At 43.5% G+C, this 140,066-nt stretch overlaps 1 protein-coding gene across 1 annotated transcript; it reads left to right on the forward strand.

The window, feature by feature from the left end:
* Positions 1-60,812: 60,812 nt before the first annotated feature.
* On the forward strand, positions 60,813-117,509 carry LOC144805635 (uncharacterized). The gene is made up of 2 exons (XM_078672156.1): positions 60,813-62,737; positions 117,460-117,509. Exons 1-2 carry the CDS (start codon positions 61,111-61,113, stop codon positions 117,507-117,509), a joined length of 1,677 nt encoding a protein of 558 aa, XP_078528282.1. The 5' UTR covers positions 60,813-61,110.
* The last annotated feature ends 22,557 nt before the right edge of the window (positions 117,510-140,066 follow it).

The following is a 140,066-nucleotide window of genomic DNA, read 5'->3' on the forward strand; positions in this document are numbered from 1 at the left end:
CCAGGGCCCCTGGGGCTGAGCTGGGCTCTTCTATCCGGGGGCCCTGGGCCTGAGCTGTGCTCTTCTATCCGGGGGCCCTGGGGGTTGTGCTGGGCTCTCATATCCGGGGGCCCTGAGGCTGAGCTGGGTGCTTCTATCCGGGGCCCCTTGGGCTGAGCTGGGCTCTTCTATCCGGCGGCCCCTGGGGCTGAGCTGGGCTCTTCTATCCGAGGCCCTGGGGATGAGCTGGGCGCTTCTATCCAGGGCCCCTGGGACTGAGCTGGGCTCTTCCATCCATGGCCCTGAGGCTGAGCTGGGCTCTTCTATCCGGGGCCCCTGGGGCTGAGCTGGGCTCCTCTATCCGGGGACCTCTGGGGCCGAGCTGGGCTCTTCTATCTGGGGGCCCTGAGGCTGAGCTGGGCTCTTCTATCCGGGGCCCCTGGGGCTGAGCTGGGCTCCTCTATCCGGGGACCTCTGGGGCCGAGCTGGGCTCTTCTATCTGGGGGCCCTGGGGCTGAGCTGGGCTCTTCTATCCTGGGGCCCCTGGGGCTGAGCTGGGCTCTTCTATCCGGGGGCCCTGGGGCTGAGCTGGGCTCTTCTATCTGGGGGTTCTGGGGCTGAGCTGGGCTCTTCTATCCAGGGGCCCTGGGCCTGAGCTGGGCTCTTCTATCCGGGGGCCCTGGGGGTTGGCTGGGCTCTCATATCCGGGGACCCTGAGGCTGAGCTGGGTGCTTCTATCCGGGGCCCCTTGGGCTGAGCTGGGCTCTTCTATCTGGCGGCCCCTGGGGCTGAGCTGGGCTCTTGTACTCCGGGCATCTGGGGCTGAGCTGGGCTCTTCTATCCGGGGGCCCCTTGGGGGCTGAGCTGGGCTCTTCTATCCTCGGGCTGAGCTGTTCTCTTATGTCTGGGGGCCCCTGGGGCTGAGCTGGGCTCTTCTATCCGAGGCCCTGGGGATGAGCTGGGCGCTTCTATCCAGGGCCCCTGGGACTGAGCTGGGCTCTTCCATCCATGGCCCTGAGGCTGAGCTGGGCTCTACTATCCGGGGCCCCTGGGGTTGAGCTGGGCTCCTCTATCCGGTGACCTCTGGGGCCGAGCTGGGCTCTTCTATCTGGGGGCACTGGGGCTGAGCTGGGCTCTTCTATCCAGGGGCCTTGGGGCTGTGCTGGGCTCTTCTATCTGGGGGCCCGAGGCTGAGCTGGGCTCTTCTATACTGGGGCCCCTGGGGCTGAGCTGGGCTCTTCTATCCGGGGGCCCTGGGGCTGAGCTGGGCTCTTCTATCTGGGGGTCCTGGGGCTGAGCAGGGCTCTTCTATCCATGGCCCCTGGGGCTGAGCTGGGCTCTTCTATCCAGGGGCCCTGGGCCTGAGCTGGGCTCTTCTATCCGGGGGCCCTGGGGGTTGGCTGGGCTCTCATATCCGGGGGCCCTGAGGCTGAGATGGGTGCTTCTATCCGGGGCCCCTTGGGCTGAGCTGGGCTCTTCTATCTGGCGGCCCCTGGGGCTGAGCTGGGCTCTTCTACTCCGGGCATCTGGGGCTGAGCTGGGCTCTTCTATCCAGGGGCCCCTTGGGGGCTGAGCTGGGCTCTTCTATCCTCGGGCTGAGCTGGGCTCTTCTATCCGGAGCCCCTTGGGCTGAGCTGGGCGCTTCTATCCAGGGCCCCTGGGACTGAGCTGGGCTCTTCCATCCATGGCCCTGAGGCTGAGCTGGGCTCTTCTATCCGGGGCCCCTGGGGCTGAGCTGGGCTCCTCTATCCGGGGACCTCTGGGGCCGAGCTGGGCTCTTCTATCTGGGGGCCCCTGGGGCCGAGCTGGGCTCTTCTATCCGGGGACCTCTGGGGCCGAGCTGGGCTCTTCTATCTGGGGGCCTCGGGGCTGTGCTGGGCTCTTCTATCTGGGGGCCCGAGGCTGAGCTGGGCTCTTCCATCCAGGGCCCCTGGGGCTGAGCTGGGCTCTTCTATCCAGGGGCCTCGGGGCTGTGCTGGGCTCCTCTATCTGGGGGCCCGAGGCTGAGCTGGGCTCTTCTATCCTGGGGCCCCTGGGGCTGAGCTGGGCTCTTCTATCCGGGGGCCCTGGGGCTGAGCTGGGCTCTTCTATCTGGGGGTCCTGGGCCTGAGCCGGGCTCTTCTATCCAGGGGCCCTAGGGGTTGGCTGGGCTCTCATATACGGGGGCCCTGAGGCTGAGCTGGGTGCTTCTATCCGGGGGCCCTGGGGGTTGGCTGGGCTCTCATATCCGGGGGCCCTGAGGCTGAGCTGGGCTCTTCTATCCGGGGCCCCTTGGGCTGAGCTGGGCTCTTCTATCCGGGGGCCCCTTGGGGGCTGAGCTGGGCTCTTCTATCCTCGGGCTGTGCTGGGCTCTTCTATCCAGGGCCCCTGGGGCTGAGCTGGTCTATTCTCTCTGGGGGCCCCTGGGGAGGGCTGGACTCTGCTATCTGGTGCTGAGCTGGGCTCTTCTATCCAGGACCCCAGGGCTCTTCTATCCGGGGGCCCCTGGGGCTGAGCTATACTCTTCTATCCGGGGGCCCCTGGGGTCTGAGCTGGGCTCTTCTATCCGGGGGATTCTGGGGCTGAGCTGGGCTCTTCTATCCGAGGCCCTGGGGCTGAGCTGGGCGCTTCTATCCAGGGCCCCTGGGACTGAGCTGGGCTCTTCCATCCGTGGCCCTGGGGCTGAGCTGGGATCTTCTATCCGGGGCCCCTGGGGCTGAGCTGGGCTCCTCTATCCGGGGGCCTCGGGCTGTGCTGGTCTCTTCTATCCGGGGGCCCCGAGGCTGAGCTGGGCTATTCTCTCCGGGGGCACCTGGGGAGGGCTGGACTCTTCTATCCGGTGCTGAGCTGGGCTCTTCTATCCAGGACCCTTGGGCTCTTCTAACCGGGGGCCCCTGGGGCTGAGCTATACTCTCTTTTCTGGGGGCCCTTGGGGCTGAGCTGGGCTCTTGTATCTGGGGGCCCCTGGGGCTAAGCTATACTCTTTTATCCGGGGGCCCTTGGGGCTGAGCTGTGCTCTTCTATTCGGGGGTCCCTGGGGCTGACCTGGGCTCTTCTCTCGGGGGCCCCCGAGGCTGAGCTGGGCTCTTCTATCCGGGGGCCCTAGGGCTGAGCTGGGCCCTTCTATCTGTGGGCCTCTGGGGCTGAGCTAGGCTCTTCTATCCGGAGTCCCCTGGGGCTGAGCTGGACTCTTCTATCCAGGGGTGCCTGGGGCTGAGCTGGGCTCTTCTATCTGGGGGCCCTGGGGCTGAGCTGGGCCTTTCGATCTGGGGGGCCCTGGTGCTGATCTGGGCTCTTCTATCAGGGGCCCCTGGGGCTGAGCAGGGCTCCTCTATCCAGGGGCCCCTGGGGATGAGCTGGGCTCTTCTATCCAGGGCCCTTGGGATGAGCTGGGTTCTTCTATCCGGGGGCCCCTGGGGCTGAGCTGGGCTCTTCTCTCTGGGGGCACCTGGGGCTGAGCTGGGCTCTTCCATCCGGGGGCCCCTGGGACTGAGCTGGGCTCGTCTATCAGGGGGCCCTGGGGGGATTTCCTTCGGGCCCTGGGGGTGTTTGTGGGCATCATGTATGTCAAAGAGGGAATCTGTGCGCTGTATCTTAATGCACTGTGAGGAATATGTGCACTGCGGTGCATTCTTGCTGCACTGTGAGGGAACTGTGCACTGTGGTGCATCTTGCTGCACTGTGAAGGATCTGTGCACTGTGGTGCATCTTGCTGCACTGTGAGGGATCTGTGCACTGTGGTGCATCTTGCTGCACTGTGTGGGATCTGTGCACTGTGGTGCATCTTGCTGAACTGTGAGGGATCTGTGCACTGTGGTGCATCTTGCTGCACTGTGAGGGATCAGTGCACTGTGGTGCATCTTGCTGCACTGTGAGGGATCTGTGCACTGTGGTGCATCTTGCTGCACTGTGAGGGATCTGTGAACTGTGGTGCATCTTGCTGCACTGTGAGGGATCTGTGGACTGTGGTGCATCTTGCTGAACTGTGAGGGATCTGTGCACTGTGGTGCATCTTGCTGCACTGTGAGGGATCTGTGCACTGTGGTGCATCTTGCTGCACTGTGAGGGATCTGTGCACTGTGGTGCATCTTGCTGCACTGTGAGGGATCTGTGCACTGTGGTGCATCTTGCTGCACAGTGAAGGATCTGTGCGCTGTGGTGCATCTTGCTGCTCTTTGAGGGATCTGTGCACTGTGGTGCATCTTGCTGCTCTTTGAGGGATCTGTGCACTGTGGTGCATCTTGCTGCTCTTTGAGGGATCTGTGCACTGTGGTGCATCTTGCTGCACTGTGAGGGATCTGTGCACTGTGGTGCATCTTGCTGCACTGTGAAGGATCTGTGCGCTGTGTTGCATCTTGCTGCACTGTGAGGGATCTGTGCACTGTGGTGCATCTTGCTGCTCTGTGAGGGATCTGTGCAGTGTGGTGCATCTTGCTGCACTGTGAGGGATCTGTGCACTGCAGTGCATCTTGCTGCTCTGTGAGGGATCTGTGCACTGTGGTGCATCTTGCTTCACTGTGAGGGATCTGTGCACTGTGGTGCATCTTGCTGCACTGTGAGGGATCTGTGCACTGTGGTGCATCTTGCTGCACTGCGAGGGATCTGTGCACTGTGGTGCATCTTACTGCACTGTGGGGAATCTGTGGACTGTTCACTCATTGTCATGACACCATCCACTGAGGGAGAAATCTGTGACAGTCAAATCTGATTGTTCTGTCTTATGAAGTTATTGAGACTGTAATCTACTTGTTTGTTTATTTTATAAGTGAACCTTTGAAGGGAGTGAGCGGGTAAACAAAGCAGACAAATGTAAAACTTAATTTGGTGCAGAATACACACAGTCCTACCAAATATAAAAAATTACCCTCAGAAACAGGAAAAATAGAAAACATTGTCCAGTTTAATTCTAGCAGTTTCTTACATATAATGAATGAAATTCAGGCTATTTCCAATTCACTCCTAAAGACTGGAGGCGGCGGTTCCGTCAGCGGCCACCAGAGGGCGCTCCTCGCCTGCTGATGAAACCCACTGAGCTGCACATTGGATGAAAGGGATAAGGGTTTCCTCTTCCGGGTCAGCGGCGGTAAAGACAGCACCAGAAGCTGCGGTGACATCACTTCCGGCCTCTCCTGGTGTTTGCAGCCTGCAGCAGAGGAGGAAGGAACCATTGTCTGTCTGTCCAGCTACCTTCATCTGCAGACCCCCCTTTAACCCCAGATCTGCACCTCCCACCCCCAGACCCCAGGGGGAGGAGAGAGCCTGGACATGTCTGCACAGGTCTCTGCTCAGGTAGGAGATTGTCAGCATCTTCTGCTCTGTTTGTAGAAATAGACTGAATAATCCTGGAGGGAATCTCTGCAGGAGCCGGGCTGAGCTGGGCCCTTATATCCGGGGGCCCTTGGGGCTGAGCTGGGCTCTTCTATCCGCGGGCCTCTGGGGGGCTGAGCTCTTCTATGTGGGGCCCCTGGTGCTATGCTATACTCTTCTATCCGGGGGCACTTGGGGCCGAGCTGGGCTCTTCTATCCAGGGGCCCTAGGGGCTGAGCTGGGCTCTTCTATCCGCGGGCCTCTGGGGGGGCTGAGCTCTTCTATCTGGGGCCCCTGGGGCTGTGCTATACTCTTCTATCCGGGGGCACTTGGGGCCGAGCTGGGCTCTTCTATCCGGGGGCCCCTGGAGCTGAGCTGGGCTCTTCTATCTGGGGGACCTGGTGCTGAGCTGGGCTCTTCTATCTGGGGGCCTCTGGGGCTGAGCTGCGCTCTTCTATCCAGGGGCCCCTGGGGCTGAGCTTGTCTATTCTATCCAGGGGCCCCTGGAGAGAGCTGCGCTCTTCTATCCGGGGCCCCTTGTGCTGAGCTAGTCTATTCTATCTGAGGGCCCTGGAGCTGAGCTGAGCCCTTCTATCTGGGGGCCTCAAGGGCTGAGTAGGGCTTTTCTATCTGGGGCCCCTGGGGCTGAGCGGGGCTCTTTTATTTGGGGGCTATTGGGGCTGAGCTGGGCTCCTCTATCCGCGGGCCCCTGGGGCTGAGCTGGGCTCTTATATCCGGGGGCCCTGGTGCTGAGCTGGGCTCTTCTATCCGGGGGCCTCTGGGGCTGAGCTGGTCTCTTCTTTCTGGGGCCCCTGGGGCTGAGCTGGGCTTTTCTATCGGGGGCCCTGGGGCTGAGCTGGGCTCTTCTATCCGGGGGCCCTTGGGGCTGAACTGGGCTCTTCTATCCTGTGGCCCCTGGGGCTGAGCTGGGTTTTTCAATCTGGGGCACCTGGGGCTGAGCTGGGCTTTTCAATCCGGGGGCCCTGGGCTGAGCTGGGCTCTTCTATCTGGGGGCCCTGAGGCTGAGCTGGGCTCTTCTATCACGGTGTCCTGTGGCTGAGCTGGGGTCTTCTATCATGGGGCCCCTGGGGCAGAGCTGGGCTCTTCTATCTGAGGGCCCCTGGGGATGAGCTGGGCTCTTCTATCCGGGGGCCCCTGGGGCTGAGATGGGCTCTTATGTCCGGAGCCCCTGTGGCAGAACTGGGCTCTTCTATCCGGGGCCCCTGGGGTTGAGCTGGGCTCTTCTATCCGGGCCCCTGGGGTTGAGCTGGGCTCTTCTATCCAGGGGCCCATGGGGCTGAGCTGGGCTCTTTTATCCGGGGGTCTCTGGGGCTGAGCTGGGCTCTTCTATCCGGGGGTCCTGGGGCTCAGCTGGGCTCTTCTATCTGGGCCCCTGGGGCTGAGCTGGGCTCTTCTATCCGGGGCCCCTGGGGCTGAGCTGGGCTCTTCTATCCGGGGGCCCTGAGGCTGAGCTGGGCTCTTCTATCTGGGGCCCCTGGGACTGAGCTGGGCTCTTCTATCTGGGGCCGCAGGGGCTGAGCTGGGCTCTTCTATCCGGGGGCCCCTGGGGCTGAGCTGGGCTCTTCTATCGGGGTTCCTGGGGCCGAACTGGGCTCTTCTATCCAGGGCCCCTGGGGCTGAGCTGGGCCCTTCTATCTGGGGCCCCTGGGGCTGAGCTGGGCTCTTCTATCCGGGGGCCACGGGGGCTGAGCTGGGCTCTTCTATCCGGGGGCCCTGGGGGGGCTTTCATTCCTGCCCTGGGGGTGTTTGTGGGCATCATTTTTTGTTGAAGAGGGGATCTGTGCACTGCATCATACTGCACTGCGAGGAATCTGTGCACACTGCATCTGATGGCACTATGAGTAATCTCTGCACAACCTCCCTCCGCACAATGGAAATCACTGCATGCTGCACTGCATTTTACTGCATGAGGAATATGTGCTACTGCACTGCATCTTTACAACACTGTGAGAAATCTCTGCACGCTGCACTGTATATACTGCACTATGAGCAGTCTGTACATGCTGCACTGCATCTTACTGCACTATGAATAATCTATGCACACTGCATTGTTTCTTACTGTACTGTGAGGATTATATGCGCATTGCACCTTACTACAGTGAGAAATATGTGCACACTGCATCTTACTACTTTAAGAAATCTGTGCACACGTCACTGCATCTTACAGCACTATGAGGAAATTGTGCACACTGTACTGCATCTTACAGCACTACGAGAAGTGTGTGCCACTGCACTGTGAGACATCTGTGCACACTGCACTGCATTGTACTGCAATGAGTAATCTATGCACACTGCACTTCAATTTAGTGTTCTATGAGAAATCTGTGCACACTGTGCTGCGTCTTATTCCACTCTGAGAAGTCTGTTCACACTGCACTGTAACGTAGTACACTCTGAGAAACCTGTGAACGCTTCACCGCCTCTTACTGCACTATGAGGAATCTGTGCACGCCACAGTGCACCTTACAGCACTATGAGGAATTTGGAGTACTGCAATGCTATTGACTGCACTGTGAGAAATCTGTGCACACTGCACTGCATCTGATTGCATTATGAGGAGTCTGTGCAGTGCACTGCATCTTATTGCACTATGACAAGTCTATGTCAGTGCACTGTACTGTATCTAACTGCACTGTGTGAAATCTGTGCACACTGCACTGCATCTGACTGCATTATGAGGAGTCTGTGCAGTGCACTGCATCTTATTGCACTATGACCAGTCTATGTCAGTGCACTGCACTGTATCTAACTCCACTGTGTGAAATCTGTGCACACTGCACTGCATCTTGCTGCACTATAAGGAATCGGTGTCACTGCACTTTCTCTTACCCCACTACGAGAAATCACTGAATGGGGTGGACTGAGCTGGGTTCTTCTACCTGGGGACCTCTGGGAGGGTGAAGGGGCTTTCATTCAGGCACTTGGGACTTTTGTGGTCATTATGTGTGTTTAAGGGTGAATTTATGCACACTGCACTGCATCTTACTGCACTATGAGAAACCTGTCACACTGCACTGCATCTTACTGCACTATGAGAAATCTGTGCACACTGCACTGCATCTTACTGCACTATAAGAAACCTATCACACTGCACTGCATCTTACTGCACTATGAGAAACCTGTCACACGGTACTACTTTTTACTGCACTATGAAAAATCTGTGCACACTGCCCTGTATCGTACTGCACTGTGTGGAATCAGTGCATGCTGCACGGCTATTTGCACTATGAGCGATCTGTGCACACTGCCCTGCATCGTACTGCACTGTGTGGAATCAGTGCATGCTGCACGGCTATTTGCACTATGAGCGATCTGTGCACACTACCCTGCATCGTACTGCACTGTGTGGAATCAGTGCATGCTGCACGGCTATTTGCACTATGAGCGATCTGTGCACACTGCCCTGCATCGTACTGCACTGTGTGGAATCAGTGCATGCTGCACGGCTATTTGCACTATGATCGATCTGTGCACACTGCCCTGCATCGTACTGAACTGTGTGGAATCAGTGCATGCTGCACGGCTATTTGCACTATGAGCGATCTGTGCATGCTGCCATGCATTGTACTGCACTATGAGTAGTCTGTCCCCCCTGCACTGTGAGAAATCGGTGCACATTGCTCTGCTTTTTACTGCACTTTGAAGATGCCTGTGAAAACGGCACTGCTTTTTGCTACTTTTTGAGAACTTTGCGCTCAGCTTACTAATAATCTCTGAGAACCGAGAAAATCTGTACATTGCATTGCTTTTCCCTGCTCTATGAGGGCTGTTGGCAGGAAAGCTAATGTGCACACACTGCACTGCTTTTTATTACACTGTGAGGGGGGTTTAAAATAAAAGAGGAAATCTGTGCAGACTGCTCTGCCTTTGACTATTCTGTGCAGGGTGTTTAGAGCCCATCTGTGGTCTGCAAATAGAATTACCTTTTACTACAGTTTCAAAATGTCCTCTGCAACTGTGTCTGAGAATACGTCAATATTGTCTTCGGGTAGTTGGGGTATGGATCTAGATGGCATTCTAAAATTCGTCGCCTCAGTACCCCCTGTGTCGATATCAAGGATGTTGTTAATATAGTCAATATTAGTGGGATCTAGAGAGTCATTGGAATTACTAGATATGATTGTGGTCTCTTCCATTCCTTCTAAACTGTGTAGTGTTTGTAATACCTCAAGGTCTCTTATTGTAAGGGCAGTCTGAGGAGAATTGGTAGTTGTTGTCACATCAATTGTTTCCCTGTTTGGACATAATAAATGTATTTTGTACAATTTCACCTTCCTAACAAACTTAAATAAATAAATCCTTAATTGTGCATAATTTACTTGTGATGTAGGACAAAAGGATAGTCCACGTTTAAGAGTCTCAATGTCCTCATGTGGGGCTTGTGTTTTAGAGAGGTTTATTACCGTTACTTCCTTTGATTGTACTGCCATTACTTGTTCTTTCCTTGCTGGCCCCATATTCTCATGCCGCTGTTTGTTTGTTTTCCTTCGTTGCCTGCTTCTCTGGCTTTTACTTTTGTGCCCCTTCCTCTGCCTCTTTGTTTTGCCTGAAATGAGTGTTCGCTTTCTTTTTGTAGCATCCGAAGTTCCTCGGAAAAAGAAATCTTTGGTGCCATCTTGTTTCTCAGTACGATCCGAGTTCAGAGCTCTGGTCCGTGCCTGAGTCTGATACTCTCTTCTCCATTGCTCACAGTGTTCTATCTTTAGCAATTTGTTGGCGGGCTTTATCAAATTGTTTGGCAAAAGTCACAATCCTTCCTGCTGCGTAATCCAGTTCATCCCGAAGGAACTTGCGTAGTTTGTACTCTAATACATCCTTTTCATGGGTCTTGAGGCGTTCTTCAATTGGCCTAAGTATTTTCTTAACAGCTTCCTGATCTATTTCTTTCTCAAATTCATCCATTATGCCTTTGATTTTATTTGTTAGTACGGTATGCTCTATCCATGCACTCTTGATCAGGATTCTGAGCATGGTATTCGAGCATGCATTAGTATTTTCTGTCCAATCCTTCAGTAGCTCAGGTCTAGGATTTGCCAATGTGGGGATTATATAGTTTCTCAGGCCTCTCGTTATCCTGTTTACATCCAGGTAATTTAGAAGCGATGTGGCTTTCCACCATCGACTGATTTCCTTTTTCCTCATGTTTTCCCAGTGTAATTCCTTGTTGTTTCAAAGTGCCAGTTGTGCCATCGGCATCGCTTACATCGGCAGCACCCTCTCCTCTCACAGCTGACTTTGATTTAAAGAGTCGATGCTTCGCGCTACTTTAACATTTCATTCGCAATGTGTATTCCGTATACTGCGTGGAGTAGGTGTAAATACCTAATGCACCTTAATCACTGCAGGTTAGAGCCCTTCTACGTGTCGCCGGTTCCCTCGTGTGTGAAAAAATGAGCGCAATGTATGTATATATATATATATATATATATTTTTTTTTTTGGACAAAAGGAGCAGCACATCCAGGATATTTTCAAAGCTACTTTATTGAAGCTTCACCCCACCAACGCGTTTCAGCCTCAACAGGCTTTGTTCACGGTCAGTAAGTCCTTCAACTCTTTTTACATTTATACTAGCCCATTTTAGCCATTATGAGGCATTATGGGATACGTAGTTTTCATTCATTTTCAAGAAATTATTTACAAAAAGAAAGACTGGTGTTTTTCACAAATTAAACTTTTTTTAGGTGTTAAATGCTTCATATTCAATTCATATGGGCAATTTAAACAGTTCATGAGGGATTAGTTCCCAATCAGTTTTCAATAGTTGTAGGGTATAGTACCCTGTTAAGTTTGAATAGACTCAGCTGGCCTTTAGTAACAGTCACTCCAAGTGTATGTGAAGGTCTTCCCCAAAGTTCATACCTCTTGGCATTTTGGTTCGAAAACGGATAATTAGCCGGGACTCCATCTGTCTCAGTTTCCTAACTGTGTCACCGCCTCTTTCCGTTTTCGTGAGCATTTTGAGTCCGTAAAATCTCATGGTTTTCCAATCACCGTTCTGGCAAGTGTTGACATGTTTTGCTGTGGCATAGAGCATATTTTTGTTTTTTACTGCTCTAATATGTTCCAATATTCTTTTTTTCAACATGCAGGTTGTGCTGCCTATGTATTTGCTGCCACATTTGCACTCGATCACATATACAACATTTTTGGAAGTACATGTGATCTGTTGGTCAATCTGCATCATCTTGCCGTTGGGTTCTTCAATCGTTTTATTACTCATGCCAATCTTACAGGCCTTGCAGCTGGAGCAAGGCTTAAATCCTTTTCGTTGATTTGTCAACCAGTCTGTTTGTATCTTAGCTTGAAAGTGGCTGTTCACCAAACAATCCTGAAGAGATCTGTTTTTTTTGTAGGTTATTTGTGGTTGTTTTCCTACTATCTCTCCTATATCCGGGTCCCCGGATACGAGATGCCAATATTTCTTCATTTTGTTGGCGATCATTCCACTTTCCTTGTTGTATGTGGTTATAAATTTCGGCGGGTCGTTTTCCACTGCTTTCTTTGGTTTTTCCACCAGTAGTTCTGTTCTTGTTTTTTGATCAACCTTCTTTTTACAGTTTTGTAGGATTCGATCGTGATATCCTCGTGATTTGAATCTCATCTTGCTTTCATTGATTTTTATTTCTGCATCATCCGGTACAGAGCAATTTCTTTTCAGTCTGATATATTCCCCGTATGGGATACTTTTAATCAGTGCTTGTGGGTGAAAGCTTGTGCCATGCAGCACGCTGTTGGTTGCTGTCTTTTTGCGGAACAGAGTGGACTCTAGTTTGCCATCTGAAATATAGATTTCAGTGTCCAAAAACGCAATTTTCTTTGTGCTAGTTGTGCACGTGAATTGTAAACCTACTGTATTTTGATTCAGTTTAGAAAAGTAATTGCGAAAATCAGAGTCCGATCCATGCCAAATTATAAACAGATCATCTATGTACCGGACCCACAATATGATCCGATCCAGATCTGATTGATTGACTGTGACCAAGCAATGGTTTTCTCCCACCATCCCATGGTGATATTGGCATAGTTGGGAGAAAATGAAATGCCCATGGCAGTCCCACACTCTTGTTTGTAGAGCTCTTGGTTAAATATGAAAACATTATTTGATAAGCAGATCTTAATCATTTTCAAGAGCATGTTGGTGTGCTCCAAGGTTGAAATGCTTCTCTGTTTCAAGAAATACTGGCATGCTTCCATACCTACATCATGTCTAATCGAGGTGTAGAGAGAAACAACATCTATTGTTGCTAATAGATATTGTTCATTCCAAATTATATCCTGGATTATTCTGAGAAATTGTCCAGTGTCCTTGATGTAGGAAGGCATGCTTTGGGCAATTGGTGCCAGAAATGTGTCCACATACCTTGATAGGTTTTCATAGATGGAGCTGCAAGAGGACACGATTGGTCTGCCGGGAGGATCTGTTAATGTTTTATGTATTTTCGGCAGAAAATATATACAGGGCATTGTTGGAAAGTCTATATTTAGAAATTTTTTCTCATCATCATTTAATAATCCTTTTTGATGCCACTCATTCAGATGCTCTTTTAGTTCTTTTAACATCTTGGCGCTAGGATTATTGGAAAGTTTCGAATAATTTTGTTGTTGATTTAATTGTCTCATGGCTTCTTTCTTATAGTCGATGGTATCCATTATTACAAGGTTGCCCCCTTTATCAGCGGGTTTGATTGTAATTAAGTCATTGTCCATGAGTAACTTAAGTGCTTTCCTTTCCTCGGTTGTTAGGTTTTCCCTGTTGTTGTTTCTTGTCTTTTGTAATTTGTCCAGCTCCTCATTGACAGCATCCGAAAATAGATCAATTTTGTTTCCTGGTGACAAAACAGGATAGAATCGGGACTTCCTTCTTAACCCCGTTTCAGGTCTCTCATTTGTTCTTATATCCATTTGCTCCAACATTTGGGTATCTGAAACTTCTTGATTCTCTTGATCGAACATCCTTACAAAGGTTTCTCTGATATCAGGTAGTTGTTCTATTGTGGTTGGTCTTTCTATTTCCTGACTGCTCTCGCCTAGGTTTTCACCGTTTAGAGTAGGAGATTTGTTCGCATGTATTTTTGCCAATTTTAATTTTCGGACGAATTTGTAAATATCCTGGATGTGCTGCTCCTTTTGTCCAAAAATAATAATTGGGTCTGGATCCGACCCCTGAGCAAGCACACGCTGTGGAAGCGCTCTCAACTCCTGCTGGATCACATTGTATTGGGATATATATATATATTACCTACTGGCGGTCGCCAGTAGGTATATATAGTTAGGATTTTTTCTCTATGGGTTTTTTGAAAATTCTATGTCTAATAACTTTGGCGTTTGTGGACGGAATCGGCTGAAATTTTCAGGAAAATGGCACATTTTGTTTCTGAGCAGCCCTTGAAAATTTGGGGGGGGTTCGTCCAGTGGGGGCCGAGAAAAAAGGGGGGTCCCAAAACGTGTTTTTAACATTGAGTTTTCCATAGGGCGGTTGGCCTCACTTTTAGCCCGAACGGCTGAATGGATTTGCACGAAACTTGGCAAAATTGTAGGGACTGGTAGCCCGATGTGCCTTTTGTAGGTCTCAATATATGTGCTCCAGTGGATTTTGAGAAATTAACGTTTAAAAAAAGATATATATCTGTAACAGCGGACCGGTTAGCGCTCTGGTTCGCGGACTTTTCGCGCAACGGAGCTTTGTGAAGCGAAGCTGATTGGTTCTCCGGCGTCTGTCAACATTCCAAACAGTCCGTAGCGGCCGCCATCTTGTCTCTCGGTAGGATCGAGAGACAAGAGGAGGTCAAAACAAAGGGGGAAATAACTATAAGGGGGCATAGTAGATCCTCGCTGACCCCCTAGGTTTGATGTGGAGGTTTTAAAAGGGCCCCGCGGGGCAAAAAAAAATAATAAAAATAATAATTGAACGGCTGAATGGATTTGCATGAAACTTGGCAAAATATTAGGGACTGGTAGCCCGATGTGCCTTTGCTAGGTCTCAATATATGTGCTCCAGTGGATTTTGAGAAATTAACGTTCAAAAAAAGATATATATCTGTAACAGCGCTCCGCTTCGCGTAACGGAGGTTTGCGAAGCTGATTGGTCATTCTGTCACTGGGCTATAGTTGGGCTACATCTGGCTGATATTTGGGCTACATTTGTTTTTTTGTGTGTCTGGCGGCCATCTTTGGGCTACATTGGGCTACATTGGGCTTCATTGGGCTACATTCGGCTAATTAGCAAATAGCTCATCGCAAACTAGGAATGGTAAAGAATCGCTATTTATTCCTTAAAGTTCGCTATTTAGGAAATGCAAATAACTTTTATGATACATATGGCGGTTCATCTCTAACAAGATAAGAAGCATAGGGATAGATTTATGATGACTGGCGCATCACCAGGGATGTGTTAGTCATTCTGTGCCGCTGTTCCGTCACCTATGGTGTGCTGCATTTACAATGCGGCGCATCATGGGGCAAAAACAGCACAGATGCGTGATGTATCTGTGCCGTAAAGGTGGCGCATTGCTGGAGTTGTATCGCAAGTGTGATGAAGCTCCAGCAAGGGTCGGGGGTGCCCTTGTCGCAGGGTTTCTGTTCTCACACAGAACTGTGGACAGAGGATTGGAACCTCGGCGAATTAGGGTGTCCCAAAACTCACGTTAGTAATCAAAAACTATTTAGCAAGCTAGGTACAGTGTCACATTGGATATAACAAACTCTCAATGTTTAGACAATCCAGAATATGAACTTATAGTACCTCAGGATACGTGGAACTCATGAACAGTCGGTCGTTATATATTTCTTAGAAACCAGAACATGGAGTTAAGAAGAACACATGTGTATTTGAAATGTTTATTTACTAATGCCGTCTTCTCAGGCGTAGTACCTTAGATAATAAAAGTACACATATTATCAGTATCAAAATTACCAGCATAGTTACTAGTACATAAAAAGTGAATGGTGATAGTATGTTAACATGCTGTAAATGAATAAGAGTTAGCAACACTTATAAGCAGCCGCGGGCCGTGGAGGGAGTTACGGTGAGGCAGGGAGGCGGGGAGGGGGAGAAGCAGGGTGGAGAATACAAGTACACATATTATCAGTAGCAAAATTACCAGCATAGTTACTAGTACATAAAAAGCGAATGGTGACAGTATGTTAACATGCTGTAAATGAATAAGAGTTAGCAACACTTATAAGCAGCCGCGGGCCGTGGAGGGAGTTACGGTGGGGCAGGGAGGCGGGGAGGGGGAGGGGCAAGGTAGAGAGGGCTCCACCCTGCTTCTCCCCCTCCCCGCCTCCCTGCCCCATCGTAACTCCCTCCACGGCCCGCGGCTGCTTATATCTCACCCTCCCTAATACACATATTATAATATTTGCTAAGAAGGTCTCTTTGTGTTGGTTTAGGGCGTGTCCATACTTTAGTGTCTTAGATTTGAAGGAATCACATCAGCATACACCAGCTCTCTCTTCATGTGAACCGCATCAACTGTTGTGTATGTGTGTTCGGCAAAGCAATATAAAACCCGCCTCATGCCCAGAATTGGCAGAAGTTGCACTTATGTTATGAGTATGAAGTCGTGGAGATCAGACCTCATAACAATTCTGTATCGTGTTGTTCTTGAAACTTTAGCACTCGCTGTACAGATATAGTTTAACAAGTAAAGCAGATAGTAGACCAATAACATATTATTCTCATGTAAACCACGATGAACTACTAGGTGGAAAGCTAAAGCAACAACTAAGTGTCGTGTGCAGAAGTTGCAAAAAAGGAAAAATGGCGTTTAAACCGGTAATGAGCCCATGCTAACTTAACACGGTGTAAAGATATCCAGGACCTAGATGACACCTCCTCATGATCCGGAAACGAACTGAATAAGATAATAGAAGTGCCATCTCATGAGAGCAGATTGCAAGTTTATATGTGGACGGTCCGCAAGGTAAAGCATTAAAAACTAGGAAAATTCAATGCTAAAGAAAAATAAAACAGCCAAGTACTTTATCGAGTCTTAAGCCAATAGGCAAGGTAAATAATAAAAACTTGACAAATAAGTCAATGAATTGTCAATGAAATGCTAGTACTCAGCATATGAAACATGAAAAAGGTCTATGACATAACTGTGTATGCAAAATAAGCTGCAACAGCCTCCAATAGGAAGTCACCGTCTTCATCCGAAAACAGTTCAGCCATCCAATTTAAAAGCGGAAAAGAACATACGTGCTCTCCCAGCACCGGATCCTCTATCACCATCAGAGGACAGCTCGTGGGTTTTCAAGAAAGCTGTGTTCCAAGAAAGACTGTGCTGCCGCCAGTAAATTCCAGGGACCAAGTAGTCCATGCATCAATGCCACAGCCATAATCCTTTCGCCAGGACAAATCAACTCGTGAGTAATGATAGGAGTCATCAGCTGATTAAAGTCGACGTCAGGAGAAACCGGTCCGCAGAGACACAAATCAATGGCCCAATCGAAATCACAGGTCAGGCAGTGAAATACAGGCTGGACACAGGTGAAGTAGGAGAACCGAAAAGATAATCCATATGCCGTGCTTAATATCGCCAACGGCATTGTGCCATAATATTCTAGCATGCGATTGCGGAACAGTGTCAGCAGCTGCAGGGTCGGAGGTTGCATAGGAGGGACATCCATATTTAAAAATGTAAAAAAGCACAAGAGCGTCCGCTGGTAATGCAAGTAAAAATGCAATCCACGAAGCAGAGTGGAGAAAATGGAATGAAAGGGAGCAGGGATGACTCCAAAGATTTTCTCAAATGAAGTCACGAGACCACTGGTAACAACTTTAAAAAAGTGTGCCAGGGATTTTGTGGAGGATGCGTTAAAGATAGTCGGAAACATGTTGCTGAAATTGAAAGGCAAACCTGTGTACGGGTGTTCGCTATGTGAAGTACGAAAGTTTCACGGGCCGAACTCAAGGCCACCTCTCTCTGAGACAAAAGAGCTCTTATTCTTGTCATGCCGTTGAAACGTGTCCCAAGGTTGGTATTTGTGGCCAGATTGAAAACTCCCTATGTTCATGTGTGGGAGGAAATAGAACATTTCTGCAGCAAATAACCCGTTCACTTACTGTTACGATAAAAGGAATACTTTTTAATTAACTCAGAACAATCTTCATTATTGAGCATCAAATAACTACCATTTTCCAACAACTTGAACGTGGGGATGATAGCAGGAACTGGCGTGCCTTGCAACACGCAAGCCATATTTGGTCGGTGTTTGTTGCATGAATCGTGTAACTGTATGTGCCTACACATTAGTGAATGATCTGGCGTCTCAGTGCATTCCTCTCCATTCAGATAAACTTCTTGATCATCTTTGAAACATCTGTATGTGTATGGAAGCGACCAGACCTCATGAACAAAAGCACTACCTAAAGGTTCATAAAGACCTATTGGTATATATTTCATACAATTTGAAAACTTATATAAAGCAAAAGGCAGCGTTATTAAACCGTGGATAAGGCATGTTGCCAAAAAACCCGCAATCCTCTGCTGATGATGTCACTGAGCATGTCATGAATGATGTAATATGTGACATCATCAGTAGTGGATTATGGGTAATAGTATCTCTAGTTTACTCCCCTATAGCTGTCTTTCTTTTAACATAAGTGTGTGTTTCCTTCCCTTATACTTACTGTTTTTGGTTCGCTTCCAGTTCGCGTACCAGCGAGCGAACTAGGAAGCGAACTAAGAGAAATAGAGGTTGGCACAGTTCCAAATATTGTACCAATTTTTTAATAACGGGGAGGTAGTTCTGAAAAGAACTTTTTTTTTTTTTTTTCTGAACATTTTTTTACTGTTTTTGAATTTTTCGGAACAGTTTTATATTTTTTGGGGTTTTTCTTGGAGGGGGCAATGAAAACGATTCATTGTAAAGGGCTCAACAGGTGCAACAAAACAAAAAAAAGAAGTATTTATTATTTTGGGCGTTTCGGACAAACTTGCATATGATAGTCAATAGCTCTGTTGATCAGAGTGATGCTTCTTTCTCCGTAGGAAATGAATCCATCGCAAAATACGCAGGTGTGTTTTACTTCACCAAATCTCATTTGTATATTTGGCACCATCTCCCTGCCCTCTGGTCCCGTTACTTCCGGTACAACAGATCTTCTGGCCATAATAGGGAGATTATCTAGGTCGTTCCGAAACTGTGCAGCACTGTAGTTGTTAGGATGCCACCTAGTCATATGGCGATGCATTGTGTAGTTTCCGAAACTGTATTTTTTGTCGGTCCCTCTGGACAGTCTATCTTGACATATAAGGCAAGTTACGTATCTTGCATTTACTTTTTTCTGACCTTTGCGAATTTAAAAAAATTGCCAAATGAAGTTTTCTTTCCGGTGAGACGTCTTGGGCTGCTCAGGCAAAAACTGCCTCTCTTCGTGCTCGTCCTCCTGTTCCTCTTCTTCTTCTTCTTGTTGAATTACAACTTGAGCAGGTGGTCCACTCTTCCTTGGATGTGGTGGAGGTGGTGGGGAAGCACCAGCTGAAGCTACTAAAGAAGCCATTGCTCAGTGATCACAAAGGGTCTTTCTCTCACAATGATGAAAGTCAGAGTGAGGAAAGAAGGAGGGATTTTCATCATTTGGGAAAAACAAGAGTTCTCAACCAATCAAAAGTGTTCATTTTAGATTATATGACCTAGTCTTACATCATTAGGAAACCAAAAGTGAAATGAACCAATGAAAAGTGTTATTACCAAGTCACATGACTTGCTGTGTTTACGTTAAGCGCTTTGCAGGGCCTCCCGGTTTGCTTCCAGAAACCTGCGCTTTGCGACTCGCTTCGCGTACCAGTTCGCTAACGTAGCACGTCATATGACGTATCACGCGACAACGTGAAACGTCATGCGGACGGGAGGCGTCACGATGTTGTTTTCTAACGCGGCACTTGCGGTAAAGAAACGTTTACCGGCTCGCGGTCTATTTCGCGGCATCAAGGTCAGCTAACGGGAAGCTTCCCGATTCGCGAAGCGGGAACGAAGAAAAAAAAATATTTAAAAAAAAAATTATTCATAAACATATAAAATATATTTTTGGATTTAAAGAAGAATACATTTTACAGCTACAGATATTAGCTGTTAAAAAACCAATGAAATTCACAGAAAAAACCATAGGTTATAGACCATATATAGTTAGGAATTAGCATTTACAAAACCTTGAAAATTCACTGAAAAAACCATAGGTTATAGACCATATATAGTTAGGAAATAGCATTTAGAAAACCTTATTTTACTCACACAAAACCATTGAAATTCCATATATAGTTAGTTGCACTAACTATATATCGCGCACCTGCAATCCACTGCTGATGATGTCACATATTACATCATTCATGACATGGTCAGTGACATCACTGATGACATCACTGATGACATCTCAAATGACATCACTGATGACATCACTGATGACAACATCCAGTGACTGTATGCTTCTGTAAAGTTAAAATATGTCTTACATATTGAAGAATGAGTGGATGTATAAGTGTCTGGATGAAGGATTTAGTAGGTGCATGACTGACTGTATAAGTGAGTGATTAAATGTGTCTCACTGAGTGCATGGGTTAGTGACTAAACTGTTTTAAATTGTGCATCATTGTGTCTGTTGTTTTGTAATCTGATGCATGTGTTGATCATTAGCTATATGACTAACTATATGGGTTATTGATTAGTTGCCCAAGTATTTGTATGGGAGACTGAGTGTGTGTGTGGGTGTCTGGGAGGTGTATGACTCTGTGCATAGATGTGTGAGCAGTTGATTCACTAGATGTATGGGTTCAAAAGTGCATGTGGAAACATCTGTATGGGCGGTTGACTGTGTGCATGAGTGTATTGGTGAGTGAATGGATATCTCAGTGCTACATGTCAAAGTAAGTACATATGTAAAACACAGTACATGTGATAGTTGACATATATAAATAACTGTGCATAAGAGCCAGTGAATGTGTGAGTGGCTGTATGGATTATTGTGAACTTGTATCAGGGATTGTATAACAGAGTAAATATGTGTTATTATATGTTCCAATAAGTAAGGTGTGTATAACTATATAGTTGAGGAAATCGAGGTGTGATTGATTCTTTGCAAGACTGACTAGGTGTGTGAGTAACTCCATGGATGAGTGACAGTCTGTGAGTGTCTGTTTACACTGAGTGTATCTAAGGTTATATTAGAGTCTGAAGAGGTTCATTGTATCATCACATGAATGATGTCATCAGTGATGTGATCAGTAATGTCAAATGAGATGTCATCAGTGATGTCATCAGTGATGTCATTTGAGATGTCATCAGTGATGTCATCAGTGATGTCACTGACCATGTCATGAATGATGTAATATGTGACATCATCAGCAGTGGATTGCAGGTGCGCGATATATAGTTAGTGCAACTAACTATATATGGAATTTCAATGGTTTTGTGTGAGTAAAATAAGGTTTTCTAAATGCTATTTCCTAACTATATATGGTCTATAACCTATGGTTTTTTCAGTGAATTTTCAAGGTTTTGTAAATGCTAATTCCTAACTATATATGGTCTATAACCTATGGTTTTTTCTGTGAATATATATATAGATATGTAATACTAGCTGTCCCCAGTAGGTAGTTATAGTTAGGACCTAGCTTCCGTAGGAAAAGTTTTCTTTGTTTTGCTAACAACTTGGGCTCCATTTGATGAGTCTGAAAAGTTTTTACGCTAGTTTACCATTCAATTCAGCTTCTGTCTGGAAAGTTTAGGGGTCATTCGTCAGTAGAGGCCGAGAAAAAGGGTGGTCCAAAACGCCTTTTCCCCATGCAATTTCCCATAGGGGTTTAAGACATGACTACAGGCTGGACCGCTGAACAGAATTACACTAAATTTGGCAGCAAGCTAGAGCTTGCACCAGAAAGATCTCATTTTGTAATTTGGTGCAAATCTATTGATTCGTTTTTAAGTAATTAAAAAGAAAAAGATTTAGCAGCATGACTGTCTCACGGCAGCACCTTGCAGCGCTCTCCTCCATGATCAGTGGACAGCCCCGCTTCAGCCATGCTTCAGCCCCTGGGCCCCCTCTACATGCTGAGCTGCATGGGAGCCCCCAGGTAATTGTTGCACTTTGCATCCGGGTCTGCATGTGCTTATGGCAGAGCATAAACAGGGCACTTGGTCTGGCACTCTCAATGACTGTGTGCTTAGGGGGGGAAGTACTTGTTTGTGGTGCATGTGAACAGAGGTGAAAGGGGCTTGCTGCTGTTAGGGCTTGCAGTGTCTTCTCTGCTCTTTTAGATCCGCTGTCTGAGTTCAAAGTAAATCCCTGCGTGGTCAGGGTCAGCGAACTGACGGGAGTGCAGTGTACGCTTCCTAGCAACCAAATTGACGACGTGGGCCACGTAGCGGTGCATGCACATCCCACAAACACAGAGGTTACCATCCCACACCTAATCTTTGTGCTGACACATACAGGAACGAAAAAAGTACTGAGCAGTGCATGTTTCCTAGGCATATAGGATCTGGGTAGTCACACATCGTTGGCTGTGACATTTCGCTATAACTAGCAGTAGCTACTTAATCATGCATGCATTACTAAACAGTGCATTCTCTCAATATTTGTTTTATTATTTGTAAAAGTCAAGCTCATTTCATATACTGAGCAATACATAGTTCCTTGAGTGCAATTTTGCGCCGTGGCGAGCCACGCATCCCTATACACCACTATTGTGACCACTCTGCTGAGCATTGCATGCTTCCAGTCACTTCTATGCACTGTAATGGGGCATTCACTGCTGAGCCAAACATACTTCGTATACTGGGTAGTTGTGCACACTGCTGAACCACGCGTGCGTCATCTTCATTTCAGTTGTGCCCACACTGATGAGCCGTGAATAATTTCTATATGGCACAATTACGCACGCTCTCTGCTGCGCCTTTCTTAACTAGGCATTCTTATGATACTGTGCAGTTGTGCACACTGCTGAGCTGTGCCCTCAATGCATCCTATAGCCAAATGTGCAACACTCTCTCTTGCCTTGCATGCTTCGTTTAAAGTGCAGTTGAGCATAGTGTTCAGCTGTAAATGCTTACTGTGAAAATAATGTTTGCATACTGCTGAGCCATGCTTTCTTTTTGCACAGTACAATGGTACACTTTAGTACCATACATGCTTTATATAGACTGCTGTGCTGCATGAGTAGAAACAGTTACGCCTTACATGCTTCCTGTATGGTGCAATGGTGCAGTTCTGCACACTATTAACTCCTACTTGGTTTGCTGTACAGTGCAGTTGTGCACTACAATACAGTACAATTGTGCACACTGTTGCGCCATCCTGCTTTCAACTGCTGTGCATGTAGTTTCACACACACACACATTGTATGGTACTGACACAGCGCAGTTGTGCACAAGACTGTAGAGCTATGCTTGCTGTGTTTGTATCCTCTACAGAACAACTGTGTGTGCACACAGACGAGCCATGCACGAATTTTACACAGCATAAGTGTGTGCATGCATGCACAGAAATCGCCTCTCATATTCGTGATGCTAGAATCCTGCTGCCTGCATGCAATGCAACAGTGTGAAAGTGGACACTGCTGAGCCATACATCCTTCAGATATATTTCTTCTCTGATTCCTGAGTCATGCATGCCTCTTTAGGGTTTTTGCAGACAGACTGCTGAGCCATGCATTGTTCAGATATATTTGTGCTTTGATTGCTGTGTAATGCCTGCCTCTTAAGGGTTTTTGCAGACAGACTGCCGAGCAATGCATTCTTCAGATATATATGTGCTCTGATTGCTGAGTCATGCATGCCTCTTAAGGGTTTTTGCAAACAAACTGCTGAGCCATGCATTATTCAGATGTATTTGTGCTCTGATTGCAGAGTCATGCATGCCTCTTAAGGGTTTTTGCAGACAGACTGCTGAGCCATGCATTCTTCAGATATATATGTGCTCTGATTGCAGAGTCATGCATGCCTCTTCAGGGTTTTTGCAGACAGACTGCTGAGCCACGCATTGTTCAGATATTTTTGTGCTCTGATTGCTGAGTGATGCATGCCTCTTAAGGGTTTTTGCAGTCAGACTGCTGAGCAATGCATTCTTCAGATATATTTGTGCTCTGATTGCTGAGTCATGCATGCCTCTTTAGGGTTGTTGCAGACAGACTGCTGAGCCATGCATCCTTCAGATATATTTGTGCTCTGATTGCTGCGTCATGCATGCCTCTTCAGGGTTTTTGCAGACAGACTGCTGAGCCATGCATTCTTCAGTCCCTGCAAGATATTGTATAGCGCAAGCATTATTCAGTGCTTTCACACAATGGGTGCAATTCAGGCCAAGGGTGGAGGCGGCGCGTGTACTGATTTGACAAAGACATTCATCCACTCACAACGGTGCTACATTCGCCTCTTAGCTTGGATGGTGCTTGCATTGCTTTTGTTGCAGTTTATCCAAGAGTGCTGCTCACAACGGGGCATGAGACTGAGCATGGTTTGTTGTGTGCTCCTGGAAGCCTTCAGTGGTTTCCGGGAGGAGAGAACAACCTAGCTCTTTGATTCTTCCTTCGAGACCTAGTGTACGCAATAATAATTATACATTAACAATAATAACAACTACTGATATTATTTTAATAACTGCAACAACAACACAAAGAGAGCTCAGTTTACATATCCTCCCATTCTGAACACACAATGCTTTTTAAGTTCTTTATTGCAGCTAATAAGACTGGCATTTTTGTCACTTCCCCCATTTCTGGTCCCATTATCTTTTCTTCTTGCCCTTCTATTGAACGTGGAATTTCTGCCCGACAAGTGGAATGAATTTGGCAGAAACACACGTGGATCTGTACAAATACATCAGAAAGATAAATCTGGCAAAACTTTTTGTGGACAAACCTAACATGGCCAACTGGAGAAGAACTATACCCCAACCCACGATGGGAATACCATTACAGGAAGCTGAACATTTTGTCAACCTAATGGAATTGAGTCAAGACCCGCAACAAAGCGGGAGGGAAGTGCAAGCATATTGTGTACAATTAGGAGCTGGTATCTCCAAAATGAAACCACATTCTAAATTCTACCCGCAACTCCCACCGGGAAACAAAATAGACTTTTTCCATGAATGCGTAGTAAAAGATCTTTACCCATTGAAAAACCCTTAAAAAAAAGACAATCTTACAAGGGAAGAACCACAAGCCTTGCACAAACTACAGAAAGATGACACCATCGAAATTAAAATGGCAGATAAGGGTGGAAATGTGATCGTCCTGGATAAGAAAGCATACATGCGAGAAGCACATTCTCAACTTCGGAACAGGGAATATTATGAAAGATTGAAAATGAACCCTATGCCTAAGCTGAAAGAGGAACTAGACCATAAGCTGGACAATTGGATTAAACAAAATCTAATTGACAGTGATGAATACAAATATCTTCAGACATCTCACCCGAAAATGTCCAATATATACTTCCTACCCAAAATACATAAACACCCCACTAAACCACCAGGGAGGCTGATAATTTCGGCTAAAGGAGCCCTGTTGGAACCAATGGCAAACTATCTTGATATTTTTTTGCTACCTTATGTAAAAGGATTAACGTCGTACATCAAAGACACAGGAGACCTGGTGAGAAGATTACAAGACACTCCGTGGCAATCTTCCTATTAGCTAATCACAATGGATGTCATAGCTTTGTACTCGAATATTCAAAATAAAATTGGTTTGGAAGCATGCAAATCTTTCCTCATGGATAGAAACATCCAGTACGCAGAGCACAATGATATGCTTTTACAAATGATCTCGATGTGTTTGGAGCAAAATGTATTTATGTTCGAGAAAGAGATCTACCGGCAATGCAAAGGCACAGCGATGGGCTTTTCTTTTGGTCCATCATACGCCTGTTTGATAATGGGTCATTGGGAAAAAACATGGGCGTGGAAATGTGAAAATTATGTGGCAGTATCAAAAACCATAGCATGGCTAAGATACATAGATGACCTGCTGCTAATATGGGATGGAACAAACGAAGAATTTGAAGCATATTTTGAAATACTGAACAATTCAAATTATGGTCTAAAATTTACATACACAATCAGCGAGTCTAGAGTGATTTTCCTGGATACAGAAATCTTTATTGAGAACAATGTAATACAGACGACATTACATTGTAAAAGTACTGCGACAATTGCAGTGTTACATGCTCAAAGTTTTCACCAATCCAGTTTAACTCAAAATATCCCATACGGAGAATTCCTGAGAATAAAAAGAATCTGTTCAAAAGAAGAAGATTGGATTAGCAATCGAAAACTTGCAAGCAAAAGATTTGAAAAGCGCAAATACAATTCTGACTGCTTTGAATCGCTCCTCTAGCATAAAAACAACTGATTTGTTGAAGGAAAAACCTAAATCAACAACAGAGGATCAAAAGATCCGATTTATTACAACTCACTCAATGGCAAACCAATCCATAACGAAAATCCTAAGAAAAAATTGGCACATTCTGCGTATGGATCCAAAAATAGCAGAAATTGTGGGAGATCATCCTAATATCACCTACCGTAGGGCCAAAAACCTCAAGGATAAATTAATCTACAGTCATTTCCAAGAACAAAAAAAAACAGAAGCTTGGTACAAACCAAAGGGATTCTATAATTGTTCTGGCTGTAAGGTTTGTTGTATTGCCAAAAGCACCAAAGAACTGGAGATGGCCAATAAAAAGACATGGAAAATTGATCAACTAGTCAACTGCAAGACACAATTTGTCATTTATGTGTTGGAGTGCCCGTGTTTGTTGAAATACATAGGTAGCACCAAAAAAGAACTAAAAGTGCGTATTTTGGAACATGTACGAGCCACAATAAATAACGACTGAAGTAATGCAATGGCCAAGCACATGGAAAAAGAACACAATGGCAACTGGAAAGAACTTAAGTTTTATGGTATTGAGAGTGTTGGATCAAATCAAAGAGGAGGTGACCGTGAGAACATAATGAGACAAAGGAATCAAAGCACATAATGAGCTTTCGAACTTTGAACCCTCATGGGCATAACCAGGATGAAGAACTGCATTGCCATCTTTAAACATCCAAACAAAAACTGAAGAAATAATGAGTACGAATTATACCTCTCCCAAGACATTTAAAATTTTCTAATTTTATTATCATTTGTAACCTTTTGGTCACACAATTTGATTCACTAATTTTTGATTTTGAGTTTTCTTCACATTACAATGCATGGGACAGAGAAGTGATTACTATATATGTGTATTATCCATGGAAGGAGGTAATACAAGCAGATAACTGTCCAACAGATCTATAGGACATTGTATAACAGCCCACCAGAGGGCTTAATCGGTATAACTCTATGTGTAACGATTTCTGAATTGATCTTGTATGCAATGTGTATCATATCTGAGAACGAAATGGGTCGGATGATATGACCAGTATTCTAGCAATTTATAATGTTACTCACTGGAGGGCAGGAACCTATCTGGGTTCAGCCTTCGCGCCTAGTTTCGCGAATTTGTTCCTAGGTAGATGGGAGGAGGAATTGAGACAGGACATTGATCTTGTGAAAGACTTCGAGAAAGTCTCCACCTGGGTCAGATACATCGATGACCTGTTTGTCATATGGCTCGGTACTCGAGAGGAGGCTATCTCATTTATTGAGAAACTGAACAGAAACATCTACAACATACACCTGACTTACAACATTGATGAGAAACAGGTAGAATTCCTTGATACTACAATAGAAGTAATCAATGGTAATCTTACTTCTAAATTACACAGGAAAGATACTGCAGGCAACACACTACTTCATGCCCTCAGTGCTCACCCGGACCCTCTCAAATGGAGCATACCATTTGGGGAGTTACTGAGGGCTAAGAGAAATTGTAGTGATGAGGCCAGCTTTGCTATGGAACAAGATATCATGTTGAAAAGGTTCAGGGAAAGAGGTTACCCGGAGGGGGTCCTCAATAGAGCTGTTCAAAAGGTGTCAAATGTAAATCGTCATGACACACTCAATCCTGAAGCTCCCATGACCAAACAAGACCATGAGAATTGTCCACGTGTTATAACTACATTTAATCAAAGCTCAGACAAAATACGTAAAATTCTCACAAAGAATTGGAACATTCTCAAAGCTGACCATATAATGGCTCCCTTTCTGCAAGTCAGACCCCAAATTTACCTATAGAAGAGGTAGAAACCTCAGGGACATGTTGATCAAGGGTGACATAACTGAGAAGAAACAACATACACAAGGTCTGAAAGGGTTTTACCCCTGTGGGCACTGCAAAGCCTGTGTCACCAGTACCATGGTAAAATATATTGACATACCAGGGAAAAAGGAACCGAAAACAATCAAACAATTTCTGACCTGTACTACCCCATATGTCATCTACGTACTGGAATGCCCGTGCAAGAAGAGATATGTGGGCAGCACCACATGCATGGCTAAAAAGAGGATACAAGAACACCTCAGGGCCATCACACATGCAGACAACCATTATCCCATAGCCAGACATTTCCGGGAACACCACCAGTCTGATACCTCCCTACTTAGATACTTTGTTGTTGAGCAGATCAATATTGGGAGAAGAGGAGGGAACCGTGAGCTAGCGTTGAGGAAGAAAGAATCACGCTGGATCATGGAACTCGAAACCAAGTTCCCCGGAGGACATAATTGGGATGAGGAGCTAGCAACTCATCTACACGAGGATTAGACATATGCTGAGTTTCTTAAGGCTATTGTGTACCCCTTGATTACATATAACTTTGAAGTGAATTATCTGTGTGTTTCGAATAAGTTAAAATACTCATTGAATAACATTTAACTTGATTTTTAATGAAGTTTTTAACTGTTTGTATTATGTGTTTTTTGTAGGAAGAATGGAAGATTTTCACTCCTGTCACACCTATAGTCACGGTCTTTGACCCACCCGAAATCTGGATAAAATACACTTGCACCTGTATGAAAGTAAAACTGTCACTTTTATTAATTTTCTGCACCGTTCCCTGTAGGATAACTAGATATGCGCCAAATACTGTAAATCCTTGAAATAAGTTGAAATTGTGTTCATGAACTTAGGTTGGTTGATCGTTGTGGGGCACTAGTCCTCAAACAACACATCTGTGTGTAGTGTGTACTAGTGGGTCACTAGTTGTTGGAGAATACATGTGTTCCAGTCCGTACATGGATGGATCAATATTTCCTTGCCATAAATATATAAAAAATATATATATAATTACCTAGCCATTTATATAACCCGTCGCTACGAGCAAATAGTATATGTTCATGGCACTAGACCGAACGTAATTACGAATGTATTTGCAATGGTTTCTTTGTATTTGCAATGTGTACCTTTGAAGTCAAGTATGAATGTAATACGCTGACTTTTTATTATTTTTCACGACATTGCTGCTCCTGTGTGGGTTAGAATCAGTACTTTTACAGTTACCTTTTATTTTCGAGTGTACCACTCCAAAATGGCGGGAGGCAGTACTGTGGAATTACAACAGGATCGCTTTGCACAAATCCTTCCTTTATGTTTATGAACGTGACACAAAGTGTATATCTCTATGTTACCTACAGGGGTTTAATCATGGGTGAACAAGACAAGAGTTATTGTCGAAACGCGTAGCGTGTTGTTGGAAAAATAAACCCTTATGCTGCAACTTTCCGAGTGCGTCTCATGCTTGTAAGCAAACTGGTGGAATATATATATATATATATATATATATATATATATATATATATATATATATATATATTATATATATGTGTGTGTTTTTTTTTTTATTCAGAAAAATAATTTGCAGCGCTCAGGAATCAAGAATTGACTGATTTATTTAGCAAACTCCCACAATCAGTCTGTCACACCGACGCGTTTCGGGCATGCGCCCTATGTGTATGTATATATATTACCTACTGGCGGTCGCCAGTAGGTATATATAGTTAGGATTTTTTCTCTATGGGATTTTTGAAAATTCTATGTCTAATAACTTTGGCGTTTGTGGACGGAATTGGCTGAAATTTTCAGGAAAATGGCACATTTTGTTTCTGAGCAGCCCTTGAAAATTTGGGGGGGGTTCGTCAAGGGGGGGCTGAGAAAAAAGGGGGGTCCCAAAACGTGTTTTTAACATTGAGTTTTCCATAGGGCGGTTGGCCTCACTTTTAGCCCGAACGGCTGAATGGATTTGCACGAAACTTGGCAAAATTGTAGGGACTGGTAGCCCGATGTGCCTTTTGTAGGTCTCAATATATGTGCTACAGTGGATTTTGAGAAATTAACGTTTAAAAAAAGATATATATCTGTAACAGCGGACCGGGCAGCGCTCCAGGACGCGTACTTTTCGCGCAACGGAGCTTTGTGAAGCGAAGCTGATTGGTTCTCCGGCGTCTGTCAACATTCCAAACAGTCCGTAGCGGCCGCCATCTTGTCTCTCGGTAGGATTGAGAGACAAGAGGAGGCCAAAGCCAAGGGGCAAATGACCATAAGGGGGAATAGTAGATCCTCGCTGACCCCCTACGTTTGATGTGGAGGTTTTAAAAGGGCCCCGCGGGGCAAAAAAAATAATAATAATAATAATCGAACAGCTGAATGGATTTGCACGAAAATTGTAGGGACTGGTAGCCCGATGTGCCTTTGCTAGATCTCAATATATGTGCTCCAGAGGATTTTGAGAAATTAACGTTCAAAAAAAGATATATATCTGTAACAGTGCACCGCTTCGCGTACTTTTCGCGTTACGGAGCTTTGCGAAGCGAAGCTGATTGGCTCTCCGGTGTCTGTAAACATTCCAAACAGTCCGTAGCGGCCGCCATCTTGTCTCTCGGTAGGATCAAACAGCTGAATGGATTTGCACGAAACTTGGCAAAATTGTAGGGACTGGTAGCCCGATGTGCCTTTGCTAGGTCTCAATATATGTGCTTCAGTGCATTTTGAGAAATTAACGTTCAAAAACAAGATATATATCTGTAACAGCGCTCCGCTTCGCGGAGATAAAATTATATGTGTATTACCTAGCTGTTGCTAACACCAGTTAGCGACGGCTAGTAGAAGATAGCGACCATCTTGGGCCCCACTTTGCATGTGAGTAATATTTATCACTAATGACATGCAAAGTGGGCATGCCAAGATGTTAGCGACTGGAAACAGTCGCTAACATCGCTATCTCCTATTATCAACTTTTGGAAATATTCGAGATAAGCGTGAATATCTCCAAAAGCTACCACCTGCCCTGAGCAGTTCTTAGCCATGTTATCCAATGGGAGGTGGATAATATGGCTAAGAGCATTAGCTCGGTAATGCATGAATATCGCTGAGTTTTCAGCGATATTAATGCATTGCGGTCGTTTTTTATCGTATTTGCGATAAACCTTGATAATAGCAAGGTTTATCTGCGATAATTTCTGACGGTAAAAAAATCGTTGCTAAGCATCGTTAGGGATAAATATCGCTTAACTTTGGTAATATGCCCCAACGTCTGTTAACGTTCGATTCGAAGGAAATCAGGAAGTGTTGAAAAACATTGTCTGCGCCATCTTGTCTTTTTTCAAATGCCACACTTTTGTCGTGCACGGCAGCCATTTTAGATGCCTTGACCAGACCCACTCTGTGCACGCTGTCGATCCTTAGCATGGCTCCCCACCCTCGCAAGCATCTCCCCCAGGCAGTGGTCACCCCCGCTCTCTGTCTTATGCATGGGTAATAAACCTCCCCCCATCTGCGCTGCTCTTCCCTGAGAATCACACCCTGTGCCCGCCCGACACCTCCCTTTCGCCCTATTCACTACCGCACCCTCTGTCACTCCTTTTTCTCTGTGTCCGATTGTCCAGGCTGGTCCTAGGGTATCAGCTAGCCCTGCAGATGTAGTTTATGGCCACAGCTGTAAAGAATCACCCCTCTTCAAAGGAGTTATAGTAGATCAAGGCCCACACTCTATGAGATCCGTCACAGCAGAAGCGTTGCTATTATCTGAAAACCATCCTGTATTGTGATTGGGGAGGGGACCGAGCCTGAAGCGTAAGATTCCAGGGATGACTCTTTGTATATCAAAGTTTTTACAATTATGTGTCACATTAAAAATATATAGCACTCCGACAAAGTAGTAAGATTATAAAACTTTAATAATTTATAAATATATACAAGAAAACAAAAATAGTAATAACATATAAACATTTTTAGGGAAAAACAACGAAGTAGCGGTCGGCTGTGCGAATAGTCCCAACGCAGCACAACGTCCAGATTTCCGGCGTGGGGCGTCGCGGGGGGTGGGTCATCAGTAGCAAACTGTTGTGCGAATAGTTCCAAGGCAGCAGAACGCGCTGAAATCTAGATGACACGAAAGTGATGTCTAGTAAGTTGCCACCCAGCAAATAACGGCGTGGGGCGTCGCGGGGGGTGGGTCATCAGTAGCAAACTGTTGTGCGAATAGTTCCAAGGCAGCAGAACGATGGCACCAAGGTGATGTCCAGTAAGTTGCCGCACTGGTTTTGGTATCCTACAATGCTGCTCCGAATAACGGCGTGGGGGGAGGCGGCGTGAACGGGCCTCTCCAGGTGGAGTGTCATCTGTTGTAGTGGGGCGCCCCTTTACCGTTTCAGTTGCCATTCCGTCCGTTTTTGGTCCACTGTGTCAAAAGCCGCAATTCAGCTGAGTTGCGCCCACTCTTGCGGTGCAGCGATAGGCGGCTGTCACAGGACTCTCAAAATGGCGGCAGGCTGTTTCCTTTTTGGGCCTGGTCCACTGAAATGGCCCTGGGACACCTTGGAAATCGGACGCTTGTCTGCTAGGTCTTGGACCCCATTCTCGAAAGCGTCCCCTCCGCCTTGAGAATTCATCAAAAGTTTTGGGGGCCCGACTCCTGCAGGCTTCTTGTGGGGAGCGGCTGCCATGATTGCTCGCGGAATGACCACAACTGAGCTACGAGATGGTGGTGCTCTCATGCTGACGCCAGCTTCAGTCCGAAACATCCAGAAACAAGGTGGGGCTTTCATCGTTTGGGAAAAAAAAAAGTTTTCATCCAATGAAAAGTGTTGTTTTTAGGTCATATGATCAAGCCTTCCATCATTAGGAAACCAAAAGTAAAATGAACCAATGAAAAGTTTTATAAACAAGTCACATGACCTGTTATGCGGCATAGGGTATAAAATGCGGAGAAAATACGTTGGCACGTGAGGCGGCGTCAGTAGCGGACCGATGTGCGAATAGGCCGAAGGCAATACAACGCGCCAAGATCCGGATGGCACCGAGGTGGTGTCATAGTTGAGAGTTCTGAGCAGCGGTTGCAACACTGTCTGAAGCTTATTTGCAGCTGCTGCAGCTTCACTACGCGCCAAGATCCGGATGGCACCAAGGTGGTGTCTAGTAAGGTGCACTGGTGTGGCCATCCTACAATGCTGAAAGTCGGCGTGGGGCGCCCCGTTGGCCTGTGAGTTTGCGTCAGTAGCGGACCGATGTGCGAATAGGCCGAAGGCAGCACAACGCGCCAAGATCCGGATGGCACCGAGGTGGTGTCTAGTAAGTTGCCGCACTGGTGTGGCCATCCAACAATGCTGAAAGTCGGCGTGGGGCGCCCCGTTGGCCTGTGAGTTTGCGTCAGTAGCGGACCGATGTGCGAATAGGCCGAAGGCAGCACAACGCGCCAAGATCCGGATGGCACCGAGGTGGTGTCTAGTAAGTTGCCGCACTTCTGTGGCCATCCTACAATGTTGAAAGTCGGCGTGGGGCGCCCCGTTGGCCTGTGAGATGGCGTCAGTAGCGGACCGATGTGCGAATAGGCCGAAGGCAGCACAATGCGCCAAGATCCGGATGGCACCGAGGTGGTGTCCAGCAAGTTGCAGCACTGGTGTGGCCATCCTACAATGCTGAAAGTCGGCGTGGGGCGCCCCGTTGGCCTGTGAGTTTGCGTCAGTAGCGGACCGATGCGCAAATAGGCCGAAGGCAGCACAACGCGCCAAGATCCGGATGGCACCGAGGTGGTGTCTAGTAAGTTGCCGCACTTCTGTGGCCATCCTACAATGTTGAAAGTCGGCGTGGGGCGCCCCGTTGGCCTGTGAGATGGCGTCAGTAGCGGACCGATGTGCGAATAGGCCGAAGGCAGCACAACGCGCCAAGATCCGGATGGCACCAAGGTGGTGTCCAGCAAGTTGCAGCACTGGTGTGGCCATCCTACAATGCTGAAAGTCGGCGTGGGTCGCCCAGTTGGCCTGTGAGTTTGCGTCAGTAGCGGACAGATGTGCGAATAGGCCGAAGGCAGCACAACGGGCCAAGATCCGGATGGCACCGAGGTGGTGTCTAGTAAGTTGCCGCACTGGTGTGGCTATCCTACAATGTTGAAAGTCGGCGTGGGGCGCCCCGTTGGCCTGTGAGATGGCGTCAGTAGCGGACCGATGTGCGAATGGGGCCAAAGGCAGCGCAACAATATTTTCTGATTTGAAGACCCCACAAGTCGCTGAGATGCCAAGATCCGGATGGCACCGAGGTGGTGTCTAGCAAGTTGTGGCACTGGTGTGGCCATCCTACAATGGTAAAAGTCGGCGTGGGGCGCCCTGTTGGCCTGTGAGATGGTGTCAGTAGCGGACTGATGTGCGAATGGGGCCAAAGGCAGCGCAACAATATTTTCTACAATATTTTCGGAGTAGAAGACACCACAAGGCGCTGAGATGCCAAGATCCGGATGGCACCGAGGTGATGTCTAAGTTGCGGACCGATGTGCGAATGGGGCCAAAGGCAGCGCAACAATATTTTCTGAAGAGAATACACCACAAGGCGCTGAGATGCCAAGATCCGGATGGCACCGAGGTGATGTCTAAGTTGAGGACCGATGTGCGAATGGGGCCAAAGGCAGCGTAACAATATTTTCTGTATGGAAGATACCAGTAGGCGTTGAGATGCCAAGATTCGGATGGCACCGAGGTGATGTCTAGCAAGTTGCTGTACTGGTGTGGTCATCCTACAATGCTGAAACTCGGCGTGGGTCGCCCCATTAGCCTGTGAGATGGCTGTTCTTTGGATTTGGGCCTGGTCCACTAAAATGGCCCTGGGACACCTTAGAACTCGGACGCTCGATTTTTTTTTCCTTTCCTGTACATGCAAAAAAAGGTAAATGCCCGGTACGTTACACGCTTCATCTGCCACGATGAACTCTCCAGAGGAACCGAAAAAATATATAGTTGTGGTAACTATACCATGCATCGTCATATGGAGAGGTGGCACCAATTAATTATAGTGCTGCATAAAAGAGAGATTTGGAGGAGAACCCCTGACCTGCTAGTACATTCATCAAAGAAGTGGCACTGAGAGCTTCAGAGGCAAGGGAAACGGTCCCAAATATTTAGAAGAACTTTGGAAAGATTAAAATGACATGTTTAGATTGTGGTAAATTAATTTCATGTGGACAGATGAGTGTTACTCTAATAAATACAGCATATGAACATCATCATAGTCGATGGTTGGTAGAGACATTTTGAGTATATCCTGGACCTGCCCGTCCTCGCCCAAAATGGCGCCGGAATAAATGGGACTCGTAACTCCTTGTTGTGTACTGGTTGCAGAACCTTGAAATCACGAGATACGTATGCAGTTTTGAAGCACATGGCGGGCGGGGACGAGAATTGATTGAATATTTCGACATTCCTATTGATATTAAGTTCTGATGTGTTATTGATTACTGTACTGTTGAAAGTTCGAATTAACGTCACCCATGGTACTTGCCCGCAAATGTATATCTAGATAATTTTATTGTAACTGGCCCTGTCGTATTTTAATTATAAAATGTACGTCCACCGATTCCGTAACTGTTAGACACCTTAGTTCTTGCAACCTAATGGCCCGCCCGTTACGTTCCTCTACAGTGTAAATGTCTATTCATCATATACGATTACAGTTTGCTCCGTGGCAGGCCCACGTGGTTATAGGCTCGTATTTGTATAATGAAATTTTCACAATAAAGGTTTTTAAAAGAAAACATGGTAGTAGTATATACATTGGTAAAGTTTTTAATAATAGTCACTGTTTTAGAATCATTAAAAGGCAAGTGAAATAAAGCAGACCAATTACATGAAGGGTAAAAGGTATAATACGAAGGAACGCAGTAAAGATAAATGGTCAAGGGCTGTTGTGTTTTCTATTCCTGCAACATAAAGTGATCGATAAGAATCTCATATTCAGGCGTATCGGCGACTAAGACAGCAGGTCGACCCTCTTTTGCTCAACGGCTCCATCATGGGACGAAGAAACGCTCTTTTTCTCGAAAAAAGAATATATTTTACTTGCAGGACAGTTGTAAAATTTCCGGGAAAGTACATTAGCCTGGAACATTATAACATATATTTAAGAAAAAATAATGTTCGGAAGTAATGAAAAGCGTAATTTTTAGGTGATATGACCAAGCCTTTCATCATTACAATAAGAAAAGTAAAATGAACCAATGAAAAGTTTTATTAACAAGTCACATGACTTGTTATGCTTACGTTACGCGCTGCTCGCCCCGGATGACTTCCGGATGCGCTAACGCGGCGCGTCATATGACGCATTACGCGACAACGCAGGTCCAGAATATAGTCAAAATGTCTCCACCAACCAGCGGTCGGAACACAACCCCTTTCAGCAGGCTAAATAGTTCTGTTAAATGACAACAGAAGGGACAGGCAACAAGAACCATCAGTCAAAGAGGGGAGGGCTAGTTCTTCTCTACCGGGTTAAATTGGGGCGCTACCGGAACTGATCGAATTGGTAGTCTACAGTGTTTCTGGATGTTTCAGACTGAAGCTGGGGTTAGCATGAGAGCAGCACCATTTCGTAGCTCCGTTGTGGCCATTCCGCAACCAATCATGGCAGCCACTCTTTATCGTTATTTTGGGCGGGGTGGGTGGCGGAGCCGAGCTGTTTTGCAGCCATCATTGTGTGGAGTTCAGTTCATCTCACTAGTTTTGTATTTGTCATGAGGGGTTGTTCCTAATGTTTCTATTTTAGCGAGGTCAAAAAGAGATCCCATTAGTGGCCTACTGATTTTACTCGATTCCTTTTCTTTTTTTTTACACGATTTTTCGTTATCTGCAAAGACTAAACAAAGTATTGCGACTCTGTGTTTGTTTGTAAATAGAGAATGAACCAAAGAGAACTAATTCTAAAACAGTAAATACTTGGATAACAATCAATCAAATGGAGAGAGAAGCAGGCACTACGGATTACAACGGGGGCAAAGGCCTGCGTTAACTACCTTTCACTATCTGCAAAGAGAGAGTACTCCTAATAGAAATGAGGGGGGGGGCACCATTCAAAGCAGATCAGTGTGCATAAACACGAAAATGTTTTCACTTACCACGTACTTGACATTCGACAGCTTATGATATTTGCTATTAAAAAACCATTGAAATTCACTGAAAAAACCATAGGTTATAGACCATATATAGTTAGGAATTAGCATTTACAAAACCTTGAAAATTCACTGAAAAAACCATAGGTTATAGACCATATATAGTTAGGAATTAGCATTTAAAAAACCTTATTTTACTCACACAAAACCATTGAAATTCCATATATAGTTAGTTGCACTAACTATATATCGCGCACCCGCAATCCACTGCTGATCATGTCACATATTACATCATTCATGACATGGTCAGTGACATCACTGATGACATCACTGATGACATCTCAAATGACATCACTGATGACATCACTGATGACATCTCAAATGACATCACTGATGACATCACTGATGACATCTCATTTGACATTACTGATCACATCACTGATGACATCATTCATGTGATAATACGATGAACCTCTTCAGACTCTAATATAACCTTAGATACACTCAGTGTAAACAGACACTCACAGACTGTCACTCATCCATGGAGTTACTCACACACCTAGTCAGTCATGCAAAGAATCAATCACACCTCCATTTCCTCAACTATACAGTTATACACACCTTACTTATTCAAACATATACTAACACATATTTACTCTATTATACAATCCCTGATACAAGTTCACAGTGATCCATACAGCCACTCACACATTCACTGGCTCTTATGCACAGTTATTTATATATGTCAACTCTCACATGTACTGTGTTTTACATATGTACTTACTTTGACATGCAGCACTGAGATATCCATTCACTCACCAATACACTCATGCACACAGTCAACCGCCCATACAGCTCTTTCCACATGCACTTTTGAACCCATACATCTAGTGCTCACACATCTATGCACAGAGTCATACACCTCCCAGCCACCCACACACACACTCAGTCTCCCATACAAATACTTGGGCAACCAATCAATAACCCATATAGTTACTCATATAGCTACTGATCAACACATGCAGCAGTTTACAGAACAACAGACATAATGATGCACAAATTAAGACAGTTTAGTCACTAACCCATGCACTCAGTGAGACACATTTAATCACTCACTCATACAGTCAGGCATGCACCTACTAAATCCTTCATCCAGACACTTATACATCCACTCATTCTTCAATATGTAAGACATATTTTAACTTTACAGAAACATAGTCACTGGATGTTGTCATCAGTAATGTCATCAGTGATGTCATTTGAGATGTCATCAGTGATGTCATCAGTGATGTCACTGACCATGTCATGAATGATGTAATATGTGACATGATCAGCAGTGGATTGCGGGTGCGCGATATATAGTTAGTGCAACTAACTATATATGGAATTTCAATGGTTTTGTGTGAGTAAAATAAGGTTTTTTAAATGCTAATTCCTAACTATATATGGTCTATAACCTATGGTTTTTTCAGTGAATTTTCAAGGTTTTGTAAATGCTAATTCCTAACTATATATGGTCTATAACCTATGGTTTTTTCAGTGATATATATATATATATATATATATATTACCTACTGGCGGTCACCAGTAGGTATATATAGTTAGGATTTTTTTCCTATGGGATTTTTGAAAATTCTATGTCGAATAACTTTGGCGTTTGAGGACGGAATTGGCTGAAAATTTCAGGAAAATGGAACATTATGTTTCTGAGCAGCCCCTGAAAATATGGGGGGGTTTCGTCAAGCGGGGGCCGAGAAAAAAGGGGGGTCCCAAAATGTGTTTTTAACATTGAGTTTTCCATAGGGCGGTTGGACTCACTTTTAGCTCGAACGGCTGAATGGATTTCCACGAAACTTGGCAAAATTGTAGGGACTGGTAGCTCGATGTGCCTTTGCTATGTCTCAAGATATATGCTCCAGTGGTTTTTACGAAAATTAACTTTGAAAAATATATATTGGGCTACATTGGGCTATATATATGTTAGAGCCCAAATGTAGCCCAATGTAGCCCAATGAAGCCCAATGAAGCCCAATGTAGCCCAAAGATGGCCACCAGAGACAAAAAAAAACAAATGTAGCCCAAATATCAGCCACATGTAGCCCAACTATAGCCCAGTGACAGAATGGCCCAGAGTGTTCTAAAGAACAACTAGAGCACTAACAGTCTTACTTATGACAAAAGTATGGCACACCTGAAGTCATCTTGATTGGAATAAAGTGTTAACACTTAAAACATTGAATTTGCAAAGGAACAACATGAGGGGGTTCATATTGCCATAGAAATTATGATTAGTGCTGAAGAAATAAAAATTAGGGCACATTTTGAGTGACTTCTCAAATCCTCTTATATTTCATTAAAACAATTCTGATATGCAGTCTCCCAAGATGGCCACCAGAGCAAAAGAGCCCAAATGTAGCCCAAATATCAGCCAGATGTAGCCCAACTATAGCCCAATGCCAGAATGTCCCAGAGTGTTCTAAAGAACAACTAGAACGCTAACAGTCTTACTTATGACAAAAGTATGGCACACCTGAAGTCATCTTGATTGGAATAAAGTGGTAACACTTAATACATTTAATTTGAAAAGGAACAAAATAAGCGGTTTCATTTTGCCATAGAAATGTTATATATATATATATATATATATATATATATATATATATATATATATATATATATATATAAATATATATATAACCTACTGGCGGTCGCCAGTAGGTATATATAGTTAGGATTTTTTTGAATAGGGATTTCTGAAAATTCTATGTTGAATAACTTTGGCGTTGATGGACGGAATTGTCTGAAATTTTCAGGAAAATGGCACATTTTGTTTCTTAGCGTCCCTTTAAAGTTTGGGGGGGTTTCGTCAAGTGGGGGCCGAGAAAAAAGGGGGGTCCCAAAACGTGTTTTTAACATTGAGTTTTCCATAGGGCGGTTGGACTCACTTTTAGCTCGAACGGCTGAATGGATTTCTATGAAACTTGGCAAAATTGTAGAGACTGTTTGCCCGATGTGCCTTTGCTAGGACTCAAGATATGTGCTCCAGTGGATTTTGAGAAATTAACGTTAAAAAAAATATATATATCTGTGACAGCGTCCCGGTTAGCGCCCCGGTTCGCGTACCAGACGCGTAACGGAACTTCGCGAGGAGAAGCGGATTGGCTCTCCGGTGACTGTCAACATTCTAAACAGTCCGGAGCGGCCGCCATCTTGTCTCTCGATAGGATCGAGAGACAAGAGGGGGAAATAAACGAAGGGGGAAAAGAATGAAAGGGGGCAAGGTAGACCCCTCCTGACCCCCTAGGATTGATGTGGGGGCTATTAAAGGGCCCGGCGGGGCAAAAAAGTAAAATAATTTTTTTTTCGATTTTTCGTGGTGGAAGCGCTACCCGGTACACGAACCGGGTAGCTCACCGGTAGCGTAACGGGAGTCCGCCATCTTGTGTTTCGGACAAATTTAGTCACAAGATGGAGGATAAACAATGTTGGGAATGGGTATAAGGGGGCACGGGAGACATATCCTGACCCCCTAGGTTTTCTGAGGGTGGCTGAGGAGGCCCATATATGTAAAAAAAAATGAAAGAAAAATTCATATTTTCGCACGGTTAGCGCCCGGTCCGCGCACCGGGTAGCATTCCGGAAAGCGTAACAAGGGGAAAACCAAGGGAAATATTAATACAATATTTTAGAGTGCTTTGAGGTAGGGTAGCTCTGAATAGAGCTGTTGTGTTGTGTGGGTGATGTAAGTACCAACATGTAGGTACCAATGAAGAGTCTAAAATTCAATGTACACCGTCTCCTCTGTAGATATTTTGTATGTTCTAATATGGGTTATTTAAATGTAAAGGTGTGGAAAAGCACTTCATGCTTTAAAGCAATTGTATTTTTGAACTGATTGTTCTTTCCTCTTAGTCCTCCTCTTTGGTTTTTTTTCCCCACACTCTTCTTCAGCATGATAGTTGATAAATTCGTTCCCTCAAAAAATTTATATACATAAAAAAATTATATTAAATACATATAAAATATATTTTTCCTTTAATAGAAGAATACATTTTACAGCTTTTGATATTTGCTATTAAAAAACCATTGAAATTCACTGAAAAAACCATAGGTTATAGACCATATATAGTTAGGAATTAGCATTTACAAAACCTTGAAAATTCACTGAAAAAACCATAGGTTATAGACCATATATAGTTAGGAATAAGCATTTACAAAACCTTATTTTACTCACACAAAACCATTGAAATTTGCATATATAGTTAGTTGCACTAACTATATATCGCGCACCCGCAATCCACTGCTGATCATGTCACATATTACATCATTCATGACATGGTCAGTGACATCACTGATGACATCACTGATGACATCTCAAATGACATCACTGATGACATCACTGATGAAAACATCCAGTGACTGTATGTTTCTGTAAAGTTAAAATATGTCTTACATATTGAAGAATGAGTGGATGTATAAGTGTCTGGATGAAGGATTTAGTAGGTGCATGACTGACTGTATGAGTGAGTGATTAAATGTGTCTCACTGAGTGCATGGTTTAGTGACTAAACTGTCTTAATTTGTGCATCATTATGTCTGTTGTTCTGTAAACTGCTGCATGTGTTGATCAGTAACTATATGAGTAAGTATATGGGTTATTGATTGGTTGCCCAAGTATTTGTATGGGAGACTGAGTGTGTGTGTGGGTGGCTGGGAGGTGTATGACTCTGTGCATAGATGTGTGAGCAGTTGATTCACTAGATGTATGGGTTCAAAAGTGCATGTGGAAACAGCTGTATGGGCGGTTGACTGTGTGCATGAGTGTATTGGTGAGTGAATGGATATCTCAGTGCCACATGTCAAAGTAAGTACATATGTAAAACACAGTACATCTGAGAGTTGACATATATAAATAACTGTGCATAAGAGCCAGTGAATGTGTGAGTGGCTGTATGGATCATTGTGAACTTGTATCAGGGATTGTATAAGAGAGTAAATATGTGTTAGTATATGTTTGAATAAGTAAGGTGTGTATAACTGTATAGTTGAGGAAATGGAGGTGTGATTGATTCTTTGCATGACTGACTAGGTGTGTGAGTAACTCCATGGATGAGTGACAGTCTGTGAGTGTCTGTTTACACGGAGTGTATCTAAGGTTATATTAGAGTCTGAAGAGGTTCATCGTATTATCACATGAATGATGTCATCAGTGATGTGATCAGTAATGTCAAATGAGATGTCATCAGTGATGTCATCAGTGATGTCATCTGAGATGTCATCAGTGATGTCATCAGTGATGTCATCAGTGATGTAATTTGAGATGTCATCAGTGATGTCATCAGTGATGTCATTTGAGATGTCATCAGTGATGTCATCAGTGATGTCATTTGAGATGTCATCAGTGATGTCATCAGTGATGTCACTGACCATGTCATGAATGATGTAATATGTGACATGATCAGCAGTGGATTGCGGGTGCGCGATATATAGTTAGTGCAACTAACTATATATGCGAATTTCAATGGTTTTGTGTGAGTAAAATAAGGTTTTGTAAATGCTTATTCCTAACTATATATGGTCTATAACCTATGGTTTTTTCAGTGAATATTATATATATATATAATATATATAATATATATATATAATATATATATATAATATGGTATGCAGACAAAATATCGAAATTAAAATATCGATATACAATAATATCGATGTTTTAATTTCGATAGTATAGAATATCGATGTCCAAAATATCGGTAGACAGAATATCGTTTTTTTAAGGTATGTATCTTACCAATATAGAATTTTACTAATATCGAAATTTTGTTTAGTGTTATGTATTTTATTATGTTGTTTATATGTTTGTTAAACATGTTTTGTAATGTATGTTTGAAAATTTGTAAATTTGTTTACATTTTGCGTTTTAGTATCAGAGCGGGTTGTGGGTTTATAGGGGAATAGGGTGGGAAGTAATTTAATAATAATTAATTAATTAATATATGTTTGTAAATATTTTTAATTAATAATTAATTGGTAATTAATTAATATTAATTAGTTAATTATTTAATATAATTTTGTACATATTTTTAATTAATAATTAATTGGTAATTAATTAATATGAATTAGTTAATTACATTAATTAGAGTAATTTTTTTATATATATTTTTTTGTTATTGTTAATTAATTTATTGGGAATAAATAATATTAATTAGTAAATTAAATTAATTACAGCTAATGTGCTAATATATTTACTTAATTGTTATTGTTAATTAATAATTAATTGGTAATGAAATAATATTAATTATGTAATTAAATTATTTACAGTTAATGTGCTAATATATTTCATGTGTTGTTATTGTTAATTAATAATTAATTGGTAATTAAATAATATTAATTATGTAATTAAATTATTTAGAGTTAATGTGCTAATATATTTAATTTTTTGTTATTGTTAAGTAATAATTAATTGGTAATTAATAATTATTAAGTGATTAAATGATATGATTTATTTATGTGTAGTGGGTTGTGTGTTTATAGGGGGATAGGGTGTGATATAATTAAATGTAATTAATTAAAGAGATTGTATTTTTTTTTGGTATTTATTGTTAATTAATTAGTAATTAATATGTTTTATGTATTTCATTTATAATTACATCAATTTAGTAATATTAATTGTTATTAATTGATTAATTGAAATGTATATTAATTGTCTTTTTTATATGTGTAGTGTGTTGTGTGTTAAAGGTGGAGTAGTTTGGGAATAGTAATTTTTACCCCAACGCTATCCAACGGGGAAACAACCTTTACAACGCAACTTTTACAACGCACTACCATTACAACAAAGTTTTTACAATGCAAAAACCATTACAACGCATGTGTTTAGAACGCATGTTTTTACATTGCAGGTACCTTTACAACGCATACCATTACAACGTAAGTATAGGTAAGTATATAATTATATTTTAAATTTTATATGTTTTGGTTTTTTTAAGGGGTATTTTTAGGGTTCAGTGTCAGTTTTCAGTTTTTGGGTAAAAGGGTATTTTTAGTGTTCAGGGTCAGTTTTCAGTTTTTGGGTAAAGGGGTATTTTTAGGGTTCAGGGTCAGTTTTCAGTTTTTGGGTAAAGGGGTATTTTTAGGGTTCAGGGTCAGTTTTCAGTTTTTGGGTAAAGGGGTATTTTTAGGGTTCAGGGTCAGTTTTCAGTTTTTGGGTAAAGGGGTATTTTTAGGGTTCAGGCTCAGTTTTCAGTTTTTGGGTAAAGGGGTATTTTTAGGGTTCAGGGTCAGTTTTGGGTTTTTGGTATTTTTAGGGTTCAGGGTAAGTTTTCAGTTTTTGGATAAAGGGGTATTTTTAGGGTCGGTTTTGGGTTTTTGGGGTACAGGGGTATTTTTAGGGTTCAGGGTAAGTTTTGGGTTTTTGGGGTACAGGGGTACAGGGTAAAAATAAAATAAAATGTAATTTAAATTAAATCAATTAAATGAAATTAAAACAATTTAAATTACATTAAATTATATTAAATTAAATTATATTATTTTCAATTATTTTAAATTAAAAAAATTAATATATACTTACTAATACTTACGTTGTAATGGTATGCGTTGCAAAGGTACCTGCGTTGTGTTGTAAATACATGCGTTGTAATAGTTTTTGCGTTGTAAAAATTTCGTTGTAATGGTATGCGTTGTAAAAGTATGAGTTGTAACGTCATACATCCATCCAACGCTTTCCCTACTGTTGCACCCTCTGGAGTGGGAATAGTAATTTAAACCCCTACGCTACCCAACGCTTTCCCTACTGTTGCACCCTCTGGAGTGGGAATAGTAATTTTTACCCCTACGTTATCCAACGATTTTCCTACTGTTGCAATATGTGGAGTACGTATATATATTAATTTATATGTAGAGTTTTTTATTTATTTTAAATGTATATGTATTAGTTTTAATTTTTTAATTATGTTTTAATGTTTTTATTTAATATTTGTAAAATTATATGTATTTTAAAATTATTTTTACATTATTATTAATACATTTAAAAAAACGATATTTTTAATTTCGATATTTTTGTACTACGATATTAATTTTTCGATATTTTTGTACTTACCTTCATGAAGATATGACTCCGATATTTTTGATTTCGATATTTTTGTGTCGATATTTTTGTATGTAGATATTCTGTCTGTCGATATTATGTCAGACATTCATATTATATATATATATATATATATATATATATATATATATATATATATATATATATATATATATATATTCACTGAAAAAACCATAGGGTATAGACCATATATAGTTAGGAATTAGCATTTACAAAACTTTGAAAATTCACTGAAAAAAACATAGGTTATAGACCATATATAGTTAGGAATTAGCATTTACAAAACCTTATTTTACTCACACAAAACCATTGAAATTCCATATATAGTTAGTTGCACTAACTATATATCGCGCACCCGCAATCCACTGCTGATGATGTCACATATTACATCATTCATGACATGGTCAGTGACATCACTGATTACATCACTGATGACATCTCAAATGACATCACTGATGACATCACTGATGACAACATCCAGTGACTGTATGTTTCTGTAAAGTTAAAATATGTCTTACATATTGAAGAATGAGTGGATGTATAAGTGTCTGGATGAAGGATTTAGTAGGTGCATGACTGACTGTATAAGTGAGTGATTAAATGTGTCTCACTGAGTGCCTGGGTTAGTGACCAAACTGTTTTAAATTGTGCATTATTGTGTCTGTTGTTCTGTAATCTGATGCATGTGTTGATCAGTAGCTATATGAGTAACTATATGGGTTATTGATTGGTTGCCCAAGTATTTGTATGGGAGACTGAGTGTGTGTGTGGGTGGCTGGGAGGTGTATGACTGTGCATTGATGTGTGAGCAGTTGATTCACTAGATGTATGGGTTCAAAAGTGCATGTGGATACAGCTGTATGGGCAGTTGACTGTGTGCATGAGTGTATTGGTGAGTGAATGGATATCTCAGTGCTACATGTCAAAGTAAGTACATATGTAAAACACAGTACATGTGATAGTTGACATATATAAATAACTGTGCATAAGAGCCAGTGAATGTGTGAGTGGCTGTATGGATCATTGTGAACTTGTATCAGGGATTGTGTAAGAGAGTAAATATGTGTTAGTATATGTTTTAATAAGTAAGGTGTGTATAACTGTATAGTTGAGGAAATGGAGGTGTGATTGATTCTTTGCATGACTGACTAGGTGTGTGAGTAACTCCATGGATGAGTGACAGTCTGTGAGTGTCTGTTTACACTGAGTGTATCTAAGGTTATATTAGAGTCTGAAGAGGTTCATCGTATCATCACATGAATGATGTCATCAGTGATGTGATCAGTAATGTCAAATGAGATGTCATCAGTGATGTCATCAGTGATGTCATTTGAGATGTCATCAGTGATGTCATCAGTGATGTCACTGACCATGTCATGAATGATGTAATATGTGACATCATCAGCAGTGGATTGCAGGTGCGCGATATATAGTTAGTGCAACTAACTATATATGGAATTTCAATGGTTTTGTGTGAGTAAAATAAGGTTTTGTAAATGCTAATTCCTAACTATATATGGTCTATAACCTATGGTTTTTTCAGTGAATTTTCAAGGTTTTGTAAATGCTAATTCCTAACTATATATGGTCTATAACCTATGGTTTTTTCAGTGAATTTCATAGGTTTTTTAATAGCAAATCTTTATAGTTTTAAAAAATAATACATTTTAAATCGAATTTTATATTTTCTAATTCTGTCATTTTTTTTTTAAATTCTTTTTGGTGCGCTCCCGGGGCGCGGACAGGTGAACGCACGGGTAAGCGCAATCTTGCGGCGCGCCCCGGGGCGCGTACTGATGAGCGTCCCGATAGCGCTATTGCCGCGAACGAAAACAACATTGTGACGTATTGCGTAGCCGCCACGCCTTGCGTCATAAGACACGTATCGCGTAGCCGCGAGATGCGTCTTACGACGCACCGCGTAAGCGCACCCGGAAGCGCATACGATCGCGCAACGTAAACGCCCTGATGCGCTTACGAAACACGCCCCGGGACGCGCCCAGGGGCGCGTAGCGTAAGCGCGTCAAACCATGTGACTTTAAAATAACACTTTTCATTGGTTCAGCATTTTTTTTTTTTCAAATTGTGTGAAACCCACCCATTTCTCTCACTATTGCTTTGTACTTGGAGAGAGCAAGAGCTGTTCTGTGTACTGTGTTCATCTCCTACTTTTCTGATCTACAGTAATGGCTGCAAGAGAGTCATCCAGCAGTGACTCAGACGGATTTTTAGATGAGGACCCTCCTCAGCAGAAGAAAAAACCCCATTTCATCTGGAAATTTTATGACATCCCTGAAGGACAAAAAAAAGTCAACGCTCCAAAAGTAACCTGCAAAATATGTGGTAGTAGTTTATCCAGAGGCAATCCTCTCAAAAAATATAGTTTTGGAAATGCTAATTTAATCAGGCATGTGAAAAGAAGACACCCTAACAACTTTGCCAGGGAGAGTGTCAGAGAGCTGGCACGTAATTTACCCACAGATGGCGGCAGCACCTCCACTGGTGGAGCAACACCTTCGGGACCACCCCGTGGAAGAATGGTCCCTAACATTCAGCCAGTGTTTGCAGGCATCAAATTTCTGTGCACGGAGTGTGACGAACTGCTCTGCTATGGGGAGCAGAGTGTTGAACTCATTGCCCTAAAGAAACAGCAACACCGCTGCTCTGCCAGTCCCTAAATTTTCAATTATTTTTTGCTCCTGTTGAGCAGTTTTGGAATCCCTGTTTTTGTTTTTCCCTTGACAAAAATCCCCAAAAAATATAAAATTGTTTTAAAAAGTCTAAAAAAATATAAAACAGCAAAAACAAAAAAAAATATATATAAAACAACAAAATCAAAAAAAAGTTCTTTTCAGAACTACCTACAATTTATAAAAAAATGCTTTTTTTTTTTGAAAAAAAGTCTGTCATTTCTTATCTCCTGGTACGCTCCCCTGTAAGCTCCCCGGTGCGCGTACCGGGCGCTCCCCCCGCGAAATTCGAAATTTTTGTAATTTTTTTTTTTACCCGCGGGACCCTTTTATGGCCCCCACATCAAAACTAGGGGGTCAGGGGGGTGTACCCTGCCCCCTTTTGCTCATTTCCCCCCTTTGATTTTTGCCACCTCTTGTGTCTCAATCCTACCGAGACACAAGATGGCGGCCGCTGCGGACTGTTTCGAATGTTTACAGACACCCGAGAACCAATCAGCTTGCCGTGCGCAAGTCGCGTGGTGCGCCCGAAGCGCTCCCCGGTACGCGTACCGGGGCGCGGCTCTAGATATATATCTTTTTTTAAACCTAATTTACTCAAAATTCACAGGACCACATATCTTGAGACCTAGCAAAGGCACATCGGGCAAACAATATCTACAATTTTGCCAAGTTTCGTGGAAATCCATTCAGCCGTTCGAGCTAAAAGTGAGGCCAACCGCCCTATGGAAAATTGCATGGGAAAAACACGTTTTGGGACCCCCCTTTTTTCTCGGTCCCCCCTTGACGACCCCCCCCCAAATTTTCAGGGGCTGCTCAGAAACAAAATGTTCCATTTTCCTGAAAATTTCAGCCAATTCCGTCCACAAACGCCAAAGTTATTAGACATAGAATTTTCAAAAATCCCATAGAGAAAAAATCCTAACTATATATACCTACTGGCGACCGCCAGTAGGTAATATATATATATATATATATATATATATATATATATATATATATATATATATATTCCTTCGATACCTCTCACCACCTTTCTTTTCCCAGCGGAAGTCACGGCACGACAGCAGATAGGTTATCTAAATTATTTTATTTTTAAAACACCATGTGCATAAACGTGCAAGAATAGGACGGCCTACGCGTTTCGGCTACAATTAGCCTTCAACTGGACCATAGAGTCCCAGGCGTCTAGTACATTTATAAAAAGTGCTCAGTGGTAGTACCCTTCTTTGTGTTCATTAAACACTAGACTGTTAACCTCATTTACAAACTATTACTCAATACAATCGCCATTTTGTTTTTCTTCCATTCCTGTGAAGTACTCTTAAAGTGCTGCGTGCAAGATGATGATATCATTTCCTCATTCATGGCAGTAAGTTATTCTGTCACAACAATTATTTACAATCTATAAATAATGCATTCTACAAGGCCTTATAGAGGTGTCTCTAATAATAATAAGTCATAAATTATGTATATATACACACATATATATATATATATATATATGTCTCTCTCTCTCTATTACCTACTGGCGGTCGCCAGTAGGTATATATAGTTAGGATTTTTTCTCTATGGGTTTTTTGAAAATTCTATGTCTAATAACTTTGGCGTTTGTGGACGGAATCGGCTGAAATTTTCAGGAAAATGGCACATTTTGTTTCTGAGCAGCCCTTGAAAATTTGGGGGGGGTTCGTCCAGTGGGGGCCGAGAAAAAAGGGGGGTCCCAAAACGTGTTTTTAACATTGAGTTTTCCATAGGGCGGTTGGCCTCACTTTTAGCCCGAACGGCTGAATGGATTTGCACGAAACTTGGCAAAATTGTAGGGACTGGTAGCCCGATGTGCCTTTTGTAGGTCTCAATATATGTGCTCCAGTGGATTTTGAGAAATTAACGTTTAAAAAAAGATATATATCTGTAACAGCGGACCGGTTAGCGCTCTGGTTCGCGGACTTTTCGCGCAACGGAGCTTTGTGAAGCAAAGCTGATTGGTTCTCCGGCGTCTGTCAACATTCCAAACAGTCCGTAGCGGCCGCCATCTTGTCTCTCGGTAGGATCGAGAGACAAGAGGAGGTCAAAACAAAGGGGGAAATAACTATAAGGGGGCATAGTAGATCCTCGCTGACCCCCTAGGTTTGATGTGGAGGTTTTAAAAGGGCCCCGCGGGGCAAAAAAAAAACAAAATAATAATAATCGAACGGCTGAATGGATTTGCACGAAACTTGGCAAAATATTAGGGACTGGTAGCCCGATGTGCCTTTGCTAGGTCTCAATATATGTGCTCCAGTGGATTTTGAGAAATTAACGTTGAAAAAAAGATATATATCTGTAACAGCGCTCCGCTTCGCGTACTTTTCGCGTTACGGAGCTTTGCGAAGCTGATTGGTTCTCCGGCGTCTGTCAACATTCCAAACAGTCCGTAGCGGCCGCCATCTTGTCCCTCGGTAGGATTGAGAGACAAGAGGAGGCCAAAGCGAAGGGGGAAATGACCATAAGGGGGCATAGTAGATCCTTCCTGACCTCTTAGGTTTGATGTACCATTTTGCCAAGTTTGGTGTAATTCCGTTCAGCCATTCAGGCTGTAGACGTATGTAAATGTCCTATGGAAAATTGCATGGGGAAAACACATTTGAAAGTGTTGAAATTTAGAACCAATTAAAATGTTACTTTGGTTTTGTATTTGTGTGTGATGAAAGTTAATTGGTTATGTATATATGTCAAATGAGAGGAAACCACAGCCATTTTGTGATACTACTGTCTGAGGTACATTTGTGAGGAATTTTTGGTGGTGAATTTCTGGTGTTTGATTTACACAGTACTAACACTTCTGCTACTTTTAAAAAGGTGAGTTGTTAATTTGTATGGGGAACTATGTTGTACACTTGAAGATAATTTGAAAAATGTTTTCTGTTATTTATTTGCAGTCCTTCTGTTATACTAAATACTTGATAAAGTTAGTTTTATATTATGTATTACTAAAGACGATAAATGAAAGTGATTATTTTTTTCTGCAATTTACAGCAAGCAATTTCAAAATAAAATGGCTCACAATGAAGAGACCGTGGCAATTTCTTTTGAATTGTCCAACACATTGATTGAAATTGAGAGCACCAATAATGAAATATTGTCACAAGGAGGACATGACTTGTATGATTCCATTAAATTGATTGAAATGGACAGCACCAAGAATGAAATATTGTCACAAGGAGATGACTTGAATGATTCCACTACATTGATTGAAATTGAGAGCACCAATAATGAAATATTGTCACAAGGAGGAGATGGCTTGTATGATTCCATTAGATTGATTGAAATGGACAGCACCAATAATGAAATATTGTCACAAGGAGGAGATGACTTGAATGATTCCACTACATTGATTGAAATTGAGAGCACCAATAATGAAATATTGTCACGAGGAGATGACTTGAATGATTCCACTACATTGATTGAAATTGACAGCACCAATAATGAAATATTGTCAGAAGGAGGAGATGACTTGAATGATATTTTTGATCAATCTCTTGATGGCGAATTTATCGAGTGTTTGGAGACCATAGAGTTACAAGAATCATCATTGGAGACTTTTAATGAGGACATTGCTGATGAGGACATGTTACTAGTTCTTTCAAATTTAGAAAATTCTGAAGAATAAATTTATATTTAGAAATCAAAAATTGTTTGAGACATTATTCATTTTTATTTTTAATTTATGAGGTTGTAGCGAAGTGATTGTAGTATAAAATGAGACTTATAGTATAGAGTGCAACATTTTTATGTTACATGGTAAGTTTACTCATATTTACTTCCCTTCTGCCACTATATTATCTCCAATGTGTATTTGACATGTCTTCTTCATCTCCGGCCTCCTTTCTCTCACTGTGTGTCTCCGATGCATCTTATCGCTGCTATTTTGTGTAATTACAGAAGAGAGTAAAATAAAATAGTTCGGAACGTGAAAAGGGGGCAAAGTAGAGTACTCCTCACCCCCTAGGCCTTTTTAGGCGGTCCCAAAAGGATCAGTTTCTGCTTTCCTGAGAGATTATGGTATGAGTTCCATATACCACAATAACTTGCATTACAACATGCAAGATATCTATCTCCTATTACCAACTTTTGGAGATATTCGCGCTAAGCGCGAATATCTCCAAAAAGTAACACCTGCCCTGAGCAGTTCTTAGCCATGTTATCCAATGGGAGGTGGATAACATGGCTAAGAGTATTAGCTCGGTAATGCATGAATATCGCTGAGTTTTTAGCGATATTCATGCATTGCGGCCGTTTATTATCGCATTTGCGATAAACCTTGATAATAGTAAGGTTTATCTTCGATAATTTCTGACGATGCTTAGTGGTAAAAAATTGGTTGGTAAGCATCGTTAGCGATAAATATCGCTTAACTTTGGTAATATGCCCCAACGTCTGTTAACGTTCGATTCGAAGGAAATGAGGAAGTGTTGAAAAACATTGTCTGCGCCATCTTGCCTTTTTTGAAATGCCACACTTTTGTCGTGCACGGCAGCCATTTTAGATGTCTTGACCAGACCCACTCTCTGCACGCTGTCGATTCGTAGCATGGCTCCTCACCCTCGTAAGCATCTCCCCCAGGCACTGGTCACCACCGCTCTCTGTCTTATGCATGGGCAATAAACCTTCCCCCATCTGCGCTGCTCTTCCCTGAGAATCACACTCTGTGCCCGCCCGACACCTCCCTTTCGCCCTATTCACTACCGCACCCTCTGACACTCCTCTTCCTCTGTGTCCGATTGTCCAGGCTATCAGCTAGCCCTGCAGATGTAGTTTATGGCTCCAGCTGTAAAGATTCACCCCTCTTCAAAGGAGTTATAGTAGATCAAGGCCCACACCCGATGAGATCCGTCACACCACACGTGTTCCTACTATCTGAAAACCATCCTGTATTGTGATTGGTGAGGGGACCGAGCCTGAAGCGGAAGATTCTAGGAATGACTCTTTGTACATCAAAGTTTTTACAATTATGTGTCACATTAAAAATATATAGCACTCCAACAAAGTAGTAGGAATATAAAACTTTAATAACATATAAATATATACAACAAAACAAAAACAGTAAAAACATTTAAACAACGAAGAGACCGTGGCAATTTCTTTTGAATTCCTGATGAGGACATGTTACTAGTTCTTTCAAATTATGAAAATTCAGAAGATGTTGCCTGGGGGTGGGTCGTCAGTAGCAGTCTGTTGTGCGAATAGTTCCAAGGCAGCAGAACGCGCTGAAATCTAGATGGCACGAAAGTGATGTCTAGTAAGTTGCCGCCCAGCAAATAACGGCGTGGGGCGCCGCGGGGGTGAGTGAGTCCAGTAGGCACCACAGCTATTCTTACCGGCATTGCAGAATTACTGCTGGGGACAATGCCTGTGCTGTAGCAGGGTCACAGCAGAAACAAAAAGGATTCTGTTGAAGATGTTGTTGGTTTTCAATTTGAAAACAGTTCTGGTGTCAACTGCTATGCTAATGTAGTGGTTAATGTTTTGTTTTCTCTAGAAAATGTAAAAGAGGGGGAGGCAGTCCAAAGTTCCGTTAAAAGGGCAAAGCAAAGGATCGGTGGTTTGAACTATCAGTCAAAAAGGGGAGGGGGTGCAATAATTTTTCCTACCGGGTCACACTGTGCTTTCACCGGAAGTGAGGTCTGCAGGATTGTAGTAATTCAAAGTGAGGCTGGCGCCAGCATGGGAGCGCCGACGTCCCGCGGATACAGTTTCGTCACTCCACGGGCGATCATGGCAGTCATTCCCCATCGGGGGTCGGAGACTCCCGCGGCTCCTCTAGAATCTTCAAGGTCGTGGAGGACTACGGTGGTGGAGTCAACCAGTGACCGGGCCATTTCTTTATGTTGGGCCCGCTCTTGCCAGGTCGACCGCCATTTTGAGAGTTCGGCAGCTACCGGCGATCGCGGGGTCACATGAGCGGACGGGCTCCACCCTGCCGGGCGAGACGTTGCAGCATGGCCACAGTGGAAGAACCGTTATCTAGGTCGTTCCGAAACTGTGCAGCACTGTAGTTGTTAGGATGCCACCGCCTGGAGCGCTGAGGGTGCAGCTGGGAAGCCTCCACCTGGGGAGGCGGGAGAGGCCTGTTCGCACCGTCTCTCCCTCCCAGTGCACCCCACGGCGTCTCGCTTGAGATTTGTTATGGCCGGACCAGGCGATGAGGACGAGGGGGGGGTCGGAGGCATGTGCAAGACATCCCCCTCCAGTGTTGTCGCAGCCATTATAAAAGAAAGAAGTGTCCCGTCCGTCTTCGGGCCGGGCTTCCGGTGGATGTCGGCCGGACGCCCCTGGCTCTGGCCCCATGAACGGGTTTCTTGGTTTATCGGCTGCAGCCGGATCCCGTCGGCCTCGGCCCCCCGACCGTTGGTGGTCGGACCGGAAGAGCATGTGGCGGGACTACCTGCAACTCTCAAGGGCCACCGCGGCCGGACTGGGAGAGAGAGGGGAGGGTCGAGGAGACATTCCCCCCCCCTGCAACTGTTCAGCGTTGTAAAGGCAATCCCCTGGCCGGGTCCCGCTGGTCTCGGCCTCTCCTCCGGCTACACCCTACGTTAGGATCTCCTGGCCGAGGCGTGGCAGCAGGACCTGCCTTATATGGGCTGCTCCCGGCTGGGCGTAGCCGGAACCCTGCCCCACCTTGGAAGTTTCCAGAGTGGGGGTGGATGTTCTACTGACTTGCATTTTCCCTAGTCTATCGATTTTTTTGGCGTGGCAGGCGGTGGGACAGCGAGGGGTGATTTGGTTTCTCTTACTGTTTTTCTGGTCTCTCACCACTGGCATATTTTAACGTTTTCTTGTTTCTAGGACATTAATAGGTTTTATCATTACGTTATGTTATCGTTTCTTTGTTCGTTGTTTAATAAAAGTTCATGTTCATCAGTGGCCTACTGATTTTCGTTTTCCTATTTTTTTCTTTCCAGGTTGTTTCATGGTAAAGTTTCTGTTAACAGGATACAGTGATCACTTCGTTATTATTGCATATGTCCTTTTCACTAGGGGTGCTCTCTGGTCGGGCCAGATGACGTATCTCTAGTAAATGGTCCGGGTGAAAAAGGTGCATCAATCAGTGGGGAGTAGATAGGCATGACAGATTACAACGGGGGAGAAAGGTCCGCATTACATACCCTTTCACTACTTGCAAAGATTTTCCTACGTTTATTTGCAAACAGGGAGTACCTCCAAAAAGAACTAATTCCCAAACAGTCAATGTTCGGACAATCAATCAATCAATGAGGAATGAAATAGGTACGACGTGTTAAAGGCTTGCGTTACCTACCCTTCACTATCTGCAAAGGGAGATAGAATATTCCTATTCTTCCTCGTTTGCAGGTAGAGAAGATCGTTAAGAGAATTAACTTCGAACAATTCAATGCTCGATTGAAACAATCAACAAGGGGTACTGTGAACACAAATGAACGCCGCTTATATACATACGCATTGCTATTTTCAACAGGTTGTTCCTAATGTTTCTATTTTAGCGAGGTCAAAAGAGATCCCATTAGTGGCCTACTGATTTTGCTCGATTCCTTTTGTTTTTTTACACGATTTTTCGCTATCTGCAAAGAGTAAACAGAGTATTGCGACTCTGTGCTTGTTTGTAAATAGAGAATGAACCAAAGAGAACAATCAATCAAATGGAGAGAGAAGCAGGCACGACGGATTACAAAGGGGGAAAGGGCTGCGTTAACTACCCTTCACTATCTGCAAAGAGAGAGTACTCCTAATAGAAATGAGGGGTGGGGGGCAGCAATCAAAGCAGATCAGTGTGCATAAACACGAAAAAAAAAATTCTTACCACGTACTTGACATTCGACAGCTTATGATATTTGCTATTAAAAAAACATTGAAATTCACTGAAAAAACCATAGGTTATAGACCATATATAGTTAGGAATTAGCATTTACAAAACCTTGAAAATTCACTGAAAAAACCATAGGTTATAGACCATATATAGTTAGGAATTAGCATTTAAAAAACCTTATTTTACTCACACAAAACCATTGAAATTCCATATATAGTTAGTTGCACTAACTATATATTGCGCACCCGCAATCCACTGCTGATGATGTCACATATTACATCATTCATGACATGGTCAGTGACATCACTGATGACATCACTGATGACATCTCAAATGACATCACTGATGACATCACTGATGACAACATCCAGTGACTATGTTTCTGTAAAGTTAAAATATGTCTTACATATTGAAGAATGAGTGGATGTATAAGTGTCTGGACGAAGGATTTAGTAGGTGCATGACTGAATGTATGAGTGAGTGATTAAATGTGTCTCACTGAGTGCATGGGTTAGTGACTAAACTGTCTTAATTTGTGCATCATTATGTCTGTTGTTCTGTAAACTGCTGCATGTGTTGATCAGTAGCTATATGAGTAACTATATGGGTTATTGATTGATTGCCCAAGTATTTGCATGGGAGACTGAGTGTGTGTGTGGCTGGCTGGGAGGTGTGTGACTCTGTACAGATCAATGTGTACTTGTATCAATGATTGTATAAGAGAGTAAGTATGTGTTAGTATATGGTTGAAAACGTAAGGTGCTCTATGTTTAACTGTATAGAGTAGAAAATGGAAGTGTGATTGATTCTTTACAGGACTGACTAGGTGTGTGAGTAACTCCATGGATGAGTGGCAGAGTGTGAGTGTCTGTATAGGTGTATGAGTGCATATGATTGTGTTGTAAACATGAGTGATTGTATGTATGAATGATTGTATGGGTGAATGAGTGAATGTGTGTGTAGACGTAGGAATCAGTGAGTATGTATGTAGTAACTAGTATTGGTGTGTCAATGGTTTCAAAAATTATACTCTGTTTTTAACACTGGGTGAAACAGAGGTTATATTAAAATGTGAGGAGATGCATTGTATTGTCACATGAATGATATCATCAGTGATGTGGTCATTGATGTCAAATGAGATGTCATCAGTGATGTCATCAGTGATGTCATCTGAGATGTCATCAGTGATGTCATCAGTGATGTCACTGACCATGTCATGAATGATGTAATATGTGACATCATCAGCAGTGGATTGCGGGTGCGCAATATATAGTTAGTGCAACTAACTATATATGGAATTTCAATGGTTTTGTGTGAGTAAAATAAGGTTTTTTAAATGCTAATTCCTAACTATATATGGTCTATAACCTATGGTTTTTTCAGTGAATATATATATATATATAGAGAGAGAGAGAGAGAGAGAAAGAGAGAGATATTTTCACTCCAAAAAAAACATGGTTTACAGAGACATTATAGGTAGGAAATAGCATCAAAAACCTTAGAAATACACCAAAAAAAACAAGGGTTACCGAGACGTTTACTTAGGTTTAGATTTTACATACTCAAAACCGTAGAAACTGAGCAGTTATAGTTACCTGGGCTAACTATAACTTACACTCCCCACAATGCACAGCTTATAACGCGGGCAGAGAAACACATGAAAAGATTGTTCCTGCCCGTAGAGCGCAGGGTTTTAAGCTGCTCTCTACGGGTAGGAACAATACTGGGTCCCGCTGGCGTCATGGGGACTTTGGGGGCCCTCAGCATTGATCATGTGGGCTTCCTGGATGGGCTCACGAGCACCCACCCTTTACTGGCAGGGCCATTTTTGTAAATCCTTCATTATGCATGGTCAAGGCATATTCATGGTAAAGACTTGTGTGGTAAAGGTGTTACGTGGTAAAGGCATGTGTAAGGCATTTGTTGGTATCTATGACATTATAATTAGTCTAATCCTGCACTATCTCTTGATTTGAAACTAAACCCTGGGCCTTGATAAACTGAACACAGACAGCTCAAAAAAGTGTAAAAGCAGGTTTGGTGATAATGTCATGTCACATTGTCATCACATGCCATTTTCCCAGTGCATTGTACCATTTCCCCAGTTTCCCCCAGATAAATGGTGCTATGTACCGTATAGCACTACTCCCCACCACGTTTAGAGGGTGATCCATTTCTCTTCCTACCCTGGAAAGAGAGTTACTCCAGCATTTTGTTGAAGTGAAACTCAAACTGTTTCCAGTGTCAGAAATAGTCAGATTGGGGTCTGTGAATGCTCACTTGCTCACAAACTGACAAGGTGAATCATGCATGCACTACAGTTACTAGTGTGTGATTCTGCACGTGCAAAACATGTACACCTGGCAGCTATCATCTGACTAGTTTTGTTTTCAAACATTGTTGAAAGAGCTGAGGACACAGACAAGCCCACTGACACCAAGAGAGAAACAGTAATAACAGTTATTCACAGGCCCTGGCAAATCTCCTAGGCCTGCTCAACATGAGACCAATCTCCCTCCCAAACATTCTTGCTAAACTATTCACAGGCATTCTGGCACACAATTTAGTCCGTTCATAATGGCCTTATGACTGCAAGCCACAGCAGTGGTGAGTTAATATTGTGCTGTTAATAAAATTGATAATTTCCAACACTGAGAAGACACTGGGTGTAGGAAGGTGGATATCTGACTATATGGTTACCCCAACTTTTTGCCTTGTGTTTTGCTGGTTTTCGACTTAGTTGGCCTGGGATCCTGCTATTTAGGGCCCCAGGCTATCTACTCTCCCTATAAAATGGACTCCATGTACTTTAGGTACATACCAGATTGGGTATTGGGTCACCTCTGTGAGCCCCTGTGTAGTGTACCATAGGTACCCAGGGCATAGGTGCATCCAAGGCCTAGCATGGGCTGAAGCATGTATTATGCCACCCCTGTCTGGCCATCCAAACTAACATCACAGGCTGATCACTCAGCTTGAGTAAAGTGGTGTAATCACCCCTTACTTAGATATAGTATACCTATATCTACCTTTATATATAGACACATATGCACCTCTAAGTCACTCCCATGGTAGGCCTCGACAATCCTCAAGGCAGAGTGCTTGGTTTTATGTGGGAGGGTGCCCTAGCATGAGCTGAGCCCCTCTGCAGCTTTCAGAACCATGTCCTTACAGCTGTTCTATGATATAGCCATACCATATGAATGAATGAATGAATGAATGAATGAATGTTGGATTTGTAAAGCGCGTGGTTACCCTGGAGCATCCCAACGCTGTACCACTGGGGAACCCGTCCTGGCTTTCCCTGTGAGATGGTCCCTTTACTGGGCATCCCCAAGGTGAAGCCAGGCATCCCTGGCGGTGATGGGGCCGGAGTGGATATTAAGCAAGCTGTTGCCCAGAGTTGCAGCGTGGGACCCCATGGTTAGAGAGGCACGAGGCAAGATTTATCGGGCCCGCTGACATTTGTTCTGCACCCGGCCGCTTCGGGAATTAAACCCTGGTCCCGGGCCGACCTCAGCCTCCGGGTCTGCCGCCTCTAACCGTTGAGCCACACTTCTCCACAGTGCATATACTCTTAAGTGCATTATAATCCTCATGGTTAAATGCTAACTTTGGTGTGGCTTTATCAAAACATGTGGTGGAAGGTGTCAAACACTTTGGAATACTACCCCCCCCACCAATTCTGGCAGCGGGGGTAGCATTCCACCCTTCTAGAGGGAAAAGACATGTATGTTACTGCTTTACCCGGTTAAAGTTAAATAGAGCTTCAGCATCACAAAATGGATGCTGCTGACACAGACACGAGTCTGAACTCCTGCTGCTGGATGAAACTCCAGCAAGGGAGGCCTGGATAATGGGTTTCCTGTCGAGGGAGGTACCAGCACCTCCCCAGACAGGCTGTAGTGTATTGGGGCAGGGTGGGTTGAATGGAACAATGCTTTTCTAGACACTGCCTGGGGCACACAAGATGCTCCATGCATAGCCCGGTTCAAACCAGTTGCTGGGGCACTCCAGCCCCGCTGTGGCACGATACTGGACAAAGGGAAAGGGGTGTAACCACCCCCTTCCCAGGTGCACCCATAGGAGGGACCTAGTGGGTAATCCAGCCCATTTTCTTAGTATAAAGATAGGAGCTGTGTCCCCAGGACTTTACATTATCCTGGAACGAAACTCTGAAATGAAACTCTTGGACCTTCAATATTCTATACCGACTAAAAGACTGAAGACATCTCCCTCGTGGTCAAGGAGTGACCACCCTGTGCAAACAGGGACCCCTGTCTTTAGTAACAAGCAAGGTAAAGGCGGCAGTTGGCATTTGAGCTGATCCAGTGTGAACAGGAAAGCATTGTGGAAAAAGATGCCCGGAGTTACCTTTGTCATATATACTTCCTGAAGAGTTACCTTTGTTATACAGTTCATAAAGAGTTACCTTTGTTATACACTTCCTGAAGAGTTACCTTTGTTATACACTTCCTGAAGAGTTACCTTTGTTATACACTTCCTCAAGAGTTACCTTTGCCATGTATACTTCCTGAAGAGTTACCTTGGTTAAATACTTCCTGAAGAGTTACCTTTGTTATACACTTCCTGAAGAGCTACCTAAGGTAGATACTTCCTGAAACTGAATTAATGGCAGCGCTTCCTGATTCCTCTCTTTTTCCACAATCTGTTCTGTTTAAATGAAATCTTGTCCATGTATATCTACCCAAAACTGTACCTGTAGCACATGAGTGCTCTGTAGCTGCCCTTTCTTTAGTAATTTACTCTGAACAATGGTAAATCACTGCCTTTTCAGAAGTAAATAAGATGTGACATGTTCAACCACAGTTTTAAAGAAATATCCATGTATGCTAAAATGTTCCTCACTAAATTTCAAATATGGTAGAGAAGAGATGTCTTATCCAGCTGGTTAAATATTGTGTATTCACATTGTATTACATTTGCATTTAGTAATATTACATTTCTTTACATCCAACAGAAAATAAGCCTTAAATGCACGGATTGATTATGAATAATGAAGATAACACATCAAACCTGCAAAAATTATCAAAAATAAGGAGCTCCAAAAACATCAGTGCAATCAGAGGCAGAGGACAGATCCAGGAAGACGCAGTCAAAGGCAATTCAGTGAGTGTCCGAGTCTGAGATCTGCACCTCGACACCCCAAGACGAAGAAATGACCTCTACAAAACCAAGACAACAAAACTGACAAACCACCTGCTGTATAAACAAGCGTCCAACACCAGCTTTGATCATGAGGCCGGTATGAGAGTTGGAGGTAAGGTCTCGTGTCTATTTGGGATCCATAGCTTGGAACAAACTCCCTCTTCAGTTTTGAGCTGTTAGCAACATGAAAATGTTTAAAAAAGGTTGAAAACTTGGCTTTTTGTCCATGTTTGAAACAACCGGATTTACTTTCTTTTCTGACCTGTGCTTTGCCCCGGGACACTCTTTGGAGTAGCTGTACACATTACGAGTCGCTTCACCGTCATGATATGGCTAGAGCAGTGCTTCGCTATCTAAACTGGCAACAGACCAGCATTCAGTGCTCTAGGTGTATTGTTAACTCTTTCAAGCCAAACCACAGGAACCAGGGAAAAGCACAACGAGGTGGAGCCTAACAACTGAAGGCTAAAGGAAAGCAGAGTTCTGCTCTCTGAAGTACAGAGTATTGTCCCAATTTGCACCTACCGGAAGGAAGATTAAGCTTTACCCGCAAGCAGGCAAAGCCATTATCCAATCTAAAGATGCAATCACCCACGAGGAAGGCTTACTGATATTATGAATGTGGCAGGTATTTAGTGAATCTTGTATTTTATTGTTAAATCGGAAATCAAGCGTTCAGAATATCACACAAATACCGGGAATGTGAAAATAACGCAAGTGGTTTATTAACTATGCTGACCCTTCAGGAAACACGGTCAGGAGAAAAATCTGGCCAGTTAGAAACCATAAAAGAGCATCAGCGAATACAAACAGGGGAAAAACCATACCATTGCACTGAATGTGTGAAGAGCTTCAGTCGGTTATCACATCTCCAAACACATCAGCGAACACACACAGGGGAAAAACCATACCATTGCACTGAATGTGTGAAGAGCTTCAGTCAGTTAACAGACCTCCGAAGACATCAGCGAACACACACGGGGGAAAAACCATACCATTGCAATGAATGTATGAAGAGCTTCAGTCAGTTATCATACCTCCAAACACATCAGCGAATACACACAGGGGAAAAACCATACCAGTGCAGTGAATGTGTAAAGAGCTTCAGTCAGTTACAAGAACTTCAAACACATCAGCGAACACACACAGGGGAAAAACCATACCATTGCAAGGAATGTGTAAAGAGCTTCAGTCGGTTATCACTCCTCCAAACACATGAGCGAACACACACAGGGGAAAAACCATACCATTGCACTGAATGTGTGAAGAGCTTCAGTCGGTTACCAGACCTCCGAAGACATCAGCGTACACACACTGGGGAAAAACCATACCATTGCAAGGAATGTGTGCAGAGCTTCAGTTGGTTATCACTCCTCCAAACACATCAGCGAACACACACAGGGGAAAAACCATACCATTGCACTGAATGTGTGAAGAGCTTCAGTGGGTTAACAGACCTCCGAAGACATCAGCGTACACACACTGGGGAAAAACCATACCATTGCAATGAATGTGTGAAGAGTTATAGTCGGTTATCAAATCTCCAAACACATCAGCGAACACACACAGGGGAAAAACCATACCATTGCACTGAATGTGTGAAGAGCTTCAGTCGGTTATCATATCTCCAAACACATCAGCGAACACACACAGGGGAAAAACCATACCATTGCACTGAATGTGTGAAGAGCTTCAGTCGGTTAACAGGCCTCGGAAGACATCAGCGAACACACACAGGGGAAAAACCATACCATTGCAATGAATGTGTGAAGAGCTTCAGTCAGTTAACAGACCTCGGAAGACATCAGCGAACACACACGGGGGAAAAACCATACCATTGCAATGAATGTGTGAAGAGCTTCAGTCAGTTATCATACCTCCACAAACATCAGAGAATACACACAGGGGAAAAACAATACCAGTGCAAGGAATGTGTGCAGAGCTTCAGTCGGTTATCACTCCTCCAAACACATCAGCGAACACACAGGATGGAAAAACCTTACCCTTGCACTGAATGTGTGAAGAGCTTCAGTCGGTTATCAGACCTCCAAAGACATCAGAGAATACACACAGGGGAAAAACCATACCAGTGCAGTGAATGTGTGAAGAGCTTCAGTCAGTTAACAAGCCTCCGGAGACATCAGCGAATACACACAGGGGAAAAACCATACCAGTGCAGTGAATGTGTAAAGAGCTTCAGTCAGTTATCATACCTCCACACACATCAGCGAATACACACTGGGGAAAAACCATACAATTGCAGTGAATGTGGAAGTAGTTTTAGGGTACATTCAAGCCTCCACACACATCAGAGAACACACACAGGGGAAAAACCCTACCATTGCAATGAATGTGGCAGTAGTTTTACTTACTTTTCAGCATTAAGAAATCATCAGCGAGCTCACAAAGGGGAAACAAATCTTTTAAATGCCATGAATGCTTGAAAAGCTGTAGTCCATTATCAATCCTAAACAGGCATCAGCGAACACACGCAGAAGAAAAGCCATTTAAGTGCAGTGAATGTCTGAAGAAATGTAGTCAATTATCAAGCCTATGTAGACATCAGCTTGCACTCACTCTGTACATACCGTACAACTGTAGTGAGTGTAGAAGTACCTTCAGGAAATATTTCGCATTAAGGATTCATCCGTTAATGCTCACAGAGAAAAATCCTTTCAGGTGCAGTGAATGTGTGAATATCTTCTGTAAGTTATTAAACCTACGGATACATCAACTAACACACACAGAGTAAAAATGAGCATTGCAATGAATGTCAGAAGTGATTTTGTCAATTGCGAAAACACCTGGGGTAAACCTTACAATTGCACTAAAGGTGTGACAAGCTTTTATCAATTTCTGATCCTAAATAGCCTCAGCAAACACACACCTTCATTTAACTTACTTAGAAATAATCCTAGAGATGCAGTGAATTCAAAAAGAACTTAAGAACTTTGACAATAATATTGATTCATCTGAGGACATAGACAGTAGCAGAACAGTGCAGTTATTGTGAGATGAAGGAATTATAGGAACAACTATATAATTATGTGGGATATGCAAATACCAGATGAATGAAGAGTCGACTAGAAGAAATGAAGAAAACCAAAGATTTGTAGAATATTGAAAGTGTCTGTTCCCAGTGATTGTTCACTTCGGTACACATAGAAAAAAACAACGCGATATAACAGGAAATCCACTGGGAGACTAGCTCAATGTGGAATAACAGAAAAGAAACACTAGTGGTTTTTATTTGGCGATGAAGAGTTACAAAGAAAAACATCCAAGTGTTCCTGTTCCTGCTACCTGTAAAAGTTTAGGGATGAATATGATTCTGCCTGCACACATTGCTATATTAGCATAAGTGAGTTCGTTGCGAAAACGCCATTTTGCTGCTTTTGCACAAGACACTACATGTCTCTGTTTTTATAAAGACAAACTGCTTGATTTTCCTTCACATGAGAACGGTCTGTTTTTCATATCTCTAGACTCACACTGCGACTTCAAGTCTGCACAAAGTGTTCAAGGTTAAAATAACAATGTATGCTGTTGATGCAGGTTGATCGGCCCACGCTCTAGACACAACACGAACACAGCTTCTCATTTCTGAAACTCGGGTGCTTTTAATATTGCACTGCATGCATGAGACTAGCACTTGGAAAAAACCTTTCAATCGAGAAAGAGCTGTGCTGATCTGGGATGTGATTCACTTCACCTGACTTTGGAGGTATGGGGTTCCCGGTTTTAACCTAGAGATCTTGTATTATTATAATACCTAGCTCCTAGCAAGGGGAGGGTGGTACACAAGGCGCTATAGACCTGGTTCCACTATCATTATAATATGATTTCTCCCTTTGTATTTTATGGAATTGTAACAATGTTGATTGTATTGATTTTATGCATCTTTTTACTTATGTTAGCAAAGATACTGCATCTTAGAGCACGTAGTTGAAATAAACATTTTAAACTATACCGTGTCTCTGATTGCACACGTTGTGGACATTTATGAATGAGAATAAAAACAAAAGAGTTTTCTTGATTCCCACTATTCCTGAGAGGTCCCAAAGTCGCTTGTTCATTGGTAGCTTCGCTGTAGTACGGAGAATGAATGAGACACTGTTGCTAGTCGGATAGGGGTTCTGGGCACTGAGGTGGATTTTTGGTACACCACAATACACTGAGGTCCTGGTTTCCTGCGCATAGTTCTGTGCATGAGCAGAATTTCCGCAACATTACGCCCAAAGTCTTGATTAGGGCTCGTATCTGTCCACAATACCCTCAACACCTTTTCCGGTTAACAGGTGTGACGGATTAACCTACCTATACGAATGTGTTATAGGTTAATTCAAGCATGAGATTTATGAAAAGGTTCACATTTTGAATTACTAGCCTTTGTTGTACTGCAATTTATAGAAATTGTTTTTATTCTCTATGTCCTCATGGGTGATATTGACATAGCTCAGCATAGCTGGGCAGCGCTCTGGCGTCATCTGACGCAGTTTGGAGTACCAGACGATGGTATGTCTGTTACCTTTGGGGTGAGTGCTGATTCGGCGTTCCCCTTTGAGCTTTTCCTCTCTTGGGTCACGTTTCCTGCAATAAATGCGGATGAGGATACGTTTCATACATACACTCACACTACGATTCCGGTGAACAATACTCTATATAGGACACAAGAGATTCCAATTTCGGCATGGCAGCATCGTGTTTGGTTGTATGGCACCCTCCCCCACACCGTAACTCCGTTTTGGTTAGGTCCCTTGCCAATTCCTGGGGCCACTTGGCCAGTCTTAGGCGGGTTCACACCATATCCATGATTTGTCCGACCACGCAAGAATGAGGTCTCCTGATAGATTTCAGGTTCCTGAGCAACGTACTCCTCGTTCTTCACAGGAAACATCGCACGCAAGCTGGTGGAGGAGAACACGGCAGGGGTCGGGGTGCCCCACAAGCACGTGAGCAGCCCCGCCCATCTGATGGTAAAAACAAGCAGGAAGACTTGCCAAGTTAACGCCCTCATTTTCAGAAAAAGAAAGTTGCTGCGTTTGCCGTAATTTATGCCACGGATAGTGAGAACACAGCTTCGGATCCTGACATGGGCATTAACGCTGCTCGACAGCACAGCGGAGGTTACAATAGTGCGCAAGCACTGCGTCCATATCTGAAGGCGACAGCAACTGACACTTTTATCACAATGGAAACTGCTGACAGTAGGGTGGCTCCCCCTGACAGACTATATGATATAGTACTTTTAATAGAAGGTGATATCCAACGTGTAATAAAAGGGATTTTTTTGGAACATCTGACCTCTACATATGACATTCTGTTAGCTGAGTCAGACTGGCCCCCGCTTTTCATTTTGGCCGCTCCAAGAGGGGAGGAGGTCTCCCTCCCCAGCTTTCCGCACACCGTGCCCAAGGAGCAGTTCGCAGAACTTTGCAGAAGAGTGTGCTCTGGTGCTTGCAACTGCATTGTACCATACTCAAGTCAGGTGGGCTAAACTTTCTCCCAGACACGAGATTCCATTGCGGTTTATGGCACAGCCACCACCCCGCTATCCCATGCGGCGAGTGGCTAAAGCCCCCGTTGCGGAAATCCTTGAACAATTAGAATATCAAGGTGTGATTGAGACGTGTGTCACCCATGAATAATCCTCATTTCACTGTTAGCAAACCTGATGGGTCGTACTGCCTGGTTTTGGATTATCTTTGTGAAACAAAGGAGTTAGGTCCATGTAGGGTATGGGGTAGACTGGATCGTAATAAACTAGAAAACACAAGAATATGTCTACACCCAATTAATTTCCAAAAACGTATTTCAGATCATAGGAGAAACACAAACGTATTGAGTTTGACCCGGTATTTTTATTTATACCTGTCTATTTCGAAAAAAAAATCATTCTTCTTTTGAAATTTTCGCAAAAAAGGAGAAAACTGTACATTCAATACATTTAAATTCCAACATCTAACTATTTACAAACAAAATATTTACAATTCATTTACACAATTATCATACATTCCACAAAAAATTCACTATACAAACACAAACAATTGAAATTTTCAATAAAGTTAATCTGAATTCATAAAACAAATAAATAATGTCAAATAATGTAATGTTTATTGTTTAGTTAATTAAAACCATAACAATTTTAAAACAAGAACCAAAAAACGGATAAAAAACAGGATTGTACAAAGGTTAATAAGACAAGAATTTAAATTTAGTCACTTCATCTCTACATAGGGTCTCTAAAATGACCATTGTTAGTAGAATAAGAAAAAAGTCTGTTCCGTGAGTTAGCCCTCACTTGGGCATGCTTCAGACCCCTTTTAGCACAGCTTTGTAAACACTTTGAGAAATGTAATCAGTCTGCCATTCAATGGGGGATCAGAGGGGTTTAGGCACGCCGTTATTGCAGCTCTGCAAGATCTAATGCCCCTCTCATTGAAGCATGTTTTTAAAAGGAGCGCTCGATCCTCCTGTAGTTTCTTGCATGTGCAGATTACGTGGATAAGATCTTCTTTGTAGAAGTTGCACAGCCGGCATGTTTTGGGGCCTGTATGCAACCACGCGGGCTGGTCAGCCAAGGATGGCAAGATTCCAAAACGTAGTATAATAAGTTGCATTTTTACATTAATTGAAAATGTTTTTCTCAGGTATGCGCCGGTGCAAGGGACTTATAGTGGTTTAACACCATCCAGGCATGCGACCTTGATCTAAAAATGTTTTCATCCAATAGAGGCGAATGGCTTTTTGACGCCTTCTTTACAGCTTGCTTGAAAGATTGGCACGGCAAATTTTTGTTCCATAAATCCATTGTGCATGTAGTGGAGAGTGTTTTGGGGAGGTATTGATTAAAAAGAGAAGTTTTATCCTCATTTAATTCACACCAAAGAACTTCGTTGATTTTTGATGTGGCTGCATTTAGTTTCAGGCGATACCAGGTTGTCACAGTCGCATACATTCTTCCTATTTCTTCATTTATTAGACCAACTTCAAGGCGGGTCTGCGTTGGAGAGGCCGACCTTTGTATGTGGAATACTTTTTTGTAGATGGAAGCTATTAGTTTGTTTATGAGCTCTCCGTCCTCGCCATGGAAGGCAGCGCTGGCATATGATGGAGTTGGCAGGATTTTTGCCTTCATTACAGCGAGCAAGGGTTTATAGGAGGGACCCTTCAGCTTTTTAGCCAGTAAACTGAAGGCAAAAGTTAAGGCACTTGTTCTCTGAGATATATACTTTTTTGCTCGGTGACATTTTTAGAGTTGTCAATGTAGAGGCCTAGGTATTTGTATTTTTTACCTCCTCTAGCTGGGTTCCATTAAGCCAAATTGTCTGTTTTCTTTGCTTTTTGCTACCAATCACCATAGTTTTAGTTTTGGATGTGTTTATTTCAAGTTTATTTTCTGAAATATAAGATGACATTTCGTTAAGGCATCTTTGTAGACCGATCTTTGTTTGGCTCATTAACACCACGTCGGCCGCATATGAAAGATGCGAAAGCCTCAATTCACCAAGCTTTGGTGGATGGGAGTTAATACTGTCCAGCCTTTGAGAGTGGTCTGATAGAAACAGATTGAAAAGGTGTGGGGCCAGGACGCACCCTTGTTTTAAGCCTCTGGTGGTCAAGCAGCTTCCTCGATAGCCTGGACCCATCAACTATCTTGATCCTTAGCCAGGTATTTGAATAAAATAAAAGCAATATGCCTTTTAATACCCTGTCAGGGATGTCCCAGGCTCGCAGCTTGGCTGCTTTTAGGTCTACAAAGCAGAGGTAGAGATGTAATTTCCTCTGCTTGCACTTGTTCGCAATTAGTGATAGACCTAAGATGTTCGTCGTCGTCCCTAAGCCTTGCCTGAAACCCGTTTGGTTAGCCAGGATGAGGTTAAGGTTGTCAGACCATGCCTTGAGATCTTCTAGCACCCGGGTAGCATAGTATTTCACCTCTATGTCCAGCAGGGCTATCGACCTATAATGAGCTGGATTTGCTCTGTCACCTCCTTTAAATATTGGAGTCAAGATCGAACCTTTCCAATTTTCTGGTATTGTATTTATATTCTCTATTTCTTGGTATAGATTAGAGAGGTAATTACCCCAAAACGAGATGTCGTGTTTAAAAATTTCTTGCGGGATGCCGTTGGGGCCTGGCTCACCTTCGTTTCTGCCTTTCTTGATTATGCGTGTGACTCCTTCACTTGAATGGGACATGTAGTTGTAGGTGGTGTCAGAGAGGCGTTTCCCTCTATTGGGTTTATTTCAACATTTATCTGGTCTTTTTTTGTGGAGTAAATGCTTCTTCTGGGCTGGTAATTTCTATGGCCCCTTTGAGTTTGCCATTTCCCTCTACTGAATCGTAGGAGTTTCTTTTACTTCTTTCTTGATAGAATGTTTCTGAAAACCTCATGGTTAAAAATTCCGCCCACTCCGATTCTTGTATATTTGAGGATAAAGCTTTTGCTGGCCGGTTCAAATTGTTTATAATTATCCAAAACTGTTTTGAGTTGGGTTTCTTTGAGCTACAGAGGAGTTCTGCACAGAATTTGTCATTGCTCTTTCTTTTCTCGTCCCAGAGATCTTATTTATAGCTTTTCCTGAGCTGCCTTGCCCTAACCCATGCAGCTGTATCAGGGGTTGTTCTTTTTAACATCCTTATGGATTTTTTAAGGTTACGTTTCAAAGTTCACAGCCGTGCTGTTGATGTTTTTCCCCGGGCATTTGTTTGGCTGAGATTGATTATCTTTTTTTGTCCAGGCGACATTAATGTTGTGAGATCCGCTGTGAAGTTTTCCCACGCTTGTATTTTATTCTGAGCCCCGGCTTTACTTGTAGATAACTTTTCTTTTATTTTTGACTGAAGGTTTTCAATTGAATCGTGTGACCATTTTAGACGTTTCAAGTCAACTGTGTGTATGTTGCCTACTACTGTTGCATTTAACAGATGTTTACTGGTTTGTAGCCTAAAATGAATCAGCTGATATGAGTGGTCGCTCTTGGTTGTAAATTCTATCAAAAAATGGGAAAGGTATGGTACCAGTGATACTGAGATTGCTGTATAGTCCAGTCTTGATCTTGTTTTTCCCCCATGGAATGTAAACTTGGGGGGGGGGATCGTCAGGAGTCCGACCATTCATCACTCTTAGCCCGAGAAACTCTAGAGCATTTATGAACCCTTGGCCTGCGTGGTCGACATTTGGTCTCGTTGGCTGGTATTGGTGTGGAACAGACCAAATTATATTGTCAGATGCTAGAAATTCGTCCTCATCCGGAGTATGAATTAAGTTTGAATTAAAGTCCCCAGTGAGTATCAAGTCCCACATGGGGAAGGTACTTCCGATATTTGTGATGATAGTGATTAGTTCTTTGTTGTGTGCCAGTTTTTTTCTGGGCGTAGGGTGTGCGTATGTATTCATCAAGAGGACGGTTTTTGTTCTACTAGCAGGCCCCAATGTCAATTTGATCATTTGAATGTTTGGTCCTTCTGTTACCATTTGTTCACTCTCGATTTTTAACTCTGCCGAAATGTAGACTGCCAGGCCCCCTTTAGGGTGACCAAAGGTTTTAGTTTTGGTGGCTGGGACAGTATAGTGGATGTAATTTGCCAAGGGGAGAGCTTCTAGTGCCCAAGTTTCTTGCAGAGCTATTATGTCGTACGTTTCCCATTTTTTTGGGTGAGCACCATTCTCCAACCATTTTTTTGCCCCAGTGATGTTCCACGAAAGCATCTGTATGTTGCAGGAGTCTTGAGTTGCTGGGATGTTTTCCGTTGGTCAGTGCCATGATTTCTAATTTAGCACTCCTGGCAGCCAATTCATAAAGAATGAAGAGACAAAGTCAAAAAGAAGGAGCACGTCCTAAAATAAGGATGGCTTTTACAACCAGCCAGAGCTAGTTCAAACGCTTAGTGATATTGATTGCTCCCTCAGATGTGCTGACGCGTTTCTAGTCCGAGGAAACCAGTTCCCAGACAGTCATCAGGGCTTTGTCACTTTTCTGTGTAAAATGCAGAAAAATAATAAAGTTTTAATTATCTAGCTTGAAGCCTCTATTCTTTCTGGTATTGCACTAAACGATCTAAAATATGTACCTGTTGGTTTCTGATGTCCTGGCCTCTCACGGTATCGTTTGGCTCAGAACACCCACAGTTCAGCTCTCGTTAACAGTCTGATGCGAAAAAGATTTAAGTTCACACGAGACATTTCAAATGGCTTTTTTAATCATAACCTGTCCTCCGTTAGTAGTCAATGGACAGCGTTCACTTGTGGCGGCAAACAAAAACAATTTAAAAGATTGGCCATGGGCTATAAAAATAGCCCAGGTGTCTTCGCCGCACGTGTCGTCTCTTTCTTAGATGGCATTGATCCTGATGCGTACTCGTACATTGATGATATTTATCTAATGTACGACGAATTATGGCCGCATCTGTGTCGCATTGACCGCATCATAGTTATGTTTGTGGACTTCGGTTATAAATTCATCTTTGCAAAGTCAGACATTGCGGAGTTCACAGTGTTGTTCCTGGGCTCAACAATGATGGTAGAGGTCTTCACTTCCTGGAGAAATGCGCATGTTTATGGTCTCCTACAACTCTGAAAAAACTACAATCCTTGCTGGAATTTTTTAATTTTGGGCGTACTTATATTCCCGATTATGCCCAGCGTATCAAACCTCTTTATGCTTTGATACAACCAACTTTTACCAAGTCATGCTGGCTGCCTGAGCATTCAGCTATTCTGCAATTTTTGCAGTCTGATCTTCTTGAATCTAAGTACTTATTGACTCATGATAACCACACTAACCTGGTAATAAGAATTGTGCCTAGTGCCGTGGGTTTCACGTACTTGATGTTTAATGAAGGAGACACAGTGCCTATCGCTTACAAGTCACACTTGTACACTTCGGCTGAAAAGCGATTTTCTTCTGTCGAGAAAGTCTTGACAGCTGTACAGATGGCAATTCTAAAAGAGAGAGCACTGTCACAAGGAAAACACAGGTTGGTTGTTACACCTTATCCTGCATTTAAAGCAGTGATGAAAGCCAGTGTACCAAATTCTAAAGTTCCATATCCTAATTGGATACAATGAGCAACTTTGTTGACATCTCCGGATGTCACATTTATCTTTGACCCCTCATTGTAAACTCTGGAGTTCTTACAGTAGGAGTTTGTTCATCCTGCTCCTCTGTCCAAGTGCACGCTTGAGGATTACCATTGTATCATTTACACTGACGGTTCGGCGCAACCGGTGATAGAATCTAAGCATTCTTATTCAGTGGCCTGCGCAATCGTGGCTGGTACCATGGTGAATGGAGAATTCAAGTCCGATGTCGTGCACACTCAGACATTAGGTGACTGTACCGCCCAGTTGGCAGAGCTACGTGCTCTAGTGCTTGGGTTAGTGAGAATGAGGGGTAAAAGGTCCCAATCCCTTACTGGACGTTTATTGAGCAATGGTCCCTCTTTTTTGTCAAGCTTGCCCTTGGCATGGGGAAACCTCTAACCCCCTATTATAGCAAAGTTTGAGAAAGGTGTGTCAGGGCAAGCTTGTTTTTTATAGTCTATTATGGAAAAATTCCAATCGCAGGAGACGACTCGTACCGGCATTACGCCAAAATCAGAGAATCCCTATTCATCCACAGAAAAGAATGACCAGATATACTTCTTCAACCTGATTCGTAATGCCCTGAGGAAGTTCCAGGCCGGATGGCCATGTAAGGGGTGAAACACGTGTTGGCTGTTCTCCTATGTACTATCACGAATATAGTAACACCTTCATTAAAACAAAAAAATGAACCATTGTGTGATTGGAATTTTTCCATAATAGACTATAAACAACAAAGCTTGCCCTGACACAAACTGTGCTCTAGTGCTTGCATTGGAGTTTGCTGACCCTCGTGTGCCTACTTTAATTGTGAGTGACTCTTATTACTGTGTTCAGCCCTTCGATAAAAATGTATTCTTTTGGACGCAGAATGACTATCGTGATTCCAAAGGTGGCACAATTAAGCACAAGATGCTATGGGTTTGAGCCTCAGAAATCAAGAACGTCTGCCTCTCGTAAATGTAATTCATACTCTTGGTCACCAACGCGTAGGAGTACACGCTGTTGGCAACAGTCTTGCTGATGAAGCAGCAAAGACCGCAGTAGCAACATATGTAGTAGCATCAGTTACAATGTACAACAGTAAGATTAATGATGACATCTTGGCAGCTATAGATGCTACAGAGATCTTTGATAATTACCCTAAGGGTTTCCCTTATAAATACTCTCATCATTTAAGTCCTGATAAAGTTCCCTATGTGAGAATTAACAACGTTGGGGACAGGCTTATTACCGACGCAGACCGCACGCTATCCTTGATAACAGCCGCTCACGAAGGCATAGCCTCGGCTCATGCCAGCGTTTCAGCGTATGTCTCTATCTTACAGCAGAGGTACTCGTGGCATGGATTGTATAAATGAACTTGTGAATATGTCCTTTCTTGTTATGTATGTCAGCAGATTAAACCTTCAACTGCTGCACGGCTGCCACAAACTCAGCTGTACATATCTAATAGACCACTTGGTTGTGTTTATTTAGATCCCTGCTGACCTTTTTCTGCTGATACTGCATATAAGTATATCTTAGTTGCAGTGGATTCATGCACACGTTTTCTCTGGGTTTGGCCACAAAGGAGTGCTGATGCTCGAACTGTCATCAAAGATTTGCATGTCTTTGTGGGAATTTTTGCATGTGGGACCTTCCATTCTGATCAGGGTCTAGCGTTCACCTATAAGACGTACAAAGAAGCCATGGGGTCTTTGGGGGTGCAGGTGAAATTTTTGTCTCCATACTGGCCTGAGGGAAATTCTTTTATGGAGCGAATGAACTGTGACTTAAAGCAATATTTGACTGCTAGGGTTTTAGGTACTACGTGCACTAAATAATCTTCCTAGAAGACCTCTGGGTGGGCAGACCCCATACAAAATGCTGTTTGGCATAAAAATGTTTGTCCCGGACCTTGATGGTCTAGACATGGCTGCGACAGCCGTACCCTTTGACGTAAATAATCATTCTGCTGTGTTACAGAACCTACAAGAGACTCGAGACAGTCTTGCAAAGGAACACTTGCCCTCCACATATGGAGCTGAAGCTGCTCTACAGATTCTGGTAGATTCCGGTAGTTAGTTGGCTACCAGAGTTGGTGGCCTGGTCCGTGAGAAGGTGGAGAACAAGAAGGAGTTCAGCCCCTCGTATCATGCACCCAATCCAGTCCTTGGCATGCAAGGGACAAGAACAGTCATTTTACCACCACTTCATTGTCGCAAGGGAAACAGGTACGACTCCATTGACAATGTCAAACTACAACGAGTGGCCGATTCTTTTTAGTATGACTCCTGCTGTCTCTTGTCCAGCACTGCTGAGAAATTCTTTTTTGGCCTCGGCTGACACCAACAGGCCTGACCTTGCTATAGAGATGTCCACAGTCACTAATCCATTATTAAATCCGCCAGCTGGCGATCCACATGAAGATACTGAGTATACATATCCCACGGATGTGTCTTTGACTGGTGTGTAGGCAAGTCCAGCTGACCAGTCACATTTTTCCTTTGACTCTGACTCTATAACATCGAGTGTACCATTGAGGTTTTCTATTTTGGTTACTTGGTTTAAAAGAAATTTTTTGGTTCCACCTTGGACTTACATCTGGTTGGTTCTCATCTCCATTTTTTTGTTCTTGTCGATTGGATTTGTGATGGTATTTCTTTTCGTCTGGTAAATGGACACTATATAGGTGCTCGATATTTATCGTATGGGACGCCGTCTTTTTGACCTCAGGTATTGGATAGGAATTCCTGGATTTGTTTGGAGCCCCGCATTTATACTTCTAGTGGCCAGATACTTCGCCTGTTTTTGGATTTCAAAAGACTAGACAATAGATGACTTATTCTTGAATATTTATTTTTTGATACTTCGTTCTAATACGTACTTCCGGACGGTTTGTGGAAGAATTGTGAATACACACCATCTTTTGCTTGCGTGTAACTATTTGGATCCTCTGGATAATTTTTGTTCAGAGATTCATCGTTTTATGCAACCTCATATGGTGTTCATTTGTGACTAATGGTGTTAAGAGCTGGGAATCATCTATTCAGCTTCTTCTGGAACTATACAACATCAGCGTCTTATTGTGCCAGACTCTTTTCACATTTATTGTATACTTCTTTTCAGCCTTGAGAAAGTTTTAGTACTCATCTAGTACTTACGAAACACGTGTCGGCTGTTTTCTGTTTGATGAATTGAAGAATAAAAAAGAAAAAGAAGACTCTTAAATTACGAAGGATTGTGACTATTTTTTTTGTCCTGTATTACCTATTGATATCCAATATATCACCTAATGGTGACTATCAGATTGCATATTTGTATTATTGTTCTTTAGGATGGTGCACACCTTACCCAGTTCTTTTTTCTGGACACTATATAACTGAACGATCAAAAATCAGGTTAATTCATGAAACTTTGGCCCCACACTCCTCATCACACATCATGAAAAGAGACCAGACTTTTTTCAACATCACAGCCTAGCCCATGCTAGATGTTGTAAAATTTTGAGATGCTGTAAAATTTCAAATTCATGGACCCACAGAGGTGGTTAATGTTCCTAATGTACTCCGTGTTTCAATGGGGGATGTTGTGAAACAAAACATTTGTTCTGATGATTGGAATGTCCTAGCCATTGAAGCTCTCTTTTCTGATTTGAAATATTATGCTGCCTTTCATGCTGAGGATTTATATTTAGACTCCGCAAACTACGCCGACTTTTTCTGTTACCAACACTATGGCCATCACTTTCTGCATAAGACTAATACCTTTAGAAATGTGGTTAATTACATCCAATGGGAACATTGTCCTACTCCCATAGAAGGCAGCTCAAATACCCTTTTGAATAAATTCACATATTTTACTGACTTTGATCAGTCTAACCCGAGTTCATTTTATTTTAAATTAAATAACAAATCGAATTCGAAAGTGAGACTTCCTCACTCAAAATTGTTGTATTCCAAATCATTTATGGATCAGTTAGCTGTTGGTGGCTGCAAGCTATGGAAAGACACCATAGATCTCAAATCTGTTTGGGGTTCTATACCCTGGCAAGTGCAGGGCACTGAAGCTTTACACCGAGCATGTCTTATTCTTGGCCACATGTTGTTTTTAAATAATACGATCTCACAAACAACTTGTGTTAGTTTGGCCACTTCAAAACACATGAATACCCCTAAAATTCCTAATCTGCATGCTTACCCTAATTGGAACAATCATACTGATAGGTCCCTTGATGAATTACAATCTTTAATTTCAAATTTCTCCTTTAACATTTCGTCCCTGGATCCTGAGGGTTGGCTGTTGTGGCCAACAAGTTCTGATTCTTGTCAACATGGCTTTCTGGGTTTAGCCCTGGCCTTACACAGGAAAGAACGGATCCCCGTTTTGAAACTTCCCATTCAGTTACCACCTATTCAGTGGGAAAATGATGTCAAAATTGGCTGAAACATTCTACACTTTCGTCTGTTAAACATCATTTATCTTTGTTGACCGACAATGTTGATTTAACTGATTTTGTTAAGGGTCCTGTGAGTGGAAGATCTATAAGATATATATATAGGTGCTATTTACTATGAAGTTTGGAAACTGTCTCAGGTTGAGACTGCTTTCAAGCTAATTTGGAAAAAGTGCTTGCTGTCCTTGATAATAGCATTAACACACTCTCTTCCAGGATTTACACCTTGGATAATATTGTTTCATCTGTTGTGGATATTGGGCAAGATGATGTTTCTGTTTTGTTCCATGGTCAAAATCAATTGTGGTCCATCACGCAGTTTGCATGGACCTTCCAAACTCTAAAATCTGGGAAAGTTCCTTGGGACTACATTAATATTTAGTCAGTGTTTTTACCGTTTAATTTAACGGAAAAACAACAGTTCATGTCCATGAAGGATGCGTCATATTCTCTATTGCATATAAAAAAATTAGAACTATTACCATTTTCTGTAGCCAAATCTAATTCAGCTGTGTGGCTCATCCATGGTTTAATAACATTGCCTTTTCCTCTGTTTAAGTTTAGTTCATGTATGAAACACTGTAAGAAATGGGGTAACCAATTCTACAGGGGGGAGCATGGAGCAGAGTGGGCAGGCCAAACTCCTGAGGACATGTGTGAAACATCCACGCAGTACCGACAGACGACACACCAGGCACACCACAAAAGAGACACGACACTGGGTTCGAAGTAAAAGAATACGTTTCGTATTATCTCCAACCTGCAAAGGTAAAACACAATAATATTAGTAATCACACTGGGGCGCCAACTTGCGCCAGAGCAAAGTATACCAACGGGATTATATACAAGGAAAAATGGGAGAAGTAAGAAAAAGGGTTAAGGAAGTCCATTAGTGTCCAGCTGAAATAAAAATTATATCATTGGCATGAAACACAGGGTCAATATTGCAGGGCAAACACAGGCATTAATCCTCGGCAGCTGGCATTAAGCTTAACATAACACATTAGTATTACGACCCAGCATACCTTGCACCAGCATCCCCTGCGAAAAGAACCTCACGCACCTAGCATCAACACCTGGCATAGGGCGGAGCAGGCCTAAATTATGGAGCAGGAAACACATCTACCAGGGGGCATGAAACCTTTAGCAATATTCAGCATACAATAAACATTAGGCGCAAGTGTGCATCATGCCTGAACAGGTAACATGAAAACACTAGGCCCGGAACCTTTATGGCCTGTAATCCCCTCTTCCCCTTCCTTTAGCTTGGGGGGCCTCACAAAATCAACAAGAGTAAACAGGGCCCAACTACAGTTCTCCCGGGGAGTGGCGGCCGTGAAAAGCAACAGCGCTATTCAGGATTGGGTACCAGGGCTACAGGTGAGCCAGTAGCGCTTCAAAGGGGCACAGCGCTTCCACAATAAACAGTTCTCCGGGGCCCCACAGCGCTTCCAGGCGGCACAGCGCTTTGGGGGCTCAGTCCTCCGTATACAGCGCTTAGAGTACACAGCAGCACTCAGAGCGCTTGGGCCAGCAGCAGTTCCCAGGGCAATACAGTGCTTAACACACAGCTTCAAGATTGTGGCGCTTAGGGGGAAGACAGCTTCTCAAGCCCCAGCGCTTGGAGGCTCAATGCTTCTTGCAGTCCCAGGCAGTATAGCGCTTGACAGGGGCACAACAGACAGACACTCTCCCGGCCACAACTCCCTAAGGGCACAATCTTCCTCATATAGCTCTGTAGGATCATGCAACACAGCGCTTAGCAGGTACAGCGCTTCCAGATTGTAGCGCTTAGCAGGCAATCAGCAGGTCAGTCTTGGTCACAGCGCTCTGGGGACACAAGCAGTCTCCTGCAGGCCAGCACTTCCAGGCACACGGCGAAAGGGGGGGGGGCAGACAGTCCCAGTAGCAAGCCCCAGGGTAACACTCCTCACCTCCTGGGGGTCCAGTCCAAGATGCTCCATCCCTTCTAGGTGCTTCTCTGCGCAGCGCTTGCGTGGCGCAAGGTCCCGGCAGCTTCAGGGACCTAGGGGGGCCCTCCTTCCTCATGGGCCTGGGGGACAGAGCAGTAGGCACTACTGGGCCAGGTCAGCAGTTAGTGGGGGCGTTATCAAAACAGGGCGTAGGCTTTCACCATCCCCACTGCAGCGTGGCCCTCCTCCTGAACAGAAGCCTAAACTCCTGCAGTGGGGCTTCCCCTAGCCCTGGGGACAGTAGGAGGGTTCCAGATGGGTGCAGGGTCCAGCACACAGGCCCAAGTGGCGGTATCCCCTGGCAACAGGTCCCCTCACATTCCTGTCCCAGCTCTGTCTCTGCACATGACAACTCTACTGCTCTACCTATACCAGAAAGGCTGGAAGCTTCTAGAAGGTCCCTGGCAGTTCCAGCCTCACTGCCACTGGGGGAAGTGTAGAGCACCTTGTCACTTCAAACACTAGACCGCTAACCCACCTCAGTCAGCCGGCACAAGCAGACAGAAATGGCATCCATTTTAAAAGTGACATTTCTGCAATGGTAAAAGAACACTAGACCGCCAACCCACTGCAGGCAGACGGCACAACGCACAACCATGGCATCCATTTCAAATGCGACATTTCACCAGGGTGCATTTTTACAATGGGGGAAAATAAGTGCACACCATTGCATTACATCTACTAGCCATCTCACAACACACATGGCCTATATAACTTTCTACCATGGAGGAGCCATCCTAAATTAGGGGGGTGAAAGGCGAACATTTTTTGGGGGAAATGGACCAAGTCCAACAGGCTCCGTTTAAAGGCATTCTTATGAAGAGTCCGTTAAAAGGTAGGGACGGTTAGTCACCATGGGAGTTGATGGGATTTGTGTGGAGAAATGAGGGATGGAGGAAACTCTCTGGAGGCTCTAGTAATGCGGAAAGTTTACTTCTTGAACCTCCCACTTTCAAGAAGGAAAGATCGATGGCCCAATCCTTTTCTGAACCAATCCTTTTCAGGCAACGCAGTGAGAATCTGGAACTCACTTCCGCCTCAGCTCCGGACCACCTCCTCCTCCCAGGCCTTCAAAACGGACCTCAAAGTTCTCATCCTTCAAAGACACTTCCAAATTTAATTCACGCCCTCTCTATTATCTGAAGGAAAACCTTCCATTATAGAAAAATCTACTCTTTATGACTATGGAAGTGCCTTCACAGTGTGTTCTTGTGGTTTGAGTGTCTGCCATTTATTGCAGTATTAGCCTTCTACCTGTGTTTGGTACTCTTTTGTAACATGCACACATCACTTTTTTCTGGTAACACACTATTTGCTACCTCTTACATTTTGTTTGCTTTAGATACTTGCACAAGTGCAACCAATGCCTACGTAATGTTTGTTCTTGTGTTGGAGTGTCTGCCATTTATTGCAGTATTACACCTCTATATGTACTGTGTACGCTTTTGTAACTTGCACACCTGTCTCTTTTTCCTCCTGTAATGTACCGTTTGCTACCTCTTGTATTTTGTTTGCTCACAATTGTCACTTTTGCCTCATGTAACTTAACGTTTGCTTTTTTAATTTGTTCACTTGTAATTTTCTCCTCATGTATCATTACTGTTCCTATTGTGAAGCGCTCCGACACCTTCGGGTAAAGTCTGCGCTATAAAAAAAATTAAAAAATAATAAAAGCATCACTGTCACTACGGTGGTGATGAGAAGTCAGTTGTTATTCAGGATGCGATTGCAGTCGCAACCACCTCCACTGTTTCTTTTGTGTTGTTTTGTGGCAACAATTTTAGCTGCGATGGTGATGGGAGTGTAAAAGGACACACGTGATGATTTGTATGAGAGAGGCCTGGGCATGAATGACTTTGCGTGGTTGTGTGTGGCACTAAATAGGCAACTGTGTGCAAGAAAGCTTGTGTACAGATTACTAGAGTTTGCATGGTACACATTACGTGTGTGTTACTGTGCCTGAAGTGCAAGGGCAGTTGGATTTTGGTGTTCTGCACACGTGCAAGGAAGGGGGCAGAGGGGGTGCTGAAAATGACAGAATGCTGGCTTTGCGCTGCCTTTGTCTCGGTCTGCTTCGTACAGCCCTGTGCCGTGAATGCTTCAGTACCGGCAGCAAGCTCCTGCTCACCTCTCCCATCCTACGCTTTGTATGGCTTATATAACACTGTTATTTATTGTTGAAACATCAAGTTACCATTTGATGAGATTAGGAACGGGAATGACTGCCTTGCACGGCGGCAACTTCTGGACGGTAACAATAAACAAAATAAGTAGAAACGGGCGCCCTGCTGAAACATGAAGCGCGGCGCCCGTGTGGAGAAAAGTAATACGGGTGTGGATATAAAAGCAGTAGTCCCCAAAGGAGCATATATACAACTACAGCGTAACAAAACTGTAGTTGGCCGGTGCTCCTGAGAGAAAACCGGAAGAGATGTTACAGGAGTGCCAACCAATCAGAAGCCAAAAAGGAAGAGTGATGGAGGAGTAAACCAATGGCAAGCAGCCAGGTGGGATCACACTCCTTGTAATGATTACAGCAGGTCTTGCAGACAGCGCATATGCTGATGCTGATCCAGCGGGCTATAGAAAATATATCAGAAACAACGCTACCCAACTTCATAACCTATAAACAAAATTCTATACTAAATATGGACCCATTTATAAACCTGACATATTTCGGGCCTACTGAATCAGGTGGTCAAATTAAATCTATATACACATTATCTACAAACTATATACATTTAATACATCTGTGAAAGGAATGTTGTCATTAGAATAAAACTATACCATTAAAATGACCACCATTGGCGACGTGATCTAGCTAATAGTAACCTACACTCCTGAATAACCAAGACCAGCTTGTTTGTCAAAAGTAAGATTTTATTTACTAAATTATGGTATATAAGTTGATAGTTTTATAAATGAATTTTATTTGCAATAAAGCAAGCATGATTGTAAAGAAATATGAGAAAAATACAATTTAAGCAAGTGAATCAAATTCAAAGTGAATATTTAAAGTTTAGCATTTCTAAAACCTAATTCCCTAACTGAGCTAAATAGATAGAAATTAAAGTAAAGTTCTTTGAGGATTCTTACGTGCTCCACGCAAAGTCCAACAGCACATCACCCTCATCGGAAAGTCAGAAAGCAGCAGCCAGCCCATCCCTAAGGGCATGACTTTTTATACCTTTCTATGCTAACTAAACTACGCAAAGGAAAGTTTTCAGAAATCTTCGACGTCCCATTGGCTGAGAGTGACAAGTGACATGTCACCCAATTCTCAAAAAGTTCCACTAAATCATATTTGTTAGAGACCATTGTCTTTTCCACGTGAAGCCAGAAGCTTCCTCATATTGCAACAAATGTATTAAGTCATTCTCGCAGCGTCCATAGACTTTCAATACAACTTCCGCGGATGCCAAGTTAAGGACTGACAAAATGTTCACTTTCGACCTTGGCCATGTCCGACAGAATGATGACAGCATTAGTTTTTGCTTTGTGAACGCAGCTTTTGACGAATTATTTATTTCAGAATGGGCGTCTCGTGACTTTCTGCAGAATTACATGTCAGCTCTTTTCTGTGGCTCAAGTGACTAGGCCCAAAAGCAGGCAACTTATGATTTCTAATATAAAACAAACACAAGAAAAGTATTAATGTAAGAAATAATGTAGATTCTGTATCCACCCCTAGGTTCACTAATTAATTAACCCACCCGATTAATCAAAATGTTACCTAGCCATTGCAAACAAATAAAGCAGCGTTTATATCTACCAGTCTCCGTTTCTCCATGAGACCCATATGCACCTAGAATAGTAGAAATGACATCACACAGACTAAGAAAAAGCAAAACAAGCACATGCTTCTTTTAAGTTTGCAGCAGTTAGTATTGACAAAAACGAAAACAATAAATTATTTTATTATTTTGCACGAACTAAAAGATGCAACAATTATGCACGTTTATGAGCACACATGTTAGTCCCCCCATGTGTAAAGTTTAATCTAAGTTGTATTAGCACGACATATCACAAATCATTAATATTATTATTCATGTTATGGAAATGTGACTTTGCGAGTTTAAACAAAATTTTGTTTTCTATCTCGCTCCATCAACTCCCTCATCTGGTGATTAACAAATCACCACACCAGCACTCAAAATTTTGATTATTTAAATTTTTAAGAAATCGATTCAAATTCATTTATATCAGTAAACCTAAAAGTCTGTTTCTGCATAATCTTTGCAATTAGCATAACGTTCTCTATGTAACTCCTGCATTTCAATCTCTCTTTCTTCTTCTTTTCTGAGTTTATAGATTCTTTTCTTTTCTTTCAACTGTTTCTTTCTTTTATGTAATAAACAACCTATTTTAGTCAAAATAAAAATGAATACTATTATAATCAAAGGTGCCAGAATCTTGCCAAGAATTGAACTTCCGATATTATGAAACCAGTTTTTAATTGCTTGAAACCTTTTTGAAAGTTTCCCTGTAAAATCTTCTTCTTCTAAAGGAATTATCTCTGAATGCATTTGTGTAATATTCTTAATATACATTTCAATATTCTTACTTTCATCAGGTATATATGTACAACAATGTTGAACATGTAAAATGCCACAGACTCCTCCCTCTTTTGCTAAGAGTATGTCTAAAGCAAGGCGGTCTTGAATTACCATAGATCTAATTGCAATAACTTCAACATTCACTAATTGAAACCCATCAGCTGTGTCAGTTGATAATCTATCAACTATAGTGGACAATTTTCTGATTCTCCCTGCATTTAGGGTTATACCAACAAAAGGTATTACAGCTTGGAAAATATCTCCCAGAACTTCAGTAAAAGTTTCTCTTTTAGCTCTATTTACATAATTATGAATTTTAAACAATCCTTCTGAATCTCTGTCAACATGAAACACTTTAGGAAAAACAATTCCCACATAACAAGTTCCATACCAATGGTCTGGAAGGTTGTAGTAGGCTTTATCACCACAAACAAAATAAATCCCAGGAAAGATAGGATCTTTTCCACCTTTAAATCCCCAACCTCCCATAATCTGATAAGTATCTTCACAGTTACTTGCACCTACAAAGTAATTATCAAAAAGTGTATTATCTCTTCTAATGCAAAGTTTTCCACTAACTGGTTTGTCTATGTGAATTGCGATATTTTCAAGCATTTTGCCATTTAATTTCTCATCCTCTTTATGCCAGAAAGCAGATTTAGTCTGCTTGACTAATTCATTTCTTTTATAAATTGCTCTTCTCTCCTCAACCATGTTCAAAAATTTCTTTCCTTCAGCACTTAATTTACATGTTAGATTATTTTTGTAAGCATACTCGTATGTGAGTTCATTAGTAACAAGGAAAAATTCTCTCATTTGTTTTGCTTTCTTATGCTTATTTATAGCATTATCAATCTTAATATTTGCGAAAATCTCATCATAATTTGAATAGTAGTATTCTAAACGTCCAGTTTGATAAAATAAACTAGTTAACACACTACATGTTACAGCATAAGTGAGAGGAAGCATATTATATGTTACTCCCTCGGAAACAGAAGCAGGTAATTTAACACAGACATAGCAGTCTTTTGCATCCATTACCTTAACATATTCACTCAAAAGCTTTGTGAATGTATTACTTGAAAAATCACCTATTGATTTATCTTGATGAATGTTAGGCTGATGATCAATAACTTTTGCAGACGTACTATGTTTAGTTTGGCTAATCAGAGCTTTGCTTGTTATGTTAACTTTGTGTAATTCTCTATTCATTTCTAAAGGGATAATCACAGCTAGAACCAACCAGAGCAGAACTAAAATGAGCAGACACACCAGAGTCATCTTACAGCATCTTTTAAAAACAGAACACTTTGAAGTGCTCTCCTTAACATAAGGCATTTTTGGTTAATTTTAGCCTCAAAAAATAAAAATAAATTTTAAAATTTCTAAATTTATATTTACACCCCCCTTTTAAAATATTTTTATTTTTAAAACCCTATACAAGATTTCTTCGACCTTATGTCATACATAAGTTTTCTTCAACTAAACAGTTTTTCTTCGACCTTGTGTCAACTAACAAGTTTTCTTCAGCCTTTTGCCAATTTAATATTTCTGTACTTCAATCATTGTCACTAATTTCTTGTATTTCGTTTTCTTCTTCACTACTATCATATATGTCAATAACAGGTGGAATTACTAAGTAAGTCCACTCTGGAGACTTGTATTTTTGGTTTGGTCTTATTATTCTCTTCCCTTTTCTTGATATCACCTCAATTTTTCTTCCAACTCCAACTTCTTTTCCAGGACTCTTTTGACTACTGATTTCTTCAACTTGTTCTATTGGCTTTTTGATCAATCTGACTCTCAATCTTCCACCAGGCCAGTAGTCTGCTTTTCTCACGTACTTCTTCTTTGGTTCAGAATTATTTGATTCTGACTTCCAAGTCCTTTTCTTTCCGTTTTCACTTTCACCTTCCACGTCACTTTCTTCAGTTTCGTAGTCTGAAATTTCAATTGACTCAGGAATTTCTCTATTCGGCAATTTTACTCCTTCAGGAACTTCACTTTGTCTTCCATCACTGGTACTCGGTAATTCGTTCTCTTCCTCTTCCTCAATTACCTCTAACTTCCCAGATTTCGGATTTTTGTTCCTTACTTCAGAGTTTGTTCTCTGCCTTTCGATACTCTCCTGGTCTGAAACTTCTTTTTGTTCAGTTTCTTTGTCTTCAATGGAAACAACCGAATCCTCAGTTATCTTTCCTTTTAACAGATTCTCTTCACCTTCAGAATCTATTTCAATGATTTCTAAGTCTTTTCTTGTTACATTTCCATTCACAGGCACAGTTTTCAGATGTCGACTTTCTTGTCGATCTTCAGAATCTGGAATTACTTCATCTTCTGTTCTGCTTTCTGCTTCAGAATCAGAATCATCTGTAGTATCACTTTCAACATCAGAACTCTCAGGAGTTGGTACTGGAATAGTATGACTAGGATGTATCCAACGTTTCAATCCTCTGCACTTTACAGCATTAGTAGTGATCAAAATTATCTGCCTAGGTTTCTGCCATCTAGGAGCTAGACAATTCCTTCTCCGATGTACTTTCGTTCTGACCCAATCGCCAGGTCTCAGATCATGAGTCAAAACCTTTTCATTTGATTGAGCTTCAGTTCCCACCTGATTAGACACAGAAGTTACCATATCAGATAACCTTTTACAGTAATCTAAAATTGCACTGTCATTTATGCTCAACAGTTTACCTACAGGTACAAAAGCTTGCCTCATAACTCTTCCCATTAAAATTTCATGAGGACTCAAACCTGTCTTTTTATCTGGTGTACTTCTTAATGACATCAAAACAAGTGGAAGAGCATCGGTCCACTTAATACCTGTCTCAAGACACATTTTTCCAATTCTGTTTTTGATTGTTCCATTTATTTGTTCAACTACTCCTGATGCCTCTGGTCTGTATGCACAGTGTATTTTCTGCTCAATGCTCAAAGCTTCGCAAATTAACTTCATCAGTTTGTTATCAAAATGGCTTCCTCCATCACTCTCAATAGTGACTGGAAAACCGTACCTTGGGATGATTTCTCTGAGCATTAGTTTTGCTACTGTAATTGAATCACAATGTCTTGTAGGGAAAGCCTCTACCCACCTTGAAAATAAGCATACAATTACAAGCACATATTTCAAACAATTGTGTAAGGGCATTTCAATGAAATCCATTTGTAACCTGGTAAAGGGACCACCTTCTCGACCAATTATTCCTGTCCCCACCACTGATTTTCTGTTTGGATTCATTTGTTGGCATGACAAACACCTTTGACAAAAAGATTCAGCAATAGTTCTAAATTTGGTATTGAACCATGTTTCTCTGAAAAGTCTGACCATTGAATCTCTTCCTAGATGTGCTGGACCATGATATAATCTGGCCATGTCAGCAATCAAACAATTTGGTAAGACTACTCTGCCATCTTTGTAAACCCACACTCCATCTTCTTCACGTGGTCTACAATCTGATCTTAACCATAAGTCTTTTTCTTCATCATCTGCTTCATTTTGTAAATCTCTAATCTCATGCCATGTTTCTACAACAGTTGTTAGCATTAATGAATTTGAATCAGTTTCTTTACTCCTCTCCCGATTGTAAGAATAATTTTTCCTTGCGCAGTACTTTGCTGTTTCGTCTGCGAAGGCATTTCCCTTGGAAATATAATCAGTTCCTCTAGTGTGCGCTGCACATTTAACAATGGCAATTTCTTTTGGTAATTGTATTGCTTCAATTAATCTCCTAATGAAAACTGCATTTTTAATTGGTGATCCTGTTGATGTCATGTATCCTCTTTGTGACCAGAGTTGTCCATAATCATGCACAACTCCGTACCCATACTGACTATCAGTAATGATGGTAACTCTTACATCCTTTAATATTTCACATGCACGAATTAAAGCAATCAATTCAGCCACTTGTGCTGAACGAACTCCTTCAAGACATGATGCTTCTTCAACATCTACGACTGTGCAAACTGAGTATGAAGCTTTTAAGACACCTCCTTCGGATCTTAAGCATGACCCATCTACAAAGTAGACGAAATCCGATTCAGACAAAGGTCTGTCTTTGATGTCTTTTCTTGGTTTAGTGCAGAATTCCATGACATCTAAACATTCATGTTCTGTTTCAATGTCATCAACAATTTCAGAATCAGGCAGTAATGTAGAAGGATTCAGATTTAAACATCTTGAAATCGAAACATTATCTGCTCCCAGTATGATTTTCTCATACTTTGTCAATCTGCTACTTGTTAAATGTTGAGTCTTACCTCTTGTCAGTAATATTTCAACTGAATGAGGCACAAAAACCTTTACAGGAAATCCCATTATGATTCCTTCACTTTGTTCAAGGCTGATACTTGTAGCTGCAACTGCTTTTAAACAACCTGGTAATGCTTTTGCAATTGGATCAAGAACTGCAGAGAAGTATGCAATAGGTTTCTTTAGATTTCCATGTCTCTGAATTAACACAGATAATGCACATCCTTCTCTCTCACTGCAATACAGTTCAAAATCTTTCTCATAATTTGGCATACCTAAAGCAGGAGCTTGGCATAAACTCTTTTTCAGGTTCTCAAAAGATTCCATCTCAGCATCATTGAGAATAATTGGATCTTTTACATCTGATTTTGTCAGTCTTTGTAATGGTTTTGCAATTACTGAAAATCCACTTATCCATTGTCGACAGTAACCAACCATTCCCAAGAACATTCTAACCTGTCTTTGTGTTCTTGGTGGTAACATTGCTTGAATCATTTTTATTCTCTCTATTGTTACTTGTCTTTTTCCTTTTGCAATTCTGTGACCAAGATATTTTACTTCTTGTTTGCAAAACTGTAGTTTTGCTGGGGACACTTTATGTCCTTCTTCTGCAAGGCCATTTAACAGAATTATTGTGTCTGTTACACAATTTTCTCTTGTCTTTGCAGCTATTAACAAATCATCAATATACTGCACTAACGTAGACCTACCTGGTAAGTCTAAGTCTTCTAATGATCTTTTTAACAGTTCGTTAAAAATTGAAGGACTTTCTGTATAGCCCTGAGGGATTCTTGTCCATCCAAGGGTCTTACCTTGGAATCTGAAAGCAAAGATTTCATAACTGTCTGGATGTAAAGGAACAGTAAAGAATGCATTGCAAAGGTCAATGACTGTATACCATTCAGCATCATGTGGAATCTGAAATAGAATTACTGCTGGATTTGGAACCACAGGACAACATGGAACGACAATTTGATTAACCTTTCTCAAATCTTGTACGATTCTAAATGTTCCGTTAGACTTTTTAACTCCCATAATTGGTGAATTACAAGAGCTACTCTTCATTTCTTTTAATACACCTTGCTTGATTAATTTTTCAATTATAGGTGTAATCCCTTCAATTGTTTCTGTTTTCATTTTATACTGTGGAGTGTTTGGAAATTCTATTCCCTGTTTCAATGTAATCTTTACTGGATCTACGTTTTTCATCAAACCCATCTCATTTCCAGTAAAATCCCATATTTCAGATTTCACTGTTTCTTTGAGTTCTTCAGGTAAATCTTTTTCTTCAAATGCAGGAAACAATTTTGTTTCTTCTGCTTCCATCATCATCATTGTCATTCTGTATAAACCATCTTCCTCCATTGTTTGTAACTCAACTCCATCAGGAGAACAATATATTCTGCAATTCATTTTACATAAGATGTCTCTACCTAATAGATTTACTGGACTACTATTACAAACCACAAATCTGTGTTTATCTCTGTAGTTTCCAATTTCAACTGGTACTGGATCAGTTAAGTCAGTTTTAATTTGCTGATTACTTACTCCGACAACTTGGATGGTATCCCCAGAGAGAGGTAGGTTTTCAATTTCCACTGATCTAACAGTAGAACGGGTAGCACCAGTGTCCACTAGAAAAGTGATGTCTACATCATTAACTTTCCCGTTTACATAAGGACCAGACTGGTCAACCTCAAGAGTGGCTCCAACAACACACTCTTCCTCCTCTCTCGGGCACCGTCAGCAATAATCATCAGAATCGCTATCTTGACTTTCAGCTAACAAGAATTGTTGTGAAGCATTTTGCATTTGAACCCTTTGCTGCTTTTGCTGTTTTTGTGGTTTTATTACCTGTTCACTTCCCTGAAATCCCACGTTTGGATTATATTTTTGAACTCCCCCACAATTTGGAAAAGGTGGTTGTGGCAATTGGTCTTGACGATTATTCACCTGTTGTTGTTGCTGTTGCTGTAACTGTCGCTGAATATTAAATTCGTTTAACCCCTGTTGCATCTGTAGCTGTCGCTGCAGGTCAACACCATTCTGCATCTGTGGATTCAATAAGGGATTCTTTAAGTTTTTAGGAGGATGAGGACACTCGTCCCTCCAATGTCCAATTTCGCCACAATTAAAACAAGGTAATCTTTGCTTCAGCTCCTCAATCTTTGGGCTAAATTTCTTTGTGAAATTATTACCTTTAAACTTTCCTTGTATCTGGTTTGTATTTCCAGTTTGAACAAAATTAGTGTTCTTATTTCCCATGCTGGCAATCTGTTGCTCAGCCACCTTTACCTGAGCCCACATGGCTTTCTCCTTCAGCTTTTTCTGTTTTACTTCTATTTCATCGCTACAATACTTTGCTTTTCTTAGAATATCATCTACAGATAGTGATTGCCATCCGACAATACTAGTTCTGATCATTTCTCCAATTTCAGGTTTTAGTCCATAAACAAATCTATAGACAAAATGACTCATGTCTTTTTCATCTAATTTTTCATAACCACTGTATTGTTTAAAAATTAACAGTAGTCTTTCATAAAAAGAATGAACTGATTCTTTTGTTTCCTGTTCTGTTCTTTCTATTTTAACCCAATCAACTTCTTTGGGTGGAATTTTGTTTTTCATCCAAACGATTACTTTTTCATAAAAATCCATTACAAGAGGATTTGGAGCACCTGTTTCTTTAATTCGCTCAGGTTCTGCTTTTGGCCAACTAATCGATATTTTGCATTCTGTCCAAAGATCAGATGGAACGACAATGTCAAAAAATCCATCTAAATCAATCCACAGAACTTTTGACACTTTGATAAATCTATCGACTTGCCTGTACCATTCAACTGGTTTTTCCCTCAATTTTCGAAAATCATTTGTGAATAACAGAATGTCTTGTCTCGACCAAGGGATATGAACATATCCTCCACCTGCAACTTCTCTCATTGGAAATTGTTTTGACAATTTATCCAATCTTTCATCTTCCTTCTTTTTCGTCCATTTTACTCTCCATTTGTTCAGTTCTCCTAGCTTTTTGATATATACAATCAAATCTTTAATGTGAACTATTCTTCCCATTGAGTTCAAACTCTCAATGTCACTTTCTGAAAAATCTAATCTGTAATGTTTTGCAAAATTCTTTTGTTTACTCACATCGATTTCAAGTTCTGCTGCTAGATCCTCTAGTTGATCATATTTATTTTTCGTTTTCCACTGAATGCTTTTACAAATGAACAGTAGTTCATCATCTCGATAGTAATTTAAACTATCTGGACCAATTGTTCCAATTATTAATTCTTCGATATTTGCTTTTAATTTGGCCACATCAAGTTTTGGTGTGGTTACCCTGACTTCAGGACTCCCTATATCTGATATAGCACCCATTGGTGTTTTTGGAGATAAATCCTCATTAAAGGTTAAATCAGGCATTCTCGATTTAGAAGTGTTTATTTCAGATAAATCTGAATAAAATTTTTCAGCAGCCTTTTGAATTTCTGTATTTAAAGGAATAGTTAATCCAGTTTTGTGTGTTTCCCTTTGCTCAAATACAGGCTGAACAGGACCAATTGTTACTGGAACTGTCACAGCTTCCATGCCTTTTGTCATTCTTTTTATTAATTCTTCCTTTGATCTTATATATTCATTATAATCAACATCTTCAACATTTCTTGCCTCTCTTGTATAATCTTTTGGAGGTTCCCTTGCTCTTGGAGTCATTGAAAAATGTCTACCTTCATTTCGAGCATTCTCGAATTCAGGTCTTCTAGGAGTTTCATTGATTTCACAATTATTTGGATAAAGTTTAGGAGCTTCACTAATTGGAGGTGCACTCGGTGAAGTTTCAGTAGAAACCACCGGAGTAGACCATGATCTAGGAGGTCTCAAAGGCTGATTAGGCTGGTTCTTTCTAGCAGTTGTATATATTTCTTCCATAACTGCATCCTCAGATTCACTTTCCATAGATTTCCCTGTAGGAGTACCCATTACCATTTCATGAATTAAATACAATCCTTCACTCATGTTTCCCTGTCTCCACATTCTCAATCTATCTTCATGAGTTTCTCTTTTCCAAGATGGATTTTTAGAAGGTCTTTTAATTCCACTAGCTTCTCTTTGTAACTGATACATCTCGTCTTCCCACTCAACTAAAGCTTCAAATTGAGTTGGTCTCGGTTTTGGAACAAGAGCATTCATTTTCTCTCGCAAGTTTCTTAAGACTCTTACATTAAATGAACCTTCATCAGGCCAAGTTAAAACACCGTCGTTTTTAGTATAACGTTTCCAACTGTCGAACCATAAGACAGTATGATATCCATATTCACCTTCCATGTACGCTGCAGGTGTTTTATACTTATGAAGTAGTTTACCACCTCGCGTTTCGATTTTCTTGTCAGGTGAAAATAAATTCTTGAATTTCTGAAATAATGTTGTCTTTTTCTCAACATGTTTAAAATGATAACTCATTTTTAAGAGTTAAATCTAATTCACAAAATCGTTCGTAAAATATTTCCGGGATGTTCCGCAAAACAACCAATCCATGCGCGAAATACACCAACAAGCCAATGACAGTTGAGCTACGTCACTTTTCTACTCAACCAATAAATTTAGAGTTTTTCCGAACGACCAATCAGCTCACAGGCCGTCAGAGACTCAAGAGCCAATCAGAATATAGCTTGTGACGTAGGTCACCCAATCCCAGCGCGGCTCTGTGACGTACACAGCAGCTGCGGTTTCTCGTTTCTCACTCCTGGCGCTTACCCCTCCTTCACAAAATCTTTTCACAGCGCCATTTTAAGAACACTTTTCAGTGTAAATTAATTTTTAACAATGACTATAAAGACAACATCTGTTCGTTTCACTATTTAGGATAGTTTACATACATTCAAGTATCCACACTTCGGAATAGACGGCGCTATTCACACTAAGGATAATATTCAATTGTCAGTAGAGTAACCTTACCCCACCCTTCTAACACGTATAATTATGAACTCGCTTTGCTCTGAACCCACCGCGAAGTGAAAGTTCTAAGAGTTCCACTTGAACATAAAATACAATTCAAATTCGCACTTTCACACGGAAAATTCCCTAATTTCAAACACACATGAAATCCGTACAGGACTCTCACCTGTTTATAGAAATCATGCACCGTTAGCAAAATAACGACGTTATCCGTACAGGGCTCTCACCTGTTTATAGATATGAAACATGTACCCGTACAGGACTCTAACCTGTTTATAGATAATCATGTACCGACGCTAATTTACCCTTCACTCAAGCTCGGATTTAACTAATACTCTTATCACAGTGAGTTTTATGGAAGGCGCTTTGTCCCTATTCTCATGCTGCTCTAATTTCTTAGAAAACCCTCACTATACAAGATTCACACCTAGCCCTAAAACTGTGCTGCTCGGCGACAACACTATGGTACACGGCGATACCTCTTGTGATACTCGGCGATATCACTACAAACAGAACAGATGGCTTGCGTGACTAATTTCTCGCCACACAATCTATACCGGTATAGCTTACAGATAGGCACGAAAAACGAACTTAACATGTGTTAAAACATCGATCCTATTTCCATACCATAACGTAACCCTTAGCAACCAACATATTACCTTGGTTACCCTTAGCAACCATCAATTTCTGCTACCAGAGAATTGATCCAGCGGGCTATAGAAAATATATCAGAAACAACGCTACCCAACTTCATAACCTATAAACAAAATTCTATACTAAATATGGACCCATTTATAAACCTGACATATTTCGGGCCTACTGAATCAGGTGGTCAAATTAAATCTATATACACATTATCTACAAACTATATACATTTAATACATCTGTGAAAGGAATGTTGTCATTAGAATAAAACTATACCATTAAAATGACCACCATTGGCGACGTGATCTAGCTAATAGTAACCTACACTCCTGAATAACCAAGACCAGCTTGTTTGTCAAAAGTAAGATTTTATTTACTAAATTATGGTATATAAGTTGATAGTTTTATAAATGAATTTTATTTGCAATAAAGCAAGCATGATTGTAAAGAAATATGAGAAAAATACAATTTAAGCAAGTGAATCAAATTCAAAGTGAATATTTAAAGTTTAGCATTTCTAAAACCTAATTCCCTAACTGAGCTAAATAGATAGAAATTAAAGTAAAGTTCTTTGAGGATTCTTACGTGCTCCACGCAAAGTCCAACAGCACATCACCCTCATCGGAAAGTCAGAAAGCAGCAGCCAGCCCATCCCTAAGGGCATGACTTTTTATACCTTTCTATGCTAACTAAACTACGCAAAGGAAAGTTTTCAGAAATCTTCGACGTCCCATTGGCTGAGAGTGACAAGTGACATGTCACCCAATTCTCAAAAAGTTCTACTAAATCATATTTGTTAGAGACCATTGTCTTTTCCACGTGAAGCCAGAAGCTTCCTCATATTGCAACAAATGTATTAAGTCATTCTCGCAGCGTCCATAGACTTTCAATACAACTTCCGCGGATGCCAAGTTAAGGACTGACAAAATGTTCACTTTCGACCTTGGCCATGTCCGACAGAATGATGACAGCATTAGTTTTTGCTTTGTGAACGCAGCTTTTGACGAATTATTTATTTCAGAATGGGCGTCTCGTGACTTTCTGCAGAATTACATGTCAGCTCTTTTCTGTGGCTCAAGTGACTAGGCCCAAAAGCAGGCAACTTATGATTTCTAATATAAAACAAACACAAGAAAAGTATTAATGTAAGAAATAATGTAGATTCTGTATCCACCCCTAGGTTCACTAATTAATTAACCCACCCGATTAATCAAAATGTTACCTAGCCATTGCAAACAAATAAAGCAGCGTTTATATCTACCAGTCTCCGTTTCTCCATGAGACCCATATGCACCTAGAATAGTAGAAATGACATCACACAGACTAAGAAAAAGCAAAACAAGCACATGCTTCTTTTAAGTTTGCAGCAGTTAGTATTGACAAAAACGAAAACAATAAATTATTTTATTATTTTGCACGAACTAAAAGATGCAACAATTATGCACGTTTATGAGCACACATGTTAGTCCCCCCATGTGTAAAGTTTAATCTAAGTTGTATTAGCACGACATATCACAAATCATTAATATTATTATTCATGTTATGGAAATGTGACTTTGCGAGTTTAAACAAAATTTTGTTTTCTATCTCGCTCCATCAATGCTCAACCTAAAAAATATGTAAGGGGGCAGAGTGGGCACACCCGAAGGAACTCCCCCTTTACAGGCTGGACACAACATGGACAACATGCCGTGGCAGCCGTTACAGGACTCCTGGACATGGAGCCAATTGAAATGGAAAGATGGTAACAGTTACAATATAAATGATTTGTGGATGGTACCACACTAATTTTAGGAATGGTCTGTTTTAAGGTGATTTTACCCTGTGAAATAAAGGATGCTAACTGTTACAATATAAATCATTTGTTGTCTGTTCCAAGCTGTTCTAAGCTGATTTTAATCATGTTTAAGAGAAAACAGCTCTCTCATGATTTTCTCGCCGGGGTTATAGAAGGTGCTCCAAAAGCTAAAATGAGAGCATGTTTCCTGTAAATCCACACTGTCTTTCTCAGCCATGAGAGAATAAAGTCTGACATTTTCATTAAATCGTGTACTTCCAGCAGGTGCAGTGAATGTCAGAGGATATAAAGTGTTCTACTGCAGCCTCCCAGAGTGTTCTAAAGAACAACTAGAGTGCTAACAGTGTTACTTATGACAATCTATGTGATACCAAAGGGGATGATGGACGGAGCGTTTGAGCAAATCAAACACTCACCCCCAGTCAACTGATCTGGGTTTAATCCATCACCATTCTTTAGCTCAGTCCACCACCCCAGTTCAGACATGGCCATATGCAAATTAGTCTGACTCTGTGCATCATGGGAACAGTCCAGCCCGAACTGCCAAGCCATGTCTTCCCTGGACCGGAAACAAGCATCCTGGGACCGGTTTCGGATTCATAATCCTCATCAGCCAGGCTATCTTGAATCCAGTGGTAGAGTGAGCAAGGGACCCACGTCTGGGCATACCCTGCCAACTTAGGGTGAACAAAGCGATACCAAAGGGAATGATGGACGGAGCGTTTGAGCAAATCAAACACTCACCCCCAGTCAACTGATCTGGGTTTAATCCATCACAATTCTTTAGTTCACTCCACCACCCCAGTTCAGACATGGCCATATGAAAATCACACTGACCCTGTGCCTCATGGGAACAGTCCAGCCCAAACTGCCAAGCAATGTCTTCCCTGGACCGGAAACATGCATCCTGGGACCGGTTTCGGATTCATAATCCTCATCAGCCAGACTATCTTGAATCCAGTGGCAGAGTGAGCAAGGGACTCACGTCTCGGCATACCCTGCCAAATTAGGGTGAACAAAGCGATACCAAAGTGGATGATGGACGGAGTGTTTGAACAAATCAAACACTCAACCCCAGTCAACTGATCTGGGTTTAATCCATCACGATTCTTTAGCTCACTCCACCACCCAAGTTCAGACACGGCCATATGCAAATCAGTCTGACCCTGTGCCTCATGGGAACAGTCCAGCCCGAACTGCCAAGCCATGTCTTCCCTGGACCGGAAACAAGCATCCTGGGACCGGTTTCGGATTCATAATCATCAACAGCCAGGCTATCTTGAATCCAGTTGTACAGTGAGCAAGGGACCCACTTCTGGGCATACCCTGCCAACTTAAGGTGAACAAAGCGATACCAAATGGGATGATGGACAGAACGTTTGAGCAAATCAAACACTCACTCCCAGTCAACTGATCTGGGTTTAATGCATCACCATTCTTTAGCTCACTCCACTATCCCAGTTCAGACATGGCCATATGCAAATCAGTCTGACCCTGTGCCTCATGGGAACCGACCAGCCCAAACTGCCAAGCCATGTCTTCCCTGGACGGGAAACAAGCATCCTGGGACCAGTTTCGGATTCATAATCCTCATCAGTCGGCTATCTTGAATCCAGTGGTAGAGTGAGCAAGGGACCCACTTCTGGGCATACTCTGCCAATTTAGGGTGAACAAAGCAATACCGAAGGGGATGATGGACGGAGCGTTTGAGCAAATCAAACACTCACCCCCAGTCAACTGATCTGGGTTTAATCCATCACCATTCTTTAGCTCACTCCACCACCACAGTTCAGACATGGCCATATGCAAATCAGTCTGACCCTGTGCCTCATGGGAACAGTCCAGCCCGAACTGACAAGCCATGTCTTCCCTGGACCGGAAACAAGAAACCTGGGACCGGTATCGGATTCATAATGCTCATCAGCCAGGCTATCTTGAATCCAGTGGCAGAGTGAGCAAGGGACTCACGGCTGCGCATACCCTGCCAACTGAGGGTAAAAAAAGCAATACCAAAGGGGATGATGGATGGAGCGTTTGAACAAATCAAACACTCACCCCCAGTCAACTGATCTGGGTTTAATCCATCACAATTCTTTAGTTCACTCCACCACCCCAGTTCAGACATGGCCATATGCAAATCAGTCTGACCCTGAGCCTCATGGAAACAGTCCAGCCCGAACTGCCAAGGTATGTCTTCCCTGGACCGGAAACAAGCATCCTGGGACCGGTTTCGGATTCATAATCCTCATCAGCCAGGCTATCTTGAATCCAGTACTTTGTAATGATGGACACTTTATAAGTTAATAAATAAAAAATAAAAAAATAAGCCAGCCTCCCTTTGCACGTCCTATGGTGGAAGGGGAAGCCATTTTATAAAAAGGAATAATAATGAGAAACCAGGAAGCAGAACTTACAGCCGACTGATCCGGTAACTCCCTGGTACCGCGCATTGACACTAACTGTAATGCGGCAATTCCGAAATGGTCCCAATTCTGGGTGGCTCCGCCTTCAACTAGGCGTCCATTTACCACAGCTCGCAGCCCTAGCAGATCGGGGCAAACTCTCCTCGGCATTAGAGTCTTAAAACATTAAGGCATTTAATAAGTGTCCTGATGATGGTCCCCATAACCAAGTAGTGGGACCGAAACACTGTCGACTTGTTGTGCACCTTATACTAAACCTGATTTATATGTTATGTATATGTAATGGTGCTTGCTTTATACTTCTGTACATTGAAATGATTACAGAAATCGCTGCTTTTGCCTTATAAGCCCTGTCTTGTCTCTTGTTAACCTTCTGTACTGATCTGATTGTGTCTGGGTACAGGCTTGTGCCCCACACTGTTGATTGTTGAAGGTATTCTCCTTGTATATCTAACTTTCAATTGAGTAAATAATTGAAGACCTCTGTCCGGCTCGACATGTCGCTCCAAATATAGAATTGATTTTGTCTATATTTATTGTTTCTCATATATTTTGTATGCATGGGACCGTTGTTGTTTTGTATTTTATAAAAAGGGGCAAAACCATTCAGGACAAAAGAGTCCGATGTATCCTTTGTTTCTTGTAGGGTAACAATATGACTCCACCTTATTATTACAAGCCACGCCTCCACATGTTTTTAGCCCTTAGTACCGCAATATTCCAGGATATAATTCCAAGATTCAATGGGTCCGGTTGGGTGGGGACAGATGTTAAGGGAGTGTTTATTAGTCACCCTGTAACCTCCCCAACCCCAGTCGAGGCCAGTTGTCAATCAATACTATCTAAATCCCTCAGTGGAGCAAATCTATTTGCAAGGGGGATAGCTGAGTTCATGGTTTTTTAAACATCGTTTTATTAAACAGGCTCATAATATCTCAGACATTGCATTAACCCCTTCAGTGCTGCTTTTTTTTTGATACATTGGTACCTATAAAGTTTCATCATTGCCAGCACAACATTAAAAGTACACTCAACTGAGTTCATATTTGAGCAATGTTTTGACCTTACTGGTTGGAAACCGATGTTTGTGCTCTGGGTTCTGTGACGTGGTACCCATGAAGGATAACATAAAATAAAAGTGAAGCAAGAACATCTTAATTCCAGTTTTAAAATCTCGTCTGCGTACCCTGTGAATCTTGGTTTTTATATGTATCGGGTACGTAAAGTTAACCAAAATTCAGTCGCCCTCCCTATCTTTCTTTGTGGAGGATCCAACCCATCCCACTCTTCTGACCATGATGACATGAGGTGGTGAATGGAAACCATTTATTAACGAATTGTCCAGCCAGTGGGTCACTTTGTGTAGCAGGTCTATCGTAGACTCCCTGGTACCCTGCATAACTGGGGGAGCCCGCTCAGAACGGCCACTACGGGGATTGACTCTGGAGGCAGATGTGATATATCAGTGCTCCCTTCTACCTTCTGAGGAAGGCTGGAGGAATTTGGGCCCTGCAAATCAGACCGAGAGTTGTTATGAGGGTCAACCTTATGAGCATCTAGCATAGTTCCATTATAGGTGCAAGACCCCACCCACCCCACAGCAGAATTGGCTTGCATGAATAAATACACAACACATTTTTTTTTGTTTGGAGAAAATATTGCTGCAGTCTTTGGACTCCTCCTGGAGTCCAGCAGAAGAGAGTGGGGGTGGGGAAGTGCCCAAATGTAACTAAGGGGTGGCCGCCCTCTGAAGTGGCCCCCTGCGGGGGCCGAGGGTAGCCGCAATCTCAACGTGACTGCCCACCACCGCCCCATTTTTTGTGATTTTCCCAGGCTTCTTTGTGAGCGTATGCCCTTCTGTGGTGGGTATTTATTTACAAGACCTGACTCCTAACCACTTTTGGCATCCTTGTTCTGGCAGCCACTTCTTGAGGGGGCAGAGGACGCCGGCCCAACACACTGTATTTGCCCTGCACCCTCGGCCACCTACCCAGTCGCTGCTCCCAAGTTGCTGAGTAAATGACGAGAGTGCAACTCAGTGACCTGAAGAAGCAAAGCTTCTACCTTAGTGAACTGCAGATTAATAGGTACCAAAAGTTTTTTTAACATATCTTCAATTCTGGGTAAGAACTCAGACACAAACAGGCTAAAGTCCTCCTGGTGTAAAGCAACTGGACCAACAGCCTTCTTGGGTATCTGCAGAGTTTTTTTCCCCTCCTCCTCTCGTCCTTTTAATCGGTGGTTCAGTGAAAGAAGTGACTTCAACTTGGTTTCTATCCACTCCAAATGGCAGATCAATATCAAAAGCAATAATGCCATGGGTACCATCTTGCCAACATTTTCCATTTGAAAAGAGTAAATTGGGGGTAATAAGGTCTGAGGATGATTTATAAATTCTAGCGAGAGCCTCCTTTTAGTGAGTGCAATTTTGTTTGACAAAAAGTTTGCCGCCCTGGCTAGAAATGTATCCAGAGTAGTAGCTGTGCTGCCCCCTCCAGGCGGGCCCGTGGTTTGCTTCCTTTTTCCCATTCATTTTAATCAACTGTGTTTTAAGGAACCATTGCAGAGAACTTTGCAATTGTGCAAAGTGATCAGGGGCATTGATTGCTTGTGTGTAGTGCCTTGCTGGAGAAATTATGAGACTTAAAAAGAAACCTCCCCCACAGACTTGCACAGCAAGAAATGTTCACCGCTGACAGATTGCACACACCAAAAACAGAGCAAAGAATAAATTAAGTAACTTAATAAAGTACCTTAAAAAGATGACCCAGATCACAGGGGTTAGAGGGGTTGCCCAGCCCAGCCTCTTCCGGACGCAGACAGGCCCGCCCTTGGCCCGGGCATCACCCAGGTGCGCCCACATGCGGGAGACCCGCATCGTTCTAGAGCGCCCCCGGGCGTGGAATGACGTGATCCTGGGTGTGTGGGGTAACTGTGGACGTAGCTGGGGAATGTAGGCTGCCTTCTCCCCTCACTGTATTGTTCAGTGTGACAGTCTCCCACCTATCTAATGCATCGTAACAAATGTACATTTAGAGTAAAATATAATCCTTCTGTTTGAATTTTTGTGTATCATAATCAAATAAAAAAACTCAATGTGGCTGAATTGAGTTTACAGGCAATTTTTCGGCTACATAATTTATATGTAAATTAACTCTTTACAAACATGTTCTGTCTCATTATCATATCTCTTGATTAAATCAACACAGAATAAACCTGTGGTAATTTGAAACTGTTTTTCAAATGAGTTCCATGTAAACAATTGCCCTAAATTAATACTTAATACCCAGTTCACATGGACATATTGTTTTTTTTAAAAGGTGGCAAGAGGAGAGGCACTAACTGGGCAAGTGGGTGGAAGCAGCTACTCACTGTGGGCTGTGTGGAGAGACAGTCACTCATTGTGGCCTGTGTGGAGAAACAGTCACTCATTGTGGGTTGTGTGGAGAGGCAGTCACACACTGTGGGCTGTGTGGAGAGACAGTCACTCACTGTGGGCTGTGTGGAGAGGCAGTCACTCACTGTGGGCTGTGTGGAGGGGCAGTCACTCACTGTGGGCTGTGCGGAGGGGCAGTCACTCACTACGGGCTGTGTGTAGAGGTAGCCACTCACTGTGGGCTGTGTGGAGAGACAGTCATTCATTGTGGCCTGTGTGGAGAAACAGTCACTCATTGTGGGCTCTGTGGAGAGGCAGTCACATTCTTTGGGCTATGTGGAGAGGCAGCCACTCATTGTGAGCTGTGTGGAGGGGCAGCCACGTCACTGTTGGCTGTGTGGAGAGACAGTCACTCACTGTGGGCTGTGTGGAGAGACAGTCACTCATTGTGAGCTGTGTGGAGAGACAGACACTCATTGTGAGCTGTGTGGAGGGGGAGCCACTCACTGTGGGCTGTGTGGAGGGGCAGCCGCTCACTGTGGGCTAAGTGGAGAGGCAGCCACTCACTGTGGGTTGTATGTAGAGGCAGTCACTCACTGTGGGCTGTGTGGAGAGACAGTCACTCATTGTGGGCTGTGTGGAGAGACAGACACTCATTGTGAGCTCTGTGGAGGGGCAGCCGCTCACTGTGGGCTAAGTGGAGAGGCAGCCACTCACTATGGGCTTTGTGGAGAGGCAGCCACTCACTGTGAGCTGTATGGAGAGGCAGTCACTCACTGTGGGCTGTATGGAGAGGCAGTCACTCACTGTGAGCTGTGTGGAGGGGCTCCCACTCACTGTGGGCTGTGTGGAGAGACAATTACTCACTGTGGGCTGTGTGGAGAGGCAGCCACTCACTATGGGCTTTGTGGAGAGGCAGCCACTCACTGTGAGCTGTATGGAGAGGCAGTCACTCACTGTGGGCTGTATGGAGAGGCAGTCACTCACTGTGAGCTGTGTGGAGGGGCCGCCACTCACTGTGGGCTGTGTGGAGAGACAATTACTCACTGTGGGCTGTGTGGAGAGACAGTCACTCACTGTGGACACTGTGGAGAGACAGTCACTCACTGTGGGCTGTATGGAGAGACAGTCACTCACTGGGGGCTGTATGGAGAGGCAGTCACTCACTGTGGACACTGTGGAGAGGCAGTCACTCACCGTGGGCTGTGTGGAGAGGCAGCCACTCACTGTGGGCTGTGTGGAGAGGCAGTCACTCACTGTGGACACTGTGGAGAGGCAGCCACTCACTGTGGACACTGTGGAGAGGCAGCCACTCACTGTGGGCTGTGTGGAGAGGCAGTCACTCACAGTGGGCTGTGTGGAGAGGCAGTCACTCACTGTGGGCTGTGTGGAGAGGTAGCCACTCACTCTGGGCTGTGTGGAGAGGCAGTCAGGCAGTCACTCACTGTGGGCTGTGTGGAGAGGCAGTCACTCACTGTGGGCTGTGTGGAGAGGTAGTCACTCACTGTGGGCTGTGTGGAGAGGCAGTCACTCACTGTGGGCTGTGTGGAGAGTTAGTCACTCACTGTGGGCTGTATGGAGAAGCAGTCACTCCCTGTGGGCTGTGTGGAGAAGTAGTCACTCACTGTGGGCTGTATGGAGAGGCAGTCACTCACTGTGGGATGTGTGGAGAGGCAGTCACTCACTGTGGGCCGTGTGGAGAGGCAGTCACTCACTTAGGGCTTTGTGTAGAAGCCACCACTCACTGTGGGCTGTATGGAGAGGCAGTCACTCACTGTGGGCTGTATGGAGAAGCAGTCACTCACTGTGGGCTGTATGGAGAAGCAGTCACTCCCTGAGGACTGTGTGGAGAGGCATCCACTCACTCTTGGCTGGTGGTGAAAGGCAGCCACTCGCTCTGATGCTGGAGTCCCTCGACGGGCTTGCTGACGAAGGACCATTTCCCTTTTAGAAAACTTTGCGCGCAAGTAATATCTCGGGTGAGACTTTTATAGAGCATTATTAGAATCTAAAGTCCTTGTAGACACTAGATACAATACAATACATAGGAATTTGTAAACTGTGCAGCTGCTCACAAGGAAGCGTCCTGGTGTTAGCAGCAGGACCACACAAAAACAGGAAACCAGCGTAGGCATTAAAAAGATGAGTCTTCAAACCTTTCCTAAAGACCATTTCTAATGGTGAAAGCCAGGAAGCAGTTGAAGCGAGTTCCATAGTTTCGCTGCTAGTAAGGCAAAGGGTCTCTCACCACTCCTGGACCTACGAACGCTGAGGGTATTCAAGGGCTTCAGTGAATTGGACCTCAGGGTCTGCCCTGACAATAGGCCCGAGTCTTCGTCTCAGATACTGCGGACCTTTCTGCTCCAGGGCTCTGTAGGCGAAGATTAATGCCTTGAATTTGATAGGGGGGGTTAGGCAAAACAAGGGTACCCTGTTAAGCGAACCTGGGGTTGTAATGTATATAAAATGAATAATCATTCGGGGTGGCCTAATTAGATCCAAAGATACAAAGAAAAAGTTATTTTATCTAGATATTGAATAAATTAGGGAGCACTGTATGTAGGGTAACATGTGTACTTGTAATCATTATGATTGCCAGTTGGCATTACACAGGTACGTTCAGGTGCTCACATGAGTGAAAAAAGCTCGTAACGTGACTAAGTGAGAGTGAAGATACACGCAATATCACCAACACAACAACAAGAAATCCACAACGATATATACAATGGGGGGATTTTCATTGGGGGGGTCGACGGCGTTTCGATCTTTACTTAGTCAAGATCATCATCAGTACAGGGTGAGCAGTCCGAAACTGGAGAAAAAAATTGTTTATGTTAGCACTGTGCCCTACTGGACACTTAATTAATACAGTGCCGTTGTGCTCCCAGTGCCAGAGTAATAACAGTTGGTATGCTTTTAGTTTAGTTCACTGTTTTTTGCAGAAAACATCCCAAGGTGCGGGAAGGGATTAGAGCTAATGGGTGTTTAAGTAATTGGGGTAATGATACCAGGGTGACCTTTACACTACGCGCTGTGTCGCATACCTACACTTACTAATTAAGGGAGCAGGTAAATGAAGAGGAGGAGTGTCTGGCGCACTCTATGTAGGTTCAGTCTCTTCGAAGCCGGGTTAATGTAGCACTCGAGTATAGACGGATCTGGGGCGAGTAAGGCAAAACATCAAAAATCAAACCCAATTGTCCATCAATAGTGATTCTAGTCTGGGTCTTAGCGGTACATAGTGGCTTCTTACTTGCAACTCAGTTGGAGTAGAGGGTCCTCTACATCAATTAATGTTTCCAGGTGAGTGTTTAGAGGTCATAGTCTACAAGAGATTAATCACACAATATGGAACACGGTACTAATTTATGAAAGGGTGTAAATTACAGTTAAAATCTTGAGCCATGCTTACTTGAGTATACTTTGCGGAGGATATACATATTTAAAGAGGGTTTTTAGAGGATTGTTCAAGTTGAGTCCTAAAAACAAGGTATAGATATTTTCAATTAAGATATCCTCGTTGGTACACCCTTATTTAGGTCCACTAAAGATTTTTGGGTTACATAAAACACTATCCGCCTTGGGGGGCTCACCGTTAGTGAAAGCGTGGGCTCAAATAGGGCATAAGCATAATTACCAATACAGTCTCTGATTCACGTCTGAGATGTGGATCTGTAATTAAAGTGGCAGGAATTACAAGGTTGAAACGGGAGGTCATGTACAAGCAGCAGCATCTCCGGGGCAGGCAGGGACACTTACTAAATCACCGTGTTCTGGGCCAGGATAGCTTTCCTGCTCCACGCGGCGGTCGCGCTGAATGCTGTTGCTCCATCAGGGGGCGTGGCAGAGGGGGCCAAGGTAATAATGGCTTCCAGGCATGTTTGATCCTATGCGCCCGCACAAGAAGTCATGCACAAGTCGCTCTAGTGACTGCTAACACGCGCCTGCGTGTTGGAGCCGCATGCGTAAGATGCAGGAGAGACACTACCCGTTTGCGCATGGCTAATGGTTCCCTCGTTTCCAGAATGACATGTCTAATCATTAATGCTATGAGTTCAGTATACATACTTAAATTTAGGGCTTGGGAATAGCCCTTATTACGCGCCGTAATTTTACTTTAGTGTTGACATTTGAATTCAATTGCGGACTTAAAATGAGCCCCTATTCAATTAGGTATTTAATCTGGCAATACATCTTTTGGGATCAGTAGGTAATAGCTAGCTAGTATTTCCTGCAACCCCTTGTTGGTTATTAAGAATTACAAGTTACAACAGGGTATACCTGCTAATAATGATGATGTGCATATTTTCAGCGATAGGGCTTGAGAGTAGCCCTTTAACGCTCAGTTGTGCTTAGTCAGGTATCCAATGTATGTGCTGATATTTACAGTGCGCATGATGAGCCTAAGGGTTCCATAGGTAAGGCAAGTGTAAATATACAGAATTAGCCCCCTAGCTGTAAGGATACATTGGTTACAGTGCACATTCAATCTAGGAAAAGTACAAAAACATAAGGGATGCGTAGCGAATTCCAGCACCGCATTATAGGTTATGAGATATCTTGATATGTAGATATGGTTAACACAAAAAGTAACATTCGTCATTTCTGTAGAAGGTTAGCATAGTGGGTGACGAAAGGCTCATCAGGTTAGACCTATGAGGAGGACAACTGGTTCAAGGGACCTTGGTGGCATGGTATCAAACACAAGTTTTCCACTCATCAAGAGTGTTCAGTCCTTTTTCATTGTCTTGCAGTTATAGATCCATTTGCATTCTAGACGATTGAGTATGGATTCTTTGTTACCGCCCCTTGTGCCGGGTATCAGCTGTCTATCACCTCCCAGGTGAAATCTGTTTCTGAATGTCCCTGGGCCAAATAATGTTCCACCATTGGCACCATGAGTACTTCACAACGGATCCGACTTCTGTGTTGTGAGACCGGGTCTTGATCTGCTGTGTAGTCCGACCGATGTAGTATAGTTGGCACGGACACTTGATGCACTAGATTACATTTTTGGAATTGTAGTTGGTAAATTACTTAAGAGCATGCTTACAGTTATCATATTCAAAAACATTTGTATTGTTTGTGGAGTCGCAAGCCATGCAGAGATTACATTTGTAGTGTCCAACGATTGGTGGCAGATTTAAACAAGCCTCAATAGAGTTATTTTTTCTGACTGGGGTGGACAGCCCTAACCAAGTGATCTTTAAGGTTGAACCCTCGTTTAAAAGAGAAAAGGGGGTTCCTGTACTTAGTTCGAGTGGGTCCAGTACAGACCAATGTTTTCTCACTAGTTTCGTCAGTTTATTGCTCGCTGTGCTGAAAGTGGTGACGTGGTTGGAGTAGGTGTACCCGGTGGGCATACCACACTCTTTTCATATCGCGTTTCACCAGTTTCCTGGGGTAGCCCCTGGATGTTAATTTCTTAAAGAGGATCTCTGCCTCATGAAAAAAGTCTTCCTTGAATTTGCAGTTGTTCCTGATCCTCAGAAATTGCCCTTATGGAAGGCCGTCTCTGGCTTCCCTGGGGTGCGTACTGTGGTATTCAAGCAGGGTGTTCCGTTCGGTGGGCTCTCTGAATAGAGTAGTGTATAACTGGCCATCCAAGCACTTGATAGTTTCATCCAGGTATGCCTGGTGTGCATCATAGCTAAATGTGAATTTTAGGTCTGGCTGGCTTATGTTGAGCCAAGCAGAGAACTCTTTTAATGCATTCTGGTCACCGTCCAAATGACAAGGACATCGTCTATGTACCTGCGCCAAAGACAGATCTTGTCAACGTGTGGATTCGTGTCATTGAGAATGATGTTGGATTCCAAGTCATCCACGAACAGAATAGCAACGTTTTCAGCAAAAATTGCCCCCATTGAAGTGCCTTTGCACTGTCGGAAGTATGTGTCTTTAAACAGGAAGTAGTTCCTAGTGAGTGCAATCTCAAGCAGACTAGTTATAAATTCAGTGGGTACCTGATGGGGCGCTGGACGGTTATTTAGATGTTTCTTGATTACGTCTATACCCTTTTGTTGGGGAATATTTGGATACAGGGACTCTATGTCAAGAGTGACAAGGAGTTCTGTGTTTGGATTGAAGGCTTGTGATTCAATCAGATTGATAAGATGGGTGGTGTCTTTGACGTAGGTCATAGTGTCACCAACAAGGTCTTTTATGAAAAAATCAACATATTTCCATAGGGGTTCCAGAATGGTGCCACAGCCTGACAGGAGCCTGGGGGTTCCACTGCATCTTTATGCACTTTGGGTAGAGCAGGGGTATTCATAGTACGGCCCGCGGGCCGGTGGCGGCCCGGCAAGCCTTCCCTGGCAGCCCGTAGACCTTGCACACATCATACCAGTGTTTTAATTTTTTTTTTAATAGTGTGTCTGCAAACTAAGTAACAGCAGCGCGACCCCGAGACTCTGCTGCTCTGTGGGGGCCGGCCGGGGAATCCTGCCATAGTTGGAGTGGAGCTGCAGGGGGGCTAAGAGGTGAACAACACAGCCTCATTAGCATGCTAATGGTCTTTTAAAGACCTGTTAATGTGCTCAGTGCAGCTATGTGTGTGTGCTCCGAAACTGTCTCAGCCCGGGCTGACACAGAGGCAGGGTGAGATGACAGAGGGAGTTGGAAAGAAAAGGAGACTAAGTGAGGAAGGGAAAGGGAGAACGGGTGAGGGAAGAAAAGGGAGACAGAGTGAGGGAGGGAAAGGGAGACAGAGTGAGGGAGTAAGGTAGGGAAAGGGAGACAGAGCGAGGGAGGGAAAGGGAGACAGAGCAATGGAGGGAAAGGGAGACAGAGTGAGGGAGTGAGAGAGGGAAATGGATGCAGGGGTAAGGGATGGAGGGAAAGGGAGGGAGAGAAAGGGAGTGACAGAGTGAGGGAGTGAGGGAGGGAAGGGAGACAGAGTGAGGGAGTGAGGTAGGGAAAGAGAAACAGAGTGAGGGAGTGAGAGGGAAAGGGAGACAGAGTGAGGGAGTGAGAGAAGGAAAGGGAGGGAGAGAAAGGAAGGGAGGGAAAGGGAGTGACAGAGTGCGGCAATACGGCTTCAGACCTGGTCACTCGACAGTTACCCAGTGCCTGAACCTGTATTTGATTATAGGTAAATATACCATGGCCCGGCAGGGAACAGTCCACATGGCTTTTATGGACTCATCGTCCGCATTTGACTGTGTGGACAGAGGCAAGTTATGGGACACCATGCTAAAGATGGGTGTAGAGCAGAATCTAATTAATTTATTGGCTGACCTGCACTCCGATACAAGAGCTAATGCTCGATACACCCAAGATCTGAGAGTGACGGGGATATCAGAATTAATCGGGGTGTTCGACAGGGGTGTATTCTAGCTCCATTCCTCTTTAACTTGTATATCAACGAGTTAGAGGAATACTTGCTAAAAACCGGAGCAGATTACCCCTACGTAGGTCGGAAAGGCGTCCCAGTTCTGCTCTACGCGGACGATGCTGTCCTTATTTCAAGGACAGCAATCGGCCTCCAGACACTTTTAAATTCTTTCTTTGATTTCATGGAGTCTCGAGGCTTAAGTATTAACAACTCTAAGTCTTATGTTATGAAGACAGGCCTGGGGTCACGAAAATCCAACCTTTTTAATATAAACGGGGAAAAAATTCCAACCACCAGAACATTCTCATACCTCGGGGTCCTATTTGATTACCAACCATCTTGGGGCCCCGCTGTCTTGAGGAAGAAGGGCGAGGTAACCCGCGTCAATGCGGCCATACTTGATTTCGCAAGGAAAATTGGCAATAGTCCGGTGGCTGCCTTGCTTAAATTATATCAGGCAAAGAGCATCGCCGTTGCTTGCTACGGAAGCGAGCTCTGGGACTTTAGCCAGATGCGGGACCTGGAAGTTGTAGAAAATAATTTCCTGAAGCAGATATTGAGGCTGCCAAGGGGAACTGGAAACTTCTCTGTACATGAGGAGCTAGGGGTGTCCTATCTAAGTGACAGAATAGCAGCTAATCCCCTGCTGTGTTGGTTGAACTGCTGGTTAAATAATGACATACCTCTTACCCATGATATATTAAAAGAAGCCCTAACATGGGAGGGTAGGTTTAAGGTTCCGTGGCTGAAGTACATTAATGATTGTTTTACTGAAATAGGATGGTCTGATTTGTTTTTAACCCCAGACTCTACCACTAAATTGGATGTCACCTTTGTGAAAAATACATTCATGACAACCAGGTACTTAGCCCGGGAAGAGGCCGAGCTACAGAAAGACAGTGTTAGGAAACACACACTACTTAAAACCTGTCTACAAATGGAACCATACTTATCATGGCCTATGACTGGCTATGAACGTTATTTATTAACAAGGTTCCGTTTTGATTTGTTTCATCTTTTACTGGCGGTACCGAGTGGGGCCCATCGAGGTCAAGTGTTGCCAGCTTGCGGCTGCGACGGAAAGTCTCCGCAAGATCTGGCGCACTTTTTATTTATTTGTCCTTATTACACAGTACCCCGGAGGCTATACTTAAAACCACGCCTCAAAGAACTGAAATTTGCACAGATTAAACCAGCACTTTACTACCTTCAACTCCTGAACTGTGACTGCACCTTATTTGTATGCAGTTTTCTGAAATTAGCAATTACATTCAGGAAAAGTATGGAGGGATAACTATGCTGCTGTTGTTAGGTATATTGTTAACTTTTTATTTTTGTTATAACTATTTATATTTTTAAAGTGTTTATTCTGCCTGTTACCCTTGTTTTATATTGTTCATGTAACCTCTCGTTTCACAAATGGAATGGATCACTTGTTTTTAACTGTATGCTTATGAATTGTGCTTTTATGATTGTAATGTTAACAATCGAATAAAGTTATTTGAACTTGAGTGACAGAGTGAGGGAGTGAGAGAGGGAAAGGGAGACAGAGTGAGGGAGTGAGAGAGGGAAAGGGAGACAGAGGGAGGGAGACAGAGGGAGGGGAACAGAGGGAGGGGGACAGAGTAAGGGAGAGTGAGAGAGGGAGGGAGACAGAGAGAGAAAGAGAGCGAGAGAGAGATGTGTGTATGCCGGGTCTGGTGGCTCAGTGGATGAAGGTGTCCGCTGCAGGGACCAGTGATCAACCTCATGGTCAGTTTTTATTTTGTTGCTCTAGCCCCGCCCTCACCCCCACTGACCCCACCCCCACTGGTGCGGCTCTTGGACACAAACCACAGTGTAAATTTGGCCCCCGAGAGAAAGTTTGTGAGTACCCATGGGGTAGAGTATACAATACCGGGGTGCGTGGCTCCTTGTTATTGAGGAACAGGAATCCATTTTTACTAATGAATCTATTTTCCAGACCCTCTTGGGTGATCCGGAGAATGTCTTCACTGATCTATTTCACTGGGTTGCTGTTCAGACGTTTGTAGTGCAAGGTGTTATTTACTTGTGATATAATTGAATTTGATATGGCCAATGACCGGTAACCAGTGCAGCAACAAAGATGACCAGAAACGGACTGATGCTGCATTTTGAGTGATCTACAGCGATTGCAGTAAGTAGGTTGGTGAGCCCAGACTTAGAATATTCACATTGAGGTAACCAGTGCAAGAACAATGGTCTTCTGTGGCACCACCAGAACCAGATGCAATATCCTCCTGAGGGAGTTCAAGGTAGCAAAGCAGCTAGCCGAGACGGCTTTGACCTGCAGTTCAAAAGAGAAGGTGGGGTCAAATTTGACCTTATATTTTGAAGGGAGTGGCCCAACCATCCAAGGGACTGGGTACCAACACAACAGTGTAAAATAATCCATCCCTTGGGCTTACTATCACAAACACTCATCTAAGTTCGCACCCTTGTACAGCCACATCAAAGTTAAAGTAAAAACACTTTCCTCATTCCACAGACAAATCCCATTGCAAATGTGACTCCAAAATTATCAAAATGGTATCAAAATGTATTACGTAATTAATACAAATTAAAAACACAATAGATAAACAATACAATTCACGTGAGTGGTTAAAAAACTCTGTTAAAAAAACTTTTCCAAAGATGGGTTTGAACCCTGGTTTCTCACACAAGAAGGGGTCACCAATTGAGCGAATTGGGGTCTTTCTAGAGCTAAACAGAAGATTTTTTTTTTCTTTTCAGTTTAGGGCGGCTCTCACCCATCCAATTGCCCCCTGCTTTCAGGCAATTCTTAGAAGAACTGAAGGCATCAGAAGCCTCATCCTGGAGGGACAGAAGGTGCTGAGCGTCATAAGCACAGGAAATCACTTTCAAGCCCCCGGCTTCGACAAAGTTCGCCAGGGCCCCAAATACACATTGAAAAGAGTGAGGGACAGCCCTGAGGGAATCCATATTTAAGGATCTTTGGACCCAAAGTAAAAGGAGAAAGGAAAACAGCCTTAGATCTGTCCTCAAGATATGATTTAAGCCAGGACAGAGCTTTCCCTTGAGTTCTAATCTTCAACAGCCTTTGCCGCAGGAGAGAATGCGAGACCGTGTCAAACGCTGATGACAAATCCAATTCTACAACCGTAGCCGATGCACCCTGAACCAGATTAGACTTGATAAATTCAGAGACCTCCAGTAAGGCAAACTCTGTACTGTACTCTGTACACTGCGTATCATGGAATAGGGAGTTTGATTCCAGATAAAGGGAAAGCTGTCTATTAGCCACCTTTTCCAGCATTTTGGCTACTGTGGGAAGAATTGAATGTGGTCTGAATTTGCTAAGAGTTTTGGGGTCAGCAATAGTTTTCGTAACAGTGGTACCAGGAGGGACTGTTTTCACCCCTTCAGAACAACAGCAGACTTCTGTGAAGAGTTCAGCCGTTTGTTCAAAATGTGGTTAACAAACAGCAAAGCTGATTCCAGGATTTCAGGGAGGATTTCAGGGAGGCAACAGTATCGGGGCAAGCCAAACTTGCAGATGGAAGAACATATAGGTCTAGAGCTTTCATATATTACTTAATAAGGTTGTCACCCTATTTAGGGACTCACATTTCTGAGAGAAGAGTGACACAGGGCCCGATTCACAGAACTAACTTAATTTTGGGAGTTTTTAGGGACCAGTTAAAGGTGAATTTCTAAATTACTTTTCTTGCTGATTATGGACCACACACGTGTCCTAATCAGATCTGTTAGATCGATCCAAATCTTTTAAGAGAGGTAAGCGCTTTAATCCTGTGGGCTCGATTCACAGAACTAACTTAAGACAAAATCCTAAATTTACTACTTTTGGTATTCACAGAACGTACTCACTGCTTTTGGTAGGATAGAGCCATGTCTTCAACTTCTTCCTGAACTGCAGCAAGTTCTCCATCTACCTGAGTTCAGTTGGGAGTTTATTCCAGGCCAGTGCCGCTGCAATACTAAAGGCCCTTCCTACTGATTTAGCTCTTTTAAATCTAGACACTCTTACCAGCTTAGCTGCTGAGGAGCGGAAGATGAGCTAGGCAGCGTACTTTAAAACGGCTGCTTAGAAACATGTTGTGTTTGGTGTCAAACACCTTGGAATCATACCTCCCACGGGGGAGGTATGATTCCACTTTTGTAGAGGGACTTATGTGAGAAACCGGTACACCCGATACCAGCTTTTTTGACCTGGGCATCACAAAATAGATTATGCCAGGCACAGACACAAGTCTTACCTCGTGCTGATGAGCCGTCTGACAATAGGTTTCCAGTCACGGGCGGTGTGACCACCTCCCAACTAGGCCTTAGTGTATTGGGGCTGGGTGGATGCACTCTTAGAGCACCAGAAAGTCTGCACTGGGGGCACATTTGATGTTCCCATGCATAGTCCAGCTCAAACCGGTTGCAGCAGCCATTTGCTCCTGCTCTGGTGTGAAACTGGACAAAGGACATGGGTGTAGCCTCCCCTCTGTCCTAACCCTCCCCTAGGAGGGTCCCTAGGGTTAGTCCAATGCCTTCCCTGGGTATAAAGTGGGAAACCTGACTACAGGACTTTGGATTTTACCTGGATTAAACTCTGCAAGCAGAAACCAAGTACTTCAATGGTCTACACTTCGCTGGACGATAGAAGAATCTCCCTTACAGTAAAGGAGTTACTCCCCTGCAACAACAGGCACCTAAAAGCATCTGACTGGTTTGCATCTCCCGAGCTCCTGAGGACTCTGAAGATTTCTGCAACACAGGAGGTGAGTTCCCGAGCATCTCTGAGGTCGATCTGCTCTCTCAGCAATCCTGAGCCCCGTATCCCTTGTGGGGACCATGCAACCTGAACCCCTGTGCACTGAGTACTTTTTCAGCAGCATATGCTTTTTGGCAATCCCTGAGGTTGTGCATTGGACTACTTATAGTCCCAACCATGAGCAGTTTTTCCATTGACGATCTCCAGCCTCCACTCCACGAGTGCTCTGTGGGCTGGTGCTTTGTGATTCCCCTTGCGATCCCTGGTCTGTTGGCCTGTGGGTCCTAGCGAGGGACACTTTGATTTGCCTTGGGCTTCCCTGGTTGCTCCAGATGTGCCCTTACTCCCCATAGTTTGGAGAGTCCCCAGGATCTTGCTGGTCCTCACCGTAACCTGTTTCCTCTGCCGGCATGGGTTGCCTTTGCCAGACGGGTTTCAGGGTGAATAACAGTACTGAAACAACACTTCTGGCGGTGACGGATAACATTAGGGCCCAGGTAGATCAAGGTAAGACAGTCGTCTTAATACTCCTTGATTTATCTGCGGCTTTTGATACCGTTCCACACGACCAATTACTGAAAGCCCTGGAAGGGAAAGGTATACGAGACAAGGCATTGGGATGACTAAAATCTTTTCTGGAGGAACGAACACAATCAGTGTGTTTGGGTGATTTCATCTCTCCCCCGCGAAACATTAAATATGGGGTTCCCCAGGGGGCCTCACTCAGTCCAACTTTGTTTAATGTTTTCGTGTCCTCATTGGCAGCCATTGGAAGAAGGTGGGGTGTTAAAATGTGTTCTTATGCTGACAACACCCAGTTAATGGTTACCATTGATGAAAAGAATGACCCTAAAACCTGACTGATAAACTGTCTGACTGAACTGGCCAACTTGATGCAAGAGCATTGTCTGAGATTAAATGCAGACAAGTCAGAAATCCTCTTGTTTGGCAAAAATTCCCGGCTCTGGGATAACAGCTGGTGGCCAAGCAACCTGGGGTTGCCTCCGAATCCCACCCCAAAAGCAAAAACCTGGGAGTGGTATTGGACAGTGCTCTGTCCATGAAATCACATGTCTCCATTGTCTGCGGGAGAGGCTTTGCATTGCTGAAAATGCTCAGACGAGTTTTCCCCTGGATCCCGACTGAATGTAGGAAAACCCTGGTTCAGTCATTGCTGATGAGCAGATTGGACTATGGCAACTCACTGTTTGTCGGAATGGCAGACTATCTCTTTTCTAAATTGCAGATAGTGCAAAATGCCGCGGCAAAGGCTGTCTGTAATAAAAAGAGATTTGATTCGGCTAAAAGCTGCATGCGAGAGCTTCATTGGCTCCCGATGCGACAGAGAGCCAATTTTAAATTACTGTGTATCACACACAAGGTGCTCTACAACGCAGGCCCTACTATTCTACATAATAAAGTCGAATTCCACAGACCACCGAGGAACCTTCGATCCAGTACTTTAGGAAGAGCTACCACCACTCGGGTGAAGACTGTCAGGATGGGAGAGCGGGCCTTCTCGCATCTGGCGGCTACTAAGTGGAATGAACTACCTCCCAGTCTTAGACTGACAGACGATCTTCTATCTTTTAGGAAACAACTAAAGACACTACTTTTCCCTAAATCAGAATAAATCATTACTCAGTGTGGTTATTGTACCTCTCAGCATCCAACCTTAGCGCCGTGATATCCTACTCAGGATGATTGTTAGCGCTCTATAAATAAATTAAATACAAAATACAAAATACAAATGCTTGTTGATGCTCAATCCGGACACTGACCCCTCAGCACTCAACAGCTCACCTCCAGACTTTGGTCATCGTCAACGTCTCTTGTTCCCCATGGCTGCAGAGTCAAGCATCCTATCTTCACACCTGAAGCTCCCGGCATCGGTGGGCATTCGTCTATCGATTTCCTGGTTACCCTGAAGTGACCCAGACTCTGTCCCCTTTGCTTTCAGGTTCTTCTCACCTCAGATCTAGGCTTGGATTCCACCAGACAGTTTTAATCTTCCCGGCAGCACCACACCATTGAAAACGACAAGGGTTTCCGACACTACTTGACCCCTATGCACCCGGCTCCTCTAGGATAGGTAACACAGGTACCTCGGTACTCACAAGGGGGATGGCTTAGAACCTTGCATATTCCAACGGTTTTGCTTGAAGTCCTCCCCGAAGTGTCCTTGAACTGTAATTTTTCTACCTCGACTTTCCCATAGAGTTGTACTGAGCCTGCGTCTGTGTTCCCACACTGCCCCCGCCCTCCATGGGCTCCCTGTGTCACTCCTTTGGCTGGTTCCTTGGGGTCCCAGTGATTCTATATGCTCTAGGCACCGTGCCTAGTGAAGTCGTTGTTGTTATACCATTTTTTTAGTATATGGTTCGGTCTCCCCCTGGATCCTGCTGTGTATTGTGCTATTTACTGTTGTTCTATTGATTAAGTATTGTGTGTTTTCTGTTCTAATCTCGTACAGAGGTTAGTAGAGAGTGTTTAGTAATAAATAACACTTGGTTGGTTCTCCTTTCATTTGAGTACTCAGGAGGTTGTGTTCTGGTAAAACAATCTGCTTTACACTCCTTCAAGACTTAGCCTGAAGGCTGCTCTCCATAGCTACCACTAGGATAGCTTTCATAAAGGTTATCTTTGACCTCATATATCATAAGGGTCGTTTGGAATGGTGCAAGGTGCCCACTTTAACTAGTGGACAGCATATACCAGCCCAACTTCTCACACTCAGCCTGGAATGTATAGAAGTATGTCATCTGCGTAAAGTGTGTCATCCGTGTAAAGCATAATTCTATCCTTATGATTGTCTCCCCAGTCCAGATCCCTGACCCGTGCATCTAAGTGGAACCACTCTGCCAGAGGCTCAATGATAAGGGTGAGCAATAGGGGTATGCGAGGGTAACCAAGTCTGGTGTCTTTTTATGTCGAGAGTGGGGCCAATAATGGGTTATTTAATCTCACTTGTGCCCAAGGGGAGGTATAAAGGGTATTGACAAAACAAATGAAACGAGGCCCAAAATCCATTTTATCGTACAATTAGCATAAAAGGCCAATGCACCATGTCAAAAGTTTTCTATACCTATAGCAAAAGTAGGGCCGCTGGCCTGTGGAAATCGTGCACATGTGAGGGTATAATGTGGAGGTGCCGGAGACAATTATGTGTGCTCTTATTAGGCATAACGCCATTTTGATCATCATGCAGTAGTGTTCGGATGACATTATGTAATCTCAAGGCTATTACGTTTGTAGAGGCTTTAGTTTCGATATTATTAATCACTGAAATTGAATTATAGAAGGCACCGAGTTGTGGGGGTTTATGCGGCTTCAGAGTAACTGAAATAACCGCCACTCACAAGAAGTCAGAAAGCGTGCAATTCACAAAGGCCCCTTGAAACATCAACTTTAAATGCAGAATAACCAGAAAGGCACATTTCTTGAAAAATTTAATAGTACACCCCTTGGGACCTTGGTCCTCCCTTGACAGTGCCCACACCGAAAGGTCTCTTATGATGGGATTTTGAAGTTTAGCAGAAGGGGGATTGTACACAAAAATATAACATTTCATAGTAATGGGTGAATGTCTCTGTAATATCTGTACTTGACCCTCAGTGGATAACATTGAAGGGACAATTCTTGACATATGGCCTTTGTTTGGAAGCCAGTACAAAAATTCCCAGCCTGGTCACCCACTTCATACTTTGTGAATATAACTAACCTGTCCATCCAGTAATATGAATCTTCTGCTTTAGTGTGGTTCTCGGATGTTAAAGGAGTTGAGCTGCTTTGGTATGGTTTGCATTCACCCCCCTCTTTTCTACCTGAATAATTTGCTCTTCTAGGTCAGTATTCTCCCTCTTCGAATTTTCGAGCTTACGCCTAACCTGAGCCACGGTATTTCCTCTAGTTACTACCTTGGATGCTTCCCAAGCTGTAACTGCTGAGGAGACTGAACCCGCAATAATGTAAAAATAAACTATGATCTCATTCCGCAGATGTTTCACAAGAGTATCATCTAACATTCAAACACCATTTACCCTTCAACTCGCATTGTCAATGTCAGGAGGTGTATCGGACCGGTGAATGATCGGAGAACCCACTGGAGAGAATGACATGTTTACCTTTGTCGTCTACATGAACTATCTGTACTGAAAATGGGAAGGACCTACAGAGGCAAATGGAGAATGGCAACCACTCTGAACCACTGAGTACATACTGCATGATAGACATAGGTGTCTGTGTACTACCCAAGAACACACACTGTGTACCTAGTAAATGAGTCTCTTGAAGTTATGTTATGTTATGTTATAATTTTGTTGAGTGCGCAGCTGCCCCAGCTAAGGGGCGTCCCGGCGCTGTCAGTCTAATTGTACAAAGTAGCTGAAACAGAACAAGAAAGCAGAGTCCCTAAGTCAGTGGAAAAAGGAAGGTCTTAATGGCTTTTCGAAAAATCAGTATGTCCTCTATACCACGAATGAAAACTGGCAAAGAATTCCACAATTTAGCCGCCAAGAGCCAAAATGAACGGCCCCCGGTACGGCAAAGTTTAGTCTTTGGTATAGCTACCAGATGTTGACCCGAGGAACGCAAACTACGTTGGGGGATGTATGGGGTTAGAAGAGGGCGAAGTAGCTCAGGGCTGGTACCTTTTAGAATTTTAAATGCCATACAAAGAGTCTTAAACTGGATTCTTACCTCAATCGGTAGCCAGTGTAAGGCTCTAATAGTGGCTCCGGCTGAACATCTACGTGGGAGTCCCACTAGTGCACGGGCTGCCGAGTTTTGGACTCGTTGGAGCTGTAAAATCTCGGCTTTATTTGTACCTAAAAGTAGAACACTCGCATAGTCCAGGCGCGATAAGATCGTAGCCTGGACAATGAGCTGCCGGACTGGCGCATTAAAGAACTTCAGGATAGGGTGGAGACCTCTCAACAAGCCCACACAAGTCGCTGCCACCTTCTTCGTGTGGGTCTGAAAGTTGAGACCCGCATCCAACCAAACTCCCAAGTTCTTAACCACTGGCTTAGATGTTGGCATGGAGCGAGGCAGGCCACCAATGCTCATTCCAGAGGGAGATGTTTACAGTACCAGGATATCAGGGGTGTGATGATCAACAAACAACATAACTGCCCCGTTCCAATTTTAGTTTTCAAACCATTATCAGTCCATGACTTTATACAATATCCCATCTCACTGTCTGACAACAATTCGTTAGTCATTAGAATCAAAGTGATCCTGTACAACTTGCGGGAGCATGTGCCTGGTAACCCAAGAAAAATGAAACCTTAAAGAATCTAAACTAAAACCCATCCCCCTAACACACCCACCCTATATTTCTATCCTAGAAATAAGAGTCACCCCAAATCATATGTAATACTCACATGTGAAACTCAATGGCAAAAAGTGAAAATAGAAACAAGCAAAAGGATTGATGCACTTTGAATGAAGAGTCCCTTTTCTTTTCTCTTCCAGGGGCTTTGTATTGTGCAGAAAAGCTGAACATGAAGTCAGTCCTTTCATAATGGTCTCTGTTGCCACATGCGTGTTATTTCTCCTGAACCCCCGGGTATGATGAAGACTGTCTGCAGCAGGAGCAACTTCTACCCTCAATGACTTAAGGTGTGCTAGATTCTTTGATGCCTCATCGGTTTTCGTAGTGTTCTTTGCGGGATGAAGATATTTCATCAGACGCCCTTTCAATCCCCATATGTGTCAGCTGAAAACATTTCAATACTGCACGTCCATTTGTAACACTAAGAGCATCTGTGAGAAAGTGCCTTGTTTGACATGGTTATCCCCTGTTTTTTGCTGCCTGGTTTTGATGTGGTTTCAATTGTAGTGCACAGGGTCTCCTGTGCCAGTGCCGCTGACCCAAGTGATCTCAACAACTACAGGACTGTCTCCAATCTCCCATTCCTAGGAAAACTACTAGAAAAATATGTTCTCGGTCAACTCACCCATCACATGGACATCAAAGATCTCCTCGACCCCCACCAATCGGGCTTCAGAAAAGGATGCTGCACAGAGACTGCCATCCTAAATGTCATTGATGACATCCATAAATCACTGGACATGGATCGCAGTTGTCAACTCATACTCCTCGACCTTTCAGCGGCCTTTGATATGGTTGAACACAATCTACTCATCAACGTACTCAGAGAAAGGGTAGGAGCAGAAGGGGTGGTCTCACAATGGTTCAACTCCTTCCTGCAAAACCGATCCCACAGATTAAAAATCAGAGACTTCACGTCCCACCTACACACTATAACCAGAGGCGTCCCCATGGTTCAGTTCTCAAACCCGCACTGTTCAACATCTACAGGGAGCCACTCACCATCATCCTCAAAAAAGCCAACATACCCTTCCACCTCTACGCCAATGACACCCAGATCTACCTCGAAGAGAAGGAATGTGTTCCTCCTTGCTTTTGTATGTAGTACATTGCTCTCATATTGTCCATCGTCCAGGCAGCCTTGTTGAGAAGATGTACTTGGAACTAGAAATATTGCCAGTGGTTCTAGGTGATTGATGTGGAGCGCTTTTTGTTGAGTGGTCCACTTGCCCATAATTGTGTAATTTAGGAGATGCGTCTGCTGTTAGCACTATTTGTGAAACTGGCTCTAGGAACGGCCGTCCTTTGGAAAGGTTTTGTGTGTTCCACCACTGCAGAGAGCGATGTGTTTGGCTGTCTACCAACACCAGATCTGTAAGTTGTCCCTGAGCCTGATTTCACTGACATGCCAAACATGCTTGTAAAGGGCGTATCTCAGTGGCGTAGCTAGAGAGGTGAGGGGGGGCGGACCGCCCCAGGCGGCACTATTTTGGGGCAGCGGCCGTGCGGCTCTGGTGGCCCGTTGCTGCAGCCTTTATAATTTATTTGGGTATACTCAAGTGTCATTACAATAATGTCAGTGTCCCCCAAAAAATAATAACAGCCGCTGCAATGGGCCGCCAGTACCGCGCGGCCCCCGTGTGAATTGCTGGCCGCGAGGCCCCTACTTCATGTACCAACTCTATGAAGTAAGTGAGCGACGGTCATTTTTCCTGACGCACTTATGGCATGATGGTAAACTATATTATTTTTACTTGGAGAGCCATGCACACACTTACTCAGCATTGTTAATAGCAAGCGGTATCGCATGCTGGACGACACCGGGGTCGGAGTGCTCAGCTGACCGTTATTAATTATAATACTGCTCAGTACTGTCACGTAAGTGAGAGGCCTGAGTGTGCGGCAGTTTTTGTCTTAAACCAGTGCACTTCTGTGGTACAATTTGTTTTGTTAAAATCTGCTAATTCATAAGTTATACAAAAAATGAAGTATGTTGGGGCAAGTGGGGCAAATCCATAGTTGTACAGGAAAGCACAAAGCCACAGAATCATATATTTCCAGTGGCCCTGCCCTTGACTCACATTTTACTTAGTGCTTCTCGAAAGGTAGTCATTATCTCTAGAAGGATTCAAACCGTCAGGATCTGGACACAGGTTCGGCTCTTCGACTGAACTGCAGAAACTCCGCACCCTCCCCCAGGCGCGCCTTGAAACCCTGAGTGGTGATTTGCCCCGCTCTTAATTGAATACAGCATTGAACAGCTGAACGGTGGACAGGAGCGTTCCAAGAAGTTTCTGTATGGCAGCTCATATGCACCTTTTAAAAAAACTTGATGCATTCGAGCAATGCGCTATTTTTCTGAAATACACAGAATCTGTGCAGAATATGGTTTATGAGGCAAACACAATAAATCGCTAATCAGTTGTATTAAAGCAAACACACATGTTTGCTAACTTTATCTGCTGCGCAGTAAAGGCTGCCTGGCAGCTGTGAGGTCCGTGTTGGGGCCTCTCACATCCTGTTTGACTCCTCGGCCCTGTGTGTCCCATGTGGGATAGAGCGGCCTAAGCGATGTTCCTGTGCATGATTCTCAAGGAGGAGCCCGGGGCCCAGCAGTCAATGTTACTCACCTTGTTAACCCCTTCGACGCTCATGACGAGCTCAGCTCGTCATGAGGTACGCCTGTCATACGCTCATGACGAGCTGAGCTCGTCATGAACCGCGGGTTTTGCAAATCTTTAGCGTACAGCGGGAAAACGCTTAGCGCGGATGGTGTTAAACAGGACAATAAGGGTACAAGGGCACTAAGTTAGTGAATTGTGCTCCGTCTCTGGTGCTTTGTAGCGTTTCTTTAAGGATCTTCTTAGAGTTGCTCATCAAATGGGTGTAATTTCTGATATTTATGTTTCACTCGTCTTCATTGCTTGATTTTGTTTGCAAGGAAGTGTCACTCGTAGTCGTTCATATGTCACTCATAATTACACAGAAATGATGAAAATGTCACACTAATCTGAAACCATGGCAGCTATGAGAGTACTGCTAATCGGTATCCGTGGAGCACGGTGCGTCTACTCGGGGTTCAACAGGTCGGTGTAACATTCTGCATGAAACAAGCCCTTAGCCTGACAAACTTCGCCACCACAGAGCGGCCCCCTCAACCTTGTTTGCGGTGACTCAACCTAGAAAAATCATATATACCAAGGCCCATTCTAAAGTCCCACCAGGCACGTCTGTGCGTAGATTGTTTTATCTGAATGCACGTATTTAATCCTGTAGCTTCAATTTTTAAAAAATATTTTTGCTGCTTGTTAACTCAAAGTAGAATGATTTTTTTCTGTGTTAGACATATTAGGTGTGTATACGTGAATGTGATATACGCACTTATCATTACCCAAAGCCACATCCTCCCACGTCCCCCTGTCAGTCAGCACATTATGTATTGGGGTATAGTTGCCAAATGAAGTGGCTGCTAGGGAGGTTGGTGTCCTAAATCAACAGGACCACTCATATTCCAAATCTAGCACTCCTCGGACTCCAGAATTGTGACCCTTCTGTTGCTCTGTAGTCTGCGCATGGCATTTCTCCATAACCATTTTGCTGAAAGTTGCTGGCTTGTGGCAGTGGTTATGGCCCTGTGTAGATGTCCAGCTATTCTTGCAATGGGCCCATTCCTGCATCTTCTTCCCAAGTGCCCAAGGATCCTGACTGTGAGTGTGAATGTAAAATAGAAAATACACAAAAGAGTAGACCAGGTCTGGAGATGGTGTGTGTCAGGACATGTGACTGCGAAACCATAGGAAGCAGATGCAGATGAGACAAAAGACTGAATAGTCACACAGGTTTGAATAAATCCCATCAGACCACCCAGTTGGTGGAATTTCATCATGTGGGAGTTGATGATTATTCAAAACCACTCCTGACCATATTAGTGTCAGAATAACATAGATAGTATATGTCAATCGTTCCTCTACGTTGGTAGTGTTCATCAAGTGCAGTGCTCAAAATAATAGTGGTGACTAAAATAGATCACTTAGACTCCAAGAGTGTTCAAATAGAGATCTAGGTATCACTAAGTTTAAAAATACGCCGAGTAGCTACAACAATTACTACTCTGATGGCGTTTAGTGAGGTGGTCAACATGTTTCAGCCTGTGGGGGTACTACCCCGGCTTTCTTCAGGACCTATCAAAGAGAGATACTACTACAACTAACATTATTTAAATGAGAGGAACAGTAAGGAGATTGCGCTCGTAAGAGGCCACATATCTACCAGAACTTTTTAGCTCTCCATTCTTCGCTGGAGGGAGGGAGACAAGACTTCTTCCTATCAAAAGATAAAAGATAGTACAACAAAAACAGAATGATGTCACCTGCATGAATCCACAAGAAAACACAGCCACAGCACAAAACAACACACCTGCGTGAACAGTTTATATTCCGCATTAATGACAAAACAAGGCATAGTAGCTACATCACATAGAGGCATTTCCTCATAGTGATACTCACCCAGCATTGTGTGGGTGACGACCTCACCTCACCCGGCAACCGCTCGGGAGAATGAGGCCCCGCTCTGTAGTGTAGGAAAAAGGGGTAATAAGTGCACATCATCTTATATGCCCAGCCAAAAGTACTCTACACAGAAACCCAACAATCGTGTGATAGAAACCCAATAAATCAGACCACAAAGTTGTCTACACAGAGGTTAGCAATGAAACAATAACGGCTCCAAACGCCAGAAGTATATAGGTATAGCAAGTTGGCCACAAATGCACTTATTAAATGCATCTGGATTGCTGCTACTCAAACCCAGTGAGAGTACTTGCATGTAGCTCACATATTAAGATATAATTATGATGTGTGATCCAGACAAACAATATTATTAAACGTTTGTGAGCAAAGTTGGTGGAGAGCACTATTGGTCTAGATCAACTACTCAGTTACAATACAAGTCAAATGCCCCTTAATAGGAAGCCTGGTTATAAGAGTATGGAGGCATTAAATGCCGGTGCCAATTTCAGCAACTAACTAGCAAGGACACTGGCAGTGCAACAAACACGCGCTGCTTCTCCTCACCTGTCCGTCGGTGCCCCCATGTGTTTCACGAGCGGAAGTGGAGGTGCTGCACACTCCGCCCGTCCTCCTGATATAAGGTAAACGCCCGGTTGATTAGTCACACGTGGACTAATCACGCGCCTAAATAGCGGGACCCAGCTCACTGGAATCTTTCCAGCGGGACCCCATCGGAAGGCGTGTCTCTCAGAAGACACCGGAACAGGACCACTGCAACGGGTGCAGCGACCGGTCCATTCTGATGCGCATGCGCAAAACGAGAGACGCTTGTAATGCGCATGCAATACAGACCTCTACAATGTCGAAATAATCACTGCTCCTCTCTCTTTCTATTTGGGAGGCGCATTAACCCTGTCACCCCCGGGACTATGCGGGCACCCTTAAGGTTTGGGGCTTTGTATACAGTCCCCGGGCTGCGTCCCTACGTCCTTTCCGCATGCGCTGGGGACAAGCGTCTCTTGTTTTGCGCATGCGCATTACAAGCGTCTCTCGTTTTGCGCATGCGCATCAGAATGGACCGGTCGCTGCACCCGTTGCAGTGGTCCTGTTCCGGTGTCTTCTGAGAGACACGCCTTCCGATGGGGTCCCGCTGGAAAGATTCCAGTGAGCTGGGTCCCGCTATTTAGGCGCGTGATTAGTCCACGTGTGACTAATCAACCGGGCGTTTACCTTATATCAGGAGGACGGGCGGAGTGTGCAGCACCTCCACTTCCGCTCGTGAAACACATGGGGGCACCGACGGACAGGTGAGGAGAAGCAGCGCGTGTTTGTTGCACTGCCAGTGTCCTTGCTAGTTAGTTGCTGAAATTGGCACCGGCATTTAATGCCTCCATACTCTTATAACCAGGCTTCCTATTAAGGGGCATTTGACTTGTATTGTAACTGAGTAGTTGATCTAGACCAATAGTGCTCTCCACCAACTTTGCTCACAAACGTTTAATAATATTGTTTGTCTGGATCACACATCATAATTATATCTTAATATGTGAGCTACATGCAAGTACTCTCACTGGGTTTGAGTAGCAGCAATCCAGATGCATTTAATAAGTGCATTTGTGGCCAACTTGCTATACCTATATACTTCTGGCGTTTGGAGCCGTTATTGTTTCATTGCTAACCTCTGTGTAGACAACTTTGTGGTCTGATTTATTGGGTTTCTATCACACGATTGTTGGGTTTCTGTGTAGAGTACTTTTGGCTGGGCATATAAGATGATGTGCACTTATTACCCCTTTTTCCTACACTACAGAGCGGGGCCTCATTCTCCCGAGCGGTTGCCGGGTGAGGTGAGGTCGTCACCCACACAATGCTGGGTGAGTATCACTATGAGGAAATGCCTCTATGTGATGTAGCTACTATGCCTTGTTTTGTCATTAATGCGGAATATAAACTGTTCACGCAGGTGTGTTGTTTTGTGCTGTGGCTGTGTTTTCTTGTGGATTCATGCAGGTGACATCATTCTGTTTTTGTTGTACTATCTTTTATCTTTTGATAGGAAGAAGTCTTGTCTCCCTCCCTCCAGCGAAGAATGGAGAGCTAAAAAGTTCTGGTAGATATGTGGCCTCTTACGAGCGCAATCTCCTTACTGTTCCTCTCATTTAAATAATGTTAGTTGTAGTAGTATCTCTCTTTGATAGGTCCTGAAGAAAGCCGGGGTAGTACCCCCACAGGCTGAAACATGTTGACCACCTCACTAAACGCCATCAGAGTAGTAATTGTTGTAGCTACTCGGCGTATTTTTAAACTTAGTGATACCTAGATCTCTATTTGAACACTCTTGGAGTCTAAGTGATCTATTTTAGTCACCACTATTATTTTGAGCACTGCACTTGATGAACACTACCAACGTAGAGGAACGATTGACATATACTATCTATGTTATTCTGACACTAATATGGTCAGGAGTGGTTTTGAATAATCATCAACTCCCACATGATGAAATTCCACCAACTGGGTGGTCTGATGGGATTTATTCAAACCTGTGTGACTATTCAGTCTTTTGTCTCATCTGCATCTGCTTCCTATGGTTTCGCAGTCACATGTCCTGACACACACCATCTCCAGACCTGGTCTACTCTTTTGTGTATTTTCTATTGTATTTGGGGAATGAGTAGACAGGTCGTTAAACATTCCCTTCGACCCTCCATTCCTGTTTTTTGTGAGTGTGAATGTTCCTTGTAAAACAGAAATGCATGTGTAGTTGGGTATTCAGTCCACCCTGCATTTCTGTTTAAAGCCTGCAGCACAACAAGTGTTGAAAGACCCCTAAATCCAACACCCCACCTTCAGATCCAGATACACGCAAGTAAGTGCAAAAGTAGTCTGTCTCGAGTGACAGTCACGACATACGCTGACGAGAGTACCTGTCTGTGAACATGTGGCATTGCGGCTGTTTGGAAAGAGCTCAAATAATAAACCAGGAGATAAGAATCACTAAACTCCATGCTGCTCTCTCTGTCCCACATGGGACCTGGGCCCAGATTATTAACAGGATGTGAGAGGCCCTAACACAAATCTCAGTTGCCTCAGGCCTATACCATAAATTCATTAGAGTCAGCTGACTCACGGACTCCAGCCGCCACAGTGAGCATGTGAGTGTTAGCATGATTTCTTGGCAAGGCTCGGGAGAGCCTGTGTGACACACATAGCGGTCACAGTCAGGCAGGCTGACAAATATTTTTAAAGTATTTATTTTAAATCACACCAGTATAATTAAGCGAGTGGCCCCGGGGTGCTGTGCGCAGCCCTCTACAACTGCGAGTTCAGGTAGTTAACACTTACTTGCACTAGTTAATAGACCAATCTAAAACTAGCATTCCAATGATACATGTGAGAAATATTTGTGCCTGAAATTTGACAGTGAGGTGAGATTCAAAATTCCTCACACAATCACAGGACTGTGGATGCCATGGGCGGCAAACTGAGGGATAGCCCCGGGCGCCACAAACTCTAGCTACGCCTGTGGCGCATCTGAAGTCTTGCGTGAGGTACGATGAAAAAGCAAGAGGCTATCAACCCTATTAGCTGCATAAACACTTGTGCTTAGAGAGAGTGTTGAGGGTGAAACTGGGTGATGAGGGTTTGCATGCTTGCTATCCTGGCTGGATTGGGGTATGCTAGAGCTTTGCAAGTGTCTATTGTAGCTCCTAGATACTGATGTACGTAGGAGGGCTGAAGGTGTGACTTGGTGTAGTTTAGTGTGATCCCTAAGTCGTGTAATAGCTGGATCATTTGATAAGTGTGATGAACACACTAACGTATGACTTGGCTTTTAAGAGCCAGTCGTCCAGGTATGGAAATACGTGGATTTGCTGCCTTCTTAAGTGCGCTGCTACTACTGCAAGGCACTTTGTGAACACCCTGAGTGCTGTGGTCACCCCAAATGGATGGATCTTGAACTGATAATGCTGGCCGTCCACTGTGAATCTTACGTATTTCCTGTGAGCAGGGTGAATGGGAATTTGGAAGTAGGAGTCCTTGAGATCTAGTGTGGCAAGGAAGTCGCCTCTTTGAAGCAGTGGAAGGAACTGCCGAAGAGTGATCATGTGAAAATGCTCTAATTGAACGTAGAAATTGAGAGGTCTGAGGTCCAGTATTGGTCTTAGTGTCCCGTCTTTTTTGGGGATTGGGAAGTACAGGCAGTAAACCCCTGTTCCTTGATGTTGTATGGGAACTGGTTCTATTGCGTGCTTTTGAAGCAGTGAAAGAACTTCTTGTTTGAGGAGTGTTAGATGTATCCCGGACATTGGACGCTGTTTGGGTGGTAGGTTGCGGGGGAGTAGCAGAAAGTTCCAGCCAGTAACCATACTGGATAATATGTCTTACCAACTTGTCCATAGTGATGGAATTCCAGACAGGTAGGAACTGTGATAGTCTCCCTCCGACCGGAGTGGAATGGGCTGGAGGTAAGTCACTGCTTACTAGCGGGGGAGGTGCGAGTGCTGTTGTTACCTCAACCTCTCCCTTTGTTGTTACTTTCCCTGTATCCACCTCTGAAATATCTCCTACTGGGAGATGTTTGTGTGGTGTTTTTGTATGAAGAGGAAGTAGTGTCTGTACCAATGTTCTTGGATGCTCCTCTGTAGAAGGAGCGGCGAAAGGAACCAAGTGTGGATGGAGACTGTAATGCTCCCATCAATTTAGCAATCTCTGTGTCCTTTTTAATTTTTTGGTGTCTACAGCCAGTACAAAAAGTTGTTGCTGATTGAACACCTGGTTGAGGATAGTTGTTTGTACCTGCTGTTTGAAAACAGAAATGTGCAACCAAGCATGTTGTCTGAGTAACACGCTAGTGTTAAAGGCCCTAGAGGCGGTCTCTGCTGCATCAAGGGCACACTTGATTGATGCATTGGTTATTAATTTACCCTCTTGGATGAGAACATTGGCCTTGGTCTTGTATTGATCTGGTAAATGTTGCAATAGGGTTTCCAGTTGGTCATAGTGAGCCCTATCATACCTCGCAAGTAATGCTTTTGTGCTGGCTATCCACCAGTGATTAGCTGCTTGAGCAGCAACTCGTTTGCTAGAAGCATCTAATAATTTATACTTCTTGCTGGAGGTGGTGCCTCACCAGAGGTCTGAGAATTAGCTTGTTTTCTAGCGTTAGCTACCACCAGGGAATCTTAAGGGAGTTGACTTTTGATGTAGGTGGGATCATTGAGAGGAGGTTTAAATTTTTTGTCAATTCTCAGATTGAGAATTCTAGCCCTAACAGGGTCTTTAAATATGTCAGGGGCATGTTTAATGACACCTTTTAACATTGGCAGGGTTTGTGCAGTCTTTAGTGACTGCTCAAAAGTGTCTGAATGCATTGAAACACCATGGTATGTAGCTGCCCTATTTACCAACTGACTAAAGCCAATACTGTCAGCTGGGGGAGATGGCTTTGTTGGGTATGCCTGGGGATCAGGGAGGTCTGGAGGGTCGAACGGGTCATCATAATCGTACCAGTCGTCCGGTGGTACGTCTGTGTTGGTATCAGGGTCGGTAAAAGAGTCATTGTTGCCTCCCCCAGCCCCTAAATCATCATCGACCTGTGGTAATGGTGAGTTTGGTGGAAATATAGGAGAGTGTGGAGGAGAGATAGGATTGGTAGGAAGAACAGGAGAAGAGGGTTGTATAGGTTTAGTAGCACAGTTTTTTTTCTTAACAGGCACTGCAGGAATGCCTCGTGCATCCAGTTTCCTCTTCTTGTGTGGAACAGTAGACACATGTCCGGTTTTAGGGTCTATGTGGAGTGTTTTTTATTCGGATCGATAGGATCCGGTCAAAAAAGTTCTTCCTCTTTGGTAGACGCTTTTGGTGCCCATCTTTTCGGGTCGAAGCAAGGTTTGGATTTCTGCTCCAGAGCTTTGGAAGGTGTATTTGGATCCTTCGGCTTCGATGTGGAGGCGGAAATCTTTGTCAGTTCCGAATGTGTTGGTTTCGGATCCGATGCCTTTTCTTTCGGCGCCGGGGTGGTCGATGCTGATTTCTTTCTGGGAGTAGGCTGCGCTACCGACTTCGGTGCCGATGGCGCCTGTGGGACACCAACATGCGGCTTGCTCGGTTACGAGCTGCCTGAAGGCTTGTCCATTGTCTTTGGAGCTGAGCCCAGGGGCGGGGCTTCTGAACATTGTTTTCAGTCACGGCTAGGGCCAACAGGCAAAGTCTTGACCAGGGCCTTCTTTTTTTCAGGTGGGGTTGGGGTTGCGGCAGTGGTCCTCTCTCATTGATCTGGAGGGATGGGGTGGCCTGAGTCGGAGTCGTATGCTTCAGACAAGATGTCCAGTTCCTCAGAATCTTCCTCCGAGACATCGGGGCCTTCATCAAAGATGTCCACGGTACCGGAGCTGCTTGCTGCGCCATGATGTGTCGTCAGGCCCGGCGATCATGGGTGGTCTTTTTGGATCGAAAGGAGGCACAGGACTGGCAATTATTCTCATCGTGCTCTGTCGAGAGACCCAGATTACAGACCTTGTAGTGGTCACCTTGTGGGAATTTAGCTCCACACACAAGAGTCCTTTCCATGAGACGTAGGCCCGAATGGCGTCGATAGGCCCAACGGCCCATGTAGACGACAGGAATGGGATATTTGAGGAGCTTGTCAAAGATCACGCGATCGAGAAACAAGACCGTCGAGTTTTATGATGGTTGGCGCATCAAAAAGGTTTGGACATATGGTGCGAACCAGAGCGCAGAAGTTACATAAGAACCCGATGGCGGAAAAAAAAAACGGAGGATGGAGTTGATGCCCATGTGCACTATCGTCCAAGGGAGAAATCACCTATCTTGTGACTACAAAAGACTTCTTCCAAGACAACAACAAGGTGCAAGCATCCAAACCGAACAGCAGATGGCGATCTATGCAAAGAGTGTGAATTCTGCAGCTCCTATGCCTCGAACAGTGGGTTTCTGTTGCAGTAACCCCCCACTTTTTGCCAGACTACTGATGCACTTTTGGTGTGCCTTGGGTCCCTGCCAATCAGGTTCCCTGGGCCTGTGTTCTTTCCCCAAAACTAACCCAATTGACATCTCCGGCCACATGTCAGCCCCTGGTAATTGGTACCACAGGTACCCAGGGCACTGTGACCAGAGAAGGCCTCTAAGGGCTGCAGAACTTATTGTGCCACCCTTAGAGGCCCTGTACCCTGACACTCACACACTGCCTTTGCAGGCTACGTGTCTTGGTGCAGAACAAAGTGAAGACTCGACATGGCACATGTGTGCCATGCCCACAAACAACTGCCCTAGCATACATCAGTCAACCCTCTAGCTGGGTGCCTTTTGCCAGTGGTAAGGGTACAGGTGCATGAGCCTACAGTGCCAAAGTCTATTCCTGGGCACTGTAAGTGCAGTGCTGCCATTAAGAATATATGGTGCTGGGAGCTTGTCATTACGAACTCCACAGCACCATAATGGCTACACTGAAGACTGGGAAGTTTGGTATCAAACTTCTCAGCACATTAAACCCACACTGATGCCAGTGTGGGATTTAATGTAAAATGCATAACAGAGGGCATCTTAGAGATGCCCCCTGAAACCTGACCAACTCCTAGTGACCTGACTGCGTGGCTGCTTAGGCTGCCACCACCAGACATGTTTCTTGCTGCTCTCGGGGCCTGAAACACATGCACATCCTGGGAAGAGGTGCCAAGCCTCCTCCACCAGGATGGGCAACTCCCATCGAATCCGTTCCTGGGAAACCCCGGCGTGTCCAGCAGCCACCAACCTCACTAACCCCGGAGGACATGCCTGCCTTCACTTTCAAGACTGATTCTCCTTTGAACACCGGACGTGTTTAAACTGCAGCTTCTGGTGCCTGCCAGAAACCGAGAATCCAGCCCACTCCGCCCCACCGAACCCGGGCAGAGCTAGAGTGGAAAAACACCACGAGGTGGTCTCCCCGGCGGTCCTGACCCGGGATCCGGTGACCCCTGACCTTTCTCAAGCCTCCAGATGACGCCTGCAGCCTCAATCGAGCGGATCCCCCCTACCGTGACCAGACTGGGTAAGAAAATCCGACGTCAAAAGGCACCCCTATACCCGACGCCCCACGGCCTTGTGTGCCCTATCCAGCGGTGCCTAACCAACCCTCAACATCCCAACTTACCCCTCAAAGTGGTGGTCGCTCCTGGAAGATCCTTGTCCACAAGCCTGCAGTTTTTCTTTGTCCCGGTGAATCTCCATTGAAATCAACAGGGCACGCAACCTCAAAACAGCCCCCTGCGCCCGGCCGCCCTAGTGCCGCTGAGGGTGCACCTTTGATCCCCCAACTCCCTGAGCAAAACCATAGGAGCTTTGCTCCCACAATCCTGTGGCCTGCTTGCCAGCTGCCGCCAACTAGAGCCCCCTTATCCTCCATAGTATAACATTGGTTCTCAACACTCTAGTCGTCCTAGTGGCGCTGAGTGTCCAACAATCGTGCATCACTGACCCTGGTGGACCCCTGAGGCTATCCCCAGAACCTTAACTCCCACAGTTGATTAGTTACCTGAGAATCGTTAACCTGTTTTCCCTCCATAGGATAACATGGACACCTTTTCTCCAAAATGTTTCTAAGTGAGGAGTTTTGAAACATAAAAATATTTTTTTTAATTGCACAAATAGCCAAAATGTGTTTACTTACATGTTTTTAGGGAATGTCCCAGTGCAGAAAAGTAACGTGAAAAGTAACTTACCTGCAATTTATTGTAGAAGCCCATTCATTTCAATGTACTGCTCCAAAAAGTTTCCAAGTGTGACGTTTTGAAAACTGAAAATATTCTTTAGAACTCATGCGAATAACCAAAACTTAATTACTTACCTTTTTCTAGGAAATGTATCAGTGCTGAATCTAGGTATCCAGCACTGAGTTAGAAAAGTAACGTAAAAAGTAACTTACCTGCAATTTACTGAAAAAGCCTATTCATTTCAATGTACTGTATTTGCTAAGTGTTGCATACTACTGCTCCCCTGTAAATCAAACAAAGTACAATTTATACTGCCTACTTGAACTGTGTTCATACAAGTAAATTATTACTGCAAAGTATTTTCATGCTTACCTGCGCCAGGCTTGCTTAGTTCTAGAAATAAAACAATAGTATATTTATTTATACAAAAACAATTGGCCTAGAGTTCAGTTCTTGAGTGTGTGAATTCATTTGCTGACTGAGTGGGTACATCAAATGCATAACACTGTCCTCTGAAACTGCCTTACTGCTCGACCAAGCTACCACTTTAGAGAGTAAGGTTCTATCTAACTTTAACCTCTGCCTACCTCTGGAGACCCTTGGACTCTATACACACTGTACCTCACTTTGGTGCAGTATACAGAGCCAGTTTTTTATAATACTTCACTATATGTCTCTCCCAATTTGCATGTGATGTTGTTGTCCAGTGGAAAGAGCAAGTTACTTCTGGTAAACTTTTGCAACGCGGGAGTTACACACCCGAATGAAGGCAATATAACTCTGCTGGGGTCTGTACTTCAGGATAGCATCTTGAAGGGTCAGAGTTATCACTACATTTTTCTAACAGGGGATTTTAACACTCATGTGTGTGGGGACATCAGGCAAGGAGGAGTGGAAGCTATGGGCTGTGCACGACAAGCAGGCTTACACATGGAACATACTCCCAAGAGTATTGAGCTTAACTCCATCTTGCTTGAATTTGATCTAACATCAGTAATGAATAAGCTGCCTGTGGTAAATAAATAATTAATTACCGGTACTATTTTTCTATGAATTAACTGAAAACAGATAGCTCAATAAATAAGAGGCAGGATCCGTGATATCTGAGTCAGAATGGCTTTAATCGGATGGCTGGAGCCTAAAGACCATGAAGTGGCATGCAATGGAATGGAATGGCATCTGCAACGTCTCATTAACATTACATAGTATATATAGTAAAACAGTACAATTACATTGCATACAGTAGGCGTAACAAGTGACAAACGTAAGATAAGAACATATGGGCGTACAAAGAAGGCGTGCACAGGGCGTGCACGTAGACATGTGATGAAAACGTCACAGAAGTGTCATAAATGGGTGGATACATGGAGGGGGCTACCTGGGCAGCTGGAACCTTTAACCTACTGGTGCGCGCAAACGGGCCATGACGTGTAACTGGGGAGAGCTGGGGGCTCTGACTTCTGCACTAGAAGAGGAGACTAAAGTCTGGGATGTCAGGACGACATGTACCTATAGCATATCTGGTATCTGGTGTTTTGAGTACATGTTGATTGAATCTAAACGTCATCAGGGTAAAGGCTACTTGACACTAAGGCTGGTGCATGCATATATTCTACATGTATTGCGTGTGCTATGAATCTTCTATGGATATTAATTCAGTAACTCTCTTTCATGGAGACAGGAAGACTAGACTATAGCTGGAGATGTTTATGCGGTTCGTTAGCTTAGGAATGTGAAGCCGGGGAGCTGAACTGATAACTAGAGGCATAACATATTCTTGGCAGACAGGCAGGCAGGCCAGGCCGGGCACCGCGCTGCTTGGCAGAAAGTAAGAGAAGGGTCAGGGATGCGGGAGGGGCTGCATCGCTCCTCGGAGTGGTTTCAGGAGACTGAAGCTTGGATCTGGTGTCCGGGCCCTTTGAGGCCTAGAAACGGGGACAACTCGATGAATTAACGTGCACAATGTAAAACGTTGGCAACATAGGCCTAATACTCGATGCTTTCACGAGGACTGGAAACTGACATACTAACGTTGGACACAACTATAATTGCGTCTTTATTCGTCAAGGGGGAACATATGCATATCGATCATGCACATATAACATATTATGGGGAACACGTAGGGACACATGACAAGGCAAAATTCAATTTTCCTCATTCCCTCCTTGTGCCCTACGTTTCCTTCAGGAAACATCAATATTCATGATACGATCTATCTGTTCATAGAGCATCATCTGCTCGTCTCGAATCTACTTGGAACGGGACTTAGGACTAGGAATACAAGAGGTAGCGCACAAGCCGCAAATCGCAGGGCCACATTGTACACATAGACAACAACTGAATATGATCATTACTACTATTCCTAGGAATGACAATACTTTCCATCCCCATGCAGATATTATACTCCAGAGCCAACCGGACCATGTCCAGGTGCCTGGATTCTGGTGTAACTGATGGGCTATTTTATGAAGTCTGGTTATAGCTGAATAAACAGACGGTGCGTTATTAGGAATGAAAATGCAGCAACTAGATCCGATGACTCTACAAGCTCCGCCCCTATCGGCCAGTATGACGTCAAGGACGAGGCGATTTTGAAGGACAACAAATCTCATAGCAGATTGTTCCTCGGTTAAGTTACCTAGAGCGGAAGTAGTCTCATTCACTACTGCTTCAAGGGTTCTAGTTAGCCTACGTATTAGCTTACTATTCTGGACAGGACCTATGAAGAAAAAGAAACCTTTATTGAAGTCTTGATACTGTTCTAAGGCAGTTTCAGTTTGATCGACAATTGGGGACTCAGTCTCCCTTCTATGTCTAACGTGTACTAGATGTGTATTTCTGTGATAATCGGATGGGGCTAGAAAAACTGGTGGCAGTAGGAAGGCAATGTAACATGTTCCATCCCAATCGAGGGGCAGACGTACATATGCGGTCTGACCACACACAAAGTATGAATGACGTGAGGCTTTGAAATTAGATTTCCCACTGTCACTATACTCGACCACAGTAGTACAATCACTATGTCCTAGATGTACTGAACCATTCTTTCTGACACATAATTCGCCTTTCACTGGTAAAACTGTAATAGCAGGCAAATCTGGAGTAGTCTCAGACTGAACATTCAAAACCATGAAATTCGAGGAATAATTACCTAGATCATAAACTTCATTTTCTAGATCTAACCCTGTTCTATGGGACAGACCTTCCTTGTCTGGGAAACATGTTCTATTCAAAAGGGACTTATCGTCTGAGGATGACGTTATCGTAAACCATGCTCCACACGAACCATTGTGTGAAAACGGATAAGGAAAGAGTGGCAGAACTCCCTTCGGCGTCTGGAAAGGGGGAAGTCGACCACACACCCAACAATTAGTGGCATTGCTAGTCTGGTGTGAATAGTGTAACATTCGGATAAAAGTATTGTTGCGCATGGCAAGTCTGTAGGATAACTCGTGAGGAGGCAGTTCACTAAAGGTGTGCTCTACTGTATTATTAGAAAACAAATGTACATGTGAATCAATAGGAGGAAAATATACATGTAAAACATAACTTATGCATGTAACCGTAAGACTCAGAAATAACATAAACAGTAACGTGATTACGCATCGACTGCGCAAATTTTTACAATAACGTATTTTCTTGGAGTTTCGACTAACTCTCTCACTATGGGGGTCTATCTCATACATGTCAGGAACCTGTCTAACCGCTTCACCCGAGAGGGACTTAAACAATTAAACTGTCTGACTTGCTAGACCTGAGCTTCAGTTTATACTCCTGCTGCGGAGTTTTCTCTAACAGGGGAAGTTTAGAGTCAGTATCTGGGCAGTCCTTGAGAACGGGGCAGTCCTTGAAAAAAGTCTTTGGACGGAGTCCATGAAAACGTTTAACGTGACTGGAGTGGAGCCAGCCCTTGCGGCCCTCCACTTTGACTGCTGTCCTTGTGGTCATCAAAATGAGCTTCGGCTCCTTCCAGCGGGGCTCCAGCGGGCTTGAACGATCAAAATTCCGGATCAACACCAAATCACCTGGAACGACCTCGTGCGGTTTCACTTGCGTGTTGTCTGGAAAGGCAGCCGCAACCTGTGAACGACAAGAGAGTAGTGCAGACATCAAGGAAGCCAGGTAATCTGTCAGCATATTACTGTCAACATCAGTTATTGTACGTGGCATTGGTGTACCCCACATGTTCGGGGGACGACCGAAAACAACCTCGAAAGGTGACAGACCTGAACGGGAGTGAGCGACCATTCTCATATAAAAAAGGGCGACTGGCAGAGCTACCATCCAATCTACGCCTTTTTCTGCGCAAACCTTTGCAATGCGGATTTTCAGAGTCTGATTATGTCTCTCGACGAGGCCAGCTGCCTCGGGGTGTCGTACACAATGGAACTTCCACTGGTACCCTAACAGAAGAGATACTTGTTTCATGAGTTCGGATGAGTATGGCTGGCCGTTGTCTGAATACACGACCCTGGGCAAACCATAGCGGGGAAAAAACTCACGAACCAACTGCCTGGCAGTGGTCGCGGCAGTGTAATCTGGGACTGGATATGCTTCCGTCCATCTGGACAAAGCGCAAACTACTACGAGGACATACTTGAAACCTCGACATCGTTCCATCTGAATATAATCCATCTGGAGGACTTCAAAAGGGTGGTCAGGAGGATGGAATCCACCTTGTTCCACCGGAACACCTTTACCTGGATTGAACTGACAACATATCATGCAGGTACGTACTTTCTGTTTGGCTGCTGCTCATAAATGCTTGTTAAACCAAATATTCTGGATGCTGTCTAACATGGCTTTCTCTCCTAAATGTGCTGGGCTATGTGCGGTGTTAATAATGACTTGAACCATAGAGTCGGGGAGAAACCATGTGGCTTTTCCCTTCGTCAACCATCCCTGATCTGTCTGGACCCCTCCTTGTTCAGACCATTTCTTGATTTCGTCTGGGGTAGCATGTGTCTGTATGTCTAGTACATCTCGTGTAGGGTCCTTAACTGTCATACAAGTAGTCTGTTCTGGAATATCTGTCTTTGTCGTGTTAACTAGAATGTCTGGAGTCTGAGCTGTAAGCTTGGCTGTTCGATCTGCTAGATCGTTACCTTGAGAAATGGTGTCAGTGGCTTTCGTATGTGCTTTGCACTTCATAATGGCAATGGCTTTCGGTAAATGTATGGCGTCTAACAGAGCTTGAATGAGGGGGCCATGCTGAATCTTGGCTCCATGAGAGGTCATGAAACCTCTTTCTTGCCAGAGTACTCCAAAGTCGTGTACGACTCCGAATGCATAACGTGAATCTGTGTATATATTTACTTTCAGGTTCTTAGCTCGTATGCAGGCTTGGGTCAGAGCGACGAGCTCTGCTGCTTGAGCAGACAGGGTGTCAATACGATGTGTTTCTATGACTTCAGTTTCAGTAGTCACTGCATACGCGGCTACTAATTCTCCTGTACTTGTTCTCATACATGAACCATCCACATAAAGTGTCAGGTCAGGATCAGGTAATGCAATGTCAGTCAAGTCTTGTCTTGGCTTTGTCATGATGTTAATAACTTCCACGCAGTCATGTGTGGCAGGATTCGATGTAATCGAGGGTAACAGTGTAGCAGGATTTAAAATATTGCAGCGTCTGATTTCTATGTGTGGCTGAAACAGTGTCAGTTCATAACCTGTCAATCGTGCAATTGTCAAGTGCTGAGTCTGTGTTCGGTTTAAAAGAACTTCCACGGAGTGTGGAACCTGTACTGTCAGGGAGTGTCCTAATACTATGGAATCACTTTGTCTGATAGCTAGAGCTGTGGCTGCAACTGACTTGAGGCACGCAAGCAAAGCCTGGGCTACTGGATCTAATGTGCTAGAGAAATAGGCACAAGGCTTGTGTTGTCCTGCTTGGTCTTGTGTGAGGACAGACAATGCTGTACCATCACGTTCAGTAACAAAAAGTGTAAAAGGCTTACTGTAGTTTGGTGTCGCTAACACAGGTGCATTACATAAAGCTTTCTTTAACTCATTGAAAACAAGTGTATGTTCCTGGGTCCAAGGGAGGACAGTCGATGTCGCTGCCTCCTGTGTCGTTAACTGTATCAGTGGTTTGGCTAGATATGCATACTGAGGAATCCATTGTCTGCAATAAGAAGTGAGGCCGATAAAAGCTCGTACCTCCTTCTGTGTCTTGGGCTGTGGAAGATGTGCTATTAACTGGATGCGGTCAGGTGTCAACTGTCTACCCCTCTTGGACAGTAAGTGTCCAAGGTATACCACTTGCTGGACACAGAATTGCAGTTTCGAAGGGGACACCTTGTGCCCCATCTCGGCCAGAAAATACAAGACTGTCAGTGACGCACGTTCGCAGTCACGTTCTGTACGGGCTGTGATCAATAGGTCATCGACATACTGGAGCAGGGCAGTGTCAGTTGGCATGTGAATACTGTCTAGTTGTCTTTTAAGTGCTTGACTGTAAATACTAGGACTTTCTGTGAAACCTTGAGGAGCTCGTGTGAATTTATAGCTTCTTCCATTTAAACAGAATCCGAAAAGAAACTGGCTGTCTGGATGAATGGGGACACTAAAGAATGCATTCTTGAGATCAATAACTGTAAAGAACGTAGCTTCAGAATCAATGGCAGTCAACAGGGATGAGATATCTGGAACCACAGGGTACTGGGGTATGATACATTTATTAAGTTCTCGGAGGTCAATCACTAATCGATAAACTGGAGGTGCATTTGGATCAGTACGTTTAAGAATCGGAATGATAGGAGAATTACATACATTGGAGTCAGTTTCTACAACCACTCCTTGAGCAATGAGCTCGTCAATAATTTTCGATAAGGCTGCTACAGCCTCAGGTGGCAATTTGTACTGTCTGATTCGTGGTAATACAACACCTTGTTTCAGAGTGACACGATAGGGCGTAATGTGCATACAACCTACATCAGTTGAACCTTGCGCCCATAAATGCTGTGGTACATTCCGTAATCTTGGATCAAAATCACGTAACACATAATGACCTTTAAAATCACGTAAAAACAATCTCACTCCTTCTGGGGAACAGCATATTACCGCTCCTAATTCTTTCAATGTTTTAATACCTAGTAAATTTTGAGGACAGGATTTCGTAAGTAACAAGTCTGTAGTTCGGGACAATGGACCAACTTCTAGGGAAACTGGTTTCGATATTTCATTAACAATAGGCTTTCCTGAAAATCCCAGGGAAACGTTTCTTGAGCCTGAGAGTGGAGCCCCTGAAACCTCGTCATGACTGATGGTAGTCCTACTTGCCCCTGTATCAATCAGAAACTTTCTGTCTTTCCCTAATACTTGACTGTGTACATAGGGACCCTCTTGATCTACAGGAACCTCGATGAGAGGCAAGCCAACCTCCCTCTCTAGGCTGTTTCATGAATACTGCTGATATTCTGGATAATCTGACTGTGCGTACTGGTACATCTGTTGTGTAACGTGTTGTGTGGCAGCTATAGGCTGCGGTACTATAACTGTCTGTTGTGCGTTCTGCGGTGGCTGAGAATTCTGCGGAACCTGTTCTTGTCTAGGAGGACGTGGTCTCTCTTTCGTCTTACCTGTAGCTATGTTGTGTTTCAGAACTGCACATTCGTTTATATAATGACCTGGCTGTTTACAGTAATTGCAGGTCCCTTTAACAGGAGCTGCAGAATGACTAGTCTGGTTCGTACCCCTCTTCTGACTATCTGGTTGAACAGACTGTGCAACTAGTACTTTCATTTTCGTGTCTTTCATACGTCTCCTTTCGTGTTTTTGCTCTTCCCTGATTCTGTTCTGGTGGTATTGTAGCATCTGGAGCATTTGAGATGGGGTATTAGCTTGCCAAGTACTCTCGACTTTCAATACTCTATTCTTAACTTGCGGTAAAGAATTCTCAACTAGCTTGGTAACAAAAAGATGTGGATACGACTCACTACTTGTTTTCAGACCGCTATTAATAATGAAACATTTCTCAAATCTGGAATAAAAGTCACTAGTGTCTTCGTCTTGTTTCTGTTTACAGGCTGAGATGGCATCCCAATCTTCCTTTTTCGTGGCTAGTAATCTTGGCAAGACTTGTATTAACAGTTCGGGCAACTCTTTGGCTTTATCCCCAAGACCAGTACCTGGGACTCGTGCATTATCTTCGGTCTCTAACGCGGTCCAATCTATCTTTTTCTCTCCCACCTCCCATTCCTTTTCTTTAAGTTTTTCATATATGCCCGCAGGCAACAGGACCTTTAACATTTTAATGATATCAGGATACGTGTATTCTCCCATATGGAGCATGTCCTTTAATTCTCGATGGAACCCTGCTGGATCTTTATCGTGACAGGGTATTAACTTTTTCATTTCTAGAAGTTCTATTTTCGTGATAGGGGTGTAAACAAATACTCGTTCAAGATTACCCCCCTCTCCCTTAACTGGATGCACTTCTCGTAACGGATTCTGTCTATCTATGTAGAACGGAGGTGAAACAGGAACAAAATGCGGAGTCAAGAACGTTCTGTATTTGTGGCGTTGTTCTAAAATGACACTAATTAAATCGGTACCTAGGCCTTTCCATCTGTTTAGTAGTAACTCGTTCAATACATTATATAAGGGACCTGGATCAGAATGCTGACTCTCGTACAGTGTGATAAGGTGCTGGATCATGTACATACCCACCAGTCGCTGCTCGCCTGGGGGCAGTTTCAGAAACATTTGGGCCACTACTTTGTCTGCAAACGTGGCAGAATCACTAACCCATCGGACTGCTGATCGGGCTAGTTCTTGTTCATGCATGGTACTAAGTTCATGGTAACCTATTCGTAATTTCAGAACTTTATCGGTAGCCTGGAATACTTGTTCAAGAGAACACTGTTCTGGTACGGGAGGAGGAAAAGCTTTCTTGTAATCTAGGCGTGTGTGTCTATCGGAAAGTCTCGTTCTACCTACATACGCTATTCTAGTGGGAATCTCGCTGTCTACTTCTTCGTCTGCAGAGTCATTCTCTTTGTCTGCTACTATTCTTGCTTTCTCTCTCTCGTGTATACCTATAATTTCTTTCCGGAGCTTTCTGTACATGGTTTCTATACTATTTTGTGACTTGTGTTTTCCGTCTGCTATATTGTCACTCCATTTTGTCAGGACTTTCATCTCTTCTGGACTTTTATCAGGACGATCCTGTTCTCTTATTAAACAATTTATTAGAAATTGCAAAATCATGCCTTGAATCTCGACTTTCCTGTGTGCCATAGCTTCGTGAATACTTTCTGGGTTCTCCCCTGTTCGGATAAAATGATATATTCTGTCTAAATGTTCTTTCATATCTGATATGGTGATCAAGAAGTTTGCAACTCGTCGTAAACGTACGGAGTATAATATCATGTGATCTTCGCCTGGCACTGGATCATATCTACAATCAGTAAGGTACTTCTTGAGGGCTTCATACGTAGCCACTTTTGGCGTACGCTGTAATGCTGCATCTCTCAGCGTCAGGCGCTTTGTTTGAGGCGGGGTGGTAGGAGCACCTCCCCCTGC

The sequence above is a fragment of the Lissotriton helveticus genome, assembly GCF_964261635.1.
Source record: "Lissotriton helveticus chromosome 1_1 unlocalized genomic scaffold, aLisHel1.1 SUPER_1_unloc_17, whole genome shotgun sequence".
NCBI lineage: Eukaryota > Metazoa > Chordata > Amphibia > Caudata > Salamandridae > Lissotriton > Lissotriton helveticus.

Coding starts and splice junctions, on each gene's coding strand:
- LOC144805635 (XM_078672156.1), top strand. CDS start 61,111: ATGCTGACCCTTCAGGAAACACGGTCAGGAGAAAAATCTGGCCAGTTA. Junction 62,738..117,459: donor CCATTGCAATGAATGTGGCA/GTAGTTTTACTT, acceptor TTTCTCTTCCAG/GGGCTTTGTATTGTGCAGAA.